Genomic DNA, 144,179 nt, shown 5'->3' with positions numbered 1-144,179 from the left:
TAGCTAGCACTATAAAACCAGCTGAAGTCTGAGCTAGTACAAGCAGCCGCACATACACATACACACGCATGCACGTCGTCATATGAGTGAAATATTATCGAGCACGACGTTAAACCAAATTTCACCTCACCTCACCTCACCTCACCTCACCAAACAGTGTGAAGCCGACAATATACCTTCTTTGGTTATACAATTACACTGACATCGTGTTGTTTGCAGGCTATTGGTTGAAGAAAGACAACATCAGCAACAATGCTGGACGTGTGTGGATTCAGACATACATGAGGTTAGACGTGATCAAGCTAAGGCATAGAAGAGGTTAGTTTAGTTACATGAGGTGAGCGGAGATCCTGCTCAGACATACGTGAGGTTAGGTGTGATCAAGCTAAGGCATAGAAGAGGTTAGTTTAGTTACATGAGGTGAGCGGACATCCTGCTCAGACATACATGAGGTTAGACGTGATCAAGCTAAGGCATAGAAGAGGTTAGTTTAGTTACATGAGGTGAGCGGAGATCCTGCTCAGACATGCATGAGGTTAGGTGTGATCAAGCTAAGGCATAGAAGAGGTTAGTTTAGTTACATGAGGTGAGCGGACATCCTGCTCAGACATACGTGAGGTTAGACGTGATCAAGCTAAGGCATAGAAGAGGTTAGTTTAGTTACATGAGGTGAGCGGAGATCCTGCTCAGACATACGTGAGGTTAGGTGTGATCAAGCTAAGGCATAGAAGAGGTTAGTTTAGTTACATGAGGTGAGCGGACATCCTGCTCAGACATACATGAGGTTAGACGTGATCAGGCTAAGGCATAGAAGATGTTAGTTTAGTTACATGAGGTGAGCGGAGATCCTGCTCAGACATACGTGAGGTTAGGTGTGATCAAGCTAAGGCATAGAAGAGGTTAGTTTAGTTACATGAGGTGAGCGGAGATCCTGCTCAGACATACGTGTGGTTAGATGTGATCAAGCTAAGGCATAGAAGAGGTTAGTTTAGTTACATGAGGTGAGTGGAGATCCTGCTCAGACATACGTGAGGTTAGACGTGATCAAGCTAAGGCATAGAAGAGGTTAGTTTAGTTACATGAGGCGAGTGGAGATCCTGCTCAGACATACATGAGGTTAGACGTGATCAAGCTAAGGCATAGAAGAGGTTTGTTTAGTTACATGAGGCGAGCGGAGATCCTGCTTAGACATGCATGAGGTATGATGAAAACCGGCTCAGCAATACATGAGTTTAGCGGAGCTCCTGTCTAGACACGTTAGGTCAGCTGTGTTCCACATAAAACACATGATTAGCAGTTTCCAATTCAGGTAGATATACAGAGATAGACATCACAAAACGAGTGGGTGCTGAATATGGAAAATATTCCAACGAGATATTTATAAACGATTTGATTTAGCGAAAGCTAGTGAATAAATCAAAACGTTGAAAAATATATGTAGGGATATTTTTCCATATTCAACACATCACCTGCCTCCCCACGCGTTCTGTGATCTATTTATTGCACACATTACATGAAAACAGTGTGATCCATGATGACAAATCAAGCGGACGATGCCGGATGTAAACAAAACGAAAAGGAGATCACTCTGTCAAGACAATTTTATAGATGTAAAATAAGGAATTATACATATTCAGTTGAAAAAATTTCTAATCCCCAGGAGACCGAAGTTGAATTTTAATTATCCACAAACCCAATGTTTTGTTTAGATGACGTTTTTGGTCAAAAACTGCTTGAATGTAGTCATAATGGTAATTTAAAATATCGAGGTTGCAACAGAAAGTTGGGCATTATGATGTCATTATCGTTGAATAACCTAGTTTGGTGACACTCGTTGGATAACTTTCAATTGGTTACACAACACCCGTTTCAAATAACCAAAATGAAAACATATGCTATATTTGGGATTATGTAATCATTGTGTAATCATAACCATTGTGTAATCATAACCAAACTGATCTCATAAAGATATTCAGAACGTAATAATAGAGGTTGTACACTTAAAGTTAGCGGAATTACAGTAAAAAGCTGTTCAGAGACATTATATGGATACAGCAGTAACAGTGAGAAGATGCTCTATTGATCGACATTATTATCCATCCTCTCCCAGTGCAACGTGACATACACATAGATGACAAGGTGCATACAACGTGGGAACTCCTGGATACAATCTGTCCCCAGGAACATACTAGTGAGTGAGTGAAGTTAGTTTTACGCCGCACTCAGCAATATTCCAGCTATATGGCGGCGGTATGTAAATAAACCAAGCAATCCAGTGATCAACAGCATAAACATCGATCTGCGCAATTGGGAACCAATGACATGTGGCAACCAAATCAGCGAGCCTGACCACCCGACCCCGTTAGTCGCTTCTTACGACAAGCATGGGTTACTGAAGATCAATTCTGACCCGGATCTTCATGGGTTAGGAACATACTATTCAAAGGAAGTAAAGGTGAGGTGAGGTGAGGTGAAATTGGGTTTAACGTCGTACTTGAGAATATTTCGCTCCTATGACGACGTGCATGCGCCATATTTTAACGTCTTTTGGTATGACGCGGTAGGGGATCGAACCCGCGACCTTCCGCTCTCCGGGCGGACGCTCTAACTTTAACACCACGGAGGCGGTCAGGAAGTAAAGGACCACCCGTTTATTTTTATATTATATTAGTATACATGTACGTTATTACAAGGGATTAACTGTAGTAACAGAACATGGCAGTCCTACACTGCTTTTGAGTGTCATTAAGTTGAGTTTACTTTTGTAAAGGTGGTTATTTTCTTTCAGCGCCATTTACGGTTGTCACGAGGCGTGCACTTCTGATGCAGTTACCGGAGATTTACGAGCAATATGTCTCATGCAAAAAATATTTTCAGTTCCTAATGACGTCTGACTTGAAAAAAGCCGAGTGTGTTCAGTTCAACATCTTCTTTAATCTTTCAGCATATATTGTATAAATAAAATACGATCAGGTAACTTCTTCAAGTGGCATTAAGAAGTAGGTATGATGAAGTGGAACTATGGACAGAAAACTTCTCTATAACAAAAAAGAAGTTGTCTATCCATAAAAAAATGTTCCTCTACAATCAAGTAGTGATATATGTTGCAATCCTGAAAGGTATCCATCGACCGCCCGTTCCAGGCGCTGGTTCATTCAACACAGAAATTTACATCATCGTCTTATCTTAGGTGAATTTTTTTTTTTTCTAAAGATATCTGAGTGGGTAACTACAACAGTCCCTTTGATATATATCAGGTCACGTGTTACGTCACGTCTTCCAGTCTTTGGGTACAGTTCGATGGCTTCCACTATAGTTTTCTTTTATATGTAAGAAGTTGGAATGTTTTGGTTGCTTAAGAAGAAAGCAAAGGGAAATGAATGATCGTTAGTAAAATGTGATCAGATTTGGAATGATCAATGAGTGACTCAGTCATCCATACTGACACGTTCTACAAGGTTATTTGAGAATTATTAATCACTTGATACTTGTTGATGAGGAGTTACCTCATCACTTTCCAACACGTTATTGTATTGTGAAAGCAATTTTCCCAGATCGTTTGGATAAACCAGACGAGGAGAACAAAAGGATGACGTCAGATAAGTTCACTTGGTTACAGCCCTACAATAAGTCAACTCTGATGGTCACGGTTTTAGACACATTTCTACGTTATACAAAGTGTGCAGGTTGAGAAGGGTTTAGGCTGACATGTCACGGGAGAAGAATCCAAAAGGTGCAAGATCGCGCCTGTTTGAAATGCGAGCAGTGACATAGATCACAGTAAAGAAGCCCTGTTTTCAGAAGTTTTTAAAACAGGTGAGGTAAGGTGAAATTGGGTTTAACGTCGTGCTTGAGAATATTTCGCTCATATGACGACGTGCATGCGTGTGTATGTGTATGTGCGACTGCTTGTACTAACCCAGACTGAAGTTGGTTTTATAGTGCTAGCCCACTGAGATACCATGCCGCAGTGAAGCATGAATACCCCACTCAGACACATTATACTGACTCCGAGCCGACCAGTCCTTGTTGTACCCATTAATGCCGAGTGCCAGGCAGGAACCAACAATTACCATATTTTAATCGTCTTTTGGTATGACGCGGTCGGGAATCGAACCCGCAACCTTCCGCTCTCCGGGCGGACGCTCTAACCACTTCACCACGGAGGCGGTCTTTTAGAACAGAGGGAAGGTTTCAGTTAATGTACATTCCTATGCTTGGGATTACTTGTGGTTTCCATGATTTTGGAACATGGCTCCTGTTTAGTACATTTCCTTACTTAGATTCTTACTTGGCTAATATTTGGTTTCTAATAAGTTTACAACCATGTTTGAGATGTATGTTGATTTCCATGCATCAGGAATGTGTTATATATCAGTTCTCCCGCGGGACTCCTGTTCTTGTTTATTAAATGTTATAGTATTTTTATTTTACGGTTTAAGTTAGGTTTTCTGTTGGATTCCATTAAATATTACACAAAGTCTTGATATGGTATATGCTTTACACTAGGTTTCCGTTCACACAAACATTGACGTGTAACGTCATGAACATACCAATATTCAGCTCACAGACAAGGAACGACCATCGGCTCAACGAAAGGCAACACATTCTTCCGGTAATTTTACCAATGTCATTCATAAGATACAAACACGGATACCCTTCACTTGCTTCCATGAAAGCAAAATCAATAAATGGGTGATCCTGTTACTCGGTTGTCTGGTTCAGAACTTGATTGTTTGGGAGTGAGTTTGGTTTTACGCCGTTTTAGCAATATTCCAGCAATATCACGGCGGGGACGCTCGAAATGGACTTCACACGCTGTGCCCATGTGGGGAATCAAACCCGGGTCTTCGGCGTGACGAGCGAACGCCTTAACCACTAGGCTATCCCACCGCCCCGTTTGGGAGTAGATCGGAACGACAGTAGTAGTGAAAGTCCTCAAACACATCCTGTGGGTGGCGGATGCTACAGGCAGGGCAGATCATGCTTACAGATTTTCTGCTGTCTAGTCATGCAATTTTCACCGCTAATTTGCGTTTCGACAGTTACTTGTAATCGGCACTGATTATCGTTGACGTTGACGTTGACGTTGACGTTGACGTTTTACATTTTATGAGTTTGTGAGAGTTTCCTTTATGTAATTTCCAAATGAGAAATTATGTCTTCTTTGCTGCAGTACTTTCCAACTGGCTGGATAGATCTGGCGAACTGATCCGGTAACACCATTCTGCACAGAGTCCCACATATGGGATGCCAGGAATTCCATTCCTTCCATCAAAGCTAGAATTGGTTGTAGGGTTTCGAAAAAGAGGGTTCATGCTTCATATCCCATAGTTAGTTTCTAGGTACGTATTCGCAGTTCTTAGAGCCGTTAGGCGAGCACGGTGTTGAAGATTATCTGAAAGATAATGGATTTGAATTTTATGGATTATTCAATGATCTCTTAGGCGAGAGTGTAGTGTGTGTTAGAGAAGATGAAGCTTCGGGATAATAAATTATTCAAAACAGGACAAGAGCTTCAGACACGGCTGTAGATGTAAGTCAGCATATGGAACTTAAGCAGGCGTGCTTTAGGTTTCGAAGCAAGGTCTTCTTTTAGCTGAGCTGCACCTGCATAGTTAGTCTCACGTCTCGGCAACCCCGGGGGGTTGACATATACATTATTGATGACAGAAAACATTTTCCCTGCCGTAACACATGTAATAAATCTAAAACTGTACTTTTGTTTTTCTCATAATTCAAAATGAAAGTAGGTAATATCAAGTGGTAGTGAATGTTTAATTTTCACTTCGTACTGCTATTGAAAGTTAGCTAGATATCATGTTGAACAGTCCACTTTCAGCAGAACATGGCTGTAAAGATGAAACAAGATTGCAAAACACCAGCATATATAATACTCTCTTAACGAAGGCTGAGTGGTCTGTACTGGTTAAAGAAAGAATATTTAAAGCTGAGGATGCATATGTTGCTTCTGTAACGAGGTTGAGACTTAACCTTGAAAGGTATCAGACTATAAGATATCCTAAAAAATGTTTACAGACTATGGTCTGCATGTTATAAAATGACAGAATCTATCTATCTATCATCTATAATACGGACGTCTTGTATTGATCTTCAAAGATGCAAGGAAGAAAATATTCATATGGAGGTGTCGAAGCGTTGTTGAGTGCTGAAGTAAATTGCTAGCTTACACAGATAATCATACAACTGTCTCCTTTAACTTTATCCCAGTTTGTAACGGTCACCTGGGGGAGAGCTCGAATTGAATCAGGTATAGGTATAGGACACCTTCAACATTTTTCCTGCTGCAAAGAAAGATATACCACCTGATGCACAATAGCACTCATCGTATTTCAAGATTTAAAAAATGCATCATGGTTCTATCTCTCCATAATTGTTACTTGCAACAGTACAGAGACTCCGATGCCTATAACTAAAGTAAAACATTTGGGAAAAAAGATTGTTTTACAAAAAATAGGGGGCCAGTCTTAATGTCTGGACCTAAACACTGAGGTTGAATAGTTTTGAATATTGGAGCTGCAATTGGATTCAGTATATTCTTCTCTTCAAAAGTTTAGACTCACTTAAAACACTCAATATATGTTATGTATATATGGTTACATCATCCACATTGGCAGTCTCCACATTGGAGTCTCTTACATAGGTGAAACGTCCCGCCCTCTCCCACAACGCATTAAAGAACACAAAACTTCAGTTCAGAAAAAAAGACTCCAAATCCGCCATAGCCGAACACACGCAAACCAACCCTGACCACGCCATCATTTGGAAGAACATCCACATCCTGGAAACCAACCCAGCAGACTACAAGATTAGGAAACTTCTTGAAGTCATAAAAATCCAACGCTTCAACCCCACCATGAACCGGGATCAAGGTTATTTTATCTCCTCGGCCTATCACCATCTAATTAAAGATCACCAGTAATCCACCCATACCTAGTCCAACTGGCTTCCATGCTCAATTTATGTATTGTAATAACAACAAATCAATGTGTACATCAACATACTCGTTTCAACTCACTGTTACCATCTCAGTGTACATCAACTCATCTATTGTATAAACTCATTCTGCACATTGTTTTAATCACAAATTAGCAATCCAATGTATATCAACTCTGTCAATTGTATATACTCACTATGCAGCTGCGTATATATTCTCCACGTTACAACTCTTTGTATCACTTGCTTGATAACGGTGTCAGTACCTACACCAAAACGCTGCACTCATTGCAATAAAGAAGTTGACTATCCATAGAACTTGGTTTTCCTTCATCTATACAACTTCTAAAATGCCTCTCAAAGAAGTTATGGTTACATCGAAGATTGATTTCTCCACTAACTTGGGGGAACCAACTGCAAACTCTATGTAGCTGAATTGCACGAGGATCATGGATCAAATTGCTAAAAAGCATGTACAAATATCGTGCATGTGAACAGCTGCGTTGTGATGTAAAGTTTTGTTAAGAATTCGCCAATTTTCACAGATTTTTATCATTAACTGAACTCATGACAATGATCTTTTCAACGTTACGAATTTGTTTTAAGGTACATCAGTTATTGTGTAAACAGTACCTTTAAAAAGTATGGCATATTTTGCAAAATTTAGGATACAAACAGTTACCTGATGTAAGTGTTATATTTACACTTGTTAGTCTAAACTTTTGATGAGAAGTATATTTGAACAGTATGTAAGTAACGTCAGTACGTACACTGACAAATATCGCTATCACAACCAGTGTATTTGAATAAGATCGTTTCAGAATGTCACATCATATAAACAGCAAACCAAAAAAACTATGAACCCCTGTGAAATGAGGTTTGAACACAAATTGGTCCAAAGAGACAGGTTTATTATACAGCTTAAAAAGTGTTCTGTTATTTTTTTCCAGCGCCAAATATCGTGTGTCCTCCTCGTGTCTCCATTGCATGCCAGTGCATGGTGTTGTACTGATGTTGTCAGTCTAAAGACGTCATGGGGATTCTGCTCCATTCCTCTAAAAGAGCTTGTTCAAGTTGATTTATGATTTTGGATGTTTACGGTTTTTGAGTTGTCTGTCCAAGTGGTCTCACATGTGTTCAATAGGTTTCATACCCGTGGAACAGGCAGGCGATGACAGAACCTGAACATTGTGGTTGGTAAGGTATTCCTGAACAATTCCAGCAGTATGTGGCCTTGCATTGTCTTGCTGGAGAAATGTTCCCCGAGGCTGTCCACAAATCGATGGTAATTCCATCGGTTGATGAACCTCGTGTACAGTCCGTTTGGCTCAAAAGCGGACCGATGAATTGCAATCTAACTCGCAAAATAATAAACATAACATACTCAATGAAACGCTGATCATAATCAAAACATCATACCCACTCTGTGAGGTTTTTGCAGATGTTTTGTCCTAAAAATAATAAAGTTGTTTAACAAACTATCATTAAAATATTGACACAGTTCACTGTTTGTTACGAGGGAGGAGTGCAGAGAAAGGGGCAGCCAGGTGTTCGAGAACGGATGGAGACGGCACAGCACAGGTTAATGAATCAATAACTTTGTCTGTGAACGTGCTTCTCGAACACCTGGACAAAAATTCTGCAAAAAACTCACAGAGAGGATATGATGTTTTGATTATGATCAGCGTTTCATTGAGTATTTTATGTTTATTAGTTTTCGAGTTAGATTGCAATTCATCTGTCCGCTTTTGAGCCACACGGACTATAGATGCTTTGTGCGTTCAGGTTACCATTGATATATTTTCTGATCACCGCAAATTCCTCCCTATACAATGTGGGTAGTATTGCTGACGCACCAAGTGACAATCGCTCGCCTCTGCTTCTGTAAACACGGATTCTTCCATCAGCATGGTGGGGTAAGAATCGACTTCAGTTCGTCAGTACCAAAATCACGTAGGCGTCGTATGACCATGGACCGGCTAAAAGTATGTCCCAGTGCTGATGCTGCTGTTGACATAGTCGTCGCAAACCCATTGCATAGTTGCATGGTATGGATGTGTCGCCTTCCTCTAGTGTTCTGGAAACGCTGAAAAAGTGCACACACCATAAAACAGATGAAATGCCTTTCAGTATTGACCTGTGACGCTACCACAACAATGACTCTCTCGCTCTCTTCCAAGCATATACGTGGCGAGTTTTGTGTGTCTTTTCCTAATGTGAAGCAACGAGTAAATGAGTCGAGTCACTTTGAACATAATTTTAGTTCTATCACGAAATGACAGCAGACATGATTTATGCTAGAGAAAATTACATACCACTTTGGTGTGGACAAACCAGAAGAGCTTCTCATCGAAACCGGGATTTAGACCGAAGGTAATAAGTTTATGGATTACTGAATTAAAGCAACCATGTTTAAGTAACCGCGGCGTCTTAAACGATGCAAACCCCACTGTAAACAGTGTCACTTCACTCTGCAAGGTAAATCAAAGGAGAGTGAAAATCTCTGTGAAACTGGCAGCACATATGCTTTCAGAAAAAACATGAAGAATGACGCTATTTGGTTTCTATATGTGGATTGTGAGACCGTGAATAGGCTTTCAGAAATCTTGAGAATTATGTGGCTAAAAGGGATTTTGTTACACATGTCAAATTCACCAAGAATCCAATGATTAAAGGAAATTAGATTTCCCTTGAACTTTGATAATACAACAAAATGAGACCAATATCATTTGAACTTTACAATTGTGTTTGATAATGAAATACAATCAAATGATATCTGACAAACACCCTTCCTTTACAATACGAATGAAAGGTTCCCATTTGAAGGAAAGGTTATGTGGCAAGTAGAATGTCAGCGGAATGATCATACAAAGAAAGGTGTCTTTTGCTAGTTAACTGTGGTTAACTGACCACACACGATGATTCTTAGGGCAACATTTTGAAGAAAAGAAGAAAAGACTTGTCTTGAAAAGTATCTCACTGGCCACAGCTCATAAAAATGTTTTGAAAGATGAGCATCCTCCACACTTTGTCCCTTCTGGTGTGAGAATCACATTTGAGCACATTTCGCTGGAGTTGTCTGTCTGATCAATCTTCATTATGTATCAAATAAAATGTTTCTTTTTTGTCAAAGTCAATACTCATAATATTAGAGGGATGTTTTAGATAGAGGACTGATCAAAAGTTTTCGAAAATATCAGCTCAGTATATTGTGCTACATTATTATGGCAGTTCCTGGGGTGAGGCAACGTAAAATTAGTGTCTCCTGGTGATAGCATCAAAGTGCAATTATAATTCACATTATTTCAACACTGTTGTAGTTTATGGCTAGTACTCTCTTAGACTACCAATGGCTGGAGAGATCATGTTGGAGTACCATCCAGGAAGCTGTAACGTAGATGCGATACCGCTCCATGGTTACCAGCTTTGAGGCTTAGCTTTGGTTGCTGATGGTATATAATTCCGTTTAGATACGAGAAAATGTAATATCGACGTATTCAGTTTTTTAAACTTCGACCTTTGCTATTGTGTTAATACTGTACTGTATTGTTTGTCACTTTATGACATACTGACATGACTTTTAACTGACTCGTTTTCTCATGCAAGTTAAACTTTTTTGCTTTTGTGCTGGCTTTGACAATCCAAGCATAGGTTAGGATAAGGTAGTTAGAAGGCTTAGCTTGAGAAAATCTAAACTTAAATGTGTACTTAAGCACATGAAATGTGTAGTTTTTAAAATTCGATGTTTGTTTTTGTGTTCATATTGTACTGTATTGTGACAAATATGTATTTTATATAGTTGTTTTTGTCACTTCATGATTGACACACTGACGAGATTTTTAGCTAACTCTTTTTCTCTTACAAGTTAAACGTGTTGCTGTTCTGCTGGCGTTGCCGAATTCCGATTCGCAATCATAGAGAAACGGAGCAAGTTCGTGAGACCGTCTTCTTACCTTCTGTCACATTCCCCGATATATTTTAGATAACTTCAGATAACAGTTGCTTTCATTTCGGTTGTGCTGAAATTTTGAAGATAGTTATAAACTTTATTTATGGTCACCACGTTTAGTGAAACATGTGCCATATATAAAGAAAATTCTTGATTTCCCCCAATTTGATTTGAATAATGCAAGAAGTGGCTTATTACCTCACTCATTCAATCGTTATTCGGAACTGCTTTGATATATGTACCCCGTAAGCGTGCACATTTAACACGTTCCAACACACGCGAATGATGACATTCATGATAACCCATTTGAAGGTGTAATAAAATAGCGATATTCTCATTTCTATTCGACTGTTGAGCTGACATTTATCATGGCACTACCGGCAGGAACTGTGCTAGTAATTACATTGGAATTGGAAAAGTGACAATATTTGTTTGAATGTTTCAAAGGAATACCCTATATTTTTCTTCAGGGGAACATTGGACTTGTTTCCCTTTGATATTAATGACACCATACGCTTTTATTGCTAATCTAGTGTCAATAACGTGGCGATCAAATGCTCATTCAATATTCTGGAGTCATGTTTTCAAGGAATATGTCAAAGAATGATACATGTTTATTGGACAATTGTGAGGCTGTAAGCTGATTCATCTGATTATTCAATGTTTCTGTCCTTTTTATGTCAAATTTGCATTCAAATTCATATTACAAATGTGGTGAACATGATATGTATTAGATGAAACGACTAAACTTAACCAATTTTTTGTATCACGGTGCTCATTGTTTGTACCAAATGATTCGATGGTTCATGTAAAATCGGGCATATTTAACAGTGCCATAAGACTATTTTATCGTCCTCTTGTAAACAAATTGCGCATCTGTTCGAACAACAAGATAACAGGGAGAACAATCGATGATGTTTCATTTCACAAAGGAATTAAGGAGAATGTTCGTCATAGACTGTGTTCATCCATAACCTTAGAACATAATTAAGTTTTGATTATATGATGGATCCAGACAACTATAGTTTGTCATCATATACATAATCTGAGTGGTGTCCTTCCCATAATTGTATTTACAAGACACGGCACTGTTTATGGTTACAGCAATCCACAAAAGGAACTCCTTTTCTACCACATGGTGATGGAAGTGAGAGAAAATACTTGAAATCCTTCACCACCTAGCTTGAATTGTAGTGCTGCACGTACATACCATATACATACTTCTGAGTAAAACACATGCCGAGCTGTGAGTGGAGTATAACATGACACAAAAAAGCCCCACACATTCGACACACAAAACGTAGTGATGCAGGAACATGAGAGAAGAACCAACATAATTGTTTTGTCAGTATAGGTAAATGCATTTTTTGCTATACTTTGCCAATAGACAACGCTATCCCTCATTTAAGTACAAGCTGCTAAGAAGCAGAAATAGAAACAACGATGGTTAAAACATGTTGACACGATATTCTGTTCGTGACTGAAGTATTATCTTCCTCATATTTGTAATAATAGATATTGTGACACAATGGCTGTACACCCACTTTCTGATAACTTCGAGACTTGTAAAGCAACACCTGAACATTGTATGTCCATCAGAATGTTTTGCTCACGTTTTAAATCTAATAATAAATTCTGAGAGGTCTGAAAGGACAATTGTTTGTTGCGAGGGATTCGTATTATTTTCACTTTTTAAACAAAAGACTTTTATGTTGACAATGACCCTAGGATGGTAAGCGTTTTAAACTGTCCAGATATCAAGGTATTATTACTGAAAGCATTTGTTTTTGTAAATAATGCATATATCGTCGTGTAAAGGGCTTCTTTAAGTTTGATTTACGAATGGCGGTAGAATGTTTGGGCCTGGTGTTTGATGAATACAAGAAATTCCTTCTAATGTAGGTAAGGCATTGTGCTAGGAGCTATCAGCTAGCTGTCTCGTACATAGCACGTAGACTGTTTGAGTGATGAAGATATATATATTCTGATAATTAGCTCCTTTACCACCTCACCTGATTTAATGTTTTTATAAAAAAATAATAAAACGTTTTAAGTGACAATGACATTGTTTTGTAACAGTGAGTGTTGGCAGATTGAGGCTTTTGTAAAATGTTGAGTCGACGTATATTTAGAGTAGCCTCACTTGGTTGTGGTTTCGCGCTTGACACTTTCGCTATCCTCCCGATACAGAGAACTGTGAGGAGCTTGTCGACAGTCGTTGATTCACTTCAGGTACATACGTCCAAACTGAAAGACGTGTACAGTAGTGAGACTGGCTCATGATATTCTACGCTCTAATTTGCGACTTGCCTGAATGCACAGCGGAGACAGGATGCTTATGTGATGATACCTCATTCCACTGCGACAAATGGGGCGATTTACAGGATTGGTTGGTCAGGCTCGGACTTGGCTGACACATGTCATCATATCCCAATTGCGAAGATCACTGGAGATCACTTTATTGTCTGGTCAAGACTCCATTATTTACAGACCGCTGCCATGAACCAGTGTGGCGTTGTACAACACAACCTTAGCGCTATGAATATCGTAAGTCTGCGTTAAGGCACGGGACTTACGATCATCTTTGCGCTAAGGTTGTTTGGTACAATCGAATGAATTTCTTATCTATATGGCATGTTCTACAAGGAACATATAATTTTGTCCCCCGCCGCAACGCGGAACGGGGGACTATGTATTCAGCGGCGTTCGTCCGTTCGTACGTCCGTCCGTCTGTACGTACGTCCCGACGTCCCGACTCTTGTTTACGCGATATCTCATGAACTGTTGTACCAAATGTCTTCATATTTGGTGACATCCTACATTGGGGCATTACCCAGACACCAGTCGATATGGGTGACCTTGACCTTATCTTCAAGGTCACCACAACACTTTGAACACTCTTCAAACTGTTCTTAAAGTGACATCTTATGCACTGTTGTACCCAATATCTTCACATTTTGTGACAGCCTATGTGAATGCAGATTTTGTTTTCAATACTAATTGCAAATTGTTTTTATAATTTGCTTTTCCAAAAGTATTTTTCTGTCATTTAAATTATATTTCAATTATATTCTAACAAGTTACCAAAAAGCAAGAAGTAATTTCAGTGGTCTTTTCATGTGATCATTTTTCATAAGAGCCTAGCATTAAGTCTAGAGAGGTGCTGGGGCATTGTGCTGTCATGTGACCCAACGCATGTGCAGTTCATGCAATCCAGCCACATGGCATAACAGTGGAAGGCCTCATGGTGTACAGATGTGTGAATGACAAGAGTGTTGGAACATAAATGTAAGTTTATTTCATGTATTTTGAGGTTATCTGTCAATTCTGAAGGTGTTTGAGTAATGACTTATTTTGAGTATAGTCTTTTATCATGCTTATGGTTATTGAGTAGGAATTTGAATTCTAAAGTAATGTTTGCATTTCAATGCAGAAATATTTCTATTTTCAATTCATGTTTTCATTTGAATTATTATTCAGCCAATGTAACATCTAACCTAGCAGTAATTGAGCCTTAAAGTTATGCTGCTGTAATTAATTTGTTTGAGAAACTGTTTTATGGTACCTTTTGTCAAAGCATATTTAGTAAGGTATTTTTGTTTCTTTTTTGTAGTTTCCCGACCTCGCCATTTAATGAACAATGGTCTATCTAAAGGCTAATGGAAGAGACCAGCTTTAATGTTACCATAATTCATGGATTTGTGTAGTATTGTGCCGACAGTTTCTAACCGTCCCTTGACATGTGGACTTCAATGTCGTCAAGGTTATATTGCCAAATTGTCACCAGTAGAACAGTTAATAAACGAACATGACGAACATGCTCTAGTGAATAAACTTTGTTCAAATGGCGTGAGTTTTTCGGATTTGTAGTTCTTGCAACAACAGCCTACATTTGGGGATTACGCAGACACCAGTTGATTTTTGTGACCTTGACCTTATCTTCTAGGTCACCCAAATCAACCTTATCTTCAAGGTCACCACGACACTTTGAACACTTTTCTAATTGTTGTTAACGCGAAATCTCATTGGCTGTTTTACCTAATTATGTCTTCAAATTTGGTGACAGCCTACATTGGGGAATTACGCAGACACCAGTTGATTTGGGTGACCTTGACCTTATCTTCTAGGTCACCACGACACTTTGACCACTTTTCAAACTTATGTAAAACGCGATATCTCATAAAACATTGCATCCAATGTCTTCAATTATGTTGACAGCCTACATTGGGTGATTATGCAGACACCAGTCATTTCAGGCATCTTGTATGTGACCCAAAAATAAAAGGTAGTAAATATGTTATAAATATTCCATTCTTTAGCGGCGTTGGACATTGCCATATCAGTGGCAAACACTTGTTTTGTTAAATATTCAATGATCTTGTGTGGTCGGTTAATGGTTCACCATAGGAGAAGCATATGAATATTGGTATAGTACTCATGGTGAAATAGAACAAAGCTTAGATTCGAACACGACAAAGTTGCATACCTCTGCACATGCTATGCCAAGAGTCTTCAGTCTTTATTACCATGATTCATCAACGCCATCTCGTGTTACTAAAAACTAAATAGTGTGATTTTAAATTAAATTTTGAATTGGAAACATTAGAAATCTCCACTTGAATTTTTTCACGTTTGTTGAGGGTGACCTTTTCAAAATGCTGCATTGTCCAAAGGACTGTTTTGTCACTGGCATTTCAACACAAGCAATCGCTAAATGTCAACTGAGCACTTGTCTCGGTGTAATCCCAATTCCAATCATCTTTTGGTTTTGAAAACACTTAACTGAGTGTGGAAATGAAGGCATCAAATTACTAGCCATTATATTGCCGCAGTTTAGCATAGTTAAGCTTGGTGTAGTTAAGCTTTAGAATCTATTTTTCACACTCCAGATACCCAAGACACTGTTTGCAAACTACAAATGTTGAAAGAAGGAATTTGGTCGATTAACAACTCTTGTCTTTTCAGTTTATTGTCGTTCGTCGATAAAAACACATAAGGACCACAGATGGTCCTCAGATACATTACATTTCGAGTCTTTAGCATGTGTTCGTTAAAATGTTCAATGGCGGTGGGGTAGCCCAGTGGTTAATGCGTTCGCTCGTCACGCCGATTCCCCACATGGGTACAATGTGTGAAGCCCATCTCTGGTGTCCCCTGTCGTGATATTGCTGGAATATTGCTAAAAGCGGCGTAAAGTGTGATGCCGAGGATAGATGAGAAAGGAACACGCAGAAAGATGGGGAGTTAAGGGGAGCGTAGTCACATAAAGGGTGGGAATCAACAAAAAAATGTCGCAACGTAAAGGTTGTTTCGTGAATCTGTAGTTCGAGATTAATTAGCAACATAAACCAGTAAGAAATCACGTTCGAAACGAAGACGAATTATTACATCTATTTGCTTGAATATAATCTATCAGATAAAATTCGGTCTGTTTGTCACCAATTTCCGTTAAGCTCTACATTTCTGGGTGCCATGGCGACCATTATATCTTGACGTCAGAGCATTCTGAAGTATCTTTGGGACCTTCAGATATACATATATATGTAGTTTGCAGTTTCCAGGAGCGAAAACGAGGATCCCAATGTAACCATGTCACCTTGCAATACGGTATTCCTGACATTCTGTTAAAAGAATTTACTGGGAGTTCCTTGTTTGAACCAAACTGTTTGGACATTGATAGTATTTGGTATCTCAATAGAAAGATTTATAAGTAACTAACGTAACTGCCTCAGTCGAATTAGGTTTGATAACTAGAATAGACGTTCTCTTTCGCGCCCAGTTGAACCGCATCCATCTCCCTTATCACGTCTCTATACTATACGTTATAACTGGTTACTGAGGTGAAGTAGCGTTCCTCGACGTCGGGGTTGTATTGATTAAGTTGTGGGGAATATTGTATCGCCAGTGTTGGAATTTATAAGAAAGCAAAAAATGGGATGCTAACTAGACAGGCGGAAAGTGAATTCAGAATTGAAGTGAAACAGCTTTGAAATTAATCCATTGTGACTCACAAAATTCAAGGTTTAGATCGGTCCCCAGTTAGTCATTCTTGCAATGCGGTTTGGTGAGTTGATTGTTGTTGTTGTTGTTTAAAGCTGCACTCAGCAAATTCCAGCTAAATGGCGGCGGTCTCTAAATAATCGAGTCTGGACCAGATAATCCAATGGTCAGCAGCTTGAGCATTGATTTAGGCAAATGGGATATGATGAGATTTAATGTTGCATTAAAAATCTATTCACTTACTTCTGCAAGTGTGTACTATTCCAGTTTTGTACTGCTTCTCTGACACAAAATACCACCGCAGGCACACTATTATGACTCCGCGCCGAACACTCCTTGTTAAATCCCCAGTTACCAAACGCCAGACTTAAACAAAATGTTTTGTTACCGGGGAATGGAACCAGCGACTTTCCTTCATTCGGACAGGATCTGCTTTACACCACGGAGGAAATTTTGTCCTCAAAACAGATGTATTCGGATGTTCCAGTTCGGCCGTTGTTACCTGGTCGCGTGTGTGTTGTTGAGCTACCTGGCTCAGGGTCGATCAGTTTGGACTGTTGTGATTATGACTGGGATAATGGAGGCTCAAGCAAACAATAGGGCCCGTAAGTCTCGCGAGGCGCTACTTCCGCTACTAGATTTCCGGTGACAAGCGAATACGCAAGAACCAGTTGTGGTGCCAAATTGCACGACCGCCTAATATGACCTCACTAGACCGGACCAAGTGCACTACCATGCTTGGCTGTCACAGCTGGTTACAGTCGCAATAATTGGATCATTTGGGGACGATAAGATCGAAAAATTATTATTCCTTCAAGGATTATCGGTTCCTTACTGACAACCGACCACCATGAGTCAATTCGAAAACATATGAGTACCTTTCTTTAGCTATAATATATTTTTGACAACCAGTGCAGTTCTATTGCTAAACGTGTTTCTTTTCAGTATCGCAGACAGTGTTTGTCACAAAACATATTTCGGGAATCAATGACATGGTTAACGTAAAATGCATTTGAGTAATCTGTATTTATATTGAATTAGTAAAACTAGTAATTAATATACTGCTATTCATAAAACAGCCATGTGTTACCAACTTTATCAAGTTGATGTTCTATTCATATTTGGCCACATTGACTCTGTCATTTCCCTTTTCAATTAAAGTATGTAATTCCAAATTAGAATATTTTTGTTTGTTTAATTTGTTATTTATTTTTCTAAATACATTTGTTATGCTACAGCAATATTTTGTAACTATTCCAAATAAAAAAAACTGTTTTTTACATATTCAATATATTTATATTTGTTAGGAACTATTTGAGATCAAATAGTTCCTAACAAATATTAATATTGATATGTAAAAAATAGTTTTTTAAGTTGGAATTGTTACAAAATATTCAATAGAGACAATTGGCTTTATGCAATGTAAAATGCATTTGTATAAATACTTGAAGTACTAATATAAATACTTTGCAAACTAGTTGGTAGGCTTAATAATTTTACTCTCTTCCAAGTCCAAGGGATGACCGTATGCAAGTTCAGGTGACAGAATGACTCAAACATACAAGAAATAAATTGTTTGTTGTTTTGCAAATGTGAAAGAAAATACATTATAAAGTTTACTTTGGATAGATGACAGGGATCTGCTTGTGTCAAATTCTTTCTTTGCCATGCTGTATATATACTGATAATGATATATTGAATACAGGGATTGGGATGGATACCTTCGACAATTTCAGGATTATTAGCCATTTTCTGAATTTAGAATGGGCCACTGCCCTTGTATCAATAGTAAACTTCAAAATTTTAATGGGGCATTTTAATTCTAATGTGCAAAATGGCCCCTGTCTTTCCCAATGCCTGGAATAAATAACAGTTGTTGTAACATTATAATTTTGTTTATAAATATATCAACTTTCCCATTTATGGTGACGTTTTTATTCACACAAGAAGTCATAGTGTCACAAATCAATCAACAGCTCGACAAAATAACCTTGATGGCATGGTTACAATTATTTTGGTTACTACTGTCAGATATTCATAACAAAAATGTGAAAACCCTCAGCCATATGAATATTCATCATGAAACAATTATTTATCAAATTATGTAAACATTATTTTAGAGGTGATATATAAAAACAGGTTGTTGGACAATATTTATTACACTTTGTACTAGATGTCTTGGAGTGAGTGAACTATGTACTTTGATCTAAAGTACATGAGTGTTACTTAGTTCTTGGTTATGTAGGGGTGAGGTTCTGCTATGCTGTAAGCAAAAGATGAAGCAGCACACAGCACCTTCAAGTCACAATTGGCAAAATGCAAGACCAAATACACTCAAAAAATGGAGTAATCACTCAAAGACATTTCCTGTATAGTAAAATATACTGATTAATACATGGGGAAACTAAATGTGCATATATACTATGTCATGAGTGTAGATTCTGCAGACACTGGCTGATAGCAGCATGAGTATGATTACTTGTCATGTAAAATAGTGTTTTTCACCCATTTCTAGTAACTTATATATTCCAAATATTCTGCCAATGATTCCAATGAGGCCAAGGTTGGTAACTGGCATTCCATATTTTCCACTATACAGTTAGACCAATATGTTTTAAAATAATGGAAAAGAATAATGTGTACTGGTTATTGTGCTATGAACCAGTGTTGTAATCTTACAGCAAATAAAAACAAAGAATTTCATATTTCAACAAAATTCCATGTCATGATTAAGTTTAACTTTTCATTGGTAAGCATGTTTTTTCCTGGGCAACTGGAGTAGTAGAGTAACCTAGTGGTTAAACTGTTGACACTTGTCACACTGAAGGCCAGGGTTTGATTCCCCACATGTGTGCAAAGTGTGAAGCCCATTGCTGCTCTCCCCAGCATGATGTTGCTGGAATATTGCTAAAAGCGGTGTAAAACTCTCTCACTTGGAAACCTTTGCTATATACACTGAAAATCTAATCTCCTACATCCATCGTTGTATATTTACTGTCAAATCAATATCATGGCTAAAAGCAGAAATCTTCCAAACCATTCAATTTGTGCTTGCTTTATCCACACTTAAAAAACAATAAACAAGTTTTAGAACTATTCTGCAATTACTCATAACATATCAAACATTCTTTGCATTTCCCAGATGCTAAACCTGAAAAAATACTGTAACAGTATCATCTGGAATACAAATGTTCTTCATGGTCACTCATCTAACTTCTCACTGAATTATCTGAGAGTCCCAAGATGTCACAAGACTTTCCACAACACCTTGCTGGTTACAAGCATTTCCTGTTCCAGCAAGTGTCCAAAGGATGATGTGTAGGGCTTTAATATGTTTTATAACTGTACATACAACACTTCAATGACTTGCTGTTTCTTCATTTGAAATGTATATTGCTTGACCACCAGATGTTGAAAGAAATCTGAAGATCTGTTTCAGTTTGTGTTGCTCTTCATGCCAATGGTAATTGTGGTGATAAAGAAATCTATTCCTCCTTCTTTCTCCTCTTAAAGATGTGCATCTGTTCCAACTGAAAAAAATACATAACACACGTGAGACCAAGTATGATATACTTAATAAAATGTAAACAGTTCCTTACAATGTTGACATCAAGATATTATTGATAAAATAAGCATGTGGATGTTATGTTTAACCGAACATACTGCACCATAACCAAATGCTAAATGGGGTTGTAATAATATATTAATCAAGCTCATATTACAGAATACCTTTGTGAGAGACACCTATTCAGAGCTATTGGTATCAATCAAAGTGTGGATAAAATCATCATTTTTTACGCGCTATCAAATTATTATTTAATTCATTACATTTATTTTTTTAGAATTACACCTGGATTTTCATTGCACATTAAGTTATCTTCTGGATAATTCCAACTGCAAGATACTTTATTTATTAACACAGTTTTTTGGGTACATATGAATTATACCGGATACCTGCCTGCCATATTTTATTAGGTCCCCTCTCCGGGGGACAATAAAATCCCACTGTAAGATATCAAATGCAATCAAACGATTCACCAATCTGCACACATGTCAACTCCACCCTTACTGTGCGTGCCATGCTTAAACAGTACCACCCTTTAAATGAAAACAAAGAAATCAATGTAACAAACTTACCTCGACTAATGAATGGGCCAGCCTGAAGACGACGCTGTGACAACTCTGCATCTGTTTGGCAAATATTCACGTGCTGTTCATGCAACATTGCCTTAGTGCTTCAGCAGTCCATAGTCTGTTACATGACATATGTTTCTGATTCACACAGCCAGTGTCGAGTATGATTATCCACGGCATACCCCATGTTACAGTGTTATCGCCATTGCCGAAAAACGTTGTTTGTCACCGGAAGTACTAAACAACGTAATCTCTCGCGAAGTGCCGTGACCTACTTACGGGCCCTATAGGGACCGTCTCGCGAGGCGTTACTTCCGGTACCAGATTTCCGGTGACAATCCTATATTCAAGAACCGGTTCTGGCTCCAAATTGCACGACCGCCAAATATGGCATTACTAGACCGGACCAAGTGTACAACCATGCTTGGCTGCCACAGCTGTTGACAGTCGTAATAGTTGGCCAATTTGGGGGATTGGTAGATAGCAAATCTGTTCTTCCTGCCAGGAGCATCGGTTCCTTACTGTCAACAGACCACCATGAGACCATTGGGAAAGGTATGAAACTTTGTTTGTCACCGGAAGTACTAAACAATGCAAGGTCTGCGAAGTGCCGTGCCGTGAGCTACTTACGGGGTCCTATATTCACATATTCCCCATAACAGAAACACAATGGGTATTATCATTCCAACCGACATCACTTCATTTAATGTTACATGATTTGAGATCGCTTGTTCTTTAATCTGTTGGCTCTAAAACCGTTTCTGAAATATCATGTAATATGTGTCAAGTGAATATACGTATCGGTGAGAATGTGTCCGCCCGGACGCTATCTCACACCACGCAGCTTGTTTCATCATGATGTCATCTCTCTTGTAATGGACACAGGAATGCGATGATTATGTTATTCAGCTAATCAGGAATTTCTTCTAATATTCAGATAGCATTATCAGTCAAACACGAGTAGTTGTTAATAACGTGAACAAAAATGCCATCTGTCCTTGTCACTGAAGCACTTCGGGCTATAATTAATCATCACGGAATTTATTCTTATTAACAAACCTTATTCGTCACTTCGGACATATATGACATCTGACATCAATTACATTTTTGAATAAGCCCTTGAAGACACGCGATAACAGATAAACTGTCAACCAAACATGGCAGTCCTATTTTCGGTTGATTATTTTCAGATGACAGATGACGCCTGAATGAAAACGAGTGGAGCACATTTATCTAGCAATTCACATGGAGGAGATTCGTTTTGGGTGTTATTAAACGTATGGATTATGATAGAGCAAGAATATAATACAAACATTTATCATTTCAAGTATTTTAAAAAAGGCGTAATGTTTAATTGCGTTAAGGCGTAAGATTAATTTCTTCGCAGTCATAGCGACCATATTCTGGGGGATGAGTGTTCTCAGTATAGAAGACTTAAAGTATCCGTGCTGGATCCTGATTGGACTGGTCCACAGTTGTCTGGCTGATGGACTGGATCGGTTGGTAAGGATCGTACACATCATGTACGCACACATTGTAATCCAAACAGATCTGAAGACCTTTTGAAGAAATTTGGAGGTCGAACATCGCAAGACGAACAACGTTCAGCGGATCATTCCATTCGCTTTATTTGCTGGACAACTTATTTTCATGTTAGAACTCTCGACAGATTCAGAAAATATTAAGAGATCATCATGATCAACAAACACCAACACAAAAGTACTAAGAGCTTTACACTTATGATAAAAGCAATTACGTTCCAAAAATGTTGTCTCAAAATGATTCAGTGGAGAGGAGTAATTAGCATTAAAGGGGATATGTATTATACTTGGATATCTGCCACTGAACATGTTGTGGTACTCTGCTGCTAAAAATGACATTTTCAAAGTAAACTTCCATTGATCATACAAAAAAAGGTTCTGTATCTATTCGTCTATGGCATTTCCGAGGGTTTTCTCAGAAATGTTGAGCATTTGAGATAATTCGTAACTGCTTATGGACGTAATATTTTGCGCTCAAGTGGAGACCTATCAACTGACAGAACATCCGAACGTAGTGTACATTATACTGAAATGATCATCGTGAAGATCCGGGTTCTTAGGAAACCCGCACTTGTTGTAAGAGGCGACTAACGGGATCGGGTGGTCAGGTATGGTACCCAAGTTCGACGCTCGTGATGTCAATCAGTGGATTATTTTTCCAGACTCAATTACTTACAGGTGACTTCCTTACAATATTTCGTCAAATAGCTGGGATAGTGTTCAGTGCTACGTTGAATAATACCAAACGCACTGAAATTATGTTGTTGTAAATGCTTGATATCGTGTTTGAAAATGGCTTGGTGGTTAAACAATTGTCTGCGTTTCATATTTCCTGAAATAATGTCTTGCTTGAAAACTTTGGCCTCGCTGGCGTCCGCCGGGAACACACTTCCTCACACATTACATTCAACCACAGAATTTCATTAGCTTCTTTCACTTGCTGAGTCGTATCGTATTGCAAGGACAACTTTGATGTTCATGCCAACAATTTCCACAGGAGCCACAGTCCATTCAAATGTTGACATCATTGATGAGATGTTTGATTGATGTTGAAAGGAAGATATGACGTGGAAGACAATGAGATACTGAAGATAATCCTCAAATTGATGTGAGGCAATAACTTCTTCATTGAAAATCCTTGATGTCAAGTTTGGAAACAATTATATCAAATGTCTTGATGTTACTACTTCTATCGAAGCTGAGCGTTCTCCAACTCTAAGTGACGACTGTTGGTCGACCCATTGCAGTGGTCACAGTGGTGTTTCATACATCAATATAAAGGCTTATCAGAAACGCTGGCTTCAGTGGGAATAAATCCTGAACGGACATATCTGATTGAGAACGATGCTATAAGATTGGACACAAATGCCACTTCCTGATCGGAAAGAAGTGACAAATATATTGTACACAGATGCGTGAATGTAGTTTCATTCTTTTGAAACTTATCACGATTAGTAATATACTAGATGATGTAGATGATATACTAGATGATATATTTAATCATTAAGCAAACTAATGGAATCCGGTGATATGGGCATTCATTGTTGTCTTACAGTAGCTCCCAGCGGTACATCAGTATATACCTGTCAGCTCACTGATGCCCATGACATATTTGAATATAATTTGATCTTACCGTATATCTACAATTCCCTGCAGACTCCTAACACTTCTGCTTGTTAGGAGGGTACTGTCAGCACCAATTTGAAAATACATTACGCGTCTGTGTATCTTAATGTTCTTGAACATGAATAATTCAAATGATCAGTCATACGTAATGAAGATTAAAAAGAGCGTTTCAGACTGGCTCCTTTCAGCACTTGCTTTTTGTTGATTTCTTACACATGGGATGAAATGTCGGTGCAAAAATGTGTAACTAATGCTGATTTAGGAGTTTTTCAAACAGGATCTGGTCGTCCCTCTGGATCAGTAAAGGAGGAAAGCAGGAAAGACTGTAAGATTTGGATGAAACCATTGAGCAGGAGCTCTTGTCCTTGAAGAAACATAGCGCTATGTGGATCGTTACTCTCATACTCTAACTTTGTGCAGGATGGGATAGGGACATGCTAACGTTGAAATATGACGAGTTTGTATTAGTCGAAACGACCCGAGACAAACAAATACTTTGGTCTTCGCCTCGCGGGTGTTAATTGAGCAGCACGTTTTGATAATTGTCTTGACAATTATCAGTGTTTGAAAGATGTTGTGTTTTGTTGAGCCAAGAATCAAATCTGTGCTACTAACAGTTGACAAATATATATGTACATGCAGAACTTGTCTGCATGTAGTATGTTCCCTTGTAGGTACAGTTTAACGACGTCAGAACGTGTCAGAACGTCTCAGCATACGGGTATATACGTACGTGCACATACGTACGGTATTACAGGCTTTGAGACTATCTGTGTAAACGGAGGAGTGCCCTCAGTTTTCAGATCCATAACAATTAACTCGATTCATTAACGCCAAGTCAATGTGTCAGATGCGAGACCATCACATATCGTTTTGCAGGAGAGAGGTTTCATTAGGAGCTGTGGAATTTCACTATTAACGGGATGAGTGACAAGTTCAGGGATGCTCGTCATTACCAAATAGCCATATCTTCTCGTACATTCCTTCATCAACGTTTATTACCAACTGCGATTGTGAATGGACTACTCAATAAACATGACAAATATAAAGTTTCAATAAAAGTAAAGTTCTAAAAGTACATGATCGGATCTGTTCCTGAAACTGATATGTAGACATTTTGTCTGCCGCCTTTGCCTTAAGAGCCGGCAGTTTAGAGTTTCAGGAGATAATCTTTCTCACTTAACACAATTTGTGCTGTTCTCAATCTCATTAAGACAATTTCTTCAGCGATACAATACCACTTTGCGACACCCCCATACTCTTGCGCGTCATTGGGATTCCGGGAAGACCTTGACCGACCAACCTAGAAGAAGCATATCATGTTTATTCACCCAAATAGGTGACAGGTTCCGTAAACAATTCGCTATGATTTCTATACAAAATCGATTCGGAAATTCGATTTATACAAATGAGAACAGATATTCCTTCCATTGTACTCTCTTTGGCTGTAGATGACATGGCGCTCTGAAACGACAGGGTGCATGAGATATCGACAACGCCTGGTCATTTCTACAGAAAATCAGACACATTTGTTTGAATTCTTCGCTTAATCGTACCGATCATTTAGAAGCTATGACCCTGACTATTTTATTAAAAGGCTGACCAGCAATCGCTGTGGATGTATGTTTAAATCTTCACACAAATGATATCGGAGAAACAGGTCTGGAATACGAGCCAGGCCTTGTTACCTATATTCAGTTTGTCGGCCTGTCACTGACAAACAACGCTGTCAAGGAATGTGACAAGCAATCACCAACGTCAGCCATTCTGCCATCCGATACGTAACTGTTTCTGTATACAAACAAAATGGTCCTGGAGACTTATTCCTACCTGTATGAATTCCTTTTCCAGAATCACCCGGCGTCGATATTGCAAAATGTTGTTTGAAACCTAAAATAATCATTTTTGTGTGTGAATGAAAGACGAAACGTCTGTGCACGTGAGCTTCTTAGCTGCTTCAGTTACGACATAGCAAAGGTGTGCAGCTCTCAACAGTGAACTGTGGTGCTTAGGTCAAACATCAAACTGACAAACTTATATATCTGGAACAGCGTTTACCTCACTCACTCAGTTTACTCACTCATTCACCTAGTTTCTGTTTGGACAGTAAGTGATATGTAAACGAATGAATAAAAGACATTTCTAATTTCAATCATTACAACGTGTCATTTGAATTCACCTTGTCCTCATTGCAATGGGGATGAATCCCAATAGACAAGTACTTTGTGCCCCCTGGGGGCACAATTATTTAGATATTGGCTTTTAGACTCGCGTCGAGTTGACCTGTTTTCCTTCAAGTCTGATGTCAACAAAGGCTAGTCGTAGCCATGCTCCGTTTCTGGGAGACTTCCATCGTGAATTACCACTCCTATGTAGGTACTTTGCAAACATACCACGAAAAGCTGAGACTATCATAAACTATTTACATCTACGTAAATTGATCTAAACCTTACAGCTTCGTGTTTTTTGTAAGTTAAACCTTTGACTTAAAAGGTTAGTATTTTTGTATGAAAATGTATCTGCTATATTTTTATAGTTCAATAAATTATTTACCAGTCCTTTGCAGTTAATCATCTATATTTGATCCTGGTTCTAAAGCAATCGTTTCGTTTCTTGGTGATATATAATGAAATCCATATTTTAGTAGTTGCTGAATATTGACTGAAGTTCTTATGAATTCTCAAGGTAAAAAGGCTCAGATTTTTTAAAAAGATATTTTATAAGATTCAGCATGAAAGAGAAATCGATGTAGCTTCGGTAAAATTCCTTACTCGTTGGGCCAATCAACAGTCATGGAGACAACGAGACTGTTTGAACAGTGAATTTACAGGTAACACCTGTGGCACAAGTCTTCTGATGTTTGAAAGGTGGCTGGCATTGTGTTAACGCTTATAATCCCGAAAATAGTCGCAAAGGTAATAATGTCTCAGGTTTTGTAAAGAAACATTCGCTTGAAAACGTATTATGTCAACAAAAACCTTTTGAATCTTCATTTCAGAAAAAAAGTGTATGTTTTCGAACAGAGATAAGTGCAAGAATTTGTATTGGTCGGTACCTTAATTATTTTCTCTCTTACTTCCTCAACGTCTTGATTCTTCCTCTTGTCAGATTTGTATGACTGGTTATATATAGATTAAGAGACGGTCCCCCTAGAGTATGTAACTCATACTCCAAACTAGTATGGGAGTAAAGTCGTTATGAGCACTCACCAAAGAAATATGGGTATTGACCGATGACAAATTCTATCAGTTACGTTTTCGGAATATTTATTTCAATAGCTCTTCATAATATCAAATGAAGACTTAGTGCCTTTGTAGAAATGTCTTGAACATAAACTATGTCGAACTGGTATTTTGGTTTAGTTTAGAGAACGATCGACTACTTAAACGGTCAGACTTGCCAATTTTTGTCGAACATTAAATCGCATAGGTTCATGGTGTATCAGTTGCCTATTATGGCTTATCCTCAGTTTCCTGCCTTATGTATCACAGGGGCCAGACGCTTATGAGGGAGTGAGAAGAGCTGGGTTTAACGCCACAATGAACAGTATTTCAATTATGTCACAGTGTGGCAACTCTTCACAGAGATTTGCGACGACCGGGTCACGTTACGTCTATGAAGAGGGGACATAGTCACATTACTCCAAGTTCGTGATTTCTGTGCTACTATTCATTCCAGTCATGAAATCGATCAATAATTTAATCAAACGGAAGGAAATAGTTTTCCAAGACTTGCCAAAGTAGTAACGTTTTCGTGTCTTCAAGATCAAGGTTTCATATGCAGCTCGTAACCAAATAATCCATTTCACTTTCAGCTCCCGATTGACGTTAATCAATGCTCGTTTATCTGTCTAGGGTTTAAGTTTAGCTACAGTCAATAAACAGAGAATGCTTGTATGTATAGATCTGAGAAACAGTCCCAAGTGGTTTCAGGAAATTGGAAGTATGGTCTGCTAGTCGTTTATGGTGCCGAAAATCCACGCCCAATCAATTGTCTCTGCCTGCCAAAGAAACGAACGTGATACAACCGAAATATTAATTCAACGTGGCGTATAACCCATTCTAAATTACATTCAGGGGTAAGCATGATTTTGAATGATGTACCCTCCCTCCAACGCCCTTTACTCCAATCTCCACACCCCAAAAATCACCTTTGTCTTCTACATTCATCCCTCCGCAAATAATCAATGGCTCTGAACAACCCTGTTCCATCACTGAAGAGAGGACATACACCCATTGCTCCCATGTGATTCCTGACCTACCACTCATTACAGTCATGATATCGATCAATAATTTAATCAATCGGAAGGAAATAGTTTTCCAAGACTTGCCAAAGTGGTAAGGTTTTAGTGTCTTCAAGATCAAGGTTTCACATGCCGCCCGTAACTAAACAATCCATTTTACCTTCAGCTTCATCATGACATTAATCAATGCTCGTTTATCTGTCTGGGGTTTCAGTTTAGCTACAGTCAATAAACAGAGAATGCCTGTATGTATAGATCTGAAGAACAGTCCCAAGTGGTTTCAGGAAATTGGAAGTATGGTCTACAAGTCGTTTATGGTGCCGAAAATCCACGCCCAATCAATTGTCTCTGCCTGCCAAAGAAACGAACGTGATACAACCGAAATATTGATTCAACGTGGCGTATAACCCATTCTAAATTACATTCAGGGGTAAGCATGATTTTGAATGATGTACCCTCCCTCCAACGCCCTTTACTCCAATCTCCACACCCCAAAAATCACCTTTGTCTTCTACATTCATCCCTCCGCAAATAATCAATGGCTCTGAACAACCCTGTTCCATCACTGAAGAGAGGACATACACCCATTGCTCCCATGTGATTCCTGACCTACCACTCATTACAGTCATGATATCGATCAATAATTTAATCAATCGGAAGGAAATAGTTTTCCAAGACTTGCCAAAGTGGTAAGGTTTTAGTGTCTTCAAGATCAAGGTTTCACATGCCGCCCGTAACTAAACAATCCATTTTACCTTCAGCTTCATCATGACATTAATCAATGCTCGTTTATCTGTCTGGGGTTTCAGTTTAGCTACAGTCAATAAACAGAGAATGCCTGTATGTATAGATCTGAAGAACAGTCCCAAGTGGTTTCAGGAAATTGGAAGTATGGTCTACAAGTCGTTTATGGTCCCGAAAATCCAACGCCTAAGCAAAGGTATCTGCCTGTCAATGAGACGAACATGATACAACCGAAATATTGTTCAAAGTGGCGCACAACTCCTTCATAATTACATTCAGGGGTTAGCATGGTTTTGAATTATATGACCACACCACCGCCCTCCAATCCAATCTCCACACCCCAAACATCCCCTTTCTCTTCTACCTTCACCCCTCCACGAAGAAGCAATGACTCATGACAACCCTGTTTCATCACTGCCTACAAAAAGTACAATCCTTTACAGTGTAAATCATGTTCTGTTATTGGAAACCGGTAAGATTAGGTCTCTGAGTCAATGTATCAAAGTGTGTTAAGAGGAATGGCACTTGAGTTTTATATAGCTGAGGAAGAGAGTATTTAATGACGGTATAGTGGAAACAGTTACACCTAATGTTTGCGTCATATTGTTCAAATGCTATCATAAGAATTTCCACCACTACAGTTCATAACTGCCGTGCATACTAAATATATTAAGGTCGCTACCTGTAAAGGTCCTGTGAAGGTGTTTTATTGAAAGAATTAGTGATTCTTACGCAACAGTACATAAAACAATAATAGTTGTCATCAAGCGATCATTCCAAGAGCTGCTCAAATCAAACACGAGACCAACAGTACATTGCACATTAATAATTCGAACGCAGTTTCTTGTCACTCATACAGGTCTTAAGTGGTCTTATATTACGTTGTGTTTTATACATACATACTCACGTGTTGTTTGGGTCTTTGAGTCTTTGAGTAGCGATTGATGGCTTCCTTTTCAAAGGTTGACTTAATGTTTACGATATTTCCAGAGAAAAAGAAGCTTATACACGTCAAGGTGAGGGTCACACTTTGCAGTCAAGTGGTGACCTGTCGTCTGATCGAAAATACATCGAATACAGTGTGCATCATACCGAAATGATACCCGTGAAGATTTCCACATGTGATAGAACTGATCTTCAGAAACCCATACTTGTTGTAAGCAGCTAACGGGACCATCTCCCAGTCCAATGCTCGTGATATCAATTATATTTCACACTACACTTTGTATGTCATAATCCTAGTATTAAAGCAACAACAACGTTAACTGAACCATCATACGTTTTACTTGCCTGGTACAAAAATGTCAAAGAAATATTCCATTCACGCTCGACATGTATGAGCATATGGATTTGGCGTATGCATTTTGCACTTTGGTCCCGAACTATAGCTCAAGTGAGTTGGTAAAGGTTTTCAAGTATATTCTCTCTTGCATCACTCAGACTCGTTGACTTTACAGGTCATCATATTGCGAAGATTGCTGCTTATGTTGTTGATAACTGGATTGTCTGGTCCAGAGTACTTACAGACCTCCGTCAAATAGCTGGAAAATTGCTAAGTGCGATGTTAAACAACACAATGATGTTGTAAATGCTAGATATCGTGGATTAAAATGTTTGCTTGTTAAACAATTCAAGTCAAAACATTGACTACACAGTCTCGTTTCCTGTTGACTGGGTTCCGTCCTATCGCGCAACTTAGTACAATAACCAGTCCAGAATTGTGAGACCAATTCATGTAATCTGGATACATAAATATTTATCAGTATTTTTTTGATACATCTAAGCATTCGTATATTGCAACACTACGCTCCTTATAATCCTTGCAAACATGTCGTGCAGCGTGCTCTGTCGTACAACGAGCACTGACAAACGGAAACCTGGAAATATGGAAATCTCAAAACGAGGCTCTGGTACGGACTCGATATTGTATCAGTCATATTGTGAGTTACAGAACTACACTGAATAAGCGCAAAAACACATAACAGGTGTAACCAGTGAGCCAGATGCATTGTGAATCATTTTTCGACCTCATCAAACTGGGGCAGTCTGTGACGTCTTTGTTAAGGCCATGCTGCCTACACCTCGCCATAAAATATTGAAATACGATGTTATTAAAGTTTAAAATTCTTATTCATTTGTAAATAACACTTTCTTATGAAACAAGGAATTGGAATGAAGTGTAACCATAGTTGTTTGTTATGTCTATTTTCATTTTCACTCGAGAAAATTCAGATCGGCTGAAAAGTAGGTCATTGTCTAAATAGGTTAATGAGACTCATGTTTCGGTTTGTACGTGTTCCAAATTTTCTTAATTAATGTTTTGCTTGAAGCCTTTGGCCTCGCTGGCGCCCGACAGGAACACACTTCCTCAGACATTACATTCAACTCCGCATTTCATTAGCTTCTTTCACTTGCTGAGTCGTATCGACTGACTGACTGAGTTTAGTTTTACGCCGCTTTTAGCAATATTCCAGCAACATCACGGCGGGGGACACCTGAAATGGGCTTCACACATTGTACCGATGTGGGGATTCGAACCCGGGTCTTTGGCGTGACGAGCGGACGCTTTAACCACTAGGCTACCCCACTGCCCCGAGTCGTATCGTATTGCAAGGAGCCACAGTCCATTTAAATGTTGACATTGTTGATGAGATGTTTGATTGATGTTGAAAGGAAGATCTGACGTGGAAGACAATGAGATACTCAAGATAACCCTCAACTCGCTGTGTGGAGATAACTTCTTCAATGAATGTCCTTGATGGCAAGTTTGGAAACACAATTATATCAAATGTCATGATGTTACTACTTCTATTGAAGCTGAGCGTTCTCCAACTCTAACTATCGATTCTTGGTCGACAACTTGCAACGGATACGTCGATATTTTCACAAATCATTATAAAGGCTGATTAGAAAATTACATGACAAATACATTGTACACCGAATCGTTTTAGTTTAATTTAGTTTTCTAACGTATCAAGATTAGTTATAGTCGCGAACACCTGGTGTCATCATTGATTCTGGGTGAGCAATTCATATAACTTTCACAAATGTTTTCCAATTACACCAAGCGGAATTTGTTTCTGAGGATTGTCAAGACAGGGTCCTCATTTGCACTATCGTTCTATATTATATACTTAACGAGATGCTCTATTTAGTCATCAACGCAACTTATTAAATCATCTATGACCTACGTTAACATCGTACCTTACATCTATAATTCCTGCAGACTCATAACACACTACTTCTGTTGGTCTGCAGGATGATAATGTCAGCCCTGTATATCTTGAACGTGCATAATTCAAGTGATCATTCAAACGCAATGAGTGTTAAAAGGAGTGTTTCAGCCTTGCCTCCTTTCAGCACTTACTTTTGTTAATTTCTTACACAAGGGATAAATTGTGAGTGTAAATGGGTAAATAATGCTGATTTAGGAGTTTTTCAGAAAGGATCTCTTTGGTAGTTTGAGTCAGTAGATGATTTAGTTTGGATGGACGCCCATTTGAGCAATATATCGAATACCATATCGGCGTATTAGGAAAGAATGAAACACTTTGACGGAACAATTGGGCTTTCAATTTCAGCAGCGCTTGTAATTAAAGAACTACATTTGTCAAGTAAAGTCCACGGTCAACTTGCGCAAAGCAATCTTAGCGCTACGTGGATCGTAACTTTCATACTCTAACATGGAATTAAGGTCGTTGTACCACTAAGCCCGATCGCTTTGTCGGAGAAGGCCCAGTGCCATACATGTGTTGAGATATGACGAGCTTGTATTTTTTATTCTATACGGCCCGAGACAGAAAAAGGGCGTTTATTGAGCGGCACGTTTTGATAATTGTGTTGACAATTATCAGTGTTTGAAAGATGTTGTGTTTTGTTGAGCCAAGAATCAAATCTGTGTTGCTAACAGTTTGCCAATTATATTTTCCAAGGATATGTACGTCATGTAGTATGTTCCATTGTAGGTACAGTGTCACGACGTCAGAACGTGTCGGAACGTCTCAGCTTTTCTGACATCATGAGGCTTCAGAGCGGTTTGTGATGCTGCAGTCAATGGATGGATGCCGTATTATCATTTGTGTAGTATTCGGGGATATACAGTTCAATGTGGGCGTACGGCTATATACGTACGTCTACAGAGGCTACGGTATTACAGGCTTTGGGACTATCTGTGTCGACGGAGGAGTGCCCTCTAGGTACACATCCATAACAGTTAACTTGATCCATTAGCGCCAAGTCCAAGTGTCAGATGCGAGACGATCACATATCGTTTTGCAGGAGAGTGGGTCCGACACATTAGGAGCTGTGAACTCATTAAACCTTTCACTATTAACGGGATCAGTTGCAAAGTTCAGGAATCCTCGTCATTACCAGATAGACATATCTCCTCGTACATTCCTTCATCAAGTTGGTTTCATCTGAGTTTGGGAACCCTTAACAGTTGGAACAGATTCACGTTTATCACCAACTGAGACTGCGAATGGACAGCTCAATAAACATAACGAACAATAATTTTCAATAAAGTAGAGTTCTGAATGTACATGATCGGGTCTGTTCCTGAAACTGACAACTAGACATTTGTCTGCCACCTTTTCCTTAAGAGCCGAGAGTTTCGAGTTTCAAAAGATAATCTTTCTCACTTAAAACAATTTGTGCTGTTCTCAATCTCATTGAGTGTCCATTTCTTCAGCGATACAATACCACTGTGCGACACACCCATACTCTTGCGCGTCGGGGGGATTCTGGGAAGACCTTGACCGACCAACCTAGATGAAGGATATTCTGCTTAGTCACCCAAACAGGTGACAGGTTCCGTAAACAATTCGCAATGATTTCTTGACTAAATCGATTCGGAAATTTGATTTACACAAATGAGAACAGATATTCCTTCCATTGTACTTTCGCTCAGAAACAACAGTGTGCATGAACTATCTAACAACTGGTCATTTAGTTTGTTTTCAAACTACAGAAATAAGATAATTATGTTTGTATGAATTCTTCGCTCAATCGTACCGATCATTCAGAAGCCATGAGCCTGATTTGCTGATTAGAAAGCCGATTAGCAACCCTTTTGGAGGCGTCTTTAAATCTTCATCCAGATGATATCGGAGTATCAGAGAAACAGGTCCGAAATATGAGCCAGACTCTGTCTTCAGCTAAGTCTCAGTCTTCTAAAATATCGAGCAATTTCTTCCACAGATTACTGATTTGGCACAAATGGGTATCTATATTGCTTTGTCCGGTGTCAAATACACAAACCTACGTTAATTAATATATGAATAATATACCGATCTTCTTACCTTTAATGAAGCATCAACACGAGTGGTAAGTTTGGATTTACGCTAAATTCAATATTCAATGTAAATCACGACGGCCTGTTACCTACAGTCTGTATTCAGTGTGTCGGCCTATCAGATATTGATGCTTTTGTCAGACAAACCAGTGACCCACAAGCTGTCAAAGAATGTGACAAGCAATCACCCACGTCAGCCATTCTGCCATCCGATACGTAACTGTCTCTGTATATAGACAATATGGTGTTGGAGACTTATTGCGTTCCAGAATCCCCTTGTCTTGCTCACTCATATTTATTTGGCCATGTAGAACATGTCAATAACCTATTATTTGTTTAAGGGGGCGAATCGGTTTGCCTTGAGGCTGGCACCGTTTTCTCAAGTAGGTACAATGTATGATTTAATTTTCCAGAGTCACCCGGCGTGGATATTGCAAAAGGTTGCTTGAAACACAAAATGAATATTTCTGTGTACAAGTGAAAGAAGAAATGTCTGAGCATGTGAACTTGTAGCTTCTTCAACCCGTTTCCAGTTGCATAACAGCATAATGTGAGACAAATTCTGAAATGATGCAGATTTGAATGTGAACTTGGTCTACTTTGGTGAAAGCCACAAAACCAGAAAGTTAAACAGGATCAATCTGGGTTACGTACCCACAATTAGGTGTACATCGTAAGACTAACGGTCTTCACAGATTCATGTAGCAAAGAACGAAACGGAAACAGAAAGAGGTATAATCAGTAGTATGACTAAGTTGAAGATTATTCACACAATATCACATTACGATATATCAGGGTGAACATAAATCATCATCAAAACAAGTCTGGGATTCAGACCCGTGAGTAGCTGATTAGGCTGACTGACTGACTGTGTTTGGTTTTACGCCGCTTTTAGCAATATTCCAGCAACATCACGGCGGGGGACACCCGAAATGGGCTTCACACATTGTACCCATGTGTCGATTCGAACCCGGGTCTTTGGCGTGACGAGCGGACGCTTTGACCACTAGGCTACCCCACCGCCCCTGCTGATTAGGACATGGTTAAGGCGTGCAACTCTCAACAGTGAACTGTTGTGCTCAGTTTACTGGACCCTCCGTTCCCTCTTCATGGGTATATGATCCGAGATAATATCATCTTGGGACAACGGTACTGTTTCCCATAACGTTAGAGGATTGAGTTATGAATACGGATGGCCACATCTACTGTGGTCCCTCAAATGGTTGTTAATTGTCAACTAATTATCTCTCAGAAGACTGTCTCTTTCCCTCTTACTCTCTCTTTTCTCCTTGTGTACTCGGCAATTTAATATCATTATGACCGTAACACCAATTGGTCCACGCCTCGCGCATATAAACAGGGCAGCAATCGTTCTCTGTAATGCTGACAGAATGTTTGAATGATGTGTTTTGCTGATGAAAGACTCAAGTCTCTTCATATTACCATAACGGTAGATCATCAGTCTCCATTACCCATCAAAACAAATGGTGTCTGTCAGTATACTGACAGGATATTGTGGCGGACATGAAACCAGTTTAAGTCCTGAAAAATGACAGCTCATCTTTATAATACGCCAAATAATACACACTGTGATCGGATGAACCCCATCGATTCCCCGGTCACGAATAATTGATGACCCCGACCCAGGTCATACTGTTATATCACACTGACCTAGGTCCGAGTGACGAAGCATTGGAGAAGGGTCACTCAGGGCGTTGTATGATGAGTCTTGTACATCGTGTTCAATGGGTGTTGCGGCGATGGTGTAGCCTAGTGGTTAAAGCGTTCGCTTCGGGTTCGATTCCCCACATGGGCACAATATGTGAAGCTCATGGTGTCCCCAAGTACTGCTGTGATATTATGCCTGAACATCCCTAAAAGCGGTGTAAAATCATACTCAAGCATTCAGTGATTTTAGGTTCTCTCATGGGCGCCAGAATCGTATGTTTGGGCTTCGAATCCCTAGTTGTGATTCTTGGTTGGTCACCAAAGTCGTGCTCGTGGTGCTCGCGGTATTTCTGCTCCATCGACATACAGCAAATGTACTGAAATAATTCTTGAGTCTTTCCAGAAGATGTTACCATGCGGAGGGGCGGTGGGGTAGCCTAGTGGTTAAAGCGTTGGCTAGTCACGCCAAAGACCCGGGTTCGAATCCCCACATGGGTACAATGTGTGAAGCCTATTTCTGGTGTCCCCCGCCGTGATGTTGCTGGAATATTGCTAAAAGCGGCGTAAAACCAAACTCAGTCAGTCAGTCAGTGTTACCATGCGTCATACTGATGGGGACACTATTGCCGTTGGGAGTGCCACTCATAACCAACCTCGTGAATGTTTATCACGTTGGAGTGATCGAGTGAGTGAGCATATTTTACGCCTCTTTCAACAGTATTCCAGCAATACCAGGACAGGTGAAATTGGCATAGCACACCAAATTCTAAGCCGGGACCGTCACTATGACGAGCGAAAGCTTTTCCCTCCACGCCGTATCATAGAAATAGGGTTGTTGTTTAAAGCTAGTACTGTATCTATGTATCAACGTATCGCTACACGTTTGTTACCTGATATTGATGTGGTTTTTCATATTTTCAGCCTCCAATGAAGGAAGGAACTGATTTTCCTACATACTACTACTTGAAGATATTTAAAGTATCTGAGCTTCAAGCTGCTACCAAAGAGTGTTTCCAGTCCTATCACGGTGTGCATTTGTCAGGAATGGTAGGGGTGACAACTCGGCCTGTTCTCCTTGCAAGTCTGATGTCAGCAAGAGTTAGTCGTGGCCAAGCTCCGTATCTGCGAGACTTACATCGTGGATTAATACTGCTATGTACGTACGTATATGTGAGAACATAGCACAAAAAAGCCTCATGAATAAAATGTTTCCAATCTTGAAGTTCTGCGTAAATCGATATGAACCTCATAGACTAGTACTTTTGTAAGTTAAACCATTTACTTAGAAGATCAGTTTTTAAATAAATATTGATCTACTAAGTTAGTAGTGGACAAAATTATTTTCAGGTTCTTAGCAACTTATTGTCCATATTATCCTTTTTATAAAGCAATCGTCTCTAGACTCGCTTCTTCATGTCAGAATATTGACTGGAATTCTTTTGAATTCTCAAGGTAAAAAGGCTCAGTCTAAAGGGGTATTTTATAAGATTCAGCATGAAAGAGAAATCAATGTAGCTTCAGTAAAATTCCTTACCCACTGGACCAATCAATAGTCATGGCGACAACGAGACTGAATTATGTTTGAACAGTGAATTTTCATTTGACGCCTGTGGCACAAGTCTTCTGATATTTGGAGGGTGGCTGACATTGTGTTAACGTTTATAATCCCGAAAATAGTCGCAAAGGTAATCATGTCCCGGTTGTTGTTTTTTAAAATCGCTTGAAAACATATTTATTATGTTAGCAAAAACGTTTTGAATATTTATTTCGGAATTTCAGAATTTGTATTAATCGGTACCTAAATTCTTTTCCGTTTTACTTCCCAGCGTCTTAGCTCTTCCTCTTTTATAATTGTATGATTTGTTATATATACAATATTATGCGTTACTATAATTAAGAGACTGTCCCCAAAGGGTATATTATTTAGCTGCTGCTCCAAACCAGTATGGGAGCAGAACCGTTATAAGCCCTGGCCAAAGAAATATGGGCATTGACCATTGACATATTCTGTCAGTTACCTTTTTGGCTAATTTATTTCTTTGGCTCTTCATAATCAAACTGTCATTTTGGTATTTCGCATAGGTTCATGACTTATCAATGGCTTATTGTGGCTTATCCTCAGTTTCTTTCCTTATGTATCACACTGGTCAGACGTTTATGAGTGAGTGAGGGCAGTTGGGTTTAACGCCGCATTGAATAGTAGTCCAATTATGTCACGGTGTGTCAGCTTGAAGGGGGGGAAGGAATAAAACAATGCAGGTCTCAGACATTTGCTAAATGTGTGGAACACTCAAGCACAGAGCTGTTGCTGAAAAAATTACACACGGGATTCACAATTACGACCATGGGTTTCTAGCGTGTCCAAGGGACGCAACTCTTCATAGCGATTTGCGACGACTGGGTCGTGACACCTATGAAGAGGGGACATACACCCATTGCTCCAAGTACGTGATTCCTGAGCTACCACTCATTACAGTCATGATATCGATCAATAATTCAATCAATCGGAAGGTAATAGTTTTCCAAGACTTGCCAAAGTGGTAAGGTTTTAGTGTCTTCAAGATCAAGGTTTCACATGCCGCTCGTAACCAAACAATCCATTTTACGTAGAGGGTAATGTCCGAGTTAATGTTACGAGGCCGAGATTATTTTGAGGAATGGAGAGATTGAGATATTACCCTACTTAAATTACATTCGAAATATTGGGAATATTTCTGTTATCAAAATTAAATGTCAAAATGACAAAATGAAGGTTTTATTTTGAAACTGGTACACATCGCTCCATTCCTGAAAAGTAATGGAGCGAACAGACAATGGAATGACGTCACAAATGTAATTTAACTTCAGCTTCATCATGACGTTAATCAATGCTCGTTTATCTGTCTGGGGTTTCAGTTTAGCTACAGTCAATAAACAGAGAATGCCTGTATGTATAGATCTGAAGAACAGTCCCAAGTGGTTTCAGGAAATTGGAAGTATGGTCTGCTAGTCGTTTATGGTCCCGAAAATCCAACACCCAATCAAGGGTCTCTGCCTGTCCATGAGACGAACATGATACAACCCAAATATTGTTCAAAGTGGCGTAGAACTCATTCAAAATGACATTCAGGGATTAGCATGGTTTTGAATTGTAGATCCTCCCTCCACCACCCTCCACTCCAATCTCCACACCTCAAACATCCCTTTCTCTTCCACCTTCATCCCTCCACGAAGAATCGATGACTCTTCACAACCCTGTTCCATCACTGCCTTCAGGGAATGCAATGCATTACAACGTAAATCAGGTTCCGTAGTTGAAAACCGGTAAGATTAGGTCTCCGAGTCAATGTATCAAAGTGTGTTAAGAGGAAAGGCAATTGAGCTGCTCAATACCTTCATGTTTGTATAGCTGAGGAAGAGAGTCTTAAAGTATCGTACACTGGAAGTTAACCTTTATGGTAACTCATATTGTTGAAATGCGAGCATAGCAATTTCCAGCACTGCAGTTTATAACTGCAATGCAGATTAAATTTATTGAAACCGCTACTTGTAAAGGCATTCTGGTGTAAGAATCAGTGATTCTTTCGCAACAGTTAATAAACCAGGTAAATCGGGTAAAGGGGTTAAGATAGTCACTTACTACAAATATCTTGGTATTGTATTTTCCTCAAGATTAGTTTGGTCTGAGGCTTGTGAAACTCTTCAGTTCAGGCTAGGAAGGCTTTGTTAAATTAATTAAAGTTTATCCTTCACTCCCATTTGGAGTAGTTCAGATTTGATACCAAAATAATGCCAATATTATTATATGGTTCGGAAATATAGGGTTTCACTTATAGAGGAGATATTGAGAAAGTTCAAAGTGTATTCTTTAAAAGGTGTTTGAATATTTCTAACTTTACACCAACCCGTGTTGTATTGGGCGATGTTGGGTGATATCCAGTTATTTCAGTCGCTGTGTCGGTTAATGGTGCAGGCTTCTTTGTATGCAACCAGGTCGTATTCCTAAAGCGTGTTACGAAGTACCAAAGTTGTATAGTACTAATGGTAAAGCATATTGGGTAACAGAGGTTCGTATGTTATTGTTTTCAATGGGGTTTTCTTATGTTTGGATATCCCATTATTTTGGCAATTATGATATATTTATGCATACCTTTTCGACACGATGTAAGGATATACAATTCCAGGATTGGCATGGTAGGCTATCAGGAAGAAGTGATTTCTCCTTTAATTCTTTTATTTAAATCTTTGTTAGACACAGAACGATATGTCATAGAATTGTATAGTCATACAGATTTATTGCGAATATTTTGTAAATTTATATTCAAGTCACACAAATTAAAGATGTGTAACTTAAGGTACGATAATGATATTGATACTGACCAACTTTATGATCTAATTGTACTATGAGTGTTGTAGAAGATGAGTATCACTTCGTATTAGTTTGTCCATATGATAAGCATCTAAGAGAGCAACTTATATTATTTCACGTGTCCTACAAGGGTAAAATATGCATCAACTTTTAGCATCTAACAATCCCGAACATATGAAATTCTGTCCATATACTTGAAAAGAAATCTACCAACATGAGCTGTCATGCGTACACTGTTGAAATGTAAACGTTCTTTCATGTGCTTTTGGCCACGAGACCTTATCACAGAATAAACTTGTCACCTGTCAAAACTAAACCAGGCAACACAAACTAATAAAGGTTGTCATCGAGCGATCATCCTGGGCGCTGCTTACAGTTCCGTGTACATTAACTACTAGAACGCGTTTTGGGTCACACATACATGTCTAAAGTGTTTTTTATAACATTTGGGTTTTTAGAGAACTGAAATTCAATGCAATGTGTTTTGGTCAAGTGTTATTTTGGGTCTGTGAGTTTTTCTCAATAACATGGTGCTTGTGGAAACTGGACAATTAAATGTCCATTCGTGCTTGAATAATTACGAACGTCAAAAACAACAGTCTTGCCAGAAATGGTTAGTGGTTGAAGTCGGTGTTCCGCTGCATTGAACGGTATTTAGTAATACCTTGATTCTACATAGGTGTATGTCCTGACCAGGCTGCTCATCGGGAAAGATTGACTGATACAATTAATACCAGGATCTACGTGCTTACCACACGTATAATAAAGTTTAGAAAAATATTAACTTTGGGTTTGGCCAGAAGATGACGAACGTTACAAAAACGCTATGAGGCCGAAAACGGTCTCCGAAACAATGCAAAGGTCCAAACCACAACCATGTTATCCTAATGAACGCCATCGTATGACCGTCTCTTGGTTGCTTCATACTTAGCCACCAAAACACATGGGTGTACGATTGGTTGGTTGGTTGGTTGGATGGTTGGTAACGCCGCACTCAGCAATACCCCAGCTATATGACAGCGATCTGTAAATAATCGAGTCTGGACCAGACACTCCAGTGATCAACAGCATGAGCATCGATCTACGCAATTGGGATACAATGACACATGCCAAGCAAGTCATCGAGTCTGACCACCCGAACCCGTTAGTCGTCTTTAACGACAAACATGGGTTGCTGAAGATCAATTCTAACCCGGATATGCGCGGGTTCTTGACGAAAGCCCAACCCAACAGCTATCTATAACCTTACCACCTTGTATACAAGCTTGCCACATTGGACAGGCTTCGTTACAGCTTACAAAGATGTACTGGATAGCCTCAGATTTATCAGACGCTTAACATACCTGCAGCATCTTACAGCCTCTCTGTAGTTAGGTCCATAGTTAGGTTCGCTTCCTTTGTGCATGCATTGTTCAAACTAACCGATTTAATGTTCACGTATAGATCATGACAAGATTCAAGTCATTTGATGGATGAGGTAAACGAGTATGTGAGTTCTTAGATTAATGTTACTGTATACCTACGTCCGTTCAGGTTCCAGTGATTTATCTGCAAGCACCTGTTGAGGTTAAATGCACACTGGCAGGTGCATGCGTCAGAAACGCTGTACCAGAATCCATGGCAACGAGATGGTAATTGGTACTGAATCCCCAGACACGCTGATTTACTGCTTCTACAAACCGTCGTATCGCCACAGCTAAAAACTATTTAGCACATCTGGCGGACAAATTCAGGAATGTATTTCATTTCAGCACCACCAGACACTTGGCTTTACTCATTGGAGGTGAGGTGAGGTGAAATTGGGTTTTACGTCGTACTTGAGAATATTTCGCTCATATGACGGCGTGCATGGGTGTGTATGTGTATGTGCGGCTGCTTGTACTAGCCCAGACTTAAGCTGGTTTTATAGTGCTAGCCCACTGAGATACCATGCCGCAGTGAAGCATGAATACCCCACTCAGACACATTATACTGACTCCAAGCCGACCAGTCCTTGTTGTACCCTTAATGCCGAGCATCAGGCAGGGACCAACAAGTACCATATTTTAACGTCTTTTGGTATGACTTGGTCGGGGACCGAACCCACGAACTTCCGCTCTCTGGGCGGACGCTCTAACCACTACACCACGGAGGCGGTCTTTACTCATTGGAACTGCTAGAAGAGGAAATATCATCAGGGTTACATATGAACATGTACGTAGGTAACAATCTCTCCCTGCATTGATGAGAAAGAACACTTTACTGGTTTCGCTCGTTCATGGTTCTGTCTGCCATCTTACACAATGAGCTCATGCGACAGTCGCGGAAATGTTTTTCGATCTCAAAGTACTATGTATTTTTCGTAAAATAATCAATACATGCGTTTAAGTCAAATACTTTTCTGAAAACCGGACGTCTTTTGAAAGAAAGTATAGGGGGATTAGCAGGCCCCGTATGTGGTTTACAGTGAAATATAATCATGCATTCCACTGCTGCTCAAGATATAGCGTAGGCGACGGAATAAGTCGACTGGATCCGAATGACTGGTTCGTAACACGTTGGTGCGAAATATATTCTGCAGGATAACAAAAAATTATATTTTATTACATTAAGAAGAAAACACATGAACTTGTATTGTTTGCAACTTCGCTTTGAAACAAGTTGCAAAGATGTATGCGATCGTAATATGTCTGTAGCATTGATTTCATTAGACGTAGTCTGTCTTATCTTAACGAAACCATGCGATCAACTCGACAACCGCACGTTCTCAGAGGGCTGTAATTAACTCTGAGGGACTTTACATGATTACTTTACAATCTCGTCCAGCCCTGGCATTGAAAATAAACACAATCTGCGTCACAATCCCCACAATGACTGAGCGTTGAGCAAGAATCAAACATCACAGAGCTTTCGATCAGCGTTCACAACACTGCTTCTTCATCGTGATTAGTTTTAACACCGGTAACGTCATTGACTATGGCGTTTGACGATCCACAGGCAACATTGGGCCCGTCAACTTGACAGTTGATCACAGTTATATCAAGGTGTGTAAATATGCAGTATGTTTGAGAGTACAATGTGTGACTTCATTAAATGTGTTTTATATTCATGGTACGGAAAGACTGAGGGAATGCGAGGCGGTAAGGTTTGGGGTTTGGAGTTTGGGGCAGTAGTTAAAGAAGTTCAGAAGGTTTTGGACTTCATTTTGGTGACAGCCCGTGTCTGGTGCTGACAGGCCGAGTCGAACAATCAGGGCGAATATGTGATTTGAGCAAACAGGCATAGGTTTCTGGCTCGTCAAAGGGACGCAACTCGACGTTGCGTTGCCTTAGAGAACTGCGTCACCAGTGCCAAGATCACATCACTTGGAAGAGTGTGGTGCGTGTGTTCGTGTGTGCGTGTGTGTTTTGTTTATGTGTCTATTCTTGCGCGAGAGGAGTCCGAGGTTCGATGGGACAGGGGGAAGTAGAGGGGACGGGTGGTGTTTAGAGATAAGATTGGTCACACCGACACTGGTGTTGCTGCTTGAGAATTAAAAGATCTGCTTGTATTACTCTCCGATTTGAATACTCCATTTGCCGTTGTGCACACGCGCAGAATGTTACATCCAATTTTCCGGATGATAATGAAGGGCGTCCCATCCACCATGCACCAGATGATATACAGAGACAATCGGTTAATATGAACAAGATACGTCATACCTAGCAATGTCGTAGGGGAGAAGTGTGTCCCTCTGGCAAATAAAATATTGATAACAATGAACGCAAGATGAGTTCCAAAAGATAGCCACGAAACAAGCGTCAACGCTTTAGAAAAGTGTAGATCATCACGAAGTGAAGCTTTGTCCACAGCGCCTCCTAACCGGAACTCGCGAATACAGATGGCGCTGCCGCAAAGAAGGGCTACTGCGCAAGGCAGGAGAGCAGTAAGGAGGACGTTGTACGCCATCCATATGTCACTGTGTTGGTTGACGGAAGTGAAGTCACCGGCACACACGCCCATTTCTGAAACACGAAAAGTCTGTTACAAAATGTTCCAGCATTAATGATAATTGTAATACGTGCATTTATAATGCGCTGAACACCATTCACTCATAGCGCTAGCAATCAATGCGCAGCACAATCTGATTATCATTACCCCGGATAAGCCAAGCTACCTGTGAGGCGCTGGAAGGTTAAGAGTCACATGACTTATCCCACCGGGTACCCATTTTCCAGTCATGTCTCTGTGTGACAGTATCTCTAGTCATGTCTCTGCATGACAGGATCTCCAGTCATGTCTCTGTATGACTGGATCTCCAGTCATGTCTCTGTATGACAGTATCTCCAGTCATGTCTCTGTATGACAGGATCTCCAGTCATGTCTCTGTATGACAGTATCTCCAGTCATGTCTCTGTGTGACAGTATCTCTAGTCATGTCTCTGCATGACAGGATCTCTAGTCATGTCTCTGCATGACAGGATCTCTAGTCATGTCTCTGCATGACAGGATCTCTAGTCATGTCTCTGTATGACAGTATCTCTAGTCATGTCTCTGTATGACAGTATCTCCAGTCATGTCTCTGTATGACAGTATCTCCAGTCATGTCTCTGTGTGACAGTATCTCCAGTCATGTCTCTGTATGACAGTATCTCCAGTCATGTCTGTGTGTGACAGTATCTCCAGTCATGTCTCTGTGTGACAGTATCTCTAGTCATGTCTCTGCATGACAGGATCTCCAGTCATGTCTCTGTATGACTGGATCTCCAGTCATGTCTCTGTATGACAGTATCTCCAGTCATGTCTCTGTATGACAGTATCTCTAGTCATGTCTCTGCATGACAGGATCTCTAGTCATGTCTCTGCATGACAGGATCTCTAGTCATGTCTCTGCATGACAGGATCTCCAGTCATGTCTCTGTATGACAGGATCTCCAGTCATGTCTCTGTATGACAGTATCTCCAGTCATGTCTCTGTATGACAGTATCTCCAGTCATGTCTCTGCATGACAGGATCTCTAGTCATGTGTCTGTATGACAGTATCTCTAGTCATGTGTCTGTATGACAGTATCTCTAGTCATGTCTCTGACAGTATCTCCAGTCATGTCTCTGTGTGATGTCTCCAGTCATGTCTGTGTGTGACAGTATCTCCATGTCTCTGTGTGACAGTATAATTAGTCATGTCTCTGTATGACAGTATCTCCAGTCATGTCTGTATGTGACAGTATCTCCAGTCATGTCTCTGTGTGACAGTATCTCTAGTCATGTCTCTGTATGACAGTATCTCTAGTCATGTCTCTGTATGACAGTATCTCTAGTCATGTCTCTGCATGACAGGATCTCCAGTCATGTCTCCATGTGACAGGATCTCTACTCATGTCTCTGTATGACAGTATCTCCAGTCATGTCTCTGTCTGACAGCATCTCCAGTCATGTCTCTGTATGACAGTATCTCCAGTCATGTCTCTGTGTGACAGTATCTCTAGTCATGTCTCAATGTGACAGTATCTCTAGTCATGTCTCTGTATGACAGTATCTCTAGTCATGTCTCTGTATGACAGTATCTCTAGTCATGTCTCTGTATGACAGTATCTCTAGTCATGTCTCCATGTGACCGGATCTCTAGTCATGTCTCTGTCTGACAGGATCTCCAGTCATGTCTCTGTGTGACAGTATCTCCAGTCATGTCTCTGTATGACAGTATCTCCAGTCATGTCTCTGTGTGACAGGATCTCCAGTCATGTCTCTGTCTGACAGTATCTCTAGTCATGTCTCCATGTGACCGGATCTCTAGTCATGTCTCTGTCTGACAGGATCTCCAGTCATGTCTCTGTGTGACAGTATCTCCAGTCATGTCTCTGTATGACAGTATCTCCAGTCATGTCTCTGTGTGACAGGATCTCTAGTCATTTCTCTGTGTGACAGTATCTCCAGTCATGTCTCTGTATGACAGTATCTCCAGTCATGTCTCTGTGTGACAGGATCTCTAGTCATGTCTCTGTGTGACAGTATCTCCAGTCATGTCTCTGTGTGACAGGATCTCCAGTCATGTCTCTGTCTGACAGTATCTCTAGTCATGTCTCTGTGTGACAGGATCTCCAGTCATGTCTCTGTGTGACAGTATCTCCAGTCATGTCTCTGTATGACAGTATCTCCAGTCATGTCTCTGTGTGACTGGATCTCTAGTCATGTCTCTGTCTGACAGCATCTCCAGTCATGTCTCTGTGTGACAGTATCTCCAGTCACGTCTCTGTATGACAGTATCTCCAGTCATGTCTCTGTATGACAGTATCTCCAGTCATGTCTCTGTATGACAGTATCTCTAGTCATGTCTCTGCATGACAGGATCTCTAGTCATGTCTCTGCATGACAGGATCTCTAGTCATGTCTCTGCATGACAGGATCTCCAGTCATGTCTCTGTATGACTGGATCTCCAGTCATGTCTCTGTATGACAGTATCTCCAGTCATGTCTCTGTATGACAGTATCTCCAGTCATGTCTCTGCATGACAGGATCTCTAGTCATGTCTCTGTATGACAGTATCTCTAGTCATGTGTCTGTATGACAGTATCTCTAGTCATGTCTCTGACAGTATCTCCAGTCATGTCTCTGTATGACAGTATCTCCAGTCATGTCTCTGTATGACAGTATCTTTAGTCATGTCTCTGTGTGACAGTATATCTAGTCATGTCTCTGTATGACAGTATCTCCAGTCATGTCTCTGTGTGACAGTATCTCCAGTCATGTCTCTGTGTGACAGTATCTCTAGTCATGTCTCTGTATGACAGTATCTCTAGTCATGTCTCTGTATGACAGTATCTCTAGTCATGTCTCTGCATGACAGTATCTCCAGTCATGTCTCCATGTGACAGGATCTCTACTCATGTCTCTGTATGACAGTATCTCCAGTCATGTCTCTGTCTGACAGCATCTCCAGTCATGTCTCTGTATGACAGTATCTCCAGTCATGTCTCTGTGTGACAGTATCTCTAGTCATGTCTCAATGTGACAGTATCTCTAGTCATGTCTCTGTATGACAGTATCTCTAGTCATGTCTCTGTATGACAGTATCTCTAGTCATGTCTCTGTATGACAGTATCTCTAGTCATGTCTCCATGTGACCGGATCTCTAGTCATGTCTCTGTCTGACAGGATCTCCAGTCATGTCTCTGTGTGACAGTATCTCCAGTCATGTCTCTGTATGACAGTATCTCCAGTCATGTCTCTGTGTGACAGGATCTCCAGTCATGTCTCTGTCTGACAGTATCTCTAGTCATGTCTCCATGTGACCGGATCTCTAGTCATGTCTCTGTCTGACAGGATCTCCAGTCATGTCTCTGTGTGACAGTATCTCCAGTCATGTCTCTGTATGACAGTATCTCCAGTCATGTCTCTGTGTGACAGGATCTCTAGTCATTTCTCTGTGTGACAGTATCTCCAGTCATGTCTCTGTATGACAGTATCTCCAGTCATGTCTCTGTGTGACAGGATCTCTAGTCATGTCTCTGTGTGACAGTATCTCCAGTCATGTCTCTGTGTGACAGGATCTCCAGTCATGTCTCTGTCTGACAGTATCTCTAGTCATGTCTCTGTGTGACAGGATCTCCAGTCATGTCTCTGTGTGACAGTATCTCCAGTCATGTCTCTGTATGACAGTATCTCCAGTCATGTCTCTGTGTGACTGGATCTCTAGTCATGTCTCTGTGTGACAGTATCTCCAGTCATGTCTCTGTGTGACAGTATCTCCAGTCATGTCTCTGTCTGACAGTATCTCCAGTCATGTCTCTGTGTGACAGTATCTCTAGTCATGTCTCTGTGTGACAGGATCTCCAGTCATGTCTCTGTATGGCAGTATCTCCAGTCATGTCTCTGTATGACAGTATCTCCAGTCATGTTTCTGTCTGACAGGATCTCCAGTCATGTCTCTGTATGACTGAATCTCCAGTCATGTCTCTGTGTGACAGTATCTCCTGTCATGTCTCTGTGTGACAGGATCTCCAGTCATGTCTCTGCATGACAACTTTGTTGTGGGGCAGGACTGAAGTCCTACAAACTCTCAGGAGTCAAGCTGCCAAACACGGTCACCCATCCAAGATCTCTCCGTGCCCAACGGTCCTTAACTTCAACTGATTTGCGACCTGAGCTCTATGCACAGGACCACACACCACCAGTATTAGACGTTCAACATTAATATTTCCACGTTATTAGGACAATGCTAATATTTTAACATACCTTAATATTTCATCATAAATAGTTTATGATGAACGGTTCAACATCATATTTTCCAATATGATTCAACATTAACATTAAAACACTTATATCTCTACATGCTTAATAAAAAGTATTATAATAAATATTTTATTGCTAATATTTCAACAACACCATTTCGACATAAATATCAAAACAGAAATACTATGATGCAATGTGCGACATGGGTTGAAGCACAAGTTCAATTCTATTGCTGGTAAGATATGATATTATTATAGGATTAATCATATAGCGCACATATCCACGCAACTAGTGCATGCTCAAGGCGCTGGTATTCTTTCCCTCGATCATTGGATGTCAATCTCAACGGCACAACGTATTATCAATCTCAATTCCCCGGGGAGTATACAACTCTTGCTGCCACTAGGTGCACCGAGTTATTGTGGCTCTCTCATCCTAACATACAATATGTTATGGTGAGCCCCCGTGATATGGTAGATTGCGTGTTGGTCTCCCCTGAAGCCATCGATTTTATCTTGCCAAAATTCAATTTTTCTACAGTTGTAATGCTACCTTTAGAGAAAAAACAGAACAACTATATTGTTCAGTGTCATAGAAATGCAAAGCCACAAAAGTCCGCCCGTATCCGTGTTTCTTGCAGTTACGGAACTGACACAAATGAGAATCAGGTGGCCATTAGCACTCTTGTTTTGTCAACGTCGTACTCGACAACATCAGTGGTTGTCCCACCATCAACCACCAGTTCGTGACTCAAAATGATTGAGTGGGTGAGTGAGTTTTGTTTAACGCCGCACTTAGCAATATTCCAGCTATATGGTGGCGGTCTGTAAATAATCGAGTCTGGACTAAACAATCCAGTGATCAACAGCATGAAGATCGATCTAAACAACTGGGAGGCAATGACATGTCTCAACCAGGTCAGCGAGACTGACCACCCGATCCCGTTAGCCGCCTCTTACGACAAGCATGGGTTACTGAAGACCACTGCTAACCTGGATCTTCACAAGTGACTCAATAATAGACAGTCCGGTGTGAAATATATGGTGTCTTGGTGTCTTGACGGTTACAGCGTAAAGTAATAATATCATATGGTGAATGTTAATGTTATGTTTTCCTGAAACTGACAGTGGTCGGTCAATACATAAACGAACAATAATCGTACAAACTCATATTAATCCACAATCGATACTCATATTGTATACACAAAAATAAACTAACAATCGATGCTAATTGTACAAACGCATATAAACCAACGGTGGATAATCATAGTACATAGTACACACAAAAACAGTCTATACTAATAGTTCATACGTATATAAACTGACAGTTGATACCTATAGTATGATATGAGCTTTCTTCCTCCAAGGGAGAGTACAATAAGATGCATTTACATTAAATTACATACACACATACATACATACATACATACATACATACATACATACATACATACATACATACATACATACATACATACATACATACATACATACATACATACATACATACACAGACACAGACAGACACAGACAGACACACACACAGACACACACACATACAGACATACATACATATATACATACATACATATACATATACATACATACATACATACATACACACACATACATACATACATACATACATACATACACACATACATACATACATACATACATACATACATACATACATACATACATACACATACATACATACATACATACATACATACATACATACATACATACATACATACATACATACATACATACATACATACATACATACATACATACATACATACATACATGCATGCATGAAAGCATGCATGCATGCATGCATACATACATACATACATACATGCATGCATACATACATACATACATACATACATACATACATACATACATACATACATACATACATACATACATACATACATACATACATACATACATACATACATACATACATACATACATACATACATACATACATACATACATGACAAAAGAGACTGTTCTCAAACCTGTGGTTCTACCACCACTTGAAACATATATTTGAACGAACACAGGAAAACAAAAAATACAAAATTTGTAAATACGTACATCTTAACCTGTGTCAATATCAAGTAAACAAAACAAACATCTTAACATCCTTTCTAAATTCGTTTTCAGAATCTCCTGCAAATATCCCTGAGGTAGGTAAGTAACTTTATTATACTAGGATCAAAGAGTGTTAATACCAGCTGCCGAATAAGCTTATGTGGATCAGTCCGGGTAAGTATTCTCCCGCATCGAAGTCAAAGTGAGAAGCCCCTGATGAGTGATGACGGATTCAGCAGCTTACAAGTGATACAGACCCTGTACTGTTAAGCCTGTCGTATTGGAACGAGAGGAAAATGACGACTTCCCTGTAACGAATTGGATTTCCGGGAACAAAGGATTCACGGCTTTTAAGCATCAATCATCAATGAGGAAATCGATCACGATGCTGACATACGTGATTTCTAATCGTTGATGTATAACTAAGTATCCCAGCTGATCATGGGTAGAAAAAGGGAAATGAACTATATGGATTAAATACAGAGGGTGGCCGTTGGCTGCAGTGTTGGTGAGATAAGAGGATTAAGCACGTCATCGGCAAGAAGTAAAGCAGTACTGGCTGATTAATGTTTAATAAAACCCTAAGACTGGTAATTATTTCATGACTTCTTGAAGAAGAGTGAACGAGTAGGGTTCACGCCGCTTTGAACAATAGAACAAAGGTATTGCTGGAATGAGTGAGTGAATGGTGTATAAAGTCGCAATCGGTCAAAGTCTAGTTATATATATCTATTACCCATTCTGAAATTAAACCGAGAAACCAGTATTTATTAACTCAAAGCCGAGATCGTCTTATGTAAGTGTTTACAACTAAATCAGCTGATCTGTATTAATGCGCGGATGACACCAAACTGCCCAAGCCTCATGGAATCGCATTCGAACCACAATATAGTACTTTAGAAAACGGTATGAAAAACAACACAATTCATCAGTTTCCCAAATTCGTTTGATGGCGATTTTATTAGACACATTCCCTTATAAAGTTTAAGTTTATTTTCAACGAGTACAATCATATTCAATATTTAGTGGTAGATCGCAAATGTGTTGATCTAGCCTACTCGTGTCAGAAGGTTGGCGACTGTTGTTGGATACAAAACAGCGAAAACTTGTCAATATTATTTTAACGTTAAGTTACAAAACAGTGAAAATCTGCATGGGAACAATAAAACGCAGGTTGGTGACCCTTTTTTTAAGAAGACGATACACAATTGTGAACGTTTGTCAACATGTTGCTGAAACGGACTGTGACCTAGATTTGGCTCGCGTCTGTGGCCTTGTCAGGAACGATAACTCTAAATTTTGTCTGAGTCTGAATCCACGTAAGGCTCTTAAAGAAATTGTGCTTAACAAAACCTTGGCGATAATTTAATGTATGGTTGCATACAAAGAGCTGTTTTAGACTTCCTCGTTAAAACGGGTAAGTACGACGTAATTTAACTGAACAAAAATATAACAGATTGTTAAGTGTTGGGCGCATATAGGCCTTTTAAGGCCCAAGGTCGCCCTAAAACCTTATCTACCTACCTACCTGAGTCCGAGTCGACAACAGTTTCGTTCGCAGCCCAAAAGGTTCCAATGTCATGGTCAAAAACAGGAACAAACCTGTCAAAAGTTTTGGTTTCGATTTGGTGGGGATGGGGGTAAAAAAACATCTTGCAGTAAGTTATTTATAACAGTCTCAGGAAAGTGGCGAGATGTCGATTCGCTCGATATCGTTTCCGGCAGCACTTTAAGACTATACCTTGCGACTTCCATTTCACCGTATCCAGTGTTTATCACATACAGGTGAAAGGAATATAGTGGTTGTATTATTCTCGTTACACGTCCTGTAATGTCTCCGTCCACCTTGTTTTGCTGAGTGCGGCGCAAAACTAAACTCACCCACTCCGTCCATCTTGGCCAGATCATTGACTGTGATTGGAGTTAACTGGGTAGCCATGTTTGTTTACAAAATACGATTTTATTAATTTTAGACAATTTTTTATTACAAAACATGTTGTTAAGTGAGCGAGTGAGTGAGTTTAGCAATATTCCAACAATATCACGACGGGGGACACCACAAATGGGTTCCACACATTGTACCCATGTGGGAATCGAATCCGAATCTTCGGCGTGACGAGCGAACGCTTTAATCACTAGGCTACCCCATCGCCCCTGTTGTTAAGTAAACGGCGCCATATTGTCAATGAATGAAGTATGAAATGAAGCATCAAATAAGCATCGAAATCTTGTATGTATTTTGTTGTTGTTGTTCCACGTTCAATTCATCGTTGAATCGATGAATATTATGAATGAACGTAGTGGTGTGAAAGTAGTTCCGGCATCCAATGAAAATGCATAATTATACCATCGACCCATCAACGTCGATCTAAATTGCACATTGTACAAATATCGAAAAGATATTACACGGGATCTCCTCACCCGTATGGGTCATAAAAGCATATACCTAATAGTATTCGTTTTGAACAATAGTCCAACAATATCACGACAGAGGGTATTAGGGAAATGAGTGAGTGAATTTTGTTGAAAGTCGCAATAAGTCAAGTCTGGTTATATCAGCCTATATCTATATTGAACAATAGTCCAACAGTGTCACGACAAGGGTATTTTAGGGAAATGGGTGAGTGTCATTTAATGTCGCAATCAGTCAAAGTCTAGTTGTCGATATTAGCGTAACTCCGGGGCGGTGGTGTAGCCTAGTTGTCCAAGTGTTCGCTCGCACGCCGAAGACCCGGGTTCGATTCCACACACGGGTACAATGTGTGAAGCCCATTTCTGGTGTCCCCCCGCCGTGATATTGCTGGAATATTGCTGGAATATTGCAAAAAGCGGCGTAAAACCATTCTCACTCACTCACTCCATATATACCCGTGACACCTGGTATTAGTGATGCATCAACACATGTCCGCGACACCTGGTGCCAGTGATGCATCAACACATGTCTGCGATACCTGGTGCCAGTGATGCATCAACACATGTCCGCGACACCTGGTGTTAGTGATGCATCAACACATGTTCGTGACAGCTGACAGTAAGGAACCGATAATCTTGCAGGAAGAACAAATTTCCGATCGAACCTTCCCCAAATTAGCCACCTATTACGACTGTCAACAGCTGTGACGAAGGGGGACACCAGAAATGGGCTTCCCACAAAGTACCCATGTTAGGAACAAACGCTTTAACGGACGGAAAGGGTTATATCGGTTGTAGTTACCACACCGAAATGGTTCAACGCAATTGGGCGCTTTACATATATTTTTAAAAAAACCACTCACCCCAAACCTTTAAGAGTTGTGAAATGATTCACGTACTAGATGAGCTTTTAATAGTGGCTTAAGCTAGGATTTAGAACACGATGCCCCCCGTTGCAAAGGTAAATATGGCGGAACTGTGACCGATGCGACGTTGAAATATTGTAACTCTTTAGCAGAAATTGGAAACACCCAGACTGTGACTTTTAAATGTCTCAAAATCCGTGAGGAATTTATTATCCGAATTTTATTCGGATATGATCAAGCAAATTAGATTCCTGATAATAACTTGTTTACGTGATATGTATATGGCTATGACGGCCAGTTCTATATCGGATGTTGCTAAATGTATTAAGAGAATCTCGTTTAAAGAAGAGCCTCTTCACGTCAATTTATCTCAGCGTTAAGTCAATTAGAACGACGTCTGTGTCACGTAACACGTAATAGCGTTACGTTGGTGGTAAGGTTAAAGGGAACGGACGAGGGCTCACTCGAAGCGTTGTTTAATCCTCAAACAAACTTTGTCATGGTTAATCATGGGTTTCTATATACGTAGGAACTATTTACCTGACTAACTACCAACCAACCTGCCCACCTAACTAAAGTCTTCCTGCCTGCCTATCTATCTGGGGCGGTGTGGTTGATGCATTCGCTCGTCACGCCTAAGTCACGGGTTCGATTCCCCACGTGAGTACAATGTGTAAAGTCCTTTGCTGGTGTCCCCTGCCGTGATATTGCTGGAATATTGCTAAAATCTATCTGTCTATCTGTCCATCCATCCATCCACCCATCCATCCATCTATCTCAGTTCCCTGGGAAGTACCCAGACCAAGAAGCCGTATGAGGCGCCAACAGGTTTACAGTTATTTGCCAGGTACCTGTTCACTGCTGGTTGAATGAAGCATGTTATATTGCCTATGAAGACACGAAACGTGACTTTTCGGTCGGGACGGGTCCAAAGTCCCAGATAATCAGGGGTCACGCAGCAGAACATGGTGCCCAGTACAGCTACCACACCACGTTCCATCATAACCTCGCCTGGCCAGGTAAGGAAAACAACAGTCCACACCATCTTGACATGATGATCGGCCAAGTCAAAGCGCCTGACCACCCAATCCAGTACAGACGCACTGCTTGACCTGTTCAGGGATGCTGGGGACATGATTTTAATCTTGTTACGCTTTCGGTTTCTCAGTAGACCTACAGAGCGTCAAAGCACTGATCTGAGTGCAGCTTGACGAACAGTGTATGTCAATCCATAGGCTTGACGAAGGATGTCTAATGACATATAGCCAGTAACAGGGTGCGCCGCTCTTTATGGGTATCAGGGAGTGGGGACAGTGACGTGATCGTATACGCCGAGTGTACGGGATACCGTATATCAGTTAAGATAATAATAATAATAATAATAAGTGTTCTTGTATAGCGCACAAATCAAACTGCAAGGCAATTTCTCTAGGCGCTAAAAGATAGAGTGATCTGAAGAAAGGATTAAAGTTCATAAGCTTGTTTAAAAAGGAAAGTTTTTAGTTGGGACTGGAAAGATTCCACGGACGCGGCTTGTCGGATGTGAAGAGGCAGTGAGTTCCAGAAAAGGGGAGCTGTGTAAGAGAACTGTCTATGTCCATATGACTTTAATCTGACCTTGGGGACATTCAACTGACAATTAGAACTTGATCTTAAAAGCCGTGGTGGGACATATTCACTGAGGAGATCTTTCAGATAGATTGGAGCTTTGTCATGGAGGCACTTGAAAGCGAGAGTGAGGATTTTATATTCTATTCTCTGTTTCGTGGGCAGCCAATGTAAGCGTATCAGCAATGGTGTAATGTGACTGCGCTTGTTGACTCGGCAAATCAATCGCGCCGCAGAGTTCTGAATCCTCTGGAGCTTGGACAATAGATCTTGGCGGATATTTACAAGAAGACTGCAGCAATAATCCAAACGTGAGAGAACAAGTGAACGAACTAGGTGGTGAGCTGCATCAAATGTCAGAATATCACGAATGGAAGCAATATTTCTGAGATGAAAATAGCATGACTTACAAACAGAGTTTACGTGTGTTTCCATGGATAAATTTGAGTCTAGAAAAACACCAAGGTCTTTCACGGAATCACTGAAAGGAACTTTCTCATTACCCACTACCAACGAAGACACATCCACCTTAGCAGTGCTACTGGGTGATCCACACAGCAAAACCTCGGTCTTACTGTCATTTAATCTCAGCTTCCTTTGTATCATCCATGCTTTGGAGTCAAGGATACAGTCGATGTGATACAGTCACAGATATGCCGATGTGAGTAACTGTAATTTGCCCTTCGGTCATCATAAGTCATATTGTTCATCATCATCATCATGGCCACCATCCTGATCATTATTATCATCATCATTACCACAACCACTACCCCCCAGCCACCGCCCTCGTCATTATCATCATCACCACTATCACATCCATCATCATCATCGTCGTCGTAGTTATTGTTATTGTTGTAATATTTTCGAGCAGTGGACAAGAAATCATACGGAGTAAGAGCTGCAATGCACATATACCAAACAGCCATGTAAATATCCACAAAACGTGTGATACGAGTATATTATCATTCTCAAATACTCCTTGATATAGTGTTTATCACAATTACTAATAACTCTCCCTGTTTTCTATCAGCAGGTTCCTAATCCAATCATGTCGAAGTAATCAGTCCCCTCCCCGAGATCCTCCCGTTAGTTCCATGACCTTCTCCCCTCCCAGCAGCAACATGTCTACAGGAAATTGAAGCTGACCGTTTTCCCCGGTTCCTTAATCCCATTATTAGACACTCACTACCGTAGGTGGTCAAACACAAATTGGAGCTTGTAACTATACACCAGTTCAAGAAAATATGAGATTGTCAGGAGAGGTTTGATGATGTTGCGAAAGATTTCATGGCTTCAAATTCAAAATGTGTTGAGATGAGACAACATATGAAAATCTATTGAAGAGGTCCAGATGGAAGGGTCGACGCGTTGTATATTAGTTGCTCATGTATGTACTCCATCGGTTTATAGTAATCGTTCAGGCGATAGATTGGATCAGCTTTGTATCAGACCTTTTAGTTCTACTAGCTTGTGTATATTTATTTGTCTGGACGGCAACATGATGTGTGAGTGCAGCTATTAAATGCGTGCTTAAAGCATTAATGCTTTTATTTACCTTATCAACCTATACGGCGGCGGTCTGCTTAACCAAACGATTTTGGTTTGTTATTTTGAAATCTAATGTTTGTGAGTGAGTGAGTAAGTTCAGTTGTACGCCGCACTCAGCAATATTACAGCTATATGGCAGCGTTCTGTAACTAATAGAGTGTTGACCAGGCAATCCAGTGATCAACAGCGTGAGCATCGATCTACTCAGTTGAGATACGATGACATGTGTTAACCAAATCAGCGACTCTGACCACCCGATCCCATTAGTCGCCTCTTACGACAAGCATAGCTTACTGAAGATCAATTCTAACCCGGATCTTCACTGGTTCTAATGTTTGTGATGAACAGCGTGGTTCAAATTTGAACTAATTCATCTTAGACTGACTGAGTTTAGTTTTACGCCGCTTTTAGCAATATTCCAGCAATATCACGGCGGGGGACACCAGAAATGGGCTTAACACATTGTGCCCATATGGGGAATCGAACCCGGGTCTTCGGCGTGACGAGCCAACGCTTTAACCACTAGGCTACCCCACCGCCCCAAATTCATCTTAGAGAATGATATGTTAGCCTAGAGGTTAAGGCGTTCGCTCGTCAAACTGACGACCCGGGTTCGATTTCCCACATGGGTGCAATGCATGAAGTACATTTCTGATGTCCCCCTGTGTGCTGTTCATGGAATATTGCGGCGTAAAGCCATACAGTCTCACTGTAATATTAGAATTCCGCTGTAACCCGAGGTCCAACGGAATTAGCCGGAGGGCACGACCAAAGTGATCAAATATCTCAGATTCGGGTTAAGCAAATCATTTCTCGTCGCAATACTGACCGGAACAGTGGCGGTATATTACCTGGGGCTCTATCAATAATGCACAGTAGTTGTATATAATTAAGGTAGAATTGGCACCTATGGCACTTTGTGTCGAATGGTACCAAACTACTTGAGGACATAATTAACAGCATTGATAAGCTGGAAGTTGTGGTCCCAACTCTCGTCTCGTGGGAACAACGGTAAGTTGTTCAATCTACGGCCGTAAAACAAAGATGGAGATTTGTTGGTCGCATTCGTAATGAAAGCCTGCGATTGTCTGAATACTGAACAGTAGACCCCCATTAGGTTTATTGTCCTGCAAATGAGGGTTACCCTTGTGAGTGTGTTGTTTGTCGACGCACGCGGCAGTATTCCAGCTATATCTATAAATAATTGAATTTGGGTCAGACAATCCGGTGATCAACAGCATGAGTATCGATCTACGCACTTTGGATACGATGTATGTATTGTAGAGGTACGCATAGACTCATCTTTTATATAGGCGACACTCTGATTGACACAATCTAATTTACGATGTAATTTTGAATGCGCACTATCGAACATAAACATACTCATGTTTCCTTTCGCCCTTAAACTAAAACAAAAATGTCCCCACCCTCCTCGCCTGTTTCTCTGCTTGTGGTTCTCTCGCCTCGCCGAAGACCCGGGTTCGATTTCCTACATGGGTACGATGTGTGAAGCACATTTCTGGTGTCCCCCGCCTTCATATTGCTAGAATATTGCTAAAAGTGACGTAAAACCATACTTACTCACTCTGCTCTTGCACATTACGTGGACATTATTTTATTTTATTTGGGGCTGAGTCGAGGATAATTCCAGCACATACTATATAAATTCAGATGTACCAACCAATGCAACATCAGATGCTCACGCATATTGTGTTACATTCTTATCATCCCTTTAAGAGCTTCAGTGCAAGGAGAAACTTGAACTACAAACATGTACATAAAGAATGTCCTATGGCATGTTGAAGCTCATTTCGATGAGTAATCCGTTGCTTAATTTTTGCAAAATCAGACCCAAAGTAGTTAAATTGTTGGTATAACATTGTTGCAAAGACATTTAATCTCTTTCCAAGTTTCAAAACACAGACTAATAGACTATCTGAGATAAATATATTTTTACTTACTCCGTTTAATGTATTTAGAACAAAGAGGTTTAATCTTATGGGGACTTTAATGATCTTAAGCTTCAACTTTTTCGTGCAAAGTAATATAGACTTTGAAATAAAAAAACAGACTGTCATTAACCTATCCACATGTAGGCATTTCACATACATTTGAATTCCTTTCGTATAGCTTGTGACATTTTAGAAGAAACATTAAAACCTTGAGCATTAATGTACACATGTTCAAACCATTAAACGAACAGTAAAACACAAGGATGAAAGCAAATCACTGACGAAGCAGGCACACAAAATGTCGACTTCTTCAGTAAAGTCATGTTCAAAAGTTCAAAATTAAACTGGACAGATTAAGTTAAGTAAGATCAGTATTCAGTACATGGCAAAACCACATGTCGGACGGAATTACGAACTACACACATACTATGAATACTAAGAAACGACATTTTTAGAAAAGACAAGAATGCCAAGTTTCTACTTCTTTGGTTCTCAGAACGCAGACAACGACAAAAACAATATCATCGTATACGTTGCCGTTTAATAAATCTATTAAGTCATCATAGATTACCTTCTTGCCTCGAGCCTTTATGTAGAAAGGTTTGTGTAAGTACTGTTTTTTTGCTAAAGGGACCGCATTGTATTGTTTGAGCGACTTCTTAAAAATGCCAATTGTGCCAAAATATGACGAAAGAAGCTTATGTGGCCAAATATAGTTATTCACTAAACGTGCTGGATGTCCTGAAATATTTGAGCTGTCGAACTGAAAATAACGCCTTCTCCTTCCACAGTCTCATAAAAACAGGTCTTTGGCCTCAAGAATAAATGTCAACAGTTTGAAACTGGTGTCGTCAAGCTCGAGAAATCTGCTTTCTGATTGGTTGATATTTCACCAGTCGGTCAAAGTTCGCAACATGCAAGGTTCGCGTTTACAAGGTCATTCTGACGTGACTTGCAAATGGACGACCTCAGACCTTTGAGCACCGAAAGCGAGCTCTGAGATCTGCCTTGAATGAGATATTACTGTTTCCTGAAAGGAAATCGAAATGCCCAAACCAGAGTGAGTGAGTAAGTATGGTGAGCCGCTTTTAGCAATATTCCTGCAATATCACGGCGGGGGGACACCAGAAATGGGCTTTACACATTGTACCCAGAGAAATGTCAGCCTCTGCAAGAACAGATTCCCTTAGGCAAAACAGGAAAATAGTGAACTTTACATAGTGGATCGATGAAAATAAGTCCACTTATTTGGGCAAAGTATAAACATATGTGCTAGGATGTAGCACCTACAACTGTCAGGGAGGAAATAAGGAGGAGAGCATGTGAAAAGAAAGAGTGACAGGAAATATACTCCTTAAAAAAAGATTGGAACTTCATTTTTAATGTACAATTGAAAACATTAGGAGATATATCGGAGTCAACCAATGTTGCTATGATAATAATGAATGTTTTGAGAGTGCATCACCACTTGCACTTCCTTAGGACCATAGCTGTTTGTACAGTAATCGCTCTTGAAAGATGATTGGTGTACGATTTTCATTTTAAAAAAAACCACACACACAAATAAACCCGGCTAGAAACAAATACTAAATAACGAGAAATGATGGTGCGTAAATAAGCTGTCTGTCTTTGGAAAGTTTGTTAACGCTATACTTCCTATCCAAATTGAAAGTTCAGGTTCCCCTACTGTTTTTGAGGACTATTCATCATCCAAAACTGTGTTCCACAAGAGATATCGCTTGTATGAGATCAAACGATATCTCCTTTGACAGTAGACTCTGTACATTGCCCTGACAATGCTATGACGTCATGAACTTGATGACGTCACAATGCTATGACATCGCTGCACTGCAAGTATAATGGCAGAACTGTGTTCAGAGATGTACATTTTTCATTGAAAACTCATGGAGAGTGATTTTTTATGATTAATAGAATCTCACCCTCATGTTTTCTGATATCAAATATATCAACACTCGTTGATAAAAGTAAAAATATCCTCGACAAGAGTCGGATATTTGTAACTTTATCAACTCGTGGTGATATATTTGATATCAAAAGACACTTAGGTGAGATTCTCTATATATCCCGGCTCTGACAAAAAACAATGATACCAGGAAGTCAAATCAATAAACAGAAGAATTTATGAATTAAATGGTTAGAAAGCAGTTCCGGAGTGGGCTCAAGGTGAAAAAACATGATTTACTCTCTAATACAAATATGTCTACATACCTTGTGAAGGGAGATAACTGTTCCTCAACATGGAATAATCACTAGGGTTCATCACACAAACTACTTCCGGGATGTGCGGACCAAGGATTTCGACCACAGGTTTCGAGTACACAATCGTACTTATCGTCTCACACACAGACCCGGATGTATATTCCTCCCAGAATGAATCCATTACTGTCGTGTTGGGCATGCGCATTAGAAACAACATTCCATCATCAACCCAGCGAGATCGCGCGACAATCACGTGAAAGACTGACGAGAGGTAGTGAGTCGAGACGAATACAGGGTCAGGAACGTGTTTCGGCATCAGCTTGAAGTACGTCCCTCGCAACGTCGACATCAACGTCTCCAGCGTGCATTTTTCGTCGTCGGCTGGCACTGATGAGGCGTTCAGCGTTACAAATAGTGACAGCTTTCCTGTGAATGAAGAATGTTTACATTCCAAGTCAGGCCATACGTATATTTGGCGTTAGGTTTCACCAAAACAAAACAATTATTGTAAACCAATATTTTAGTCTAATGTAAACGTAAACGTCTGACAATATCACACGCCACGTGAAAAGAGACCCAAAGTCATGGAAGACAAATGAAAACAAACCCCTTAAATTGCTATAAAAAGATGCTTACTGAGAGAACGATCGTACCTGAATAATCAATATAAATCATAGAATCATCTTCGATCATTCAATATAATGTATTTCCTGTCTAATATGAATCCGTGAAGATCCGGGTTAGAATTGGTCTTCAGTAACCCATGCTCGTCGGAAGAGGTGACTAACGGGATCGGGTGGTCGGGCTCGCTGACTTGGTTATCACATGTCGTCGTATCCCAGTTGCGTAGATCTATGCGCATGGGCGTAGATTCGATTATTTACAGACCGCCGCCATATTGCTGGAATACTGCTGAGTGCGGCGTTAAACAACAACCAACCAACCTTTCTGATGTGATATACACTGTCGATCAATTCCCCGACATAGCTGAGTTTAAACCTCTTGAAGTCTTAATATCCTAGGTAAGTAAATCATCAAGTTTGAACCAGATGAACCAACCCAAAACCTCAAGGCCAAACGTATACCAGAAGTCGCAGATTATTTCCCTCCCATCACCAAGAATATGTCCCTGAACTAGTACATACAACGAAATCCAATATGGGCTACATGTAAATAGCTGGCAGTGCCAACTTGGTCCTACCGACTCGAAAGAGTGAGTGAAGTTTTATGTGAATGAGTGAAGTATTCCAGCAATATCACGGCGAGGGATGCCAGAAATGGGCTTCACACATCGAAGGAAATCGAACCCGGGTCTTCGGCGTGACGAGCGAACGCTTTAACAACTAGGCTACCCTACCGAACCCGACTAGAAAGAGAAATTAGAAATTATATCATGTAAAAGATTCTTTGTAGTCTATATTGTGCATAGACATACCTGTTACTGAAACAGGCGCCATTTAGAAATGATTTATGATTCGATAGGTTCATCCTCCTCTCAGAAAAACCTTCTGCAGTTATCCAAATATGTTGAGAAATTGCATTCATGGTCCGTCAGATCCATTTGTACGTTGTTTTGAACGATAAAAAGTTTATGATACTTGTTAAAAGTGATGTTTACACGCTCTGAACTTTATTTTTAACCAGATTAAAACGCTAAATGCTTTAGCGTCATGCAATTTAGAATGCCGAATTCCAGTCGAGATGTGATAGTAATTGGATCGCCGGGCGCCCGATGTCTCTGGTGAACCATTAGGCAGAGGCTACTAAGCAGTTCATCAGGCTGTTAAGAATCAAATTCACGGAAGACTGCTGACAGGTATCAAATTCACTTGTGTGTATTTGTGTGAGCATGAAAACGATTTATTGCGAAAAGTTTGAAAATCGATATCTAAATAATTGCGCTTTGAGGTGGTACAAAGTACCTGTCTATTGGGTTACATCGCCACTGGAATAGGTTTAAGGTGAAATCGTAGGGATTCAAAGTAACACGAAGTGAGGTATAATGAATTTAATTGGGGATTTTTGCATTCTTTCTTATTGCATAGTACACTTCATATACATAGCTTCAGTCCCGAAACTCGACTTGGAGTGTCATTCAAAAACCGAACCAGCTGAAATGCTGGCAGACACGAGCTTAACACACAGTAAGGTTCTATGTTTGTTTGTTTGTTTGTTGATATTTAACGCCGCACTCAGCATACTTCGAGATATATGGCATCGGGCTGTAAATATTTGAGTCTGGACCAGACAATCCAGTGATCAATATCATGAGCATCGGTCTACGCAATTGGGATCTGACAATCTAGAGATAGACATCAAAAGCAACGGTTGGGATACGATGACGTGTGTCAACCAAGTCAGCGAGCCTGACCACCCGATCCCGTAAGTCGCCTCCTACGACAAGCATGGGTTACTGAAGAACAATTCTAACCCAGAGTGAGTGAGTGAGTTTGACGTCGCGTTTGACAGTATTCCAGCATCTTACAGTGGGAGGAAACCCCGAAGTGATGTAGATCTGAAACGTACACCACTTTGGTGAAACCCAAGATAGGACACGGCAAAACATAAATCCCCAGACCGCAATTAGGGTGAATCTCTAGATCTGTAATACAGAGTAATATCAAAACTCGCTGTATATTTGACATTACACTTGATTGAAAACAGTCCTCAATGTATATTCTGATTTAAATTTACAAATTTTGCGGCGACAAGTTCTTCGGCTATCATGCAATGTGTTTTACAGCGCGTATCATTTAAAAGGTGTAAAGGTAAAACGCTAAGTATAAAATATATGATTGTGTTCATGTGATAAAATATTCACCGATTAACCATCTCACGCACATACCTTTTATACAATAATGCGCAGCTTGACAGGTATGAAAGCCTAATGTCTTGGCACGATGAATAATTACTTTTATACCGAATGTTCTTGTTATTTCAAGGATTTATTTATTGTTCGAAATGTAGGTTTCTTTTCTTATAACCTGTGTAAGAGGCGGCTAAGAGGATCTGGTGATCTGGTTCCCTTGGTTGAAGCTCGTCAACGTAAACCAACGATGTGGGATGCTGCTTATGATCATGGAGTCTCCAGTACACATTCAAATGGGGGCGGGTAGCCCAGTGGTTAAAGCGTTCGCTCGTCCCACCGAAGACCCGGGTTCGATTCCCCACATGAGTAGCCCATTCCCCACATGAGAAGCCCATTTCTGGTGTCCCTCGCCGTGGTATGGCTGGCATATTGCTAAAAGCGGCGTAAAACTAAATTCACTGACTCACACATTCAATATTTACCGATCACCGTCATAAACACGTATCAGGATTATTGCCTAGTGCAGGGTTCATCCAAATATACATTCGTAAACAAAACATGAGCATTTACAGGAATTATACGGTAATTCCGTTACTCACCCCGGAACACAGAATATTCACCCAGTCCATAGAAGGGCCCCACCGCCATCATGATTTGTAAGATGTACAAGCCCGCTGCGAGGATCTTCAGGTTGCGGACGGAGAATGTGGATGAATGCTCAGCAGGTGCCCGTACGAAAAGATATCTGTAAACACATCACCAGACATAGTCTTAACACATTGACTGTGTGTTCATTTTAAGAATACAAGACGGTGGGAGACTCAAGAAATGGGCATTAGACATTGTACTCATATTTAACCACTGGGACACCCTACTCTCTCAAACTTCGAGAGCGATAGACCGCGGGTCGTTGGCGCGAGGTACCACCGCTGTAGGCTACCTTGTTGCCCTTTTGTGAGAAACTGATGTATACTTCCTTTCAAAAAGTTTAGACTCACTAGTGTAAATGTTGTTACTTACTTCAGGCAACTGTTCTAAACTAAACTTTGCAAAATATTCCATACTGTTTAAAGGTACTGTTCACACATGAACTGATGAATTGTAAAACAAATTCGTAACGTTGAAAAGATTATCGTCATAAGTTCAATAAATGATAAAAATCAGTGAAAATTGGCGAATTCTTAACAAAACTTTACACCAAAACGCAGCTGTTCACATGCACGATATTTGCACATGCTTTTCAGCAATTTGATGTTTGATCCTCATGCAATTCTTCTGCATAATGTTTGCAGTTGGTTCCCCCAAGTTAGTGGAGAAATCAATATTCGATGTAACCATATATACTATCCCAAAAAAGAAACGCATAACCCAGAAATCTGTTGCGAAAATGTTGTATTTTCAAACATGTATAACTCGTCCACAAACAGATTTTAAGAAATCAATTTTCCCATCAGCTAGAAAAAGGTAATGTCTATACAAGCAAGTGGATAATTTTAGATAAAGGAGACGTTGAGCGCGATGGTGACCACGTAACATGGTCCCGACGTCGGATCTCCTGGCTCTGAGTCCAATCTCTCCGAAGTCCAGGCACCTTGGCTGCTGTGCTCTCACACGTGGCAGTACGATCACGCAAATGTAGTACCCGGATGTACCGATCTTGGGCTGCAGTGGTGACTCGAGGTCTGCCTGTACGGGGATGGTCATTTTTTTATACCTGTTTGGTTGTATCGAGCTGCAAGCTGTGATATCGTGCTCAGACTAACATTCAGACGCCTGGCAACAGCAAAATTGGTAATCTCCAGCGTGCATTCTTTCAATGGCGATGTACCGTGTCGCAGCGTCAAGACTTGGCGTAGTGATTTGACCTTGAAACTCCTTCAAAACGGATGCCGATTTCCGAAAGTAATCTGGATTTTTATAGCCAGACAGTGCATGCTCTTTGCTGCACAATTTCAATTGGAAGGTGATTTCTATTGCTTTGAGGCGATGCCTTTTTGATTCTTGTAAGAAATCTCATCAAAATCAACATTTTCAGGTAAAGTCGACTTTTCACTTGTGCATTTGTGTAAAAACATGTTATCAACACTTTTGTTACATATTTTGACGATTGTTTGAACACAATAGGTAATTAATATATTTTTAAAAAATACAAAAGGCCTATGCGTTTCTTTTTTGGGATAGTATATATACAGTTGTATTTCGCGTTACCATTTTAAACGGTGTTTTGTTTACAGATTATAGGATTTTATAAAGAAAGTGTATTTCAGGTATATCACGTCATGTCAACTCCAGTGATAAAGGTTGTACACCTTTTTTTAAATTATTGACACACGCAAGCCATGGTATACCATAGGCATCGGATACTGGCTCAAGGAAAGGACAAAAATCTGTACAGAGAAGTGTGTAGCTATAAAATAGTCTCCTAAATAATTAAGATGATCAAGCTCAATACACATGGCCCTTGATATTTAATTAGCACTGATTTGTCTTGTTAAAACGATGATATATGAATGGGTCGGAATCGAGTCTAAGTTTTTTTAGCGACATGTTTTCAAGTATTATTTCAAAATTAATAACGATTTATTTGGCATTGAATTTCAACTGAAACACTAACACGCATGTAAGGACATTTAGGTGACATTATTTGTCCGAAATGAACAACGTCCAATTAACTAGGATTTCAAAAGAGTGAGTGAATGAGCTTGGTTTTACGCCGCTTTAAGCAATATTCCAGCAATATCACCAGAAATGGGCTTCACACATTGTACCCATGTGGGGAATCGAACCCGGGTCTTCGGCGTGACGAGCGGAAGTTTTAACCACTAGGCTACCCCACCGCCCCTCAGATGAAACTGGACGTGACCATAAAAGCGTAAAATCCACAAGACCAATTTGATGTAATGTACCTCTCTACAGCAATGATAGCCAACATCCAGTTCGCTCCTCCAGCAAATACGTGGTCAAACGTGGCAAACACTTCACAAGAAAATGTTCCTTGTAGTGGACCATCTGCAACAAATATTTTGAAGTTAGCTCCACATTAGGTAAATCATACGTTGATGCATCGGAGGGAAAATGAAATAATACAAGGCTGCAAAACCACAGAGCCGTGGGCCAGGTTCCACAACCATACTTTAACACTGACTTAGAACAGTCGCAGAACTAAAACCTTGATACCGAGATTGAGATGGGTGTAACATGTGGCTCTGTTTAAACACGGCGTGTGAGCTTAATGTGCAATATCCCAAATAATGTAATGAAAAAGCTGCTCCCAACTTAATACAATCACTATTCTACCATTACTTATACACACACGCATGCAAAATATCTCGTATGTATTTTCATATGGCCTAGAGTAATGTCATCATGTCATCACGAATGCTGTGAAGTTTAATGTGTATAATATCATCATGTCATTATATAATTTCATTGTGTAAGATGTTCACCATGTCATGTCATCATGTAATGTCATCGTATAGTATCATCATGTAGTGTCCTTGTTTAAATTAATCGTGTAAGTATATCATGTGAAGTCATCATGTAATGCCATCATGAATTTCATCGGTTAATGTCGTCATGTAATGTCATCATGTAATGTAATCGTTTAATGTCGTCATGTAATGTCGTCATGTAATGTCATCATGTAATGTCGTCATGTTATGTCATCATGGATTTCATCGTTTAAAGTCATCGTTTAATGTCGTCATGTAATGCCATCATGTAATGTCGTTATGTTATGTCATCATGTGTTCACATCATAAATGGTATGTCACATAGTGAGAAAAGATGGAACTTCTGTCATAAATGTCTTGTACTCGCCGGTTTAATAAACGAAAACCGAAAAAAGGGAACAGCAACACATCAATAAATACGTGTCAGGTTGGTGTGGGAGGAAAGCCCACACTGACGCCGGTCTCTGACGTTTACCACTCCAAACGTACCTGAGATAGAAATGTATTCAACGCGTGTTTTCCTTGAACTGCACTACAGCCTTTCACTACCCATGACACGAAGACTTAATCAAACCCTGGATTCAAGCGAAGTGATTTACCCTCCAATAAATCTGTCACTGACGTTTAAATTACTTCATTGCACAATGACATTAAACTTGTGTTTCAGTGAAAACAGGAAATGCAAGCTTGATGTTCAGTTGAATACGTTGGCTATTTTTGCAAAGGAATTTGCTCAGCTGAGTGGAGAATTTTCGATCGTCATACTACACAAATGTCAAGGGTTTGAGTGAATCCATGTAAACCTACACTTGAAAACATTAACTTACAAATTAACTATCTCGAACGAGTTATTATTGTAAAATCAGTTTACGAGTGACATTTACCCGTTGTTGTCAATGGCAAATGATGAATGAATGTGTTTCCCCATAGCAGTTTCTTAACACAAAACGTTCACCAAAATACCCAGAAAAAAACCCATCAGTACCCGTTGCATTACTCTCAAGTAAATGATAGTATTAACTTGTAGTGTAGTTTCCAGCTCTATTCATCATATGCATCATGGTAGCGCGTGGTCCTGTGCACAGAGCTCAGGTCACAAATCAGTTGAAGTTAAGCAACGTTGGGCTCAGACAATCCTTGGATGGGTGACCGTGTTTGGCAGCCTGACTCCTGAGTGTTTCTAGGACTTCAGTCCTGCCCCACAACGAGCACATGTGATGCATGTGATCTCACCTGAGGGAAGTGAGTTTGTTCAAATTGCCTCTGTTCACCCAGCAGAAAATGGGTACCCGGTGGGATAAAGTCATGTGACTATAACCTTCTAGCGCCTAAGAGGCAGCTTGGGTTATCCGGGGTAATTAGAATCAGATTCTGATTAAGCGCCGCGAGCAATCACTTGGTGTTTGGAGACTGTGCGCTATAGAAGATGACTTATTATTATTATTATTTATAGAAACCCGGAAGTGAGCTGGATTTGTTGACGCTTGCCAAGTGATATTTAAGAACAAAATACAGGGTACTAGGATTTCTTTACAATGAAAAACGGCTGACTTGAATTTGAAATTTTAGATTCCAAAGCAATTCCCGATTACAGTGTTGAAATATTTTCAAACTATTCACTCAAACTCTCACACCCACTTACTCATTCTGATATCAAGGATTTCCTATAAGGTGTATGGGTACGTATGTGTTGTTTAACACAGTATCCGGGGTAAGAATAGTGTTGAAAGCTGGTCAGCTGGTCCCACTAATTAAGTACATGCACTGGTCAGTGAGGTACCGTTGTCTTGACAATATTCACAAAGGTGACTGTGGATAGAAAGGCCAGACATCGATGACCAGCCGCCCCACGTTAATCGGGCACATGCTTGGCCCACTAAAAATAGGACCGGTAAGTGGACTGAACAATAACCACTGACCAGCGGAACACCGGGCAAATTATATTTTGGCCGGCAATTCCCGAAATTAAATCGTGATAATTGAGCCCCTAATTACGATTAAGACTTAGGAAGCAAATGAAGAGGACAAATCACTGGCCAGTGGGGACAAGGAACCAGCAATTGATAACCCTGTGGACAAAGGACCACAATTGCGAACCCTAAGGACAAAGGACCAGCAATTGCCAACCCTAAGGACAAAGGACCAGCAATGGGTATATAAGCATGAGCAGGCAATGGATAAGGTTAGGTTAGATTTGAGCCAGAGCTAAGAGAAGTTCTGGCCTACTCTTAGAAGTGAAGACTGAATAAACAGTTGCGGACCCTCAGACGGACTTGTTGTTCACGCCAAAACATCCACCAGAGACGAGACACAACACGTTCTTCTACAAGTGCGATACTAACTTTGAACAGTATTGCAGTTATATGCGTGTCAGCTTGTTGTGGAAGGAATGCCAGAATTGATCCATGTCTCTTACGTTTACCACTCCAAACGTACCTGAGATCACCGTGGGTGATAATCCATGACCAAATGCACTATACAGACTTTATTGTACTATTTGTAAAGGCCATTGAAGTAAAGAAAAGTAAATTAGCTAACTAGAACTTTATGTACGAAAGAGCAAACGCACGTAAAATACCAATAAGTTTCGTATTCAGGCTTAAAAATTCACCTAACGGATTATGAACAAACATATTTGTCCCTGGTCAGCCAATTAATTTGATGAAAAGGCATGGCAATATTTATTCGCGACTTGTGTTTTTAATCCCTACTAAAACATCACAAACATGGCTAATTTGAAGTGGCGATCATGATTTATAGAGGATTCAGTGATAAAAAGCAGGAAAAAATCTTTCATTTGTTTTTCCTTATTGTCCTCAAGACCAGGGCCTAGATTTTCGTAGCTCTCTTTACGCTAAGATAGTCGTAAGTGCCATACATTAACATTAATTTACGACTATCTTAGGGCTAAGAGAGCTTCGAAAATCTAGGCCCTGGTCTCCTGCTGAAGGCAGGTGTCAGGACTGCTCAAGAAACACGTAGTTAAGATGAAGGACTAGTCCCTTTGAAAAACAGATACCATCTGTCTTCCACTAATGAAACCCAAAAAAGTGGGACGGTTGACAAATCAAAGATGATCTGTGGCTTGCAAGAAGATGCGATGACGTCATGGAATCAATAACCACCATTCTAGGTGTGGGACTCAGTAGAACACTGAATACGAGAAGGGCGTTGACACTGAACGATACCGCTCTCTGGACTCCTGTCAATATAACCACTGGGTTTATCAATTACAGCAATACCTTCGACTAGCCTTTGGTGAAGGGTATCTAACCAGAAGATAGGAACTCCAATCGGTGGCCAGTAAATACCTGAAGTAAAGTGCAATGGAATTTGATGCACTCATGTGAGTTAGCATTGGTGGCCGTTCAGCTCATACCAGCTTTAGTCGGTTAACTGATTAACTTGATTCTGTAACCAGTATGACAACACGATTGCCATGTGTTGATCTGGAAATATCCACTGACGTGATTTGTGTGGTATGAGTATGAACTGTGACTCGAATAATGAGAGTTCCCACACAAATCCATGTAACAGCAAAAACAAGAGCACCGAGTCTCTGTACTTTTAATGGCAACACTATAATACATATATGATTGCATATAATGGATACCATCATAATAAATAAAGCTGTTTAAGTTATCAATCTTCTTGCACTGGATTGTGATTCGAGCCATTATCTGCATGGACAACAGTACACAATATATGATTGTATGATTATATATAAAAATGTATCACTACATAATTCTTAATTAATAATGTTAAGAAGCAAGAACATTGCATTTTCTATTTCTGTTATCTGGTGGGTGTCACACTATTGAAAACATGTCTGCCTATTGAGCTTAAGTTAAGTCACGAATTTACACAATGTCATGCATAATCAACCAAATGACAAAAACATGTTCCAAGAATAACCTGTTGTATAACTTTGAACCTGTCTGAGTGGTACAGCACATTAGTCTTTGACACGTTAGGATCTGGGTTAGAATTGGTCATCAGCAATCCATGTCTGTCGTAAGAGGCAACTAGCGCGGTCGGGTGATCAGGCTCGCTGACTTGGTTGATGCATATGATCGTAACGCAACTGCGTATATAGATGAACCTGGTATCCGCAAGTCAATGGGTTGTCTAGTAATGACTCGCTTATTTACAGACCGCCGTCACAAATTGCTAAGTGCGCCGTTAAACATCAAGAAAGCAAATAAGCTTTGACACGCTTTCATGTACACTGTTTGAAGACAAAATATTTGTTAAGGAAACGGAAGCCAACCTCAGGTCTCAAGTGCATTACATATCAGGAAGCTGCAGCTGGAACCTTGGCTTACAATTCATCGTAGAGGAGAGACGCAAAAGACTACATCAATGGAACACTGTCTCGCCAGCAATATAGTTTATATAATACATATATGATTGCCATCCTCATCTTTTATCCAGACTTAATCGGAATGAGACACTACATGGCTATGAGTGGGAAGGGATTGGATGGAGAGCAAGACTCCAGTCCTCTTTCATCTGAATTCTTCAGCCACTGATTGAACTCTTGGGTGTATACTGTATTATCATCTGCGTCTAGCCTGAGGTCTGTAAATACACTTTGATTTGACAAATATTATTTCCTAATTGACCAATGATTATGAAACTACCAACATATTGGAAGTAACAATAGGATTTAATGGCAGTAACGGTATGATGGCGTGATCAGAGAATGTTAACTATCACGTTATCATGTAATGGCCTCATGACGTTTTGAAAGAAAGGTCAACTCTAAAAGTAAAGATTCTCTTACCAAACTAGCATGTGATTTGTGTTTCATTTTAAACATGGGCTGAGGGGACGCCAAATTCTAGTATTGTCCAAACATCGAACGAAGTCCCCTGAATGATTATTTTGTTTTTGCATTTCGATGGACTGCTTGGGTTTATTAATGTACGCTGCAATATGAATAATTAATGTGCAAGGGGATATGTTGGAATCGTTAGGCGAGATCACTAATTCTTGAATGTAATTACCAAGAATCGAATGACGCATTTATGTTTCAAGTGATGGGTTCTCCACATGAAAATGGGTTATTATAGTTTATTCATGTATGTATAATGAACGTGTTATAGTATAAGTTTGAATCATTTCGCAAGCAAACTTTGTCCAATTCATTTAATGTCATCGTGACAACGTTTAGGTTGCCTTCAGCAAACAGCACCAAACACTATCCAGGATGGTTCTCGGAAGGAAGCTATATGCATGCACGGAAGAGTTTTATTGCCACGATAAATATCCAAAGGCAGAAGCTGAAATGCGTAATGAATACAAACGTCCATTTTCTATTTATTGATTACATATAGTCCATCAGAGTGGCAAACGGAAACAGGAATGGAATCGCGTTAACGGAAGTCAATCTAAACATAAAAACATGTCTTCCCAATTCTGTTTTTCCAAGACGACATCACTGTGCTAAACCTTCTCCTCTCTATGAGGAGAAGATGTGACTGAGGCACTGTACACAACTCAGGGCGCCAATCCTTGAACGCCCGCCAGAATTGTTCCCTCTCAGCACTCACACATCAAACGTTTAGTTTCCAATGACGCTCACCTTGTAAGAGAATGCTTTGGAACTAACAGGGAAACGGTATAACCTACTTGGTTAAAAGCTCGACTGATAGATATATAGAAATACACAATTGCAACCATGACTAGTAAAAAGTAAATCAAAGTAATTGCGGAACTGTTTTGACGAAAAAGCCCAATAAAGCAACACAAAACAATCCGCAACCTCAATTATACGAAAATGTTGCTAAAATATTAATGAATCAGGAACTAACGTATTAATAGTCTTCAAGGTTAATCGTTCATCAAGACGCGCGCATAAACATCTTGCCAGGCAAACACGGATGTCATCTTTATCATGATGACATGCGATATGGATGCGGACAGATCGACAATATAAATTGAGAATCTCACCCAAGTGTCGACTGACAGACACGAGTTGATAAAGTTACAAATAGGCTTGCCGATATATTTGATATCAGAAGACAAGAGGGTGAGATTCTATTTATCATCAAAAATCACTCTTCATTAGTTTTTAATAAAAAATATACATCTCCGAACACGGTGCTGCCATTAGACTTGCAGTGCAGCGATGTCGTAGCCTTGTCGTCATCGAGTTTATGACGTCATAGCATTGCCAGGGCATTGTACAAAATCTACTGTCAAAACGTTTGACCTCACACAAGCAATATCTCCATTGGAAGATAGTCTTGGATGATAAACAGTGATATATTCAATGATAAAAAAATACTTCCTGTAGAACATCTTGTTGACTTTCATTTAACTGTTTAGTATTGATATGTGGACAGTGAAATAACTATAATCATAACAATCAGCACATGTATTTGATATATTCATTGAAATTGAACCCTTATTGGCAGCAGAAGGAATAGGTTTCCAAATCTGAATACAAAACCACATTGTATAGTGGATGTCGCGGTCTGACTTGTAGAATATTCTGAGAGGAGGCGTTTGGTTATTGCTTTAAATTCTTAATGGTGGCGAGTCAGCTTATTGTGGGAGGGAAAACCAAATTGATTTTGGCTTTAAATGTTTAATATGCATGTAGTTTGATTGCAGATGGTGACATTTACGGATTAACGCCATAGACATTTGAGTCATCCATACTTCGTACCAAGATCCCACAGCGTTAAGTGGAAAGGTCCCTTGCGGTAACTGATCTCTAATACGTCACCGTTTGGAGGTGTTTGACAAAGGTATTCTCACTGTCTGGCTTCATAGAAATTCCAAACATATAATGCTTTCATCTCGCTTGTGTGATCTGAGTCAAAGCACCAATAACTACATGAGTGCTTTATTACTACTAAGTTTGAGAGTTGCGTTAGTGTTAACAAACACATAATACATGCATTAGTTCACAAACGTATTAGGACTAGAAATGACCCCTGAAGAAACGGGTTAGCATTGGTTTTGAGGAACCCATGCTTATAAGAGGCGACTAACGGGATCGGGTGGTCAGGCTCGGTTGTTGCGTGTCATCGTGTCCAAGTCGATGCTCATGACGGCAATAACTGGCTTGTGTGGTCCAGACTCGATTATTATAAATCATAAAGACACAGAAGTTTCTGTTTTTGGAGCAAATATGGCAGCTGTGATATCAACACAATTATATTCAACTTTGGTTAATGCTCGGCTTCATCTCTCTTGTGAAGCTTGCACCTGATTAGAAGGCTTCGGTTCTTTGAAATCGTTGTATTACTGTTGTTAAATGTCTTTACATCTTTGCATAAACAGCAATGAGAAGATGTTCATATTAATTTGATTCATTAGACTTTTCCTTGATGTTCCAGAGACGTGAGTTGGAACCCAAATGAGGAGTCACTACTACTCAAGCAACACTTGGTTCAGAAGAATCACTTCCTTACTGGCGGACAACATAAACCATGAATCTTTCGCTAACGAAATGGAAAAAATACAATCTTGGACGGTTGACAATCAAAGATAATCTGTAGCCTGACAGAAGACAGGAACTAGAAGCAAGGAATCAATAAGTGCCAGGCAATGTAGGTGTGGGTCTCAGGATTGGGAACACTGTTGATATGAGAATACGTGATCGGCGTTCACAGTGACCGATACCTCTTACTGGACCCTTGTCAATATACACCGGGTTTATCAATTACAGCAATACTTGGCACCTAGTCTAGCCGTTGGTGATGTGTATCTGACAAGTAGACAGAAACTCCATTTGGTATGCGGTAAATATCTAGAGTGAAACTCATCGGAATTTGCGCACATTCATCTTGCAGAATTGGATAACTCGAGTCCATCTGTGCCAATAATCATATAACCAGAATATGGCAAGACGATTACAGTGTTTTCATCTCAAAATAGACACTGTCGTGATTAGTGGTGTAGCCGTACCAAGCTGCTTTCATCTGGGACCAGATTCTGTGATTTTGATGATGGTATGGTTTATAACCGGCATACGTAAAACTGTCGGCGCTGTCCAGTATGGCAGGAAGGTAGCTTTGGCGTTGGTTATGCTTTTTCAAAATATGCTGCGCGATCCTCAGGTAGTTCCGAATGGTTACCAGTCGGACCTTGATTTACATTACTGATTCTCGTGATGACTTGTGTGTCAACTTTGAAAAATGATGGCATATTAGATATATTTATTTCAAAGGCTTTCAAAACTGATTTTGAAAAACAATACAATTATATTTACAAGGCGGACTAAGTTCAAAGGTCGTTTCCAGTCATTTCGTTGCGAAGAATGACTGAGGATGATACTAGTGAATGAAGATTTTCCAGAAGAATTAAGAACGTTGTGACTTTTGTGACTTTGGTGAATATAAAATGTTATTCAACTCCTAAGTGAACGATGGAGGGGAGAAAGATTTACCCTTCCAGCATCTGGGATGTCGTTAATCATGGGTTCACCTCCTCCTCAAAAGTTTGATTTCAACAACAATAATTACAACACACTGCTACGCTAACGTTGATATTGATAAGAACACTTTTCATTCCCAAAGAAACTTCTCGGTGTCCGCTGTTTGATTTCAGCGAAACCGATGACCAGTCGAAGCCTGTCTATAATCTGCCACCACCTGTCTCTTAAAATAGGTAGACAGGAGACGATACAACAGAACATGTATTTTTTATCAAGACGAGTCTGGGATTCGATCCATCCAACGCGAGAAACAGGGAAACGCTTGTATTTTATAGCGCCAACACTATGGACAATTACATCCATAAAACGTGTCATGTATTCAATTACACCGATAGACAAATTAAACATGGCATCATCTATGATGGAAAATTGGGTTTCCCTTACAAATAGAAATCCTATATTTAGTTGCTTTGAAATGTTACAATACCTTCCACTCGCACGAAAGGAATATCTAATACATTATTATGACAGTTATCCAGTACGGAGTTCTAATAAAATGCAAGGCTTGATATTTTGATGAATTCAAAATATCTCACAATATCTTGTTTAGTATTTCATTGATAAGAGGAAATTCATTTTAACGTTAAGTAATGGAGCGGTGGCCAATTCCTTTACGGCGCAGGAATTTACTACTTAGAGTTGCGTCCCTTTTACGTGCAAGGATCACGATAACAATCGTTCACAGCACCATGATCGTTCTTGTTACCTCAACAAGGAGGTCAAGTTTTAAGATGTGCGTCATCATCCCTTTGGGTATCGATAATACATTACACACGCCTCTTGACGTAGAGTTCGAAGCGGCGTTGAACCTAGCACTAAACTCAGTAATGATGTCAAACGTCTAACTGAATTTGTCATCAAGTTTCTTGCTGAACGTTGACGGAAACACTGATATCTCAAAAGCAAAATTACCATTTCGTCACCCGTGAAGATCCGGTTAAGAATTGATCTTCGGTAACCCATGCTTGTCAAAACAGGCGACTAACGGGATCAGGTGGTCAGGCTCGATGACTTGGTTGGCATGTGTCATTGTATCCCACTTGCGTAGATCGATGCTCATGCTGTTGATCACTGGATTGTTTGGTCCAGACTCGATTATTTACAGACAACCGCCATTTAGCTGGAATTTTGCTGAGTGCGGCGTTCAGCTAAACTCACTCACTCACTCTTTGTAAGAGAATCCAACAACATGTTTTACATGAGGTCTCAGTGTCTTTCTCGCTCTGCATTTGAAACTATTCCGTTACCGTTTGTTTTATGTCCAAAGCAATCATGTTTTCCAACGCTATGTGCGAAAAAACGCAAGAAATTCACAACTGTCCGTTTCGATCGCATTCATGTTCGTCTTTAACCACACCGTTATCACGATAAAGACCTCAACGGCTTCTCATATGGATCGGCTGCCATTCGAGATGGATTGCATGGATTGTTTAATAGTGAGCACTGTTAGTACGAAACATTAGTTCCTGGGCCCACATGCACAAAGCGATCTTAGCAATACACTGATCTACATTTTAACATAGACATGCCATAGTCTAAGAGCTTAGATCGAATAGAGCAAGCAGAAAATGGGCCCGCTCGCACAAAGCGATATTAGCACTCTGACAAAACGATAACAGCACTTCGACGATCGGAACTTACATACTTTAACACAGATATACCATAGTATCAGCGCTTGAGTAGACAGGCAATATTGATCCACTCGCACAAAACGATCTTAGCACGACGACGGCCGCAACTCCTTTAGTTAAACATATACCACAGTCTCAGTGCTTGGATCGCTTTATGCAAGTAGTCCATGAAGCCCAACCTCTCCACACATACGGTGGGAATGTTGAGCAATATCTTACAATTACGGACACTTGTTTATCCGGGAAACTGTTAATCCAGGCAAATGTCTATTGCAACCTCACTATCGTGTTCAAAACGCTTTCACTGGTGTGACATTATATAATAATTATAATAATAAGTACATTTATAATGCGCTAAACTCAATTCAGTAGGTGAATGCGTATAGCGCTAATAAACATAATCTGATTATTATTACCCCGGATAGCCCAAGCTGCTTGTGAGGCGCTAGAAGGTTAATAGTTACATGACTTATCCCACCGGGTACCCGTTTCATGCTCGGTATCACATGTGTTTCGTTGTGGGCAGGACTGAAGTCCTAGAAACTCTCAGGAGTCAAGCTGTCAAAGGAGTCACCCATCCAAGGAATCTCCGCGCCCAAGGTTGCATAACTTCAATTGATTTGTGACCTGAGCTCTATGCACAGCACCACACACCTCCACTATAAGATAACTATAAGAATATAATTGGATATAATCCGAGTTATGAAGGAACAACTCATACGACCTTGCAAATGTTCTGACTGAGGCTTCTTCACTTTTAGCTTGATAACGTTGTTAGCGGGTATGGTTTTACACTGTTTTAAGCAATATTCCAGCAATATCACGGCGGGGGACACCAGAAATGGGTTTCACGCATTGTATCCTTGTTAGGAATCGAATCCGGATCTTCGGAGTGGCAAGCGAACGCTTTAACCACTAGGCTACCCCACCGCCCCTGATAACGGTGTAAGAATCTACACCGAAACGTCGCTCTGCGCAATAAACAGGAGTTGTTATCCATAAAGGTTCATGCTTCATTATTGAGGTGCCTTAGTCGATGCTTACCTCAGGGGCGCTCGAAATCTGTGATCATGGGTTCGAATCTCATATCCGCCCTGATTATATAACAGGGGGTTAATCATCATACTCCTGAAACCCAAGAAGATCTGGGTTAGAATTGATCTTCAGTAACCCATGCTTGTCGTAAGAGGCGACTAGTCGGATCGGATGGTCACGATCGCTGACATGGTTTGCACATGTCATCGTATTCCAGTTGCGTATATCGATGCTCATGATGTTGATCACCGGAATGTCTGATCCAGACGCGATCATTTACAGACCGAAGCCATATAGCTGGAATTTTGCTGAGTGCGGCGTACAACAACCAAACCAAATCAAACCAAAACCATACTCCTGATCTAGGTTTTCACCACAGTGATACATGTCTAAAACCAGCATCACCTCGGGCTCTTCTCGCTGATCAAACAGCCACGTCGTGGTATAAGTGCTTAATTCGACGTTGACTTGACCCAGTCTCCTTTGACCATCACGGAGTTCTGACCAGGAATCCTCACTGACCAGCATGCTTGACAATCTGTTCACCCTCGTCAATCACAATGGGAGACGGATATTATTGGGAACACACGTTTTTCTGCAAATTATTTTTAATGACCATATGTCGGTTATCTTTGGCTTGTTATTTGGTTGAATGTTTCTAAGGTACACCGCTGCGGTGGTGTGCTGTAAGTCAAAACATTTCCCCTAAACCAGCTACTTCTGACAACTTCATGACGCTAACATAAAACACAGTATGGTTCACCCGCTTTCAGCAATATTCCAGCAATATCAAGGCGAGGGACGCCGGAGTCGGTTTTCACACATTGTACCCATGTGTGGAATCGAACCCGGGTCTTCGACGTGACGAGCGAACGCTTTAACCACTGGGCTACCCCACCGCCCCGACCCGTGAAGAACCGGGTAAGAATTGGTCTGAAGCAACCCATGCGAGTGGGGCATGACGGAATATCCAGTAAAACCTGACATTGACTTCATCATCTATGAGAGATTGATGCTCATGATGTCACTCACTGGTCGGGATTCTATGTTTTGCAGATCGGTGTCATATACCTGGAATATTGTTGAGTGAGGAGGTAGACAACATACAAACAAATAAATATAAGTCAGCGCAACAAAGTTATATTTGTGGCATAACATAATCATCCCAATACACCAATAGTGGTTTGGCTATGATTGATTCTGATTCGATGGCTGTTGAATTGGCTTCTTCGGGAAACTGGACACACAGATTTATTTTTACATCAAGAAAATAAGCATCTTGAAGAGCATAACGATGGTATACGTTTGAGTGAATAGTTTCCTAAAGAGAAATGTGTAACGTTCGTCTTATTCCTAATGATAGCAGTGATACGTGATTTTATCTTTGATGTTGTATTACTTTCCTTATTTCTAAATAGCAACAGCAAGGATGTAGGTTTAGCTGTTTAAGGCGGACATTGATCAAGTGCATGATTATCAAGTAACCATTTCTTGTTCGTTTTAAATTCAGCTAGCATCAAATATTGGTCCTACACTCTATTCTTTGTTCTACTCATGTTGAACATGAGTTTGTTATTAAGTAGTCGGGGCTGTAGGGTAGCCTAGTGGTTAAGGCGTTCGCTCATCACGCCTAAGACCCGGGTTCGATTCAACACATTTGCATAACGTGTGAACCCATTTCTGGTGTCCTCTGCCGTGATATTGCTGGAATATTGCCAAAAGCGGCGTAAAACTAAACTCCCTCAGCCACTTACGCACTCAATCTTAAAACAGCAAACAAATCAAGCCCTGGGAACACATTACAACCGGTGGTGAAGTATGACAGTGCAACATTCATACGTTTTGAAGAGAAAAAGTATGTGTTTTGAAATGTGCACACATGGTCTTCTCATACAAATCTGCAGTGCAAATCATATACATTCTACTCAAAGATATGTTCATAACTGCGAGATTCAATGCATAATGCATTCACTCAAGAACAAGTGATTGAAGGACCAGTTTCTTTCACACCTTCATGATAATTCAAACCTTCAAATACCAATAAAATATAAAACATCAATGTTGAAGAATAATCAGTCTCGTTTATGTGTTCAAGAAGATTCCATTGCCAGAGAAACACACCCATGTTGACCAGACGAACAAGATTGGTGTCTTTCAGGAATCTGTTTACTCTCATTTTCTGGTCTCTTCCTTTGAAATGGTCTGCACACATAAATGAGGCAATCCTCCTTATACAAATACAGGTTTATTTCTGTATTGCCCAGTGGCGAGCAACCGCTGCCTATTGTCGAATTCCCGACGGCGCCATGCAAGGTTCTCATTTACTGCTATACTTAGTGTATATTTACCATAGCCCTGTTATAGCAGGCTGGACATCATTATCGACAGAGCATGTTCAATATTGCCTTCGTTGCAGGTATCAAATTACCAATTACGCCTTCAATTACTTGCACTGTTCTCAAGCAGTTAACTCTCATCCACACAGAGCAAATCGCGAAGTCCTTGGTGCTGAACAACAAGCTGGTTAATGCTGATGTGGCCATTACTTAAAGTGTTGTTTCCTTTAATTAGCAGCACGCCTACACAGTTAGAATGAGAAATAAAGCTTTCAACAACAACGGTTTTTGTCTCCAGTGAAAAGAATTCAATAATGGCTCCACAGATTGAAATGACACTTCCTGGCCGGAAGTCAATTCATACATGTACTGATGACATCCAGTACGAAATATAAGGTCAGCACCGTTTCAAAGAACAGTTACTATATTTATTTTATTTCTCCCCTTTTTATATAATGAATAATTATGGAGATACATGACAACCTTGTCCCAGTCTATCATTGACCACTGAACATTAGACATCGAACGAAGTCGGCAGGCCTTTTACTTCTGCAGGTGTATTCTAATACAACGATCTGGCTATCGATATCCCACTTCAGTGTAATTGTGTTAGATCAAATGTAATCATTACCTGCCTCAGTGTAATTGTGTTACATTAAATGTACTAATTATCTGCCTTCTTGGGATAATAAATCCAGCACATTTTGTCTCTGAAAGTTGTTGTGCATTGAAGGATCAATGGACAGTACTCTACCGACAACCTTTTATTGTTCCGCATAAAAGGCGTTCGATGTCAACCTACTGTCAGCACGACAACGCCTGTTTCACCACGCAAGAATCGTCAAAGCTAATTTACAGCAGCACAACATCCATGGAATGACATGACCAGCAATGAGCCCAGATTGTCACACATTGAAATCATCTGTGACTAGAAAGGAGACGTGTGCGTCAGCATCATAAGCCGCCAACCACGATGGCCCAACTTGGCCAGGCACTGCAAGAGGAGTTGGAAAATAGTCCTTTGATGACTGTTTTCCCGTATTCCTTGTCGAGAGGGTGAATGTTTGTCAGCGTTATGCAGTGTAGCAATCCAAGACGTCAACTTTGACATTTGTTATTTGTAGACTTTTCATCCTTCAAGATCATTGGTAGTCATAATATCTACTATCATGCTTCCCTACCGGTTGTAATGTGTTCCTAGGGCGTGGTTTGTTTGCTGTTTTAAGAATGAGTGAGTGAGTTTAGTTTTACGCTGCAATCAGCAAAATTCCAGCTAAATGGCGGCGGTCTGTAAATATTCGAGTCTGGACCTGACAATCCAGTGATCAACAACATGAGCATCGATCTACGCATTTGGGATACGATGACATGTGTCAACTAAATCAGTGAACCTGACCAACCGATCCCGTTGGTCGGGATCGCCTTGTTACGACAAGCATGGGTCGCTGAAGATCAGTTCTAACTCGATTCTTCACATCTCGTTTCAAGTGTGCCACATGAATCGTAAGCTGATATGAAGGTAAAATCATTCACACCACAGCAACGCTTTCAAATAGGCTTTGGTCGACATATGAAGGGCATTTCCGAATATGATAGGCCGGTGATCAACATGGTGTCCAATGTAGTTACCTAATAATAAGTGATTTGTACCCTTTGTTACAAGTTTTCTTAATGTGTAAAATTGGCGTGCCTTTGTACGTCTTTGTTACGGGTGTCACTAGTGGGCGGGCTATTCACATCTTTGCGAACACCTTGGATCAGCAATATTTGTTTTTTGTATAACCGGCCAGTGGATTGTTGGTTTGTAGACATTGACGGAAATATTTTTGTGGCTTATCTTTACGATCAGCTCGAGAAGGTTTCAGTTGTGCATGTAATCGAGCCTCGAGCAGCCAAACGATTGATGCTATGAGCAAGTTGTTACTGCAACAAAAGCGTCAGGTATCATGTTGAATTATCTGGTATCAAGAGGCGTCATTTGGCATCATATTCATCTGACTAGTGATGGGGAGTAATGGGGCAAGGGAAAGGGGGAAAGGAGGGAAGGGGAGGGGGTCTTAATTCTAGCTGGAATGGACATCGAACAAAAGAAACGATAAAACAACATAGTCATAAGTGCTTACTTCTCCTAATATTCAACTTTTTTTGTCATCAATTTGTGATTTTTACATCCAAATCTACATCTCTAGATTGACATTAACAATAAATGAATAATCTCAATACCCGTAAACTAGTTTACACATTTTATATCTTTGAAATTTGAAGAGTGACACGTTTCTTTAAAACATAAATACATGTACAAAGATTCGGTTAAACATTAGACTTTCATATGATACTTAGAAATAATTGAATAAGATATTATCAAAATGTTTTAATGAAAGCTCGACATTCATTATCATTAAAATAGAATACTTATGCAAACAAACTGACAATGTTTGCCCATTTTGCCAAACCTATTACTTCGTGGTATAATCGGATTAGAAGTAAACGCATTGCAGCTTAAATGTTTCGTAGATGAAAAGCAAATGCTCATTTCATAGCCTTCCATCTTCATCTTTATGAGCAAAGGAAATAGGAAGAACGTGCCACCAAATGAAATCGGCACCATTCCACATATGGAGAACATGACATAGGACACGGTGGTACTCCATAAAGGACCAGATGCATATGATTTGTGTGTGTGCGCGCGCACACGCACGCACGCACACGCACACACACACACACACACACACACACACTTTGATAAATAATGTATTTTGTAAATACAGCTTGGAGGTTTCTCACTGACGAGCTCAGCTTGTGACTCTGTAAGATAAGGACAAAGACGTATGCTTGTACGTTAATCTCTGTAATTACATGTTCTTTGATGTTCTGAAAACAAATGATTCTTGAGGTGTGTGTGTGTTTCTTGTGCAATTTAACAATTAATGGCACGGAAGAACGCAACATTCATCTTCAATCGGATTTGGGTATTGTAACACACACAATATATATTCATCATCCATCCTGAGTCATCTGGTACCGTATGGGGGTTTAGTAAGCTTCGTCATTGAGAGAGGGGGTGGTTTGGTATTGATAACGCTTGGAACAGTGTACGTCATATCTGAATTAACGAAGTTTGTAACATTCAAAGGACATGAGAGCCACATGGTGTACATATATATACTGTATATATGCGCATGCCTAAATGCAACATAGGCAGAGAAAGTTTGTTGTTTGGTTTGTTTGTTGTTTGGTTTGTTTGTTGTTTGGTTTGTTTGTTGTTTAACGCTGTTCCAGCTATATGGCGGCGGTCTTTAAGTGATCGAGTCTGGACCAGACGATGCAGTGATCAACAGCATGAGTATCGATCTACGCATTTGGGAAGCGATGACATGTGTCAACCAAGTCTGTGAGAATGACAACCCGAACATGTTAGTCGCCTCTTACGACAAGCATGGTTTACTGAAGACCAATTCTAACCCGGATCTCCATGGGTCTGAACGAATACAACCTAGACATAAGTGCTTAATTCTTACTTCTCCTAATTTTTAACCTTTTTCTGTCATCACTTTGTGACTATAGTGAAACCTGTCTAAACCGGCACCCCCACAGGACCGAAATAAAATGCCGGTTTAGACAGGGTGCTGGATTAGACAGTGACGATCATTCAAACATGACTGCCATTTACACTCGTCAATCTCTTTATCTCTATAATGCCATTGACCTTTTGAAATTGTGCAACAAATTAAATTAAAACAATTTTGATGACAGATAATTATTCAATAATATCAATGCCTATTTATTTACTCTCTGACACATGTCACTCACATGAAAATAGTTGATGCAATCTGCGGTAATCCTACTCATTGGACTGCTCATACCCATGCCGGTTTAGACAGTGTTTTAATTACAGTTAGAATTGCTTGTTGGGACCGGTAAGTCGTGCCGAAATACGGAATAGACAGGTGCCGGATTAGGCAATGTTTTAATGATCATAATATCCTTGTAAAATGGGTTGTTTTGTGCCGGTTTTGACAGTGTGCCGGATTAGACAGGTGCCGGTACTGGCAGGTTTCACATCTAAATCTACATCTGTAGATAGACATTGTCACAAGATGAATAATCTCAGCACCTGTACAACTAACAGATCCCGTTTGTCGCCTTTAACGACAAGCATTGGTTGCTGAAGACAACAAAATTCCCGGATCTTCACGGCTGGACAGAAACGGGCACACAACACATTTATGATACGAATTCTTTTTAAAGATTAATATTTTGCTGTTTTAGTAGAAATATGTTTTATCCACCAGTGTAAACATATTTTGTGACAAACGTGGATAGGATTACACACAAAGTTACCCATTCACGAGGAAGCATCTTCTGATTGAAATACCACATGGATGCCTTGACATCCATGCAATGTGTATACGTTCGGAATGATAGATTTACCACATGCATGCAAATACGTACACTGTGCAGTGGTACAAATATTGATCAAACTGACAGTTATAGCACGAAGAACGTATCTGTGGGCATGGCTATACAAGGGACCAAATTACTAATCTAGTTGGACAAACATAATTATGCTTTGACCACTGAAATGTTTTTGATCGCCGGTATGCAGTGAGTGAGTATAGTTTTACGTTGCCTTTAGCAATATCCCAGCAACAACACAGAGTTGGACACCAGAAATGGGCTTCACACACTGTACCCATTGTACACATGTGGGGAATCGAACCCGCGTCTTCGGCGTGACGAGCGGACACTTTAACCATTAAGCTACCTCACCGCCCCTATCGGTATGCAGAATTTTACACAGTATGAAGCTGCCTGCATTTGCTTGTTTCCTCCTTTGAGCAATTCCAGAAATATTTATCTTCCTTGAAAATAAAACAAATTAGATTCCTCAAGGGAGACATTTGTCTTCGTAAACAACTCCGTATTAACCAACTTCGCAACTTATTTTTCATCATGTTAAATTAATAAGCATTGTTTTTCTATTTCAAGATCAGATTACACGAAAAGCAATTAATCATGTATTTTTCATGCAAGGGCCATAAGGCGAAATGAAAATATTGTTTTATCAGAGGAATTGCGAATCCTCGAGGCATTAAAGGCAATAATAGTGTTAGCGAGAAACCCAAGGGTGTTATTTCCTGTGGTACATTTCACCGCACCAATCATCTACCGGTATTGTTGATGTTTTATAACAAAGTACAGATGACACAGATTTGTCACACCTTTTTAACACAGTATTTAGACACCCTGTTTCATGGTGATAGGTCTACCTTGTAATTGATCGATGACTTCCCGAATGCTAAGTCTCGCATGCAATCTTAATCTTGGAACTTCATCGTTGCGTTTAATTCAGAATGTCAGTTGTTTCAAATTGAATGCATTTGTTCTCTACAATGGATGTTATCTAAGAACACACGTGAAGGTAAAATAAAAATGGAAATAACTAACTCCGTTTTCTTTTAAGGTTATATTGAAGGTTTGAAGCGAAATATAACCATGTCTTGATCAGCTGTTTACTGAAAAAGGAGGCGTGATTGTCATTCATTGTGCGAAAGTGCGTTTACTTGTCGTAATACGTAAATTCACAGAGAAGAGGTGCGTCGTCTACGCGTACTGGCGTGATCGTAATTCACTGCGCAGAGGTGTGTCTCCAGATCGTACAGGCGTGATTGCAATTCACTGCGCAGAGGTGTGTCTCCAGATCGTACAGGCGTGATTGTAATTCACTGCTACATAACTACGATTACTTAGTGCGTCATCTACTCGTACCGGCGTGATCGTAATTACCTGTTCAGAGGTCTGTCTCCATGTTGTACTGGCGTAATCGTAATTCACTTTGCTAAGGCCAGTTTCCATGTCGTACCGGCGTGATCGTAATTACTTTGCTCTATGTCGTACAGGCGTGATCTGTTCCCAAGTCATACCGGCGTAATCGTAATTTACTTTGCTAAGGCCAGTTTCCTTGTCGCACAGGCGTGATCGTAATTCACTACGTCCCCTATTCGTACCAGGGTAATGTTAATGCATTGCCAACTTGTCGTATCGTCGTGATCGTAATTCACTTCACAAGATACGTCCCCTATTCGTACCAGGGTAAAGTTAATTCATTGCCAACTAGTCGTATCGGCGTGATTGTAATTCACTTCACAAGATACGTCCCCTATTCGTACCAGGGTAAAGTTAATTCATTGCCAACTAGTCGTATCGGCGTGATCGTAATTCACTTCGCAAGATACGTCCCCTATTCGTACCAGGGTAAAGTTAATTCATTGCCAACTAGTCGTATCGTCGTGATCGTAATTCACTTCACAAGATACGTCCCCTATTCGTACCAGGGTAAAGTTAATTCATTGCCAACTAGACGTATTGGCGTGATCGTAATTCACTTCGCAAGAAACTTCCCTATTCGTGCCAGGGTAAAGTTAATTCATTGCCAACTAGACGTATCGGCGTGATCGTAATTCACTTCACAAGATACGTCCCCTATTCGTACCAGGGTAAAGTTAATTCATTGCCAACTAGTCGTATCGGCGTGATTGTAATTCATTTCACAAGATACGTCCCCTATTCGTACCAGGGTAATGTTAAAGCATTGCCAACTTGTCGTATCGGCGTGATCGTAATTCACTTTGCTAAGGCCAGTTTCCTTGTCGTACAGGCGTGATCGTAATTCACTGTGCCGGATATGTTCCCAAGTCATACCGGCGTAATCGTAATTTACTTTGCTAAGGCCAGTTTCCTTGTCGCACAGGCGTGAACGTAATTCACTACGTCCCCTATTCGTACAAAGGTAATGTTAACGCATTGCCAACTAGTCGTATCGGCGTGATCGTAATTCACTTCACAAGATACGTCCCCTATTCGTACTAGGGCAGTGTTAATGCATTGCCAACTTGTCGTATCGGCGTGATCGTAATTCACTTCACAAGATACGTCCCTTATTCGCCAGGGTAATGTTAACGCATTGCCAACTAGTCGTATCGGCGTGATCGTAATTCACTTCGCAAGATACGTCCCCTATTCGTACCAGGGTAATGTTAACTAATTGCCAACTATCGGCGTGGTCGTAATTCATCATGCGGCGTTGTATAATCGTTTTTCATTGTGCTTCTCACATTCTGTAATCTCATGGGGCATAAGAAGCATTAATTAGTTATAATCCAGGGAAAAGCGGATTGTCGTTCAGTCCAACAGAAGCCACATAAAAGTGAGTCGTTCTCTTTGTAAAAACAATCACCGGATGTGCGAACCAGATTGGTCACAATGTTTGTGAAGACTGAATAAATATTTGTTCAACTGCATAAGAATATTTGACTGATTATACAAGAAAGAAGCGACAGATCATTTTGAATTTTATCTCAGGAAGTAATACTGCAAAAGGACAGGAAATCAAATGCACGGATTTGTGTTCCGTTTCTTCTACTGTTTTCAGGACAGCATTTCTTTGTAGACTCATTTCAGTGTCCAAATAATCGATACGTCGATGATGTAAACTTGCATCAGAAATAAACATATTCAGGCTGATGATCCCAAATTGTATTTTCTGATATTACATTTAGATTAAACATTCTCCGAAAATAAAATTAAAATTACTTTGTAGAAACCTACACCAAACTCAAACAAATGTTTGTCTGATAAAGCCTCGATTATTGACAGTACGTCGTCTAATAATTTCCTCTTCATGAGTGACCCGTGAAGATCCGAGTTTCTTTGAGCAAGACGTTGTACAGCCATCACTGTAGTATGGGGACTTCAAGTTAGATTTAGACCGCAGCTGGTCGTAAGAGGATCGGGAGTCATCGTATCCCGCCTGCTGAGATAGTGGTGCACAATATCAAACAATAGATGTCTGGTCCTCACTCGGTTACTTACATCAGGTACTGGACTGATTGACTGAGTTTGGTTTTACGCCGCTTTTAGCAATATTCCAGCAACGTCACGGCGGGGGACACCAGAAATGGGCTTCACACATTGTACCCATGTGGGGATTCGAACCCGGGTCTTCGGCGTGACGAGCCAACGCTTTAACCACTAGGCTACCCCACCGCCCCTGACTGGAATACTGTTTAACCTGAATAATGAAGATCCGGGTTAGAATTGATCTTCAGTAACCCGTGCTTGTCGTAAGAGGCGACTAACGGGGTCGGGTGGTAAGGCTCGCTGACTTGGTTGACACATTTCATCGTATTCCAATCGTATAGATCGATACTCATGCTGTCGACAACTGGATTGTCTGGTCCAGACTGCCGCCATGTAGCTGGAATATTGCTGAGTGCGATGTAAAATAAACTCACTCACTCACTCACTCTTATGCAAGTGGGTGAGAAACCAATGTGAGATTCCTGTGTTAAACGTTTGTGTGAAATCCTATTTCATCCGCGATTGGCTTTCCCATTGTCATTACCTAAGGTCATACTTTGAAGAACTACTTTCCTGATTATGATTTATTGATTTGTCAGTCGTGCTTTGTGGCGATCTCTCTCATTTCGGTGAAAGTTTACGTGTTTTTAGTATAAATAATCGTTCTTGGGTCTACTCTAGTTTTTATTGTCAGCTTTGTCTTGATCCACGTAGTGCCGGAAATGTAAGTGTGGAGGGTCACTCCAAGAATGGACAGTGAGGAGTAGGACAGATGACGTCATAAATGACTGTTTGTGTAGTGTAGTAATGCGCCATCGTATCCAGATACGTTTTTAAAACCGCGAAGATTTCAGGTTAGGATTGATCTTTAGCAACCGCGTGCGGATGGTCAGAATCGGGTGGTCAGAATCGGGTGGTCAGGTTCGGTTGATACATGTCATCGTATCCCATCCGATGCTCATGGCGGCAATCACTGGCTTGTGTGGTACAGACTCTATTATTTACAGACTACCGTCATACCAAAACCATACGCAAAACCCTAGCCATTAAGCAAAAAGACCCTGATCCCAAGTCCAAACCAGTCCTCGTCGGCATCCAATACCAACGTCCATCCAGTCACCATATCAGCAGGCTGTTCACCAGAATATCCAAAATAGACGTCACTTCCACTTCAGACAGAACACTAAAAACATGTTACATGCCAAGGGAAAAGGTCCCACTGAGTCCAGCTTCTAAATGTCTTTACAGCTTGAATATTTCTGAAGACAGGTTTTGAAACAACTCGTAAGATGAATGGTATCTAACAGACACGTGTGCAGTAATCTCCATGTACCATTGTTGGAACCTTTGTTTAACACCACTCACTCACCCATGCGGAACTAAAACCGATTAAATATGTTTTATTACAAGAAAGTGACAATGCCATTATGTGATACTACTTCACGTCTTCAATGCTGTCGGCCTTATGTCACTGATGGTGGTTGGTGAATGAAAATAAAATAAATGAGTGAGTGAGTGAGTTTAGTTTTACGCCGCTTTTATTAATAATCCAGCAATATCACGGCGGGGGACACCAGAAATGGGCTTTACACATTATACCCATGTGGGGAAGTGAACCCGGGTTTTCGGCGTGATGATCTAACTCTTTAACCACTAGGCTACCCCACTGCCAGAAAATGACATAAAATGGTACAGTACTTCTTGTAGATTTATCAGGAATCACGTGGATACGCATGTGCAGTACGGTGTCTGGGTTGAAAACATAATGTCGGGATATTGCAGGAGTATTATAGATGTTACATAACGTCGCCGACAAAACACGCGTTCAAGTTAACAATTGTTAACAGCCTCAAAAGAATGTATACATTTGAAACTTGACCAAAAAAAGTACAAACGCTACCAAAATTTGCTACTTTGTAACAATCGCCGAAAAACCAAAGTCCAATTCAGTATTGTGATACCTGTATGAAACACATCGCCGTCGAATAACCATATGTCGAATATTTAATTATCGCCTACCCTTGAAATGTGATACACATCACACGTGGAAATTTAGATAACTTGACATTTTCCCTTTATCATAGGGCAAAATCCGAATTTGTTCAAATGTGATTTCTTAAAATAATGAAGAATAATGAAGAATACTTGTGATATTTGTCTTTTTCTCAAATAACCGCACGCAATCGTCAAAGAAATAGAATAATTCTGAAATATTTCACTCTTAAAGTTTAAGATAATGGTTGCCATTTGTAATGACTACGTGTATAATTTGAACGCTACACGCCAAACCTCACAATTACTGGAATTGTTGTTGTTTTAATTTATTACAGGAACTATAGATTGTTCCTCTGGTCGACGTGAAGGAAACGATGATGACATTATACATGACTTTGACTATTAACCTTCTGATAAGGAACAAAACTTCATGGATGAACAACTTCTTTATTCGGATGATGCGACGTTTCGATACAGATTCTTGTATCGTTTTCAAGCATGTATGCCACTCAAAGAAGTACTAACCTTCTTGCGCCTCATTGGCAGCTTGGGGAGATCCGAGGTTATAATATTCAGATTATGCGCTTGTGCGCTTTGAGCAGGATATGAAGCCTGGAAAGGCGTGTTATAAATGTTCTTACAAGGTACTGGGTTTATGTAACTGTTCGCCCTAACCATCCTTTGCACTGCGCCTCGTGTTGTTTAAAGAGCTCCGGAGGTGTGACAGAGACCTACACCACTATGGCTTTTCATCCCACGTTAATCCAGCGCTGATACCCTGTATTATACATGTAACTGCTCCAACACTCTACAAATTGGAAGGTGCACATAACAAGACCAATAGTATGTTGGTGAATTCACGAAAGTCCATCATTTGTCGCTGTCACAATGTGTTAAGACTGATGACCTGTCCGTACTTGGCAAGTAGATAAAACGCACGGCAGGTATTCAAAATGCATCGCTTTCGTTACAATCACATAATTATACTCATGCCAATAATGGTTGTCACCCCCTTCAATTGTTTTTATTGGAGAGGGGGTGTGGGGGGTTGTAATGGGGAGGGGGGTGACAACCATTATTGGCATGAGTATTTAAGTACAACGGGCCTTCTGGAACTCGAGTCATTGCTAATGACTTCAATTGCAGCGTACGAACGATACAACGCCACTAACAGCACTGATGACCGTCCATGTAGTGGCCGACCCCGTGTAAGAACACGTCGCCAGGACCGTCATATCGTCCATCAACGCCTGCAAGACCGATTCGCAAGGGCCACAGAAACAGTTCGGGTGACCATAGGAAACCACCAGCGATCAGTCAGTGACCGAACCATTCGGTGACGTCTCCAAGCCAGGAAAACTGGCGTGGGAGACAATGGAGGGTGGGTATCTTCTCTGATGAAAGTCGGTACTGCATTTCTGTGGCGTATATCTTTAACAAAAATAGGTTCAAATACTCCATTGATATTTAAATGTCATTTCCAATATTACCACGTTTCTTTTGCCTGACAGTATATTTTGCAAATACTACAAGCAGAATATGTTTATGAGATTGACATTTTAATTTTTTTGTATTATTTTCAAAGATTGGGTATTATTGATTTTATCAGAGTTTCATTCTGGTTTAATACGGGTTTTTCTTTCAAGACTACTGAAACGAAAGAAAGATAATACAATCAAATATAGTCATCTATATGTCTGTGGGGTTTTGTAATGGAAAAACGGCATCGATCCGTCGGACAATTACAAAAGTTCTACAAAGCATGTGACTCAACGGTCGTAGACAACTATATTATGTCGATTTGAAGAAACGTTAAACGAGACAGATATCTACAGTGACCATAGGTCACAGATAGCAGCCTTTGATGAATAACATTCATTCAACAAAACCAAAACGACTAACATTCAACCAAGCATAAATGCATCAGTCGTTATTTATGATAACACTGAAACTAAATATGGCGAGACGGCCGTTAAACCTCTCGTAATATCAATATCATATATGCTCTCGAAAAGCATTCGATTCATTGAAGTGTTCGAGTTATCGTGACCCTAATACATGCTGTTACCTTACGTGACTATCTGCAACAAATCGATTACGATAGTAAAGTACGGTTATAACGAACTCAGTGGGACATCTAATTTTCGTTCGTTGTAACCGTAGTTATAAGCAAGACCAAGAACACGGCATGCCTTCCTTTATTACTAACTGATAGAAACGAGTGTAAAAAGTAAAAAATATAGCAAAATAAGTGATGTTAAGTGTTCACTTCACACGGGCGATCAGTCGAATGTATTTTTACTAGGTGGTCCTGGAGTCGTGAACATCCGGATTAGAAATGGTCTTCAGGGACCAGGGACTAACGGGATCGGGTGGTCAGGCTCCCTGACTTCACACATGTCATGGTATTCCAATTGGGTAGATGATGCTCATGTTATTGATCACTGGAATATCTGGTCCAACTCAATTATCTGGTCCAGACTCGATTATTTACAGACTATTGCTGAGTGCGGCGTAAAACTAAACTCACACACACACGCACGCACGCACGCACGCACGCACGCACGCACACACACACACACTGAATTCCCGATTTTCATTCTCTGCATGTTCGTACCACACCCACCAACAATCGTTTTTCCTACACCTTCGGGTCCTGGGGGGATCTGTCCACTCTAACAGGTCGTCATCAGGTTCAATGAACTGGAATAAAGCGTTCGACAAATCAGTTTAACTGAGAATTTGCCAGGAGAAACATCAACTTAGAAAGGGAGCAAAACACAATTTGTTGATGCAAGCACCTCCATATAATCCTCAATTTATCTCAACGTTTCACTCGCTCAGAGCTGTAATATCCGCTCCAGCGACACTTTCTCGATGCAATGGCTGCAACGTGCACTTAATGGCCGGTCTCAGGGCTGACATAAATAGGTAATTTCTGGTATAAACGTTTCCAAAACATCGCTGTCTCGGGAACGTTCACAACGTCACGTCTGTATTACACGTCAGTGGATATTAACGACGCCGTCCACAGTTTTAACGGAAAGTTCAGAACGTTAACGTTTCTTCCACTTCATAATAGGATCATAGCATCATGATATTCCCCAGGGGCATCAGTCTCCGGGCAGCCTCAAACAGCTGAACGTACGTCCTCGTTGTTGCTGTCAGGAATTTAGGGAAGTAATACCTCATCAATGATATAATAGGGTATATAAGGTATTTAATACAATAAGACGAACGTCACACGTCGCTCTTTCGTTCTTAGACAAAAGAAATATGTTTGTGTCTCCCCGACTGATATCGGTTATTTCGTAGCTTATGGCACAAACCCAGTATCTTATACAAGTGAAAATGTGTTGCGCTCCCTTATATTTGCTTATAATACAATCCCGATATCTAATACAATTTAAAATGTGCACGTGTTGCGCTCCCTTATATCTGTTTAGAGCAAACCCCAGTATCTTATACAAGTGAAAATGTGTTGCGCTCCCTTATATCTGTTTAGAGCAAACCCCAGTATCTTATACAAGTGAAAATGTGTTGCGCTCCCTTATATTTGCTTATAATACAATCCCGATATCTAATATAATTTAAAATGTGCACGTGTTGCGCTCCCTTATATCTGTTTAGAGCAAACCCCAGTATCTTATACAAGTGAAAATGTGTTGCGCTCCCTTATATCTGTTTAAAGCAAACCCCAGTATCTTATACAAGTGAAAATGTGTTGCGCTCCCTTATATTTGCTTATAATACAATCCCGATATCTAATATAATTTAAAATGTGCACGTGTTGCGCTCCCTTATATCTGTTTAGAGCAAACCCCAGTATCTTATACAAGTGAAAATGTGCTGCGCTCCCTTACATCTGATTCAGAGCAAATCCCGGTATCTTATACAAGTGAAAATGCGTTGCGCTCCCTTATATTTGCTTGTTTCTTGATGTTAAACCAAGCACTCAGAAATTGTCAAGCTTTATGATGGCGGTCTGCCAGAATTCGTGTCTGGACCAGGCATTCCCTTGACTAATAAAATGAGGGCCAAGCCTTCATGGATACACCAGTCACTGTCTTCATTTAAAATCAGGCTTACTTCCTGTTCCTGCATCAAGTCACCGCTTTCCAAAGAATAAAAACAAACCAATCTATCGACCTACTCCAAACTGGGGATGGCTGGAAATTGGAAACTGACACTTCGTTTGTTCTTGCTGATGGACAATTATATATAATTGGCCTCAATACGATCCATGATAAGACATATCTTATACACTGTTTCGTTTCCTGCAAGCTTCTTTGTTGTGGCAAATCCATTTACTTTCTAATTATTTCAGGCTATATAACTGAAGGTGCCTGGCGTTTCCGTCCAAAGTATCTGTTATCAGATGTGCCTGAAGAGTAACCGCCCACTCCTCTTTGCATTTCACATTGATCGTCAACTCTACATTTCTTTGTCTGTAGCTATGAATACACACCTATAGAGCCACGATGACATTTCCAAACCCTTTGTCTCAAGAGCTTCTCCCAACAGGCCCAAGGATGCAGATAATCACCCTGGAGATCTAGAACAAAATGTCGTCCCCCTGAAATAACTTTACCGAGATCCATATCTTGTGGAATGAGTGAGTTAATATTTAACGTCACATCGGCAATATCTCAGCAATATCGTGACGACCATATCTTGTGTTGGGGCGTGGGTGAATTTCTCTAAGCCTTACTGTAGAGAGGCTTAGGAATAAGTTTCACGACTATCTGTTGACTTCGTTTCAATTGAATTGTCGATATGACACACACGTGCACGTTTTTAATTAGCAAACACTATGCCAGTTATTTAATTGTTCCAGAAACACCGCTTGACACTAATTATTGAAAAAAAATCCTTTGTAACACAAATTAATTACATTGCTGCAAACCCCACCCCCACTAAAGATAAACAAATAAAATAAAAAAATGAAGCAACACTGTATTGGTTTGTAGTTATGTTAAAACTATAAACTATTCTTGTTTTCCATCGGTAGCGGGAAAATATAGCGTGCCTCCCAGACAAAATCACCCCCATCCATACGATGAAATGGTCAGTCCCTTAAACGACAGGGATATCTGTCCCCAAGGCCCATTTGACATTTGTAAGTAGGGTGAGTGATTCAACTGTCTACCGCTGGGGCTACCTCAGAGATTAGATAGTTTCATTGCATTATATTACTTATACCCCTGAGAGCTATCGCGTTAGGATTGGTCCCAAGTGGACGATGTGTGAAGATGGAACTAAACGGGAGACGCTTGTCTGGCTCTGTGACGACAGTGCCTGACTACCATGTTAGCTGTTAGTTTCTTTGTGTCATTTCTGAAAATTCTGTATGGCACTTCTATGGCCTATGGGGTCAGTGGTATAGCTTAATAGTTAAAGCGTTCGCTCGTCACGCAGAAGATCCGGGTTCGATTCCACACATGGGTTCAATGTGTGAAGACCAATTCTGGCGTCCCTCGCCTTGATATTGTTGGAATATTGCTAAAAGCGGGTGAACCATACTGTCAGTCGTACTTCCGCAATAAATCATTGAGCTGTGTTTTATGTTAGCCTCATGAAGCTGTCAGAAGTAGCTGGTTTGGGGAAATGTTTTGACTTACTGCACATCACCGCAGCTGTGCAACTTAGAAATATTTAACCATGATATTGCCGGAATAACGATCGGAAGACTATTGGGTTGTGTGTGTTTTGTTTTTGTTTTTAAAAAACCCCGTATTGGTTCATGTTTCCATCTGGAATACTTATGTAAAAGCTATTGTGAAGAGACTGCTGCTACAGATTTGGTTGTATGTCGGTAAAATAGAAGTCAAATTGTTCTTCAGCAGTCCATGCTTATTATAAGTGGTGACTAGTGCGATCGAGTGGTTTAGCTCGCCGACTTGGCTAGTGTCACTGAATGACGTCGTATTTCAATACCGTAGATTGATGTCTAGGGTGTCTGTGAGGTCAAATACTGGATTGCCTTTCATAAAGATGGGATTTTGCTGAGTGACCATTCAACAAAAGGAACAAAAACAATGAATAAATTAAAGGAAGGAATTCACGAGTATATTTTAAAATATTTAAGATTTGTAACCGGCAAATGTTCAGAAAGGATGATCCAGCGACGTTTGGAAATGATCTGATCATGTAATCTGGACCAGACAATCCAGTGATCAATAGCATGAGCATCGATCTACGCAACTGGGATACGATGACATGTTTCAACCAAGTCCGCGAGCCTGACCACCGGATTCCGTTAGTCGCCTCTTACGACAAGCAAGCATCTTCACGGGTGCTAAAATCGTAAGGGTGGCAACGTGTACATGTCAGTAACCACTGAATTGTCACGACCGGAGGCTCTAGCGTATTGTTGTACGGCGTAAAACAACATGGTAACGGTAATCCTCACACAGCCTTTCCATATTCATTAACAAGGACTGTAGATTTCTGAAAGTTCATAAATCCTCATTTGTATTCTGGACAAACCCTTCATATACGCTATTCTCGACTTCCTTTGTGCCTGTTCTGCCATTGTTCAACACTGCGTAGTGTTTAGATGGGTCGCATTTGCAATACTCTCTGGTGTAAGGAAATGTATTGAAGTCCAAGCATATAGACATGCTTACTTCCTCTGCTTCTTAACACGGATGATGGTGTAGCGCTGGTCAGCTTCCTGTCAGCTAATGTAGTTCATTCAGCGAGTTTGGGATCCTTTCATGCCAGCTGTATTGACCAAATCGAAAGGTATTGGTGTTATTAATGGACTGCTTTTAATGAACACGGGGCGGTGAGTCGATGATGTACTTTTCACTCATCACACGCATGTTGATAGAAAACCTTTACATACCGGAATGTTCATTGTTTTTGTGACAATGTACACAAATCAATCGACCACTAAATGTATAAAACCCTGATCGATACCACGTCGGTGACGTCGGGAACCCATCAACATTCTATATTAGGAAGAGGAAATGTGAAATTGTTCTAAACATAGGAGAGATTTTGATTTTAGGCGGATTTCTTCCTATAAGGCAGGTCACACTCTCCGTCTTGTATACACCTGGTCTTGTCATAGTAAAATCACGCGAAAAGGCTTCAGGTTCTTATTTCCCGTTCACTTTCCGTTACGAAATTCCGTCATGACGAACAGGGATCTACGTCGTATGTTGTCTATTTGTCAAAAGTGAGTGAGTGAGTTTAGTTTTACGCCGCACTCAGCAATATTCCAGCTTTATGGCGGCGGTCTGTAAATAATCGAGTCTGGACCAGATAATCCAGTGATCAACATCATGAGCATCGATCTGCACAGTTGAACCGATTATATGTGTCAACCAAGTCAGCGAGCCTGACCATTCGATCCCGTTAGTCGTCTCTTACGACAAGCACGGGTTACTGAAGATCAATTCTAACCCGGACCTTCAAGGGTCCTATTAGTCAAGAAAGAGCAGCACCTCCTCATTGTGCTCAGCTCTGAATATACATGTATTTGATTGATTGGTAGGAAATCGAAAGAAGACCAAATTAAACCACCTAGTGATTCTTTTTACAGAAACAGGAATATGTTGTATTGTTTCCGTGTTATAATTATTTGCGAACTGCGGAATGTAAGAAAGGGTAGGTATGGAACGTTGGTAGTTAAGTCGAAGACACGGGTTCCACTACCCACATGGATACAATGTGTGGAGTTCATTTCTGGTGACCATATGATGAACATATTGCCAGAACTGGAGTAAAACCGTTCTGACTCAGTCACTGGGAGGCAATATCATATAACGAAGATGGAACATAGCTCTGATAAGCCTCTTCTTTGAGTGGCATTTAGAAGCCGGTGATAAGGAACGATTTCTTTATTGCAGTGGATGCGACGTTTCGGTGTAGATGCTAACACCGCTATCAAGCAGATGACTTGCGTGATAACGGTGTCAGCATCTACACCGATGACGGACTTGCTTGATGACGGTGTTAGCATCTACACCGATGACGGACTTGCTTGATGACGGTGTCAGCATATACACCGATGACGGACTTGCTTGATGACGGTGTTAGCATCTACACCGAAACGTCGCATCCGTTCCAACAAAGAAGTTGTCTATCGTTAAATAAATCGTTCATGTTCTGATAAGCATCGTTGATCTCTCCTCCGCTCATCTGGTCGGTCGTCCGTCGCTGCTTCTTCTTCTTCTTCTTCTTCTTCTTCTTCTTCTTCTTCTTCTTCTTCTTCTTCTTCTTCTTCTTCTTCTTCTTCTTCTTCTTCTTTTTTTTCTAGTGATGCTAGTTTATGTATTTTTTAAATGAATCAACATTGGAATATAAGTATGCTTGTCAGTAAGTATGGAGAATACAAGTTATCCTGCCCCATGCATTTTAGGTTTAGTTCGACGGAGAGCTCAATACATATGTGTTCCGTTGTCGTGGATACGTCTATATTGTGGTCTTGGCATACGTTTGTATCATGTTCTAACATTCTCCGACCTTCTTTCATCTCCTGCGTAAGCCTGAGTGGAGGCATATTTGCTCCGATAAATGATGGCCGTTCAGTTTGTTCAAGAGGTTCAAGTCCAATATGTCACAAAGGCAACCTGATTAACAAAAAATCTCCTGATGGTGCTATAACAATTGTAGCTATTTTGGTCCAAAGTCAAATGATTTGTAACTATTTCTGATGACATTTTGTCGACACATCACATAGAGGTGAGTGTATTCTTGCAATATTTAATATATTTATCTTTGTTCTGACCATGCTCCAATAGATCTTGTCAGCGGAAATATATTTGTTTCCTTGACCAGTGGTCAAGGATGGATACAGAAAGAACACCTAACAATAATTACAAAGAATAAATCAGAACAAACAAATATTTCGTTGATTAGTTATCCAAAAATGAGACAGTATGACCTTGGTGATGTTTTTTGTCTGTTAGCGACTACAGTAAATATTTCAACAGCTGTATGTTAGTTTTTGACGTCATGGCTCTATTCCTTGTTTCTGAACTAATGGATATATCGACGTGAGCTGTAAGTATCATGTCGTGACGTCCTATCATGCTCAGGGTTTGATTGATCGGGGTAGTAATCATCAAAGATCATCAGTTGTTGGTGTGGTGGATGGATGGTGCAGGGGCGTGTGAGGTTGTGGGGATATGGGGGTTCTAATGGGAATTCTAATCCTGGATGTGCCACTGAAATCGTCTACATTAAGTAGTACAGTAAATTATATAGTGAGTGAGTATTGTTTTACGTTTCAGAGCTATTCTTGCTCCTTCATCACCTATTTTAAAGCATTTACTGTTAGACGAACATGAATCACCTGATGAAGGAGCAAGAATTATCTCTGAAACGGCGTATAAAGATTAAGTAATGTTGTTATTAATAAAAACGTGTCATGTATTCATGTTCGTCCAACTTCTAAATGCCTTTTAAGAACTTCATTCGAGATGAGGCAATAAGTGACATCAAACAGTAAATTTCAAGCAGTATCTCTGAGGAATGATCGCATCCAAGAGCGTAGTCTTACATGTAATTTGTTTCGGAAAATGACATCTGATGTTGCATACGCTAAGACGCAGATGGGAGCAGCTCTTTCATTTATGGGTTTGGAGGTGGTTGGAATATTTCGAAAAAACTAGAACGGCAGTTGAGTTGAATTTGTTTAACATATGCCTTGCAATTGTAGAAAATATATTGACCTCCTAAAAAGCATGTAGGTCTGATCCAAAACCAAAATCCTGAGCCTCTTTGCTCTCTTTGGGTGATCCCTTGTGAATTTGGACATACATGCATCTGCGTTATAGCAAAGGTAAAGCAACTAGGGATCTGAGTAATGTATACATAGGAAATCACCATTACCCTGTTTTGACTTCCTTACGAACAACCCGTGAAGGTCCGGGTTAGAATATTGGTATTCAGTAACCCATGCTTGTCGTAAGAGGCGACTAACGGGATCGGGTGGTCAGGCTCGCTGACTGGGTTGACACATGTCATCGTATCCCAATTGCGTAGATCGATGTTCAGGCTGTTGATCCCTGGATTGTCTGGTCCAGACTCCATTATTTAAAGACCGCTGCCATACCTTAGAGTCTTTGAACGGCATTAGAAGTGATGTACATAAAAAATCTATGGATGTCAACTCAAAGAAGCTGACATCCATAAATATTCGCCTTTAAGATACAGATACAGATGCAGACAGATTTATTCGTATAAGTGGCCCTGAGGCCAATAGTATATGTGTAAAATAATAACCTCTAAATAAGCGAGTTTTGGAACATCAATAAATCCATAAACACCCATTTACAATTTACATTTTTTCTCTCAACCTAAGTATGTGGTACAACACAAGGGCTACCTTAAACAACAAGTCAATATTTTCTGTGCAAAGTAGCATACAGAATTTATGTCTCGACGGTTGGTTGTAGAAAAAATAAGGCAAATATGTTTCTCTTATTTCTAAATATTTCGGGCATATAAGTAATACATGGTGCTCATCTTCTTCCGATAAATTGCAGAATGGACATTGGATATCTATTACATTTGAAGTTTTGGCAAATCGTGCCGCTTGGACTTTGAAGCTGTGAGCGTTACATCTAAATTTAGTAAGCGTACGCTTAAGTTCTGGTGATTTAATCTTTTAAAGGTAAATTTCTGTATTTTAATAAAATATTTATATTCTGAATAAACGTTGACACAGGTTGATGACGTTATTTCATTATACCAGTCTTGTTGATAAATGTCTTTGCATCTCTGCTTGAATTCTTCGATGAAATATTGTGGATTACTTACATTTTGAGCGAGCCATTCATTTCCAAAGCCATGACTAAAAAGAATAGTTCCACGTCAGCAGATATGCTCAAGGCGCAAGAATGACAGATTAAAAGAGTCTCCCACATTTATACAGCAATATGTACACGTCCAAATACATAGCCACACACACTCACATACACACACATCATCATCTGTCTTATAATTACAATGAAGCGAACATCCAGTCAATTGTCTGTTTCTTCAAGTGGTCGTTAAAAAGATTATTTTCAAAAGTGCAGACTGTTAATGTTGAATGTTGAACAAGAAAGGGAGATTAACACAGATATCGCTCCAGGGCAGACTTGCAAAAACAAGCACCAAAGAACAAAGGAAACAATGTCTTTGATAGGTCTAGAGTTCAACAGGAGGGAAGGGCATGAAGGGCCATGGTGGCAGTTTCAACATTAATTCCCTTAGAGACTGCAAAGTGCTCATCTCGGGCGGAGCGGTCGTTTATGGCGCCGAGATTGGAGATGAAGGATTGTGTTATTCAATTTCCCAGGGTCTTATAAGCTCTGCTTTGAATTCCCGATTGCCCTTATTGGGATTCTTGGTTTTTAAGGCCTCAGATCTTTGGCCGTTCCTCCCGGTAGTAACTGAATTACCGTGACAACCTAAGGTTCTCTAACACAGTGGTCAGTTCTCTGACATCTATAATCGACTAGGACAGATATCGCACCATGCATCTAGCTGCTCCAGGTCAGTCCTATGAATGGTATTGCTCAACTGGGGCAGATATGGCGCCTTAGATGACCAAGGTCCAGCTTAGTGGTCCGTTCACTCAATCTTGATGTTGGACCGTGATATGCGCGAAACTCAAGTCTAGGCCAGTGTCAGACATATATATAGAGCTGTTTGACAGGCATTCTAAAAGTTGTAAGTTATAGGAATGACAAGTATTTATGAATGATCAACTTCTTTACTGTACAATAGCGACGTTTCGGTTTATACATAGATACTTGTACCGTTTTCAAGCATGGTTTTCGTCGCTATTATGCAGTAAAGAAGTTGATCAACCACAAATACTTGTCATTCCTATAAATGAAGCTAGCTTTTAGTTACATGGATCTTCTACACATGACTACGACACTTGTATCTAATCTAACGAAATATCCTATAATTTTGAGTAATCAGCCTTGCAAAATGTATATGTTATGCATGTAAGACCTCTAACGCATGTGGTCAGTTCTCTATTAATGCTATGGAACTCTCTTCCCCATTCATCTCAGATGCGCTCCTTCCTTGACTGCCTTCACATTTGGCTTAAAGACCCATCTGTTTCATAATAACTGACAATTGCTCATCTTTTTGAATGTTTGCGCTTAGAGCATGTCCGTGGAGTTAAGCGCTATATAAATGTCCTTAATATTAATTTATGTTCTGTTAATCCTATTTTCGTGTTTTACCTTAATTGCAAAACGGAATACAATGTCCAGTTCCATAAATCTTATATACATGCCATAACGTTAAGTACCCTTACGCAATGGTCAATGTTATGAATCTGATACATATGTCAATCCTTTAGGTACCTTTATACAATGATCAGTTCTATGAATCTAATAAACATGTCAATATTTTAGGCGCCCTTATACAACGGTCAGTTCCATGAATCTAATAACATGTCAATATTTTTAGCGCCCTTATACAATGGTCCGTTCTATGAATCTAATAAACATGTCAATCTTCTAGGCGCCCTTATACAATGGTCCGTTCTATGAATCTGATAATCATGTCAATCTTTTAGGCGCCCTTATACAATGGTCAGTTCTATGAATCTAATAAACATGTCAATATTTTAGGCGCCCTTATACAATGGTCCGTTCTATGAATCTGATAATCATGTCAATCTTTTAGGCGCCCTTATACAATGGTCCGTTCTATGAATCTAATAAACATGTCAATATTTTAGGCGCCCTTATACAATGGTCAGTTCTATGAATCTGATAAACATGTCAATATTTTAGGCGCCCTTATACAATGGTCAGTTCCATGAATCTAATATACATGTCATTCCTTTAGGCACATTTATACAATGGTCAATTCTATGTATCTAATATATATGTCAATCCTTTAGGCAACTGATATATACCCTGGTCACCTCAAACATGTCCGAAGCTACCCTTCAACATGTGGCCAATCGATAAAGAGGAACCAGTTTTACTGACCTTTCCATGCTGACATAAGCACTCCGGACAGTCCACTGACGCCTGCAAGAAAGGAAGACACGCAGAGCACGGGTAGAGCGTTCTTGAGGGTTAAGGTGCTGGGTAGAGTCCGCTGACAGTAAACCAAGAGTCTCACATTTCCAACGATGACGAAAACCAACAGAGTGACAGACACACTCACCCGAACGATGTCTAATTCCTCGTCCATAATTGTAATCCTTACGCTGTTTAAGCTGAAGCAGTATCAGTCACAAGCCGTACATGTCCACGGCATCACTGATGAGGAAAGGATAATCCTTGATAATCAGGATAATCAAGTTACAAACTTGCCAGACACCCCGACAAAAACAACGTCAAGGTCCTCAAGAGCTGCTGTGACGCTTCCAACGAACATGCTGGAAAAGTTCACAACAGACATCAATGATTAGCTTCTCACAGAAAACATTAGCACCGTAACGTCAATCCTGAACTTTGTGACATATGTCCTCGTCAGAGAAATTAGTATCGATGAAACAATTAATGGCCGGATGTGGAATCCGTGATACTGTGTTCTACAAGCAGGGACGCTCGTCTCCACTCACGCACATGATCAACAACACTGTCGGTCCACGCGAAGGCTGCTGCATATAACTGCAGCCACTGCACGTATCTGGGGCTTATCTGATAGGACCAATCATCGATTGAAGCTCGCCTATTCCACACCTCATACCTACCGCCTAGCGTTACACTGGCCGACCAGGGTGAAAGCCAGTATAGTTTAAACGCTGTGGGTTCGGTGGCAACTTCGATTTCTTTTCTTACAATGCGGTGGCTGTAGCAGGCTCTGCCATCTGTTGCTGGTGGGATGGGATTTCAGAACAAGCATTGCACAGCTTGTCTTGGATGCTGGGAGGTTAATGTAAATGTTTATTGAAAGGATTATTCTTTGTATCGAGTTTGATCCGTTGATATCTTTTACTGACACTTTTACACATTATCAGGGATCGTTTATTTTCCATGATGAACAGGCTGAAAGAAACACCGACGTCAATAGATCTGTTTTCATTCACGCTGGGTGTGTCTCAGTTGAATGTTATTTTACGCCCCTGTCAGCAAGTTTCCAGCTGTCGCACGTTCCTGAACACGATCAGAGTGAGTTTGGTTTTACGCCGCTTTTAACAATATTCCAGCAATATCACGACTGAGGACACCAGAAATGGGCGTCACATATTGTACCCAGGTGGGGAATCGAACCCGGATCTTCGGAGAGACGAGCGAACACTTTAACCACTGGGCTACCCCACCGCCCTTCTGATCATGCTAGGGGGTGTAGGGTAGCCTAGTGGTTAAAGCGTTCGCTTGTCACCTGGTTCGATTCCCCACATGGGTACATTGTGTAAAGCCAATTTCTGGTTGTATTGCTAAAAGAGGCGTGAAACTAAAGTCATTCAATCACAATGTTAATCGTCTACCTAAAAATATGCTGTGCACTCACTCTGCACCAGCTGTGGTCGGGTAGCATAGTGGTTAAAACGTTTGTTCGTAACGCAGAAGATCTGGGTTCGATACCCACAAGGGAATCATGTGTGCAGTTCATTTCTGGTGTCCCTCAACGTGATATTAATGGAATATTGCTTAAAACGGCGTAAAATTAAATTCACTCAGTGACTCACTCTGTACAACTCATTCTGATATTTCATAATACTTCCTTTTTCAATGTGGGATTAACGCCAGGCCTCATCCCTTGTTGACTATTATCCTTCAAAATGCATTATGATGTATTGCCAAATGTCCTTAAAGACGATCACAAATGGTATTTTTAACTTCATCCCCGATTGACATCCAAAGGTTGATATGTAAGCTACGTATTTAATATTTCACCGCCTGAGTGGAGAAAAATCAATTCCGACTGGTGATTGTTACGGTATCAAATCACGGTGCTTTTGACGGGCGATTTCTACAGTGTCAGATGAACTGTGTGGTGCAACAGAGATGTTGACAAAATAAGTGTTGGTGTCGACTCCGCATGAAGAAGACATACGTCACGCATTCCGTCACTAAGTGCCCCCTTAATGCGAGAGAAAAGACGGAAAATAAACACATGCTTGACGTTTACCAATTTGGTGACACCCACTAGCAAGAGAATGGTGCCGACAGGTATCGTAATTGGCTGAGTGAATGGACTGAGTTTTACGCCGTTTTTATCAATTTTAGGGACACACGAGAAGGGTTTCACATATTGTACACGTGGAGGGAATCGAACTCGGCCTTCATCATGATGAGCGAACGCTTTTATCTCTTGTCTACCGTCCGCCCCCGTTCAGTGATAGGAAGACCATTTGATTCTGTTACTGCTAAGCAAGATCGCATTGCAGGTTGCAAACTTAAATTAAAGTATTTAATTGAACAGGGAAAAAAATTTAACCCGTTTCCCATTTATTCCATAATTGCATCCCATTATGTTCTGCACAAATTCTGGTGTATTTAAAAAAAAATCGCTGAATTCATCTAAAATGAGGACCGTTTGGGGTAGACATAACGGACGAGATAGCCTTACGCATCTCTTCTGTTCTCATTTGGCAACAATGCACTCAATGCCTCACGGATACTTTTCGAGATATTCTATATTTAAGAAATAACAGATTTAATAACACCCACTTTCGCCGCCGTGCTGGCTATTTCTTTTATTAATGTGTTTATACCTGTATGTAGTTACATGTCATTAAATTCTCAGGATTCAGTTATTTAAATAGCAGCAAGCAATTATCACGTACACGATACAAGTATACTCATGCCAATAATGGTTGTCACCCCCTTCAATGTTTTTAATTGGAGAGGGGGTGTTGGGTGAGTGTGTGAGGTGTGTGTAGGGTCGGGGTGGGAAGGGGGGGTGACAACCATTATTGGCATGAGTATATTATAACAGCATACTAGTGGGGGTTCCGTGTTAGTAAGACCATTGCAGCCAATGTTTTTGTTACTCCTCTTCAGACAATGATTGGTTTGCTTTGGTGGTTGTTGTGGCGCTCAACATTATTCCAGCTATATGGCGGCGGTCTTTCAATAATCGAGTCCGGACCAGACAATCCAATGATCAACATCATGACCATCGATCTACGCAATTGGGATGCGATGACATGGTCAACCAAGTCAGGAGCCTGACCACCCGGTCCCGTTAGTCGCCTCTGACGACAGGCACGGATTTCTGAAGACCAATTCTAACCAAGATCTTCACGGGTTCTTATGACAATCGTCTCGATGACCGGAAAATAAATTGTTGTCGTTTCCAGATGGCGGGGATCGTTGCTCACAATGCTGATCACTGTTTGTTTCTGGTCTATTATTATACAGAGGTCACCATAAATATTTGATACATTGCTGAGAATATTGCTTACGTGCATTTTTTTTAATTCGATGCAGTTTTTGTACTCAGAAATAGATTGTATATATAGCGTTCTTTTCGCCTCTGTTAGTCTGATTGGTGTCCTCCCACAAGAACTACATCCCATAAAAAATTCAGCTTGAAACAACACATGTAATGGTGCACAGATTCACTACATGCTGTCACCTGCGTCTGCTTAATGGACTTGCCCAACAGAAAACAAATAAAACATATATAACATTTTAGCTGCGGCAGTTCATGTTGGTTTTGACAGTAAATAGTTTGCCTTCACAAAATGTAAATTTACAGCCTTCATTAATGATTGAACAAGTTCCACATCGAGGTGTTTGACATTTTGTTACACTGGCTGACAAACCTTTTTTCATACAAAATTGGAAGGTTTGCTTTTATAATGGGCATAATTGTACAGTTATTATTATTATAGGTACAAACAAATGGAAGAATTTCCATCTCTGTATTTGTTTCTTTTGTTTTCATAAGTGTCTCTCTTGGGACCTTTACCGCTTTATGAACAGCATTTTCAACTACCTAAGAAGATATGTCTTATATATCTATTACATATTACCTATTGTCACTAACTGTAACGTCAAACGCATGATGACGACATAGCTACTACCGTTTTGCGTCGCCTATGACGACACTTAGTTTTCATTGTACACATGAAGTAGCCGTTGAACGGCGAAAGATTTTGTGCAGATAAAGTCTGGAGTTTTATATATAGATGTATAGACAGTTCATCTATAGATAGGCTTATATATTTAGTGTGATAATGTAGTGTCACTTTCATCCTCAGTGTTCAATCTGATCCATGAAGAACTAGTTTAGCCCAGCTTCAATAAGTAGCCAACTGCATCGAGGTCCTGGATTGCAGTCTATAACAATATTATTTTAACTTAAAAACTCATTCGTCTGTATTTCACCTTTACTCCAATATACCTTTACCTTTACTCCAATACTTAGTATACTAAGCTTGTTTTTTTCTATCATATGAATACAAGAACATTCACCAACTACAGCATACCCTTCTCTCTTGTCCTTTACTTTCTGGTTATTAGATTACCTTTACAACAACATAATTACTGGTCAATAGGATTTTAAACTTGTAGTTCTTCTGGGAGAGCTGATGGGCTATGCTCATTACTTGCCATGGGGGTGCATCTACTCAGATAATGAATCCCTAATTAACCCCTGTAGTTAAATTGGGATGTAGTTAAAAAAATGGGATGTAGTTCTTATGGGATTAAACCGTCTGATTACAAGCTATTCCAAAACATGTTTTCCTTACATATTCTCAAACACGGAGTTTTGAAACCAAGGAAGTAACGCAAAATACGTTGAAACAAAAATCTTCTGCAGAAACAAAAATTTTGAGAAACATCGTGTCACACTGCTCGCGTGGTCATGACTAATCTCAGATAAATCTCATTCTGAAAATAGGACAAACCTGACACGTTAGAGAGAATATGGACACCCACTTAGGGCAGAACAAGTGATAACCTTTAGGTTTTAGCGATAGTTGTACATACAGCTGACAAATGGATATTTGATATCAGTATCGTGCATTCTTTGCACTCACATTGTGGGCAATTGAAAAGGGTAAGGGTTACAAAAGATATAATACAAAAATAATAGAATAAAAGACCTGTATGTGAGTCGCTAGAAAGTTAATACTCATATCTCTTATCCTACCGGGTACCCATTCACTGCTGGGTGAACAGAGGCAATGTTGAACAAAGTCACTTGCCTAAGATGATAATACATGTGTCACGTGCTTCGTTGTGGGGCAGGACAGAACCCTTGGGACTTGCCTAAGATAAGAATACATGTCTCGCGTGCTTCGTTGTGGGGCAGGACAGAACCCTTGGGACTTGCCTAAGATGAGAATACATGTCTCGCGTGCTTCGTTGTGGGGCAGGACAGAACCGTCAGAAGTCAAGCAGTCAAACACGGTCGCCGTGACCAACGTTGCTTAACTGCAACAGATTTCTGTGGTGCACAACATCACACACCACCATATACTGGGCTACACTATTGCCGAGTAAAGATCTCTACTTGTAACACCTTGTGTCTAAATATTGACATATTATGCCGTACGTAGTGATAACTGACCTCACTTCTTCGTTTACTGTTCGAGAGGAACAATAGCACAGCACAGTGCAATGTACAGTGCTCACCAACAATCATTTGTAGAATGCGCCCCCACGTGAGGGAAATATTATTTCGTATATTGTGCGTAGGACTACATTGGGTAATGAAGCGGGAGATAATACACTTGATGGAATAGATCATGATGATGTACAATTTCTCCTGTATTCCTTTTTATGTGATTGTTTGAAATGCGAGGATTAAAATATATATGTTTCTTGAAATAAGCCGGAAATAAGAATCATCTGTAGACGCATTTTCTTCCAGATCTGAAATCCATTCAGTTAAACAAGGATACTAATTGACGTGAATTTTAGTGTGATGACTATTATTTAATAAAGAATAATATTACACCTCGCGTATGGAACAACAATTATGACGTTTTACGAGTCAACGTTTGCGGTTATGATTATGTGTACATTTTGCGACAACTGAAGTTCGTTTTCAAGCATGACACCGTAATCTGATCGTGGCTGCTGTAAATACTGGTGAATTGGTGCAATTTGTCTGTTAGATCAATCAAGATTTTGACGAATTCATTTTAAATGAATAATTGTTAATTTTGAATAAATGTAGTAAAAAAGATATTAAGAAAGTTCAGACCGAATATACACTGAACACCTTTTATGAGCAGGCAGTGTAATAACATACTAACAGGATCACCATTCGTGTGTTTCCGGCTGTATTTGTTGACTGCAATGTACCTTATTCTGCCTCTTGACAATGCCATTGCACACACATACAAAACAACTGAAGTCATCGATTGTGTGTATTATAATCTCACACCCACCCCTCAGCTGTAAAGTTGGGAGAATAGGATACACAAACACACGAGAGTATCGTAAGCAAGGTTATTTTCGATGCATTTGATGTAAATATTGTCGCTGTTAGTTGAGGTCGTAAACTTGTTAGCGGAACGCCCATTTCACCCACAGGCCCTCGTGCCTTTGCGAGGATTAATTATTAAAATAATATTGTTTTTTGAGATGACCCCCGACTCTAAATGCTTCACAGTACAATACACCATGACAAGGTCATAATTTTATTATACTGTGAAGCATTTCGAGTCGGGGGTCGGTCATGATGTATTGTACTGTGAAGCATTTAGAGGGGGTCATCGGGGGTTCATCTCAAATTTTTGTATATATTTTATAAAATCTTTAATCCTCGCAAAGACACGAGGGCCTGTGATTTCACCTACAGCCACGAAGTCACAGTTGCTGCCTCTCTCAGTCTTGTGTGCCGAGCACTGAAGGTTTATGTATGGTGTACACATGCAGCTGTAGATCATTCAGGGAGACAGGAAGAGTAAACACACGTGGAATAATGACACTGTTTCCTCTCTAGAAACATCGATGCGTGTCGACCGGCCAGTCAATTATCTGTACCTTATTATAGGGGATAAATAAATAAACTGTATAAGTTACCACGGGTTCATATATAACTGCTGTGTGTTACTGATACTGGTGAATTATATATTTAAAGACTCTTGTGTCGATACACAGCAGAAACAAGATAAGCAATGATATGGACGACCCAACTCTGGTTCTTCCAGTGTTGGGGTTCGATATCGCGGTCAGCACACATACACGCACGCACGCGCACACATGCACACGATATAATGCTAGTTATCTACACTTTAGCCATTTCTTCTCATCGTCATCAAATCAGAAATACGTGTCACAGATCCAACAGTTGCGACGTATTACAGTATCTGTTTCAAACATCCACAGAATCGAGCAGGCACGGAAACTGTGAGCAAGGTATTAAACAAGCCGCAAACGCAGAAAGGCAGAAAGGCTTGTTCTGAAAGTGGTTATCTCAGAAACAGCACTTACAGTTGTGTGCATTTATCGACCGCCTTATTCAAAGCAGAATAATTACACAAGTCTCGACTTTTACACAGACTTTTCCCATCTGTGTTCGTCTAAGACAAAAGCCAACTCTATATTTCTGGGTGACTTTAACATCCACTTCAATGGAAAGGATAAACCTGATGTGAAAAAGTTCGTATCTCTCCTGCATACGCACGGTCTTCAGCAACACGTTGATAAGGCAACTCACAAATCAGGAAACATTCTCGACTGGGTTTTGTCTCGTGATGACTCTAACATCATCACCAGCGTGTCCGTAGAAGACAGACTAATGTCAGATCACCACCTTGTACTTGTTAACACCAACCTTCATAAACCAAAACCCGAACACAATTATGTGCTGTGTAGAAATTTGAAGAGCATTGACATGGATGCTTTTCGGGCAGACCTAGAATATTCAGACTTGTTGACTAAAGATACTCCCCAGGATGTTAACCAGCTTGTACAGTTGTACAACCTGACACTACATGAGCTGCTCGATAAACATGCCCCTCCCATGGAGAAGAAAATAACTCAGCGTCAAGGTCTTCCATGGTATAATGAGCAGGTACAGGTAGTGAAATCTCTACGAAGAACGGCTGAACGAAAATGGCGTAAGTCCCGTCTTGAAGTTCATAGGCAACTCTACTGTCAGGCCAGAAACAACACAACTAAAGCTATATCCCAAGCTAAACGGGACCACTGTCTGAATACCCTTCAGAATTCACAACGAGACCCCAGGAAAATGCACAAGTTCATGAAATCACTGCTGGGCAAGAACAGCGATAGTAGACTCCCTTCTTGCTCAGACCAGAAAGCCCTAGCTGAGTCATTCAATGTCTTCTTCATAACCAAGATAGACAAGATAAGAAATACACTCCAAACTGACTCACAAGCTGAACACAGTCTCATATCATCACAGAATTTCAGTGGTGAACCACTTACAAACTTTCATCCGTTCTCCTCTAATGAGATTTCTGACCTCATAACTGCTTCCAAGCCTACAACGTGTGACCTTGACCCGATTCCAACAGCGATTCTGTTGCAGCTACTAGATCAGCTGCTTCCTGTCATAACAGAAATTGTCAACATGAGCCTGGAATCTGGAATATTTCCTTCTCACTTTAAACAGGCAGTTGTGAGACCTCACCTCAAAAAGCCGAACTTGGATCCTAATGACCCTAAGAACTTCCGACCTGTGTCCAACCTTTCCTTCTTGTCCAAGCTACTAGAAAGAGCTGTCAACACCAGGCTAAAGGTCCATCTATCTGTCAATGCTATCCTTGACAAGTTCCAGTCCGCATACCGCCAATATTACAGCACCGAAACAGCCCTGATACGTGTCCTCAATGACCTACTGTCTGCCCTGGATGATGGCTTCATGGCTTCCCTTGTCATGCTCGATCTGTCAGCGGCATTCGATACCATCGACCATGAAGTTCTCCTAAGCCGTCTTTTAGTTGAATCTGGCATCCGTGGTAACTGCCACAAGTGGTTTTCATCCTACTTGGAAGATCGTAGACAAGCAGTCATCATCGGCAATGAAAAATCCGATTTCGTCAAACTACACTGTGGTGTTCCACAAGGATCTGTTTTAGGTCCGATACTCTTCACGCTGTACACGGCAAATCTGGCTAACATCATCCAACACTTCAAGCTTCTTCACCATGGATATGCTGACGATACACAAATGATGGACAAATTCAAACTCAATAACCTTCAGGTTTCCTTCCAACGCATATCTGATTGTACGGCAAGAACAAAGTCATGGATGACAGCAAATAAGCTGAAACTGAACGAAGAAAAAAACAGAGGTGATGCTGATTGGCACTAAGCAACAGTTGTCCAGAGTAGAAGAACAATCCATTCTGATAGCGGACACGGAAATAGTTCTCAGTGACCACCTTAAAGATCTGGGAGTATTTCTGGACTCACACCTCTCCATGGAGAAACAGGTTACCCACATCAGTAGAACCTGTTATTATCATCTCCGATCCATCAGCAACATTCGACACTTAATAACCGCAGAAGCTGCAAAGGTACTTGCCCATGGTCTAATAACATCAAGACTAGACTACTGCAACAGTTTGCTTCAGGGCATCAGTGGTAAACTGCTATCTAAGCTACAGGTGCTGCAAAATTCTGCTGCACGGGTCATCACAAGAACACCAAGACACGTGCACATGACAACAGTGCTCAGAGACCTCCACTGGTTGCCAGTAAAGCTAGAATAGAGTTCAAGCTTCTCTGTATCACATATCGATGCCTCCATAACACCAGCCCTGACTATCTATCTGAACTCTTGACTCCACATACTCCAGCACGTAAACTCCGATCAAGTGACCAAAATCTCCTCAAGTTCCTAAATATCGACTGAAGACATTTGGCTCCAGATCCTTCTCCAGCACTGCCCTATCCTCTGGAACTCACTTCCATCAGAGTTGAAACTGAGTCAACTTTTGAGAAATTCAAATCAAGACTAAAGACCCATATGTTCTCCAAGTATCATAGTGACATTTAACTCCACTCAACACTCCTGACTTTTATCTTTATACATTCCCATTGTAGCGCCTTGAGCAGGCATATCTGTCTGATATTGCGCGCATTCCTTATGGTGGCTGATTAGGGCCATCGCTTTCTCGCCTTAAAATTCGGAGGCCACCATAATTATCTGAGGGAGCCGTGAAGTTCCGGGAAAGAATTGGTCTGCAGCAACCTATGCTTGTCGTAAGAGGCGACTAACGGAATAGGGTGGTCACGCTCGCTGACCTGGTTGACACATTCCATCGTATCCCAATTCCGTAGATCGGTGTTCATGTTGTTGATCACTGGTTTGTGTGGCCCAGACTCGATTATTTACGAACAAACACTCGGGAGGTGACCAATGAGAACCCAGGTCCTCGGCGTGATGAGCGGACGCTCTCACCATTAAGCTACTCCAGCGCCCCCAATTTTCATAATAATGATAAAAGTCCACTTTTAATGCGCTGAATCCATGCTCAGTTCGTGCTCTAAGCTCACATGTCCGAGAGGAGATGACAGAATCTACACGGAGAAAGCAAGTCTGAACAGGAAGGTGTTGAGTTGGGTCTTAAAAGATGACAATGATTCACAGTCTTTCAGGTACTGGGGCAGAGAGTTCCAGGCTTTAGTGGCTGAATATGCAAATGTTCTCTCCCCACAGCGGGATGTTCTAACCATGAGACTGTGGTTTGTTACATGACGTTGGGCATTGGTATTATATAAAATAACCATATAAACACAAGTTTTCGATGTGTATTTACACGCTGTGGTGAAATGATTGGAATATTGTTGATTACTGCGCTTAACAACAATGATCACCAAATAGACATATGTGACGGTGATCAAGTACGTTCACCCTCAAGGAAGCGGGTAACATAAAGCGGATTCACCATTAACCCAAATTGTCTAAATCTACTTGAATCTATCGATACATACACGTTTAATTGGATGTCTCGTCCATCGCCATTGGTATCCCGAGGCCGTGTTTCAGCAGTTATAAATAATTTAACCCCATCTTCAGACAATTATCTTGGCCCAACCATTAGGGCTATGATGGCGTTGTTTGTAGAATGCCAGACAAATTTGCAAATCAGTCCACCTGTTTGAAAAGGTGACCATTCCTGAATACTAAAGACGGAATGGCTATTAAACCATGGGAACAATTGGGTGGTCGATCGTATGATTCCTAATTTCCCAGTACAGTTCATTCTTAGCTGACAGCACCGTTGGAGCAATGTGGTTGATTGTTTCCTAAAATACAACTGGTTCCAGTCTGTATTGCTCATGATGTTGATGCTATTTGCTTATTGCTCAAATAATTTGTAGCAGAACCATCATAGAAGTTTCTTTCTGTGTTTGTTAATTAAATTTGGTTTTTAACGCCGCACTCAGCAATATTCCAGCTATATGGTGGCCTTCTGTAAATAATGAAGTGTACACCAGACAATCCAGTGATCAACAGCATGAGCATCGATCTGCGCAATTGGGATACGATGACATGTGTCAACCAAGACAGCGCGATTTGCCACCCGATCATGTAAGTCGGCTCTATCGACAAGCATGGGTTGCTGAAGAACAATTCTCATCAGGAACTCCACGGGTAATCAAAGTGTATCACGACGTAGATGTATACCTTCAAACAGTGGTTTGCTGCAAGAATACGCAGCTCTCTCTCTCTCTTTGCTCTCTAATCCTTCCATCTTTCTCTCTTTTCTCTCTCTCTCTCTCTCTCTCTCTCTCTCTCTCCTCCTCCCTCTCACTCTCTTTTGTCTCTCTCTCCTCCCTCTCTCTTCTCTCTCTCTCTTCTCTCTTTTCTCTCTCTCTCTCTCTCTCTTCTCTCTCCTCCCTCTTTCTCTCTCTCTCTCTTTGTCGCTCTCCATCCCTCTTTCTTTCTCTCCCTCTCTCTCTCACTTTCTCTCTCTCTCTCTCTCTCTCTCTCTCTCTCTCTCTCTCTCTCTCTCTCTCTCTCTCTCCCTCTCTCATTCTCTCAATGCTACTCTCCTAAGACCTACAACAGTTGCATTTCCTTCATGGACAATAACGGTGGAGAATACTAATCGATATTAACCCAGGCTGCATCTCATTTCATACTCAGCATGTATTGTATGCCTACTTGTCTTGGTTCTTCCCCGGCTAGTTTATACGACAGATCTCGAGGGACGGGATGGCCAAATATTGAGAAATACGCCATCTGGCAACACGAAAAGAACAAAGCATGTCTATTTCATTAACCGCAAGTGAATAGTGGCTTTTAACGCCATGTGTTGAATGCTTCAAGAAAGTGGTTGGAGCTGATTACATGACCATGATTACATTCTTGACGTCTACGTGTGCGACGTCCCCCGGCGGCATTTGATTGATGTTTCGCTCATTATAAAAAAGGGTTTAATATTATATGTACCCATTCCCAGCCCTGAATATGTAGTTCGGGAAAGAAATCACGGATTTATCGTTTCAGGTGGTCCTTGTCTTAAACGTGCTATTAGCAGGGGTATTAGAAAATGGGTATTTTTCACGCGTTCTTGTCTTCCACTTTATCCATATATGCCACACTATAATACAGCTTGCAGTTTTATAATTTATTCATTCCGGTTTTAAAAATATTCACAGAAAAAGCAATATTGCATCCTATGAACCAGCAGCCAATATTTACCATATTCATGTTGGTGATCATGAGGAGTCACGTCACGTCGAAGACCCGGGTGCGATTCTCATAATGAGGCAGGGGCGGATACATCTTTTGAGAAGGGGTGGGGTGCACACTCTATTGAGAAAAGGCGGGGTGCACACTTCATTTTCACCCAAGTTTCAATGGTCATTTAACAAACATTTTGGCACAAAGGGGCGGGTGGGGGGGCACCCCTGCACACACACCCCTCTAGATCCGCCTATGTGAGGGTAGCCCATATCTGGTGTCCTCTGTAGTGATATTGCTGGAATAACATTAGTGTTGTCATCTTGACGTAAGGAATGTTATTCATATTTACAGGGAAGAGGAAAACATATGTGATTACTGTGACACGCGGTATATGCTACACTGACTTCAAGATATTTTTTGGTGCAAAAGTATGAAACGCCATCTGCAAAACGAACTATGAATCAATAGTCACACAATGTAAAGACCCAAAGTGCTAAATTTCTAAAACATATAAAAACCTGAAATGGTTTTAAAACTGCAGATGTATTTATGTCATATAACCGTTTTTCATATCACCTGATAGTCTGGTCCAGAATCGATTATTTACAGACAGCCGCCAATCTGCTGTAGAATCGATAAGTGCTGCTTTAAACAGCCAACAAACAAAAGCTTATACACGACATTAACATAATGTTCACAAAAGCAGCAAGAATCAACGGTAATTTCAACACTGCGTTAAAAAGATTAAATGGAACTTAGTTTAATCAATAAGACTTATTGAAACCAAGCAGCAGATGCACGAACGTGTCAATTTTATGTCTTACGAGCTGGCGCTTCAAAGAAATGGAAATCTGCCCGGTGAGATAAGACGCCTACTTCCATTAGAGCCCCCCAGCATTCCATGATTAATGAAGCTTCTCAAACGTGATCACAGAGGTTTAGCTACCACTAACGTTATGTATCAATTCTTTATTGCCATCGTGTTGAAGCACCTGTTTGGCAAAACATAGGGTTCACCTGGCCATGAAACAGCCATGTCGACGGTTGGTGGACATGACAAGAAAGATGCCATCTCCCAATGACAATGCCAAGCCTCATGGTTACGAAAGAAGTGCCAGACAAATCTTCTGACTAATATTTCGTGAATTGTGTCGGAATATGATCACAGGTACTCAAGCAAGCCTCATGGTTACGAAAGAAGTGCCAGGCAAATTTTCTGACTAATATTTCGTGAATTTTGTCGGAATATGATCACAGGTACTCAAGCAAGCCTCATGGTTACGAAAGAAGTGCCAGACAAATTTTCTGACTAATATTTCATGAATTGTGTCGGAATATGATCACAGGTACTCAAGCAAGCCTCATGGTTACGAAAGAAGTGCCAGACAAATTTTCTGACTAATATTTCGTGAATTGTGTCGGAATATGATCACAGGTACTCAAGCAAGAGAGTGAGCCTAAAGCCTTGGCCAGTTGAGTTGTCTCTACGTACAAGAAACATAGTGATTTGGAAAGTAAAATTTCTAATATAAGTCCAAAATTACGATCTTGATTCTTCCGGACGTCGAATGAACAAGGTTGGATTTAACGAATTTTATCAGATAGTACAGTAAGTAGTTTAGTTTATAATTAATTACTGAAGGAAATCTTGCGGAATGTGCGAAAGCCAAAATTCTTTGTCTACTGGCATCGTACTCTTGTGTTTGGGTTTCGCGAAAGTCTCAAATGTCTACCAGCTTAATGTGTGTGGGCTGTTACTTCTGGCCAGTCGAGATGTACAGTAAGACACAGGTCAGTCACTCACATCAACACGTGGAGAGCGGCCTACTGGTTTGTTCCCCTGACCGCATCAGACCAAGATGTTGAACCACGACTCCAGATTGGTACAAGCCGGCACACTCGCGCACATCCCCTCATCGGGGAAATCATAACGTCGTTCGCCTCTTGACCATGTTCCTTCCTACATTAATAAGGCCTTGCCAGCTAACCTGTGCCGCTCTTTTTGTCGCCAATTTAGACACAATCGTGCATGTCTTATTGCGCCTCACCTCAGCAGGGAAGTCGTAACGTCATTCCTCTCTGGACCAACACTAAGGCATTGTCAGCTAACCTGTGCCTCTCTTTTTGTCGCCAATTTAGACACAATCGTGCATGTCTTATGACATCACCGTTATATGATGGGTACTGTTATGTGGATGGTACCGTTATCTGGATTGTACCGTAATTCTACGGTACTTTTTTTTTGAGAGGAACTGTTTTCTTGATGTATCGTTATGTGGATGGTACCGTTATATGAAAGGTACTGTTATGTGGATGGTACCGTTATCTTTATTGTACTGAGCACTGATTCATTGTAACTGTGTTTGTTTGATGTTATCACTTTTTAAAAGAAAATTGTCTGCCATCAATCTTTGATTACATTATGAGCTAAAATGCTGTGAATGAAAACACACAGTGACACGATAATCTAAAAATCGTTTCAAACTGACGTCAGTATGTCTTGTCTTTTTTTAAGATTACCGTGAAATATTTTTACTCGTCATTTGTAAAATTGTTGTACAGGATCATGTCTTTTTATATCGACCTTAATTTTTATTTTTGTAATTGATCGGAAATCATGCACGTGTAATGTGATGAAGAGACTGAAAATCTGAGTTTATTGTTTAGTGTACACAGGAAAAAGGTATCATTACTTCTAGTATCAAAATATACTGTTATATCTAACCCGAAAAACATGCATTGAGTATTGGTTGTAAGTGGGCTTTCCGTGAACTTCCTTTCCTGGAAGCCATGAAGTATTTCGAGTGCCCGAGTTGTTTCCCGGTACTTGTAAATCACGACCTTCGTGTTCATAGAATCTGGATCGTGCAAAGCATTTTGAAACATAAGAAAGATCCTTGCCGCCGGCATGCAGTGGCACACAATCACCCGGGTCAGAAATCCGATCCTCAGTGTAAGTTTTTTACCACCAACACGTGTAACTGGAGACCGCTTCTGCTCCAAAGACAATGTGTACATGTATTGTATTTGGAAGTGCGTTAAAACATTCCGAAGACACTCATTCACCACGCGATACTACACACAGATAAATAACGGATGTCAGTAACAGTTTATGTCATATGGAGGAGGATACACGAAGACATGACATTTCACAGTCAGGAGATGCGTCTTCTTGCTGCAAAGCACTGATTCAACGCTGGTTGTACACAATAATGTTGAATGAAAAAAACAGAAACTGTTTGGGCCGAGACAGAAAAACTCACTATAGGACTGCTCAACATATGGTTTGGATTGCAATCCTCGGGTGGTCCTTGGGGGTATCATGAAATCACAAACAACGTGGTACAGATGTAATGGTGTTGAAACAAATGCATCCTCAAGTTATAATCAGAATTGTACAACTAATACTACTTTCAGATTTCTTATAGATATAGAAGCTTAGGGTTTGTCGCATCTGCTTCCAGTGCCATTGGTGGTTCAACCACTCAGTGGGCCAAGGAAGCAAATTACTTCTGCGACCTGATACACTTTGATTTTCCGCCACATAACACCTGCTAACTACCATGCATTTCTACTCATTGTAATATCTCAGTGTCGAGATATGTATGTCATTACTAAATATATCTCACAAAGAATGTTTCAGTGGGAAATTTAACGGTAAGTATTAAATGCGACACAACAAAGTCAGGACATCAAAGGGTCAGTGTATTTTACATGTAAATGCGACCGCATCCTAGTGTAGCAGATAAAGCATCTGTCAGGAGACTGGGAATTTGTTGGTTCGATCCCCTACATATAAGACGCCAAACGATGGCACTTGTTGATAATTAGTCGGTATTAAAAAGAAAAACCAAGCATGAGAGTGACTATTTCGTTACAGATATTTTCGCGAGAAATGTCATAAGCAAGCACAATTAATGTGATGTGGATTTATTAATTTCGCAGTCAAATATCACTTGCAAGGGTATAAACTGGAATATACAAATGTATATTTGGTAACATATTTTCAGTTCGTGTAAATAGGATTAAGTCAGTTGACTGAGGTGAAACATTTGGATAATGTATAAATATTACCATAAAGCTTTGTCTGATGAGTGCAAAATCTAGACAAGCAAACAAAATGTGCTTGATAGTAACTAGGGCAATCTTTACATTTCCATGAAATGAATGCGTGTAAAAACTGTACCCAACAAGGCACCATTGCATGGTGAGATAGACCAGAAAGCCTTGAACTGGCCGATTACGCATCTGTAGTACGCACACTCATGGATGCCCGTCGATATCTTGGTCCACGAATCTTGAACTATCCTTTAAAGCTCGTTCCATTTCATCTTGTGAAAGGGAATGGACACGAATTTCGCTGTAAAGTGTTCAATGTCTTTGACGTTCCTGAAACATTTGATCGTGGGCTGGAATTACATTTATGCCCTGGTTGAACTTATATACCTGAATTCGTTGGTTTCACAAAAGTTATCAGACCAGAATTACATCTGACCTTCAACCAGCATCAAAGAGTGCACATAACTGAATACAGTTAGCTTAACAATTTATCACGACGTATCACATAACAGTGAATACAGAATGTCATAAAACTATTGGAGCAAAAATTATTCACACAACATGTTACATGTGTACGACCTTTCAGGCAGTCAGGAAACGTCCTCGAAATATAAGCTGACATTGTCCATGTCGATGAGTGCTTGATCACCCAAGAACTCTCAGCAATCCACAGTATCGTGCCACTCTTTAAATACCATAGTTGCTTTCGACAAATTTAACGGCATAGCATACAATTCTGAATCTACTCCTAGTATGGTATGCAGCTTGAGCCGGGTTTATCAGGATCCCTAGTATGGTATGCAGTTTGAGCCGGGTTTATCAGGAACCCTAGTATCGTATGCAGTTTGAGCCGGGTTTATCAGGATCCCTAGTATGGTATGCAGCTTTAGCCGGGTTTATCAGGATCCCTAGTATGGTATGCAGCTTGAGCCGGGTTTATCAGGATCACTAGTATGGTATGCAGTTTGAGCCGGGTTTATCAGGATCCCTGACAAACCCTGTTCCAAAATACCTACGATACAAGCTATAGTTTGTAATTGCCACTTTCTTTGATTACTAATTACTATAAAACATCACCCAACTACTTAAATATAAATAAGGCAAATACAATTTAATAAAAATAAGAACACTTCATTAAAATATTATGAAAGCGTTACTTTTTTTTGCTGAGAATAATAAAGATGAACTATCAAACGTTAAATCATATGATTCCATGTCATCATCTAGAGGTACAAACATTTCTCTCGAGCTCCACCAGACAGGGGTCCACAATGGTAGTCAGTATATATATATGCCTTGATTCAGGTAAATTAAAGGAGTATTGATCCTGTTCCGGAAAACACTGGATGTTCTTCCGAAATTGCTCGCTGTAGATGTTCTGTATGCATGTCTGAACTCTTGAAGTCAAAAAACCAACTGTCCACACGGATGTTTCACTCATTAGCAATGATTCACAGTCTGCTGTACCAAGGTATCGATCAATGAACCCTTAATGACAATGTTGTGTTCGATATTCAGTTCACATGTTACGGTGTTCGATTCCCTACTTGAAACACGAGTTTTACTCGTTTGCCTGTCATCTGCGTTTGGTGACTAGCTGTTGGCTAGTGTATCATTGTGTGTCTAGACTCGAACTGATCAGGTATTCGGTGACTTGCACCGGGTCATCTCCCCAGAAAGCGTGATTAATGCTATGAACTAGTTGCACTTGTAAAGAGCATACAACTGAGGCTTTGGGATGCTTTCAGAATCTGGTTATACAGGAAATGACATTTTCGTGATTTCCCTGTGGGTACTTCTTGACCCTAAGTCTTTATTTGAAGGAACTGGATGTAGTCTGAAAGTTTTGTAAGGGACATTGCATACCTGTTTCATGTCATCCTGTTTACATACCCGTGAAGATCCGGATTAGAATTGGTCTTCAATAACCCATGCTTGTCGTAAGAGGCGACTAATGGGATCGCACTCAGCAATATTCCAGCTATATGGCGGCAGTCTGTAAATAATCAAGTCTATACCAGACAATCTAGTGATCAACAGCATGAGCATCGATATACGCACCTGGGATACGATGGCATGTGTCAACCAAGTCAGCGAGCCTGATCACCCGATCACGTCAACATGGGTTGCTGAAGACCAATTCTAACCCGGATCTTCACGGGTCAACTCTGTCTGACACCAGGTGACTCTACTGACGGTTAACTACCAAGAAGGTCTACAAGGTCTGAATGTTGTTACACCGAGCTTAATAGAAGGATATAAAACTGAACAAGATATTATTTAACTGAAAACGGAAGGTACATGTAAAAGAGGGAAAATCCTGTCCTAATTATTCTGTTGTTTTTCAAGCGCAAATTGATAATTGTAAAGTGCGTCTTATAACTTTTGGGGGGCCTTTTGGGCCCTGTCGTCTTATGCGCATCGCATCGCTATGCAGCCAAGATCTACCGATCGCGGTTCTAATAAGTGATTCGTCCGATTATGGCCCTTGGTATCAGCACCTACACAAGCTCTATAGTTTCATTGGGTGGTACTGTAGCCTTGTGCTGAAGTCGTTTGCTCCTCACGCCGACGTTCCGTGTTCGTTGTCCCTGTGGGTACAATGTGTGAAGCCAATATCTCGTATCCTTCACAGTGATATTGAAGGAAAATATTACAACAAAAATATATGATTACCATGTGTGGAAGTCGCGGTAGCTGAGCGGGTAAGGCGGCTGACTTTGTGTGCTGGCGATTAGGTGCCTGACTCTGAGGGTGTGAGTTCGAATCCCGGATGGGGCTCAACTCAAAAAGTACTAGAATTTATACTTTGTAATCCCAAATATAACACATGTAACAAAAATATATGAAAAAATAAATCATTACTCATTCGGTCAGTCTAGTGTTTCAACAAGTGGTAAACATCCAAGACACAACTTTGGGGCATGATATAGATGGAATAGTATTAAAGTCCTCATGAAACACAACTCATCCTTGGCATTGGGAGAGAACACGGGTTTGCTGCCAGGAACACAGACTTTCTTTTTGTCTGGGTAATGCAGAAGGCTGATGAGTTTTCATATTAGCGGAAACGTCGTCGGTGTATTCGACAAGCAGCGCATCATTGGAGAAGCTGATGATGAACCTTAACAGCCTGGCTAAGCCAGGATCACCCGAACCCTCTCTGCTGCATTCATTTATTTTAATCCTTAATAACGCTGACTATTGAAGTCCTTCGATAACCAATTTGAAATATGATGATCGCTCTCACAACAAACGTCAGATCAGACAACCCGAAAAAAATGCTTTAAGGCAAGGTAGATAAGAAGAGGTTAGTTCTTGGAGAGCCAAGGCTGAAATCTGATATAAAGAACACGTTCTGAACTTCGAGACAACGTTTGTTTTCAGATTCGCCTCAGTTCTAGATTTGGGAGATGCACACCCGTGCCCGTGGGTTTTACAACATTGATAAGTGTCTGAAACCTCCATCAGACTTCTCATATCACGATAACACGCCACGGTATGTCTGAAATACCGCCCAAAGCGGTATTATTCCCTGTTTACTCGACCATGAAGATCCGGGTTAGAATTGATCTTCAGTAACCCATGCTTGTCGTAAGAAGCGGCTAACGGGATCGGGTGGTCAGGCTCGCTGACACATGTCATCGTATCTCAGCGTAGATCGATTCTCATGATGCTGATCACTGGGTTGTCTGGCGCAGACTCGATTATTTACAGACCGCCGCCATAAAGCTTGAATATTGCTGAGTGCGGCGTTAAACAACAAAACAACCAACCAAACCAATTCACTCCGTCTAGCACCGCCTCACCTCGTGTGCCAACAAGCAAAGGAAGTGTATAGTTTCTCTGTCTGCTATGCGACTCCGTTCAATTATTGCTGCCAGCTATGAGCTATGGGATAGTTATTCACACCTCATCCTTTAACCATGTTTCAGTACGTAGTGTATTCACGCCATACGCACTTAGGTCATGTGCAAAGCATTTTGTTTGGATCGTTAAATGATGATGATGTTAATGATGATTGACAATAATTGGTGATGATGATATATTGATGATTGAAGACGATTGATGCTGCTGTTGATCATGATATGATGATGGTGATGTGAAGGATGGTTATAATTGATGAAGACAGCTGTTGGTGATGATGATGATGATGATGATGATGATGATGATGATGATGGTGTTGTGAAGGATGGTTATAATTGCTGAAGACAGCTGTTGGTCATGATAATGATGGTGATGTGAAGGATGGTTATAATTGATTAAGACAGCTGTTGGTGATGATAATGATGATGATGTGAAGGATAGTTATAATTGATGAAGACAGCTGTTGGTGATGATAATGATGGTGATGTGAAGGATGGTTATAATTGATGAAGACAGCTGTTGGTGCTGATAAAGATGGTGATGTGAAGGATGGTTATAATTGATGAAGACAGCTGTTGGTGATGATAATGATGGTGATGTGAAGGATGGTTATAATTGATGAAGACAACTGTTGGTGATGATAATGATGGTGATGTGAAGGATGGTTATAATTGATGAAGACAGCTGTTGGTGATGATAATGATGGTGATGTGAAGGATGGTTATAATTGATGAAGACAGGTGTTGGTGATGATAATGATGGTGATGTGAAGGATGGTTATAATTGATGAAGACAGCTGTTGGTGATGATAATGATGGTGATGTGAAGGATGGTTATAATTGATGAAGACAGCTGTTGGTGATGATAATGATGGTGATGTGAAGGATGGTTATAATTGATGAAGACAGGTGTTGGTGATGATAATGATGGTGATGTGAAGGATGGTTATAATTGATGAAGACAGCTGTTGGTGCTGATAAAGATGGTGATGTGAAGGATGGTTATAATTGATGAAGACAGGTGTTGGTGATGATAATGATGGTGATGTGAAGGATGGTTATAATTGATAAAGACAGCTGGTGGTGATGATAATGATGGTGATGTGAAGGATGGTTATAATTGATGAAGACAGCTGTTGGTGATGATAATGATGGTGATGTGAAGGATGGTTATAATTGATGAAGACAGCTGTTGGTGCTGATAAAGATGGTGATGTGAAGGATGGTTATAATTGATGACAACAGCTGTTGGTGATGATAATGATGGTGATGTGAAGGATGGTTATAATTGATGAAGACAGCTGTTGGTGATGATGATGATGATGATGATGATGGTGTTGTGAAGGATGGTTATAATTGCTGAAGACAGCTGTTGGTCATGATAATGATGGTGATGTGAAGGATGGTTATAATTGATGAAGACAGCTGTTGGTGATGATGATGATGGTTAAAATTGATGAAGACAGCTGTTGGTGATGATAATGATGGTGATGTGAAGGATGGTTATAATTGATGAAGACAACTGTTGGTGATGATAATGATGGTGATGTGAAGGATGGTTATAATTGATGAAGACAGCTGTTGGTGATGATAATGATGGTGATGTGAAGGATGGTTATAATTGATGAAGACAGCTGTTGGTGATGATAAAGATGGTGATGTGAAGGATGGTTATAATTGATGACAACAGCTGTTGGTGATGATAATGATGGTGATGTGAAGGATGGTTATAATTGATGAAGACAGCTGTTGGTGATGATGATGATGATGATGATGATGATGATGATGGTGTTGTGAAGGATGGTTATAATTGCTGAAGACAGCTGTTGGTCATGATAATGATGGTGATGTGAAGGATGGTTATAATTGATGAAGACAGCTGTTGGTGATGATGATGATGGTTAAAATTGATGAAGACAGCTGTTGGTGATGATAATGATGGTGATGTGAAGGATGGTTATAATTGATGAAGACAACTGTTGGTGATGATAATGATGGTGATGTGAAGGATGGTTATAATTGATGAAGACAGCTGTTGGTGATGATAATGATGGTGATGTGAAGGATGGTTATAATTGATGAAGACAGGTGTTGGTGATGATAATGATGGTGATGTGAAGGATGGTTATAATTGATGAAGACAGCTGTTGGTGATGATAATGATGGTGATGTGAAGGATGGTTATAATTGATGAAGACAGCTGTTGGTGATGATAATGGTGATGTGATGTGAAGGATGGTTATAATTGATGAAGACAGCTGTTGGTGATGATAATGATGGTGATGTGAAGGATGGTTATAATTGATGAAGACAGCTGTTGGTGATGATGATGATGGTGTTGTGAAGGATGGTTATAATTGATGAAGACAGGTGTTGGTGATGATAATGATGGTGATGTGAAGGATGGTTATAATTGATGAAGACAGCTGTTGGTGATGATAATGATGGTGATGTGAAGGATGGTTATAATTGATGAAGACAGCTGTTGGTGATGATAATGATGGTGATGTGAAGGGTGGTTATAATTGATGAAGACAGCTGTTGGTGATGATAATGATGGTGATGTGAAGGATGGTTATAATTGATAAGGACAGCTGTTGGTGATAATGATGATGATGATGATGATGATGAAGGATGGTTATAATTGATGATCACCTCTGTTGGTGATGATAATGATGGTGATGTGAAGGATGGTTATAATTGATGAAGACAGCTGTTGGTGATGATGATGATGGTGTTCTGAAGGGGCTATTGATCGTCCTCAATAACTTCTTCACAACAGAAGGTGATGATGAGATGGTGGTCGTGATTGTAGTGATGATGCAATTGACATCAAGGATGAAGGATGTTGAAAGCGCTAACACCATTCCTACACTGTTTGACGGATCAGTGTGCACTGCGTCACCTCCCTGAACAGTATTCGCCTCTGAGGCGCCAGGAGAAAAAGTCACATTACTATCTCATCCCTCCGGCTTCCGGCACAAAATCACATTCTGTTACAAGATTCATACCTCAAAGCGATGTTATACCAAACTAGAGCATTCACTAAACATGTGTGTGGTTTACAAATGAAAACTTCAAAAGGTTTACTTAGTGAATTTGATAATACTGACTGAGTATGGTTTTACGCCGCTTTTAGCAATATTCTAGCAACATCACGGCGGGGGACACCAGAAATGGGCTTCACACATTGTACCCATGTGGGGATTCGAACCCGGGTCTTCGGCGTGACGGAATTTGATAATAGAGGTTCTTTACCGATACGGTGAACAGTATTCAAACGAACCATTGGCTGGAAGCCTGATGACCGGTCTGCATGTTTTGTAGACCATGCAACTGCGACCTCTTTCGTCATTTCAATTCTTGAGACGGATGGTGGAGCCTTCTAACGCCTAATGCGTTGTATTCTCCCCATGGTGTAGAAAATGCCTGGAAAGCATAAGAATCCTCTTGTCTAGGAACAAATTATTATCATATATTTGAGGATATACTGGTTCCTGGATGATATACTACTAATTGAGGTATATACAATGTCATGGATAAGAATAACAACAACAATGATGATAACATCGTACCAGAAGCTGAGGGTACTGAAAACCGATACTTCCAGCAATCTCTGCGAGGCGTATACTGAGGCGCGGAGTGAGTTTGGTTTTACGCCACTTTTAGCAACATTCCAGCAATATCACGACAGTGGACACCGGAAATAGGCTTCACACATTGTACTCATCTGGGGAATCGAACCCGATCTTCACCGTGACCGACAGACGCTTTAACCATTGGACTACCTCACCGCCCCAGGAGCTGACGAAGGGTCATGATTTATTAAATATAGGACTACACAAATTTAGGTTCCCGTTTAGGCCTTTTTGTATCAAAGCGTGATGAACATCTGCGCGACAAAAAACATTGCTTCATGATGCTAATGCTGTTAGGAATGGCTTAACGATCAGCTGCCTAATAAAAAGACTATTTTCTTCTTCAAGGAGTCGTTGAGGAGGATCATAGTCTTCATTAAAAAACATTCGTAATCGCATCAGAAGTGATTGACAACCCAATGCTTAAACATTTATTGGTTTCACCTCTATGTAGTACTTGTTTTTTTTCACATGAGATCTCTATAGGATATGGCTGTATAACAAAGGAAACTCAGGCTTAACTGTGGCAGTTGCAAACGTTACGAATGCGGTATTAATCTTTATGGTAACCGGACAAAATCCCCCCTCCCCCCCTCCCCCCCCCCTAAAAAAAGTGCATCGTAGAACTAATTCCCCAGGACAATATTTTTTCCCCCGGACAAAATCCCCCCCCCCAAGGAAAAGCAATCAAACAAGTTAAAGATATCCATTTAATTATTTGTCAATATTTCAACAAGGTCAAAGAGCACATAGCACATATTTTGAGCACATTCACATCATTAATTGTTTGTCAGTATTTCAACAAGGTCAAAGAGCACATAGCACACATTTTGAGCACATTCACATCATACATTGAACATTTATTTTTATTTGACATATTTATATGAGCATGTATTTATTCATACATTATGTGACATTTATTCATTTGTCATTTATGTTATTTGATCATAGCACATCATTTCATCAAACATCAGCTCAAACATCACTTCGCATGCAGCGGCCAATGCCATGCAAGAAATCTGGGAGCGGGATTAAGTTTAAATCAAAGATCAGGAGAACCAAGCTAAAGATGAGTAGGGGGGATTTAGTCCGTTTTTTGCCAGTTTACATAGCTAAACAATCTTCTCCAACTCCAATATTTAGTGAGAGTTACAAGGCATAGTTATACTCTTTTTATAACAATATTAGCTCTGTCAGCAGGTGATAGTACGAACGGGATACAAGTATATGTTGTATATCTATGTGAGGAAACGAGTGAGTGAGTGAGTTAAAATTTAAAGTCACATCGGCAGTATTTCAGCCATATCGTGACTTTGAAAGTTGTAAATTTATAAATGAATAAACAACAAATTTAGATAATATACTTACCTGTCTGCAAAGGACAGTAAAATAAGTAGAATATCTCTGTTATAAATGTAAAACTAGTATGAAAATCTAAAACCTCTAAACTATGAAAGATATAAAACACAGGCTATAGATTGCCAACAACTGAAGGTAGATTACCATAGTAGGAACTGTGATGAAACGAACCCGGTCTTCAGTGCTACAAATGCAAACCCTGCTGTACTTCCCTCCTGTTTATTTAGGGATCGCTAAGATCCACCTTTATCATAATTATGACGATAAAAGTAAATTTGTTCTGAGAAATGGATTTGAAACAAACGGAGATCGGATTAATTAAAAACAAACTAAAAAAACAATTCCCTAGGCCCATACTTTGAACATATAGAAGAACATATTTGTGTTCTAAAGCTAAATCATAACAGAAATAAAACATAAACTCAATTATCTATATGACATGACATTTCACAAGCATATACTTTTTGACACCTTCGCCAAGAACTTCTTACCACTTGCACTAATACACTGTCATCGCTTGTAGACCCGTTAAAATCCGTTTTTAATTGGTCTTCAGTAACCCATGCTTGTAAGAGGCAACTAATGGGATCGGGTGGTCAGGCTCGCTGACTTGGTTGACACATGTCATATTATCCCAATTGCTTAGATTGATGCTCATTCTGTTTATCACTGGATTGTATGGTCCAGACTCGGTTATTTACAGACCGCCGCCATATAGCTGGAATACTGCGCAAAACAACAACCAAACCAATCACCTCTTGTAATATACAAGGCTGTTCATTCAATAAAGTACATCATTACTTGTATCTCTTATCAATATCTGTTGTTGAAATGATGATTTTAATCCAGACTGACGCAGAAATGAATTTGTAAAACAATGTAACAAATATTCCTAAAATCATGTTTCATGCTTCTAATTAACTATTCATGTGATGAAGAAATTCTTGTCACATATGTTTTTCTTCGAACAAAAGTCAAGTTACCAATAAATTGCCCAATTTTTTTATTGGTCCTTGGGACGTTTTATATAACTTGCTTCTCTTCTTTCCGGTTTGCCTTATTAACAAAACTCACTCTATAATTATCTAACTATTGTGACAGGTGCGCTCTGGTAGAGAGGGAAGGAAAAAACAGTTTTCCTTTGACGCGACCAACAAGGGTATCCCTGACTGCAAAACACATCTTTGTCGGAGCTTCCGGATTAGTAGTAGCTGGAATAAATAAACATTGGTGCAGAGAAAGTAACGAAGACAGAAATAACACGCTGATGTTTCCAACTCATATTTTGCCACAATTGTAATAGTATGTGGGCATGGAAACATTTCGCTGTCTCAATCTAAACCGACTTCATCCGGTCGTCTCGCGTCCTGTCTTGTACCTTATAATCTCAAATGACGTACGATTTTGTTTGGTTTAGATGTTGTTTAACGCCGCACTCAGCAATATTCCAGCTATATGACGACGGTCTGGAGATAATCGAGTTTGACCACAGCGTGTCGGCTAAGTTGGATTTAACGTCATGCAGGGTTTGGACGAGTCCTTCTGCCCCATTTGTGGTGTCCCCCGCCGAGATATTGCTAGAATATTGCAAAAAGCGGCGTAAAACCAAACTCACTCTCTCACTCACTCATTTTTTCAGGGGCAGAAGGACTCGTCTAAACCCTGCATGACGTTAAATCCAACTTAGCTGACACGCTGTGGTCAAACTGGAAAACTGTAGACTGCGGTCTTAAATCTGAAATAATTTAGTTTTACGCCGCTTTTAGCAATATTCCAGCAATATTACGGCGGGGGACACCAGCAATGGGCTTCACACATTGTGCCCATGTGGGGAATCGAACCCGGGTCTTCAGCGCGACGAGCGAACGCTTGAACCACAAGGCTACCCCGCTGCCCTTAGTCAATTGACGTGAAACCGTGATCCCATATTTAAGGTATAACGCTGAGACATCTAGTCCTAATTAGTCACTCACGTTGTGTCAAACACTGATGTGCCGAACTCTGATGTGTCGAACTCTGATGTGTCGAAATTACGTCTGTGTCGAAGTTAAACGTCTTCCCTGCGTAATTCTTCTTACGTCATTATTTTACGTATGTGTCGAACCACGGATTACACGATGAGTCTACATAGGACCCATCAACTTCGACTCTCCGATGTTTATTTTTTGTATTGAGACTCATCACCATACTCGGGCAGCTTAAGACTTTACACAGTTTTCAATAAAAAATTAACTTACTCTAAAATTTAAAACTTTAAAAGAAGTACATACGTGATTCGTTACTCGTGAAACTAGAGACTGATTTAGACTGAAATAAGTGATGATAACCTGAAACAAAATATCACAAACGATTAACTGTCAGAGAATGATTTGATGTATCATAAATGCCACTTCATTTTTTGTCAGATTTGTTTGATATTTGACTATTTGATACTTTTGTCATCTTCATCAATTGAAGGAAAACGAATTAATCATTTTGCGTCAATCGGATCATCTCCAGTCACATTCATAAAATAAGACGGTTATTTGACACGACGAAATATTAAAGTTAGCTTGAATTTTGATCAGATCAAATAACATTTGGATCGATGCTGAAGGTTTCTGTTTTGCGTGAGTGAGCTGGGTTCAACACCGCTGTGAACAGTATTTCAGTTTTCTGACGGCGTATCAGCTTACTCTCTGTGTATGCGTGTGTTTGCGTTCGTGCGTGTGTGTGCGCGTGTGTGTTTGAAAGGGAAGCCTAGGACAAAACACATATAAACTGGGCGAACAAGGATTTAAACTGTAATCTATCGTTTCCTGCATGCCCAAGGGATGTAACTCTGTAGAGTGAATTGCAGCACATTAGGTGACTTGGCCATATTTCATTGTTAGAGCCTGGTTCTATTGCCTTTTAATGGCCAAACTGTATCCATGCGTGCTTGATCCTGGTGACTTGATGGTGGGTGAGTGAGTGAGTTGGGTATTTACTCCAATTCTAACAGTAGTTTAGTTATATACACGGACTGTCAGCTCAAGTCATGTAGGATTTTATTACTTTGAGATATGCTGATTACAAAAGAAAGATAATTGTCAAACTTGGGAATCGAACTCGCGCCAAGATTATTGGGTCACCCATGCAGCCATCTTCACTCGGCCACTGCGGGAACCTTATTTGTCTTTTCTGCACACATGGCGATGCCATCGTTATGCTATGCCAGATGTTGTTCGCCTGCTTAAACTTTCAACTGTACTTTTCTCCCCCGATATACCCCCAATGTCTTCCTTGCAGACACACAATATATATCCTACAATTGTCTTTTTCGATAGTAGATATGGTACTTTCTGGCAAGTTCCCAATCTCTTTGTTTGAAATTTAAATCACCTAGTCCTGAGGGATAGTCGTTGTTCTAAGAAACCCAACTATGCACAAATTAAAACTCGGACTCGGCCCTTCGGCGTGACGAGCGAACGCTTTGACCACTAGCCTACCCCATCACCGCCCCCCACCCCCAAAGTGCATGAGAACAGCGCCCGTGGCATATACAAATGAGCTGCAACTCAAGAGGGGGCCTACGTTCAAACGATCAAAAGTGTGTCTACCTTCTGCTTTAATCCAGGCATGGTACCTTCGCTTCATTGAGGCCACTAAACACCGATGATAACGTCCTGGGAAAGATATTTCTATATCCGAGGTCCTGCTGAATGATTCGGATGACGTCGTAAACGTCGGTCCATTTTATCCGAATCGTGTTCACCGGGACACAAATCGGGGGTATCACATTAACATTGTTCAATTCGAGCAGCAGGCGGTTTGAAACGTCACTTCAGGGCCGTTCTGTTCGTATCTCATCTCGATGCCATACTACATTCAGAATAGGTCTTCAGCAACCCATGCTTGCCACAAAAGGCGACTATGCTTGTCGTAAGAGGCGACTAACGGGATTGGAAGGTCAGGCTCGCTGACTTGGTTGACACATGTCATCGGTTCCCAATTGCGCAGATCGATACTCATGCTACAGCATGATGCTGATCACTGGATTGTCTGGTCCAGACTCGATTATTTACAGACAGCCGCCATATAGCTGGAATATTGCTGACTGCGGGGTAAAACTAAACTCACTCACTCACTCCCCTCAATCTCCTTCATTATCGTCCTTGCTGTAGCTGTTATCCTACCCCAGACCATAACGCGATTCTTCTCAGCTTATGTGCTCCCAGTGTTGTCTGCTCCATTGGATTCAATTCAGTTCAGTTCAATTCTTTATTCTCATAAACCACTTTGTTTCGTTGAGAATAGAGGTAAGATGGGTGGGTAAATATTGTTTCCTCAAAGTATCTAGTGCTTTGCAAAGAAAACTATAATTATATTCATCTGCGATGCTTTCAGAAGTGCATAGTTGACACGTTCTTTCGCACCTTGGAATATTATATCAGCGGTGAGTCTCAAAAGGTAGACTATGGTTAGATGTTCTAAATCTCTATAATGGCAAAGAAATACGTTTTGGAAGAAGGAGATATACGTCAAAATTAGGAAATGGCTTCAGGTGCTGATAGTGAATTCCCTTGGGACTAGAAATAACGTCATTGTGCCAGTTTTGGGTAAATTAACAATATGTTTAACTTTTGAGACCAGCCACTGGGTTGTACAAACTGAGGAATTTTCACGTGCACGTGCACAAGTGCCGACAAAGTTATTGATTCATTAACCTGTGCTGTCCCGACTCCATCCTTTCTCGAACACCTGGCATGGCTGTCCCATTCTTCGTAACAAATAGTGAACTGTGTCAAAATTTTAATGATAGTTTGCTAAAGAACTCTTTATTTTTAGGACATAAATTCTGCAAATAAATCACAGAGTTGGTCTGATGTTTTGATTATGATCAGCGTTTCATTGAGTATGATATGTTCAGTAGTTTTCGAGTTAGATTGCAATTCATCGGTCCGTTTTTGAGACAAACGGACTATAAGGACGGTCAATAATTTCTCATGTTCTGTCCAGCTGTCAAAAACGTTGAAACGCCAAATTTGGAAATGGTCCTTCACGGGATAATTGGACTCTGTTGTGATAGATGAAATTGGAAATGGTGTCTCATATCTGAGTTCATTCTATCTTAGACTGAAGATTAAAGACACAGAGAGGGCTGAAAATTTGAATCAAAGCATATTTTTATAAAGATTATGCATTGCAATCAACCTGATATGACGTTTTTATACAAATTGGCGAGAGATATATCTGAGGCTAAGATGCTTCCATCTTGAGTAATTTTCAAGCATAGTTTACTCGGTAATAGCGCTATGAAAGTCTATCGAGTGAGACAATGCCTCCATGGGAATGTCAGCCCGTAAAATACCAATGAAATGCAAGAGAGACTAAGCCTTTTGTTTTAATGTCTATATTTCTTTATTTGTAGTGTATACTTTGTCAACGATATTCAGCGATTATTTTCATATGGATATCATTGTAATTATATCTCACCCTTTCTTTCAAACAGCTTAAGTCAACTGTGACCGTCTTCTTAATCCTCAACCCATGTTCATGCTATTGATGATAGGGATTGTCTGGTCCAGACTCGATTATTTACAGGCCGACGCCATACAGCTGGAAAATTGCTGAATGCGGGGTAAACCAAAACTTACTCACTCACTCAGCCGATACCCGTACACGTTAAATGGGTGTTTCTAACTTTTTGATTTATGTAACTGGACCAAACGTCCAACCTCATGCAGATAAACTCACTCACTCTTCAAACACTCACGACAGACTCAAAATGGTATGTTAGATGTTTCTTGCAGTCAACTACAACACTCTTCTTGATTTCAACAGGCTGTGATTGATCTTGTTACATATTTTCCCATTTCATTTATCAGTGACTTGTGTTCCTAACAATACACAGTAAATGTAATCAGTCATGGAACACTGTGACGAGTGTTCTTCAGCCAAAGTCATCCTATCCCGTACTTGGCATTATAAGTCTCCCAAACATTAATTTAGTTTTGAAACATAGCAAGATTGACAGCAGATCTGCGTATCAAAATCGGACATCAGTTGTACTAATGCTTAACACTGACAAGGATGGTTTGATATGATGAAACTAATAGGTCTTGGTTTCAAGTAATCGGTTGCCCTGCTTTGCCGATTCATAAATGGTAAATATTTTATAGATATATATTCATACACGTTGATTATGCTCTCGTATTTATTGAACAGCAAATAATAGAGAAAGGCCCAGACGAAGCAATCATTGATATCAGATGATCGTCTGACTGACAGACTGACTGACTGACTGAGTTTGGTTTTACGCCGCTTTTAGCAATATTCCAGCAACATTACGGCGGGGGACACCAGAAATAGGCCTCACACATTGTACCCATGTGGGGATTCGAACCCTTGATCGTCTGAAGGTCCAGACCATACTAATCGATATATCGATAAATTCATAATTTTATTTTTGTTTTTTTCGTTGCACGTATTTTAATTTATTACGCATGAAATGGGAGTGTAAATAATCGCGCCTTGGCCAGATGAACGAAACATTGATATTACGAGCGATGCATTCATTGTCGTATATTCGACACCCTCAGGTCGCGATGGTATAATCTATAGGGGATGTCTTTTATAAAAGCTAGGACAAGTGAATGAGTGAGTTTAGTTTTACGCCGCACTCAGCAATATTCCAGCTATATGGCGGCGGTCTAGGACAAGTAAAATAACTGTGGTCGGTATTTTCGTTATTCCCTTTTGAAATGCGAATATGTATAAACTAGCGTCCAAGTGTTCTTCAAAACACAAAGTGTGTTTGGTACGACTTCAGGTGTTCATAACACTGAATATGATACGCAAGTTATCGTTGATGACAAATTTGGCCATTTGGTTTCACATGTCGTTTTTTTAATATATTATATTATAGGATATTTATATAGGGCACATATCCAGGCAACTAGGCATGCTCAAGGCGCTGGTATTTTTTCCCTCCATCATTGGATGTCAATCTCAACGGCACATCGTATTAACAATTTCAACTCCCTGGGGAGTATACAACTCTTGCAGCCACTAGGCGCACCGAGTTATTGTGGCTTTCTCATCCTAACGAGGTACCCATTCACAGCTGGGTGGACTGGGACACATAGTCACAGTTTTCCAATCAAGTGCATGGAATTGTAATCAAAATCAGTCAAGAGAGTACCCACATTTTGGGTGAGTGTCAGTATGCAGTGTGTGGACCTTCCCGTTAATGGATGCGAATATTTGCACACTCTATCCATTGAAAAGAGTGAGTGAGTTAATATTTATCGTCACATCGGCAATATTTCAGCCATATCGTGGCGAGAGCAATAAAATTATTAATAATCAGTAAAGATCAATAATAGTATAAGCTATAAAACTGTTTACGATGAACAGTAAAACTACTAGTGTACCACCGATAGAGATATAAAACTAGCATGTAACGCACACTTATACTATGATGCAAGACAACACAATATAAAAAGGGCTATAGATAACCAGCAACTGAAGGTAGATCACCATACTAGAAACCATGGGGACTTATAGTACTTTGGCTACCTGCATGGACCCTAGACCCGTTGAAAAGAAGTGATGTCTTCATACAGTCTGTAGATCTGAGGATGTTGCCTACGTCGAACACGTCCAACTAGATCATCCTAGAGATGCTGATCTCGCTATCCGCAGATGATGCTTAATGGGCAATGTATCCCGAGCCAGAGCCTCCTTTCACAAAGCACTAAGGTGATCGTAAGTCACTAAGGTAACCTTAGTGCAATGTTAAAGAATGGGAGTTAAGGTTAACCTTAGTAAAGGTTGCTTCGTGAAAGGCGCTCCAGTCCTGTACAATACGTGCCTTGTTCCGCCAGGCGTCATCAGGCAGGAATAGGATACCGCTGTTGCAATATCTGAACATGCAGAGTCGATTTTCAGCGGAAAGAACCCGTCGCCGATCACGCAATTGATACCGCCGAACAGTCTGGACCCGTATCAGTCTCTGTCTATAGAGGTCAGAAATACATTGCCTTCATTCTCCTGGTTCCTACTTGTCAGCTCACCCTATGACCCAGCGCAGTTTCTGTTGATAGCTGTCGTTATGATATGCCGGGGTATTGCTACACCCTGTCTGTCCTTTCCTGGCGAATCTGACTTCTCACCCGTCAATCTGTACCGTGGCATCAGATTTCTGACGCCAGAATAGGAGGAGGTTGTCTGTCTCCCAGACCCTTCAGAAACAGTTAAAGACCGCCTCCGTGGTGTAGTGGTTAGAGCGTCCGCCCGGAGAGCGGAAGGTCGCGGGTTCGACCCACGACCGCGTCATACCAAAAGACATTAAAATATGGTACTTGTTGGTCCCTGCCTGGCGCTCGGCATTAATGGGTACAACAAGGACTGGTCGGCTCGGAGTCAGTATAATGTGTCTGAGTGGGATATTCATGCTTCACTGCGGCATGGTATCTCAGTGGGCTAGCACTATAAAACCAGCTTAAGTCTGGGCTAGTACAAGCAGCTGCACATACACATACACACGCATGCACGTCGTCATATGAGCGAAATATTCTCAAGCACGACGTAAAACCCCATTTCACCTCACCTCACCTCAGAAACAGTTAAAAGTGAATCCAGCTCAAGACTACATGATTTTGGCACGTCTAGGCAGCTCTGAAATGACGTATTTCTTCGGGACCCCTTTGCATTTTATTTATTCTTAAAATCTTGATAAAACAAATGATTTTTAACTGGGTTATATAGTGGTCCACCACATTCAAAGATACCCGTCACATCGTAATGGGTTTCTCCCATTCCTGTGGCCTGCTCAGTTTCCACAGTCCACCATGATGATTCAGCAAAACATTTCCATTTTGCAATTCAAGCTCCCTCCCACATGAGATACGTATTTCATATAGTATCACAAAATCTACTGTGTTGCCCAGATTGGCTATGGTTCAGCAACTGAATGCAGTAGATTGTTCATCCTAATGTTTCAGTCAAATCGACCGTGGTGGTCAGTGTATACATATTGAAATAAGCCTTGCAGTTATGCAACTAGCATTCAGGTTTTTCGGTTGTGAAAGCACAAGTCCTTTCAGGCCCTTGATATAGACTTCTATCAGGATAAATCACTTTGCGTTGGTACTTGTATCACTTCTTCCATGCCCTCTAACCGCGTAGCATCGATCTTTCTCTGATGTGATCTTCTTAAGACCAGGTACGGAAGTACCAATAAAGACTCTGTATCGAGGGGGTCACTAATGATGAACTTGTCACCCCCATGTTCCTTAGGCGCCAACAGCCCATGATAGCAGCTCTCAAGTAGATAGAGTAGACGGACTATGCCACAAACCATCTGGGATATCCTTCAGTGACAAAGAGTAAAAAGCGGCCATCAATGACTTCCATGACCTTAATCTGACCGACATTTTGTTTTCTAATAAACACAATTTTTTGTATATTTGTCAGTATCACGTCAATATCATTCAAATCGTTTATCTAAAAAGTATAATTAATGTATTTATATCAGTCTCACGCTTTTGTTTCTGAACCTTAGAGCACAAATGATTCAGTCGCAGTCTGCAACGTTATGGCAATATCACAGGAGGGTGTGGGGGGAGGGAGGGGGGTGCTATTGTTCGTCACAACGCCTTCGAGGTGTTCTCCCTCAATAAGCTGATATAGTTCAATGAATGTTGTTTCACACCGCAGTCTGCACCGTTTGAGCTATATCACCGGAGGAGAGGAGGTATTCTTTCTCTGAATCTCTACAAGGTCAAAATACTCTTCCATCGAATACAACCCGCAAACCCATTAAACATCTAGACAATCCTCGGTTACACTTCAAGCCAATACAGATAGAACCTTTAACGATTATAAACTGTAGATATACGAGCCGTAAGACATCAGGCAGACTGTAATACGGTAGGCGTTGTGAGAATCCCGTATCGTGGTGTGTTTGGAGGTGAAATGTGAACAAACTTGTAATTAGCCATCAACAGTTAGGATTAATTCTGTTTAAAATATGAAACTGGTATTCATATAGTTAACCTTACAAGTAAGATTACACATTTACGTCCTGAATTATAATGAAGGACACTTACCTACCTATATTTGGATTTTGATTCCAACATCTCACTTAACTTGTTTTCGGAAATGAACTAAATGAAGAGTGTATGACAGTGAAGATGGCATTGTCCGGCGCGTCGGCTTATTAACGTCAGTTCCGATTACAGTATTCTAAGTGTTTGTGCTGATGTATATGTGTAGTGTTCTATCAATTGAAACGTCTCTGTCATCGTAAGGAGGACAATTAAGCCTCTATAGTAAACGTGATTTCGAAATCAAGTAGGATATTAGTCCCAACTCAGACATCATGTGACTAACATCACAATAGGTTTTGTCATGTCCATTTGCCAGGAAGATTAAGTTTATATCTTTCAATTTCAAATGAAACGTTGATGTAATATGAGGATTTTTGGGAATTCATGTTCGCATCAGAAAAAACCTAACGAGAACAGAGAACAGAACTGTGTATCTTTCAGGAGACACACCAAGTTTCTCGAAAGGGATGGTCATAGTATGCGTCATGATTGATGATTGAAATTCAAGATTCAGGCAAAAAAGCATCTATAAGATTTCAAGAGGCAATATTCCTGTAGTGCAACAGTTTGATGATCAATTGGATACATATACTAGGCACATAAAGAAACTGTGCATACACAAATTTAAAATCTAAATTTATCAAACCTGTGTAGACACATAAGGATTTAAACTCAGAGATTAGTGGCATGTATTCAACATGCATGCACGTGCCGCGTTCCGTGACGTCAGTGGGTTTGTCCTTGAGACGTGCAATACGTTGTTGCACGTGCATTCCGGGAAAGAGAAACAGAGCAAACGAATGCCACACAAAACTGTCACTTTGGAAAGCTCAACCCCTGCCCTTGCGATCGTTCAAAAAATTAAACGGCTATTGAAACGCATAGCATGCCAAGGCTCACGTCTGCACAACGTCATGAGGCCACTGGGATGGTCCGTGGGGGAATGTCTCAACGACAAGTGGCTGCACATTTCCACTGCCACCGGAACACCATTTCTGCACTGGTGAGACGCTACCAGAACACAAATGACGTCATCGATCGGCCCCGTTCTGGACGTCCACGTGTAACAACGCCAAGACAGGACAGATGGATAAGGGTGGCCCATCTTCGCCACAGGTTTCAGACTGCAGTGATGACTGCCCGAACCATCCCAGGACTTCGCCGTATCCGACCCAACACAGTTCGACAACGTTTACGTCATCACGGGATCAGACGACGACGTCCCGCCATACGGCCTATCCTGACACAACGTCATCGACAAGCTCGCCGAATGTGGTGCCGAAATCATGTCCGCAGACCCTTGTTTTGGTGGAGAAATGTTGTTTTTACAGATGAGTCCAGGTTTAACATTTCCCATAGTGATGGACGTCAACGTGCCTATAGACGCGTGGGAGAACGTTATGCACAGGCCTGTGTCTTGGAGAGGAATCGCTTTGGTGGTGGTTCCGTGATGATTTGGAGTGGAATAACAGCACGCCAAAGAACTCCTTTGGTGACTGTTCAGGGCAACTTAACTGGTGTGGGCTACAGGGATCAGATTCTTCGACCTGTGGCAATTCCTTTTCTGCAACGTCATGGCCCTGGGTTAACATTCCAACAGGACAATGCCCGCCCTCATACGGCAAGGGTTGCTATGGATTTCTTGCAACACCACAACGTTGACTTACTGCCTTGGCCTGCAAATTCACCGGATCTCTCCACGATAGAGCATGTTTGGGACGAGATGGATCGACGTCTACGCCGTCTTCCTCATCCGCCAGATAACGTCCTTGACCTTTCAACAGAACTTGAGAGAATCTGGCGTGACATCCCACAAGCCTTCCTTGCACGTTTGATAGGCGTCGTCGATGCACTGCTGTTCTCAATGCCGATGGTGGACATACCCGTTATTGAGCTTGTGACATGGTCGTTTGACCCCTGTCCCGCTTGTGGCCTCGTGACGTCATTGTGATTGACTTTTCAATTGAAATTCTCCCGACTTGTTATGGTCTCATGATCCCTCCATTAAAGTTTATATGTACCTTTGACATTGTTATCGTACTTATCAACTGGGATAATATTTTGACAATGCACAGTTTCTTTATGTGGCTAGTATAGTTCAAAGAAGTCCAGCGTAGGTCGTGTTCACATATCCTCTCATGGAAACAGAAACAGGTGGCATGGCTACATGTACGACAGCGTGGATCTTGTTACAAGGTAATCGATGGCTATTGTATGGTCCACAAGATGACCATATGGCAGATCGATAGCCGATCACTTAATGCTCACATTAATATCATTATTGCTAAATACTATGGCAATAGAAGTCTTGCCTTGTAAGTATTGCTGGATAAGCGTCATGATGTTACAGCCGGAAAATATACTAGGCACATAAAGAAACTGTGCATACAAAAATTTAAAATTTAAAATTATCAAACCTGTGTAGACACATAAGGATTCAAACTCAGAGATTAGTGACATGTATCCAATATGCATGCACGTACCACGTTCCGTGACGTCATTGTGACTGGCTTTTCAATTGAAATTCTCCCGACTTGTTATGGTCTCATGATCCCTCCATTACAGTTTATATGTACCTTTGTTATCGTACTTATCAACTGGGATAATATTTTGACAATGCACAGTTTCTTTATGTGGCTAGTATATAACATAAACTGACTCTTATGCAACGAAATCTAAAGAACTATATGTTCCTCCTGCTTTTATGCAGATATATAATTGTTATAATATATATATAATCAAATTGATCTGACGTATTACATATGGATGGATGGGTGGATGAGTATGTATGGAGTGTGTGTGTATGTATGTATGTATGTTTGTATGTATGCATGCATGTGTGCATGTGTATGTGTATGTGTGTGTGTGTATGGTGTGTGTGTGTATGTTTTGTTTGTTTGTTCTCATGTTAGAAGAACATTTCCATGAACCAATCGCTACTCCTGTGTTCGAACTGTACCACAAATATATATATAACATATGTATACTTAAGCTTCAATAACATTTTGATCCCGCTAGATAAACATTCCAGTAATTCGCAGTCTTAAGTGTAATTTAAACTACATTTCATAGTCGACATGTATTACTCAATCAGGATTTTCGAACGCAGGAAACCAATCAGAGTTGCTTAACCTCATGTAACTGTCACTATAAAAGCATTAATCAGACCAGTGTACTGCTTTCAGATGTCGCAAACCGATTCTGAGAAATCCCCCAGTATATATTCCGTATTAAAATAGATCCTGAAACTCAGCTCAAGATGAAACTTTCTCTCAGTAGGTGCCAAAATAGGATCTAAAGGTCACGATCAGACTATGTGACTTCATGCATTGCAGACCCGAGAAGATCCTGACTAGAATCGGTTTTAAGTAACCCATACTTGTCGTAACCGGCGACTAACAGGATTGGGTGTTCAAGCTCGTGACTTCGTTGACACATGCCATCGTATCCCAAATGAGACCGATGCTCATGATGTTGATCACTGGATTGTCTGGGTCCAGACTTGATTACTTACAGACCTCCGCCATAAAGCCGAAATACTGCTCAACCAACCTACCCTTCTGAACCAAAGATGCAGCTACCAAGTCCACATTGTTACTTTATACGTTGCATTGTTGAGCGAACGATAAGCGAATAAACAAAGCACTTTAGATCCAGTCTTTGACGTCAGCGAATTGCAAAGCGGCCACAGCGCGGTGCCTATGCTTAAACAGGCATGGTAACTCCAAGAGCACAATGCAATACATCATGAATCCTTTGCTCCTAACACTGATGCGTCTTTTTACAAAGGTTGGAGCCCGAACTATTCCATGTATTGACCTGACTTGGTATTCAAATTGGACACAACGTTGACACACACCAAGTATATACGTCACTGCGTTTCTGATCCATGTTTCGAGAGGAATGTGCCCCCACTTAACCCCAACACTATGTGCATTGATATTCCTTCTATTTAATTATACAGCATGTTCAAGGCAGATTGCATAACAATTCCTCGTTAATGTCACGAGCGATTATCTGTGTGGAAACTCCTAACCGCCTGTGACATTTGCAAGTGATCAATACGGATGCCTGTATGGCAACCAATTTCATTACAAATGCTGAATTTTATTACATTATGTGTAACTTCAAACAAATACATGCTGCTTACCCTTCATAGTTATTCACCCTTCCTTTCACGTGTTGGTCCGCCAGAGAAAGATATTTGCAAAGTGCGGTCGCTATAACTACATTTCATTCATATTTTTCATGGAGGTCTTCATCCATCGACCCGTGAAGATCCAGGTTAGAAATGGTCTTCAGTAACACATGCTTGTTATAGGAGGCGACTAACGGGATCGGGTGGTCAGGCTCGCTGACTCGGTTGACACATAACATCGATCGATGATCATGCTGTTGATCACTGGATTGTCTGGTCCAGACTCGATTATTTGCAGACCGCCGCCGTATAGCTAGAATATTAATGAGTGCGGCGTAAAACTAAACACACTCCCTCCCTAACCCACTCTGTGAATTATATTCTGGTAATTTGGCATCGTGGGCGTTGATTTAGTCCCGTTAGTCGCCTCTTACGTAATTTATAGATCTATGATCTGAATGATATAGATCTTTCCTCCCACACCGGACTGACTGGCATTGTAACAGAGGAAACTACGTTCATAACGAATTGACGGATACAACGAACTGTTTCGGGGGTCCGGTC

General features: G+C 40.4%; 1 protein-coding gene across 1 annotated transcript; it reads right to left on the bottom strand.

Moving 5' to 3' along the window:
• Positions 1-43,065: 43,065 nt before the first annotated feature.
• LOC124280736 lies at positions 43,066-104,577 on the bottom strand. Its single transcript, XM_046716722.1, has 5 exons — positions 103,939-104,577; positions 67,122-67,224; positions 64,815-64,960; positions 61,416-61,832; positions 43,066-44,486 (listed from the first exon to the last, which is right to left on the bottom strand). The coding sequence occupies exons 1-5, from the start codon at positions 104,144-104,146 to the stop codon at positions 43,984-43,986; spliced, it is 1,377 nt and encodes a 458-aa protein (XP_046572678.1). The 5' UTR covers positions 104,147-104,577; the 3' UTR covers positions 43,066-43,983.
• Positions 104,578-144,179: the final 39,602 nt, after the last annotated feature.

The sequence above is a fragment of the Haliotis rubra genome, unplaced genomic scaffold (genome assembly GCF_003918875.1).
Source record: "Haliotis rubra isolate DU_JTF1 unplaced genomic scaffold, ASM391887v1 Scf272, whole genome shotgun sequence".
NCBI lineage: Eukaryota > Metazoa > Mollusca > Gastropoda > Lepetellida > Haliotidae > Haliotis > Haliotis rubra.
This window is presented reverse-complemented; position numbering and strand designations above follow the sequence as displayed.

What these genes read in the sequence shown, in the direction of transcription:
- LOC124280736 (XM_046716722.1), bottom strand. Translation starts at nt 104,146, where the DNA reads ATGGACGAGGAATTAGACATCGTTCGGGTGAGTGTGTCTGTCACTCTG. An exon ending in GCTATCATTGCTGTAGAGAG is followed by an intron (nt 64,961 to 67,121) that starts GTACATTACATC and finishes ATGTGTTTACAG; the next exon opens with ATATCTTTTCGTACGGGCAC. An exon ending in TGAATATTCTGTGTTCCGGG is followed by an intron (nt 61,833 to 64,814) that starts GTGAGTAACGGA and finishes CTTCATTCACAG; the next exon opens with GAAAGCTGTCACTATTTGTA.